General features: G+C 44.0%; 2 long non-coding RNA genes, 2 other non-coding genes and 1 pseudogene across 4 annotated transcripts, besides 7 other annotated features; 4 read left to right on the top strand and 1 right to left on the bottom strand.

Moving 5' to 3' along the window:
• Positions 839 to 978: an enhancer, noted in NCBI's record as "active region_15892". NCBI's record gives its function as "activates an Ori minimal core promoter by ATAC-STARR-seq in GM12878 lymphoblastoid cells {active_cell/tissue: GM12878}" and the evidence as "EXISTENCE:reporter gene assay evidence [ECO:0000049][PMID:35858748]".
• On the top strand, positions 17,133 to 17,664 carry RPL23AP37 (ribosomal protein L23a pseudogene 37; annotated as a pseudogene).
• LOC105374768 (uncharacterized) lies at positions 23,173 to 29,428 on the top strand. Its single transcript, NR_189739.1, has 3 exons — positions 23,173 to 23,347; positions 26,525 to 26,825; positions 26,975 to 29,428. It is a non-coding gene; the product is annotated as an uncharacterized LOC105374768 (long non-coding RNA).
• Positions 24,034 to 24,135, top strand: MIR4433B (microRNA 4433b). The gene has a single exon (NR_106995.1). It is a non-coding gene; the product is annotated as a microRNA 4433b (primary transcript).
• On the bottom strand, positions 24,043 to 24,123 carry MIR4433A (microRNA 4433a). The gene has a single exon (NR_039632.1). It is a non-coding gene; the product is annotated as a microRNA 4433a (primary transcript).
• A 2,674-nt stretch (positions 29,429 to 32,102) lies between the features above and the next one.
• On the top strand, positions 32,103 to 34,401 carry LOC105374769 (uncharacterized). Its single transcript, NR_187908.1, has 3 exons — positions 32,103 to 32,249; positions 32,663 to 32,857; positions 34,215 to 34,401. It is a non-coding gene; the product is annotated as an uncharacterized LOC105374769 (long non-coding RNA).
• Positions 36,844 to 37,003: an enhancer, noted in NCBI's record as "active region_15891". NCBI's record gives its function as "activates an Ori minimal core promoter by ATAC-STARR-seq in GM12878 lymphoblastoid cells {active_cell/tissue: GM12878}" and the evidence as "EXISTENCE:reporter gene assay evidence [ECO:0000049][PMID:35858748]".
• Positions 38,343 to 38,452: an enhancer, noted in NCBI's record as "active region_15890". NCBI's record gives its function as "activates an Ori minimal core promoter by ATAC-STARR-seq in GM12878 lymphoblastoid cells {active_cell/tissue: GM12878}" and the evidence as "EXISTENCE:reporter gene assay evidence [ECO:0000049][PMID:35858748]".
• Positions 39,073 to 39,122: an enhancer, noted in NCBI's record as "active region_15889". NCBI's record gives its function as "activates an Ori minimal core promoter by ATAC-STARR-seq in GM12878 lymphoblastoid cells {active_cell/tissue: GM12878}" and the evidence as "EXISTENCE:reporter gene assay evidence [ECO:0000049][PMID:35858748]".
• Positions 39,173 to 39,282: an enhancer, noted in NCBI's record as "active region_15888". NCBI's record gives its function as "activates an Ori minimal core promoter by ATAC-STARR-seq in GM12878 lymphoblastoid cells {active_cell/tissue: GM12878}" and the evidence as "EXISTENCE:reporter gene assay evidence [ECO:0000049][PMID:35858748]".
• Positions 92,146 to 92,762: an enhancer, noted in NCBI's record as "H3K27ac-H3K4me1 hESC enhancer chr2:64499254-64499870 (GRCh37/hg19 assembly coordinates)". NCBI's record gives its function as "activates a minimal SCP1, AML or CMV promoter by ChIP-STARR-seq in primed H9 embryonic stem cells {active_cell/tissue: H9 hESC(primed)}" and the evidence as "EXISTENCE:reporter gene assay evidence [ECO:0000049][PMID:30033119]".
• Positions 104,009 to 104,188: an enhancer, noted in NCBI's record as "active region_15887". NCBI's record gives its function as "activates an Ori minimal core promoter by ATAC-STARR-seq in GM12878 lymphoblastoid cells {active_cell/tissue: GM12878}" and the evidence as "EXISTENCE:reporter gene assay evidence [ECO:0000049][PMID:35858748]".

Below are 106,761 nucleotides of genomic sequence, written 5' to 3'. Positions count from 1 at the left end.
GGGCTCAAAGATTCCTGTCATAGTAAATAGACTAGAATCCATTATTATCACTATTTTGATGCTCAAATTGTCCTGAACACAGCCAGTGGGAGCTCCTTAAAGCTGGCTGCTGTGTCCTTTTGACATGTTCCTGTCATTCTTTGAGTACTACCTGGCTCACAGCCACAAGGTATTCCGAGCTCATATATCTCCGCTCCAGCCCTAGAATTGGCTATTTTTCCAAGGTGCCTGATTCCTCTTAGTGGAACGTGATATTTCCAAACCATGGTCTGGGTCTATCTGAGCCCTGCCTCCTATCCTACTAAGCTGTGCTCAGACCCCCAGTATGATACTGGAACAGGCTGAGCCCTGGCTATGAGCTTGGCAGAGTCCCCAGATCAGGGTACACCTGAAAGTGAGCAGGTCTGGCCCCTCCTGTGCTACAGGTGAAGCCTGGGGATGTGGGGTGGGCCCCATCCGTGGAACCAAACTGGCTCTAAATTATCTACCGAGCCCCAAGCCCTCAGAAGGACCCACAGGAGGTCTGCCCAGCCAAGGGCTTCAGAGTTAAGCTCGAGGAGCTCCAACAACACAAGGCAAACTCTTAATTGCTGCTTCCTGCAAACAACTGAGGAGGGAAGTTGCAAAGAGAAAACTCAGGGGTAAAGGAGCAGGGAGAATCTGTCTGAGATATGCAGTGACAGCCTCCACCACATCAGACTGAAGCCAGTGCAGGCCATTTGCCCCAGGAGGCACTTTCTGCAAACTTTGCTTAAGCTCCCCTCTGTGCTGAGGAATGCCCCCAGCTGGGATGCTTAGTTCCAGCTCACAGCCTGGCAGAAGAAGATGCAATGCTACAAGCGAAGAGAAATATTTCATAGAAAAGCAAGGGGGCGTTGGAGCCAGGCCTGATGATGAGCTCCACCTGCCATTTCCTGAGGCTGCAGCCAGGGCAGGGTGGGGCTAGAGGGGATCTTTTCAGGTTAGTCCTTGCTCACCTCCTGTGACTCTATCTCCTCAAGAGCAAGCTTCATGAGAGATGGTCTTGCTGGACACTATAGGAGGAAAAGAAGGAAGACAGGAAGATCAGGAAGGAAGACCAGGCTGAAGGGACGGGCAAACCACCCTTGACAGCTCTGCCCAGTATGACTGGGGTGGCTGTCCATCTGAGAATAAGAACTCAAAAGGCACATGGATGTTATTTCTCAATGGCAGTGACAGTCTGTGGGTCTCTGATCCTATCAGACTGTCCTCAGACAGAGAAGGAGGAGGTGAAAGGGGAAAAATACTGCCTTGTAAGAATGGGCAAAGACAAAAGTACTTCTAGGCAGGAGGTGAGAGAAGCAAGGTTGGCAGGGCAGAGGCTATCCTATAGTGAGTCTTGCATGCCTTAGGAAAAGGTGCCCATTCTGGGTACGGAGCCCAACGATCAAGAGGTGCTTCTGTGCAAACTTTAAACGGATGCAGTCCCATACCAGAATACACACTGTGGCAAGTGAGCTGTAGCTGAATTTCAGCCTCCACTCATCCCCTCAGCAGGGCATATTTGTGCAGGGTACAACCAACACCACTGTCCATGGTAGCCTTGAGGGTTGACTGAATTTTTACTGAGGGAATATAAATTTGTTGCTTTTCCCGAGTGGAAAAAAATATACACTAAGAACTCTATATTCCCTGCTGAAGATTTTCTCAGCCTACTTTGAGGCCTGAGCTTGGCTGTGGGGAGAAGTACCAGTGGAAGTTCTGACAGTGGGAGGAGGAATTGTATGTTTCCCATACAAGGACTGTCCCGTACTGACAGGAGGAAGCACATTCCTGGTTCATGATGGGTGAACACCCATGAATGGAGAATGGACGCCAGCAAAGACCATGCCTGGCATCGCACAGGGAGGGAGAATTGCCACAGCTTTGGGAATGAGGAAGAAGGCAGGAGACGGCATCCCTGCAGGGCCAAGGAAGAGACTCCCTCTTCCCAAAGGTAGAACAGCTGTTTCCCTGGGACGAGGCTGTGGAGGGAGGCACCTGCATTCCCCAGGCAGCAGGTCACTCTTTCTGTGCAGGTGTGGAGGAGAGAGTGGAGATGACTCAAGCAGGGGAGTGGCTCATTGCTGTTAGGCAGGTCTCAAGGCCCTGGGGTGCTTCACTTTCCTTCTCGCAGCCCCACCACTTTTTCTGTGACCTGAGCTTGTGCTTAGCTCTGTCAGGCTGCCAGTCAGTTCTTACTCAACCAGGAAAATCCATGAACCCCAGAGTCTGGCTGTACAACACCTGCCTAACCAGCAGGCCTGGACTGAGGTCAATGCACAGAAGAGAAAATACAAGTGTGTGTGTGTGTGTGTGTGTGCATGTGTGTGTCGAAACACGTATATGTATAGGGAGTGAATGGAATGTCCATGGAGAAAGAGACCTATTTTCTGTGGGTATTCTCCTGAAATCATCCTTACTTTAGCTCTGGGGGGCACAGCTCTTGGATGAGGTAACCCTGTGGAAATCACGACCTACTCTCACCTGAGTCTGCTGTGGTTTAAAGGAGCAGGAGTAACTGAAGGAAGAAAGGGCTCATATTCAGTGGCTGTCCTAGGTATGGGGTGAGGGCTCTTCAGGGGGACTAGAGGGGTCAGACTGTCAGTGAGGGGGCTGCAAGGCTGTGGCCTCAGGTCTAGCTCCATTGAGGGACAGAAGGCCCAAGAGGACCTGCTCCTCATCACTCAGCCTGTTCCTTCCCCCAAACGTCCTCCCTCCCCTTTTACCTACCCTTAGGAGCCAGCGCATTCCCCCTCCTCTGTTCCTCCTTCCTCACTAATTCTAGCCTCTCCTGTGCTTGTGATGCAGGAATGAGCAAGGGCTGAGGGCTGCAGTCCTGTCTCTGGGAGTGAGGACCACTGCTCACCCTTTCATGCTGACTGCCATCCAAGGCGCTGAGCGTAGTAGGCTTTCCCCTGGGGGCAGTGAGAGCCAGCTGTTTCCCTGCCCTATGGAATCGCTTCCTCTTCCTTCAGTGGTTCTTTGATCCAGTGAAGGCCCCCAGAGTCTCAGGCTGGCATGGTGCATAGTCAGTTCAAGTCAATTCAGTCTCTTTGAAGATGTCCGTGGAACTTCACAGCCACACTACATTAAGTCTGCTTCCAGGAGCTGACCCTGAGATAAGGGTTTGTGCACATGTGGTTATGAAGGCTGTGCTCCCACGAAAATCGCAAGGGAATGTGGACAGTGGAACAGAAAAGGAAAGCAAGGGGCTACCTCAGGTGAAGTCAGCAGCAGCCTGGCCCCTGAGGAGCTCTGGAGTAGAAATGACACCTTAGAGTTTGTTCCACCTTGAGGCAAGCGAGCTGAGTGTCATATGGTTATCAATCATTGGCTGCAGGTGGCCTCGAGGGTTCATACATTCCCAGCCTGTCTGCTCCTGAAGGGTGAAAGTGGCTCTGTTAGCTTGAGGACAGGACTGTTAGGGAGCCACAGGGGCAGGTTGTTCCCAGCAAAGCTCCCACAGCTGGCGGGGGTGGGCTGTGGGGAGGGTTTTGAGTGGATCTGGCCGGGGCACTGACAGAGTGTGTGGACGCGAAGGGCAGCTACAGCATCTCCCTTGGAAATCAGCCGGCGTGGGCTGGGGCTGGCAGCAGATGACAAAGGGCTCTGAAACTGTGGCAGGGAGGATCTGTCAGAGTGGGGAGATTGGGTAGTTTAGAGATCATTATGGGCATCCCCTATAAGACTTCTCAATATCAAGCTTTAAGTGGAACCAACAGATTTGCATGGCAAAGTTCAAGGTGTTGTTTTCCAGAATCATCACATTTCTCCTTCCCACTCTGTTCCTTCGCCTTCCTCTTATCATCAGGCTTTTTCATTCTACGGAATTCCTGTGTCACCTGCTGTTTGGACCACTCTCTGGCTGCTCACAGTGCCTTGACGTCCTCACAGGGTTAGTTCCTGATGGTTGTTATGCACGCAGCTGTGGAGATGAACTTGGATTTGATGCTCAGCTCAACCACTTACTGTGTATCTTGAGCAAGTTACTTAACTCTGGTAAGCCTCACTTTGCTCTGTAAAATATCATAATAGGAGGACCTACTTCACATGTAGTGTGAGAATTAAAATAGATAATTCACGTTAAGTGCATAGCAAGGTATCCAGCATGGTTTGCGCTCAATAAATGTCAGCTGTTGTTTCCAAATAATTGTCGTTATTCTTGTGTGCAGACAAGGTTTCCACACATATCTTGGTTCTGTCTGAGGGCAGGCACCAGATACGGTACCATATGCACTTAAGTAGGTGTTCATATGTGCATGGGGTTTACACACAGAAAAATCTGGGCAAGGAGAGAAGCCCATAGGTTCAGGACCCCTCAATCAGCAAAGCCTAGGATATCCACATTCCTCATGCTGGAGCTACCGCCCTGATATCAGAGCACAACATACACAGAGACAAGTGCCCCCTGGTGCCATCCTGCCTTTTTTACTATGCCAGCACCAACAGCCTGATGAGGGAGGCTCCCCTGCCTGAGGGAGAAATGTTCTCCAGGAGGAAATATAAGGCTTGGCAGGAGAAGGCAGTGGAAAGGAGGCTGGAGATCAGGCCATCAGGGAGGGCAGGGAGCAAGGCTCCCACGTGTTCTGCTTTGCCTGGGACAGCTGTGAGCCAAGTCTCAGGCTAGTCAGAGAACAAGCAGGTTCGACTCTGCGTTTCCAGGCCAGCCCATGCTGACTCAAACGTTACTCAGTCCTGGGCGGGGTCACCTAGCTCTCTCTGAGTCTGCCTTATTAGAGCCTTAGCAGTCCCCAGACTGGCTTCCCTGTTTAAAGCCCATGCTTGTCACTCTTTCCACTGCCACAGAGAATGGGGCTGAGTGTGCACGGCACTGGCTACCCGCTCCATGGGCTGCTGCCTCTGCCAAAGGGAAGATAAGACTTCCCTTCATCCACAGCTGCTGCCAGTGAGACACACTCAGGTAGGGGTGGCGCCCAGCCTCAGAGAGTGCTTTCAGAGTGCCAGGGAGAAGAAGGAGGCAACACCGCATGCATCTTGCTGCAAATAAACAGAATCCACCCTGGAGAAAGGGATGAAACAGGGGGTTGTGTGAGTAGTCCAAGGTGGGCAGGAAGTGGGCGTGTTGGTAGCAGGCAGCTGAGCTCTCTGAGGGCATTCTGGCCATTTTGCATAAGCATCACAAAACCTAGGAAACGTATGGTCAGTCAACCAGGAAAAGCCGAGAAAAAATGAGACACAGCTGCTTGTCAGATGTTACACACATGCTCAGTGTGAGAAGCCCTGCCAGTGACACACACACTCATATATGCACACACACACTCAGGCACACGCACTTGCATGTGGCATCAATGTCCATGTTGGAAGATGAAGGATGGCCACTAATAATACTCCCCTTTACCTTCCAAGTTTTCAGAAAACCAAATAATTTGTAGTCTTGTTCTACATGCACAGGCTGGTCTAACCTAGACAACCCCATTCCAGGTCTTTGTGGCAGAATGATGTTAGAACTCACCCTCTCAAGGCCTTCTAGGAACAGTGGGAAGTTAAAACTGTGGGGAAGACAGTGGGAGGTAGATGAGTCAAACCTTTTGTGGTCATGGACAACTTTAAGAATCTGATTAAAATTGAGGGGTTCTCTCTCTTTAGAGAAATGTGCATAGAGTGTATTTGTACAATACTGACATGTGACTCCAGGGGGTCATGGATCTCCCTCCCCAAGAGCCATGTATGAGTCCCTGGTTAAAACACCCCATTGTGAAGGATTCCGAATAGGAACTGAGCTAAACAAAGGCAAAGCACCAATGATGCTGGCGTCTCCAGCCACCACCCCCAGAGTCCCCATCTAAGGGATGTCATCCTGAGACTCAGAGAGTGACAGATGACAATGTCAAACCAGTGACACATCTCAAAGAGAAACCATCCATAATGCTTTCTCAGAACCACCCATTAGGTTCCAGACCTTCCAGTGTTCAGGGTACCACATTCCTAGGCCAGTAGGAGAGCAGGTGTGGAATGGCTGGATGAAACACCTTGAGGTGACAGTCCCCCCACCATCACAAATAGGAAACCAGCCTATTGTGGGGAGTTTCCCTGCCTTGTTGGAGGAGGCAGCAGCAGAACAATGGGAGTGTGGAGAAGAATCCCACACGGAGTGCCCTGTATGGGAAACTTGGAGACAAGCTCAGAATGAACTGTGATGCAGAGTGCACACTGACATGCCACTGCAGGTGCATCTCAGAAGGTGAACTCAAGGGCACGGGGACTGGGGCAACTGTCTACTTCACCTTGCTTCATGTTCATCCATTCACTGAGCTATCATTTATTGAGCTCCTGTGATGTACTAGACACTGGAGAAACAGACGCAATGACATGGCCCCAGTCCTCAAAGAACTCACAGTCTATCAGGGGAAACACAGCCCTACACTGCACATGATGAGGCAGTGCCATCTGATGAGTGCAAGCCCAAGCTTCTCTCTGAAGCTGAAATTATACTGCTGGAAATCGGCATGTGTTGAAGAAAAAAACCTTGTGCAGTTTGTGCCAGCATAGTCCAGAGTAGGACTCTCAATCTTGGCTGGGTATTAGAATCACCTGGGAGGTTTTGTTAACCTATCAATGACCAGACCATGCCCCAGATGAAGTAAATCAGAGTTTCTGGGTAAGGTCTCAGTCATCAACATTTTTTAAAGCCCTCCAGGTGATTCCAACATGTAGCACAATTGAGAACCTCTGGCCAGAGCTTCACATTCTCCTCTTGTGTGTACTATTATCCCAGTGTTCCCTGAATGGAAGCATTCATGATTGAGGAGTTTAGGACCTTAGGGAACAGCCAGGATGGGGTTGGACTCGTGAGTAAATTGACTTAAGCAAAAAGAGCTTTCAAACATTGTTTTATGTTCATGTAACTCAGTGACCAGTCCACTACTGACATCTTCAATTTCTCCAGGCTTGATTGATGCCATGAACACAGAGAGGGATCATGGTTTGTCTTGCTTACATCTAAGGCCCAGAATCAACTCTTCTGGATTGAATGACGGTTAATGATCTCTTTCCTTCAGGCGGAACTTTCTTTCCATCCCTACCTGAAAGGGTATAACCTGGTCCCATAGTCCCAGCAGAACAGTCATCATAATTTAGGGAGCATTTCCCAGCATTCCAGGAAATATGTAGGATGTGGACGTTTGTTGGTGTTGAGGTGCAGAAGGCAGTGATTCAAAATATCACAGAACCAGTAGGAAAAGGCAGTTCAGTAGGAATTCGCTCAGGGAAAATGACACACAGCTGCCTGTCAGGATACTGTACACATAGAACTCCAGGTGCCACACACACACACACACACACACACACACACACACACACAGAGAGAGAGAGATTTTATCAGCAGGCAGCATCATCCAGAACAAAGGCAGCAAGAATAAATTCCTTTAATTCCCAAATGCTCAGAAATGCCTATCGGCCCTTGGTTTGGATGGGTTAAACTTGGAGATTCATGAGACATTGAACTGAGAGAAGCCACATAGAGTTGTATGAGCCAGTCTTGCGCTGGAAAGGTCTGGGTTGGTGAGTGACATTTGGGAGTCAACAGCATAAAGAGGGTGTTTCAATCCCCAGACAAGGATGAGGTGCCTCAGGTAGAAGAGACTAAGGAGGGCAGAGGCTGGAACCAAATCCTGGACTGCTTGGGCTATTAAAAGCTGGGTAGAGGAGACTGGGCAGACATGGTGGTGAAGGAGAAGGGACACCTGGAGAGGGGTTGGCCCAGGAGGCAAGCAGGGGTCCAGGAGGAGGGAATGGGCAGGGGGAGAAGACTAGGACAAAAACATGACCACTGGATTTGGCAACAGGGCAGTCACTCGGGCTTGAACAGGGCTATTTCAGTGGTGTGGTGAAGGCAGAGGCTACGGCAGTGAACAGGGGACTCATTCTAGAAATGTTGAGTGTGGTGGGAGCAGAGGAGTGCAGCTGCAGCTGGGGGACATGTGAAAAGGGGAATTTTTAGTGTGTATTTTTATGCAGATGGGAATAATTCTGAGGTCAGGGAGAGGGAACAAGGCAGTAGAAAGGAGAAAAAGGGGGTATCCCAAGGAGTTCAGTCCCTGGGAAGATGGGGAATCTTTCCAGAGGAGGGAGGATCTGGCTTTGATGAAACAGGTATTTAGTTACAGTTCATGTGCTGAAGGACAGAAGTAAAGGTTATTCTACTTAGCTGGGAGGGAGAATACTTCTTGTTCTTTTCCCCCAGGTGGTCTGTGCTTGGCGGGTACTGGAGAAGTCTCCAACAGCAAGATTCCTGTCAGTGGAACATAGGCAATTTATACTCCCCTGCCCTGAGCTAATCAGAATTTCAAAAGGCATATTTAGACGTACTGTATCATATCTGAAACAGTTATGGGTGAGTGTGGGTGGTTTACCACTATCTAGGTCACATGTATTAAAATATAGAAATCTGAGCTCTCTTTAATCCATAAGATGAAAGTAAATATTACCAGACAGCAACAAGAGTACAAAAGAATGTTCTGTCTGTGTGGCCTCAAAAACAGAGTTTTAGAAAAAGTACAGCAAGAGTCCCAAACAGCATGAAGAAAACCAAAATAACACTCCTCTACTCTGTTTCTAACTCATGAAGTAGTGATCTAGTCTTTATCCCACGAACTGAAGGAAGAGCCAGTCACCCTCAAGAAAGCAAGTGACTATGACTTGTGAAAATTCTTACAAAGAGTGTTGCATGGACATAGTTACTGGATTATATTTCTGGAAATGAACTACTCGTGGCGAAATCAGTCTTCCAGAGAAAAATTTATTCAGATTTTTATAACCTTGTATTTCTTCTCAAAAATTGAGGAGGAGATATCCAATGAAACAGGAAAAAATATGCAGAGAAGGACATTGTTTTAGTTGATTCTTGAGTGCCCATAAGTGAAGTAGGGGCTAATATGCATTGATCAAATGAAAGAGGGGAGAGACTTCCATGAGCATGAGGAAAATGAGGAAAGCGTTCGGCGTCTTGCCCTGCTGGAAAGTGCTTGGCATCTTGCCTTTCTAGTGCCCTCAGTACCGAGTCCAACCTGCACCACACCTTTCCTCCATGTGAATTTCCTTCAACATCTACACATTTGATCACAGGCTGTCTTTCCAGAGCTCTTGAGACATTTCCTGTTCTCTGAACTTTGGCTCCCACCCTTTCCCTCTCCTCCTTAAATTCTCCCCCTTAGTCCCCATGACAATCATCACTTTCCTGAACACATTAATTAATGCTACTTGAACCAAACAGAAAAATGTATCCACTCTAGGCTAGGTAAGCAATGACATGCTGCTCTAGGGTGGGACCACGAGCTCTGTTTGGTTTGTCTTTGCCCGATCATTTCCTCATCCTCCTAAGTTCAAATCAGACAGATGGCCCAGAAAGTGCAATGGGCAAGTGGTCTGCTTCCCTTGGCCATTATCTCCAGGATGTGCTGTGGCACCGGGAAGTTCACACACCATGAGAGATTTCAGTGACATTTCCAGGGCCCTGTGGAGGGTGGGAATAAGTGGAGAAGTCTGGAAAGTGCCCTTGGCTGAGGCCAGAAGGAGTTGGGAGCTTGCCTGCAAGCCCGAGAAGGTGACTCACTGGGAAACAACCTTATAGATGAGTGATGAGTAGGGATGTGGCCAGGAGTGGCGTGAGGAAAAGATGCCTTTGACACATTCTAAAGCTAAGGTGGCAGGGTGGTTCAGCATTTCTCCCCAGCTTGCCTTGTGCTCTCTCCCAGTCCAGCTTCTGCTCCCGCTCCAGCTCCGGGCCCTGTGGGACCAGCCCTCAGAAGGGAGCTCCTCCCTCCCACTCTCCCGCTGATCTCCTCAACCATAACCAAGAGAGTGAAGGAAATCAACTGCTATCTTGTTGTACGTGGTGACCACAAAAACAAAGAGTTGTGCTTGTGGTTTGGAATGTCATCTCAGTTGTGAGGATGCGTGTAATCCTGAGTATGCAGAAGTTTGCTTGTGGTTGAAGGTGGGACAGATTACAGACTTCGTCATGTGTTTCTAGGAAACACTGATACCCTTTCCTTGGGGATTATTATTAGACCAAAGATGTCACAGGGGGAAAACCTCAACCACACTGATGGCCTCAGATCCATGCCCTGTTAGCTTGGCTCTGGGGTATCCAACTGCACCCACACTGGACACTATGCCAGTCTGCAAGATTGGGGGGCTGCCTCTGCCTGTGCACGCTGTGGTACCCAAGTATGACCACACTGCTCAGTGCTCAGTACCAGCTAGTCTCTTCCAGAAAGAGGTGGATGGGTCCAATCTAACTTATAAAACCTATTTCAATACTATTTTTAAAGAAGTTCCATTACCAAGAAACTACTAAAAGTTATTACCTATTTGCAGGGTGGTGGGCATAAAGCTGGGAGAAAGGGTTCTCAATATTTACTTTTGTAATATTTGTTTATTAAGATTTTAATTTTAGTTTTTTGTGTACTGAGTGTTTATATTTATGAGGTACATTAGATGTTTTGATACAGATGTGCAATGCATAATACTCACATCATGTAAAATGGGGTATCCATCCCCTCAAGCATTTATCCTTTGTGTTACAAACAATCCAATTATACTCTTTCACTTATTTTAAGATGTACAGTTAAATTATTATTGACTATCATCACCCTGTTGTGCTATCAAATAGTAGGTCTAATTCATTCTTTCTATTTTTTTTGTACCCGATCACTATCTCCACCTTTTCCTTATTATTACCAGTGAGTTTTGTACGTTCAGATGATTTCTTAGTAGTCATTAATGTCATTTTCTTTCTGACTGAAGTACTCTCTTTAGCATTTCTCTTTTTTTTTTCTTTTGAGACGGAGTCTTGCTCTGTCGCCCAGGCTGGAGTGCAGTGGCGAGATCTCGGCTCACTGCAAGCTCCGCCTCCCGGGTTCACGCCATTCTCCTGCGTCAGTCTCCCGAGTAGCTGGGACTACAGGCGCCCACCACCACGCTCGGCTAATTTTTTGTATTTTTAGTAGAGACGGGGTTTCACTGCGGTCTTCATCTCCTGACCTCGTGATCCGCCCGCCTCGGCCTCCCAAAGTGCTGAGATTACAGGCGTGAACCACTGCACCCGGCCTCTCTTTAGCATTTCTTATAGGACAGGTCTGGTGTTGATGGAATCCCTTAGCTTTTGTTTTTCTGGGAAAGCCTTTATTTCTCCTTTATATTTGAAGGATATTTTCACTGGATATACTATTCTAGGGTAAAAGTTATTTCCCTTCAGCACTTTAAATACCTCATGCCACTCTCAGTAAGGTTTCCACTGAAAAGTCTGATGTCAGATGTATTGCAGCTCCATTTTATGTTATTTGTTTATATTTTTTTCTTGCTGCTTTTAGGATTCTTTCTTTATTCTTGACCTTTGGGAGTTCAATTATTAAAAATGTCTTGAGGTAGTCTTCTTTGGATTAAATCTGCTTGATGTTCTATAACCTTCTTGTACTTAGATATTGGTATCTTTCTGTAGGTTTGGGAATTTCTTTGTTATTATCCCTTTGAATAAATTTTCTACCCCCATCTCTTTCTCCACCTCTTCTTTGAGGCAAATAACTCTTACAGTTGCCCCCTTTGAGGCTATTTTCCAGATTCTATAGGTGTGCTTTATTATTTTTTATTTTTTTCCTTTGTCTCCTCTGACTGTGTATTTTCAAATAGCCTGTCTTCAAGCTCACCAATTCTTTCTTCTACTTGATCAATTCTGCTATTAAAAGACTCTGATGTAGTCTTCAGTATGCCAATTGCATTTTTCAGCTCCAGAACTTCTACTTGATTCTTTTTGGTTACTTCAATTTCTTTGTGAAATGTATCTGATAGAATTCTGAATTCCTTCTCTGTGTTATCTTGAATTTTTTTGAGTTTTCTCAACACAGCTCTTTTGAATTCTCTGTCTGAAAGGTCACACATCTCTGTTTCTCCAGGATTGGTCTCTGGTGCCTTATTTAGTTCCTTTGGTGAGGTCTTGTTTTCCTAAATGGTGTTGATGCTTTTAGATATTCTTTAGTGTCTGGGCATTGAAGAGTTAGGTATTTATTGTAGTCTTCACTGTCCTGTAAGGGCTTGTTTGTATCCATCCTTCTCAGGAGGGCTTTCCAGATATTTGAAAGGACTTGGTTGTTGTGATCTAAGCTGTATCTGCTTTAGGGGGCACCCCAAGCCCAGCAATGCTGTGGTTCTTACAGACCCTTAGAGGTACTGCCTTGATAGTCTTGAACAAGATCTGGAAGACTTCTCTGGATTACAAGGAAGAGACTCTTATTCTTTTCCCTTACTTTCTACCAAACAAACGGAGTCTCTCTCTTTCTGTCCTGAGCCACCTGGAGCTGGAAGTGGAGTGACACAATCACCCCTGTGGCCACCACCACTTATTGCACTGAGTCAGACCTGAAGCCAACACACTACTGATCTCACCCAAGGCCTACTGTAACTACTTCCTGGTTATGGCCTATGTTTGCTAAAGGCCCTGGGACTCTACAATCAGCAGGTAGAAAAGCCAGCCAGGCCTGTGTCCTTCCCTTCAGGGTGGTGAGTTCTAGTGCCCAGGTATATTCAGAGGTGCTGTCCAGAAGCCAGGGACTAGAGTCAAAAACCTTAGGCATCTACCTGGTGTTCTATTGTACTGTGACTGAGCTGGCACTCCAACCCCCAAAACACAGTCCTTCTCACTCTTCCCTCCCCTTTCCAAGGCAAAGGAGCCTCACCCCATGGCCACTACAGGCACATGGGGAGTACTTCCAGACTACCACCAATGTCTCCTTAAGGCCCAAGTGCTCTTCAGTCAGCTTGTGGTGAATGCTGCCTGGCTTGGGACTCACCCTTCAAGGCAGGGGCTCCTCTCAGGACCAGGGCAGGTCAAGAAATGCCATCCAAGAGCCAAGTTCTAGAATCGGAGACCCCAAGAGCCTGCTTGGTGCTCTACCCACCTGTGGCAGTGTTGATATCTAAGGTGCAAGGCAAAGTCCCCTATGCTTTTCTCTCTGCTTTTTTCAAGTGGAAGGAGTCTCACCCCGTAGCCACCACAGCTGGGAATGTGCTGAGTTTCACCTGAAGCCAACAAGTCTGAGTCTTACCCAAGGCCTTCCCTGTAGTACCTGGGTATCGCTGCTGGCTTCTCAGGGCCCAAGGGCTCTTCAGTTAGCAGGTAATGAATCCTGCTAGAACTGGGTCCTTTGCTTTAAGGCAGTGGATTCCCTTCTGGCTCAGGGTGTGTCTAGAAATGTCATCCAGGAGCTAGGATCTGGAAAGGGGGCCTCATAACTCTGACTGGTGCCCTATCCTGCTGTGGCTGAGCTTGGTATGCCAAGATGCAAGACAAAGTCCTCTCCACTCTTTCCTTTCCTCTCCTTAAGCAGAGGGAAGGGGTCTCCTTTGGAGTTGCGAACTGTGCAGCCTGGGCTTAGGGGAGGGGTGACACAGACACTCCCTTAGCTGCCCCAGCTGGTGTCTCAATAGGTTGCATGCTCCCCCAGTCTGATGTCTCTGGTCCATGTTTAGCACTAGGACTCACCTAGGAATTGGAGTTCTTGTGACCTAGACTGCCTTTCAAGTTTATGTAGGACCCCAGAGCACTTTAGTCCACAGTGGCAAGGCTTGAGATAACTCAAGTTCAGACCACTAGGATTGGCAATTCCCTTCTGGCTAGGGCTGATTTAAATGCTCCTCCCATGGGTGGGTGTCAGGAAAGTTTGGTCCGGTTTTGTTTTCTGTTGTAATAAGGCAGCACTGAGTTCAGTGCCTGACAAATGCTGCAACCTCCCTCTCCCCAGCTCACAGAGACACTCTCCACACCAAGCCACTGCTGCCAGGTGATGGTGGAGGGGTGGCATCAGCGATCAAGACTGTTTTTCCTACCACTTCAGTGCCTGTTTCAACAATGTGAAATTAAAACCATGTACTGTGAGTGCTCGCAGTTTTTTTGTGTAGATAGTGGCAAAATTGGTTTCCTTGTAGGGAGGAAAATCAGTGGAGTCTTCTATTCTGCCATCTTGCTCTGCCCTAAGTCCCTCAATGTTTACCTTTTTATATTATCTTGGATTTTAAACCATGTGAGCCTATCTATATCTATATCTGTGTTTAACTTTTAAAACTGTATTATCTCAGAAATTTTCTTCTAGCCAAGAAATTCTAAAAAAAGTTTAAGTTGCTTGGTGAACAGTACAGTATTCATAGTCATAGGTTCTGTGTCAGAAATGTTCTATGTGCCTTTGGCCTTTGACTCAAGGTAACCTCTCCCCGAACGCCAGGGACTCTCATTTGTCAGGCAGGAACAGGAGGATAATGTTGTCCCCAGTCTCCAGTAATCTCATGGCCTCTGAGGAAGGTATGAAATGGGTGAAATGGTTCCCTACATCCCCATTCCTGAGGAGGACTCCAGAGAGGCAGAAGGAAGGAGAAATAAGCAAGAACCACCAGTACCTTTGAGGCAGACACACCCATTTCCCACTGGAGACCATCTGCTGGGGATTATTTACCACTAAAGACCTGCAGAACCATGTTGGAGCTCAAGGACAAAAGCAACCTATGCACTCCCATACGCATTTTTTTTCTGAGACACAGGGTCTCACTCTGTTGCCCAACCTGGAGTGTAGTGATGCGATCTCAGCTCACTGCAACCTCTACCTCCTGGGCTCAGCCTCTTGAGTAGCTGGGACTACAGATGTACACCACCATGCCCAGCTAATTTTTTTATTTTTATTTTTTGTAAAGATGGGGTTTCACCATATTGCCCAGGCTGGTCTTGAGCTCCTGGGCTCATGCAATCCACCTGCTTTGGCCTCCCAAAGTGCTAGGATTAGAGGCATGCACCACCATGCCTAGCTCTGTATGCATTTTTGTAGCAATTAATTTTTTCCAGAACATTAAAGTTGCTGAAAAATACTGAAAAATTGAAAAGTAGGTATACTATAACTCATGGAATTATTTTAGGCTTAAATATTTGATTTATATCAAAATTGAATTTATTATAATTTCAGTTGGGCTTAAGTTTATGAAAAATTATTTAAGATTGTCATATGTCAAGAGAAATCATCAAACATGGCCATTCTCTCAACTGAAGTGGAGATAAGCAAAGAAGTAGATTTGGAAAACATGATGGATGAGTTTGCTTCCACTAAAGCCAAGGGGCACATTTTTCCTTTTGCCTCAGGCTCCAATATGGCTCAGCCCAGCCCTGGTCTTTATTTTAAATTTTGATATTTTGTTCATCAGATTTTTTTGCATTAATTTTGATTTTTAAAAAATATGGCATTGAAATATTATTTATCTCAATTACTGAGTTTTTGGTGTTCCGTTCATTTTGCACTGGTTTGCCACAGTGAACCACAGCCAATCCTTGCCCAGTGGATTGCTTCCTGGATCTCTGTTGTCAAACTTGTATCCTCATTCAAATCCTCCCCGGCAGTCCCCTTAATGCCCATGACTGAGGAGCTGTTTCCCTCAGAGAACTTGTCTCTGCATTACATCCTCATCATTCAAAGCTCTAATCCCTGGAACCCACTTCAGTAATTCTGCTTTGCACCTGTAAAGCTATTCAGAGAATCACCAGCAGTTGTCCTTCAGCCTTGGCTAGAGGGAGTATACAAATATAATTCTCTTAATCTCTTGCAAGGCCTTTAATCATTCTTAATGCACTCTGTCTGATTGGGCCTGCTAATGGAGACATGCCCTGACAAGGGGGATCATAGGAAGAGAGAGTGACACTGAGAGTGACACCGACAATGCACAAACAACTTAGACCCAACTCCCCCAAGCCCCTTCTAGTCTGCCTCCATTCCCCCTGCAGAGGCCACTCTAACAGAAAGGGCACTAGAGTGGCTCCTTTCCATTTCCCCAGTTGACATCCTCCCCCGCCAACCAGATGTTTTACAGCTGGAAAGGGGCATGGGCAGTTGTTTCCTTTGTAAAGAGTTGTAGTATGAATACAATTTTCCACACGCTGACTCATGTGACTGTCACTCCATCCCTGGACTCCAGCACACAGTTCCAACTCCTTTGCTGACTTGGGGGTTGGGATGGAAAAGCTACTTTGATCCTGTAATTTAAGTTACTCCATGCCTCAGTTATTCACTCCTGCAGGCAGGGAATGGACTCTGAGTGCTCTCACAGTCCCTTCCAACCACAGGACTCTGCTGGGCTAGTATGAGAATCGTCTGGACAGAGCTGCAGTGTGACACACTGCTTCTGGGTGTGCAGAATCAAAGGAAAATGCTTATGGGCACTCCAGCTCACCTAACCACCTCTGTCATTTTAGTGTCATTCAACTTTATTAGGGCTATTTCTCTGAGCGTTTCTTTCCATTAAATGTTCCTGCTTATTTTGCTCAGTCTGTCCATTTATTTAGCCTTTCTGTCACATTTTCCATCTTGACTAGGTTCCACTTACGCGAAGGCAGAGAAGCCTCATTCCTCCTGGTCCCTGCCACCATGGCCTAGAATGTGGAGTGTGACAGGTGAGAGTGTAGGCTCTGCAGCCAGGTGGACCTGGTTGAATCTTAGTGCCACTATTTGCTAGCTGGATGGGTAGCTGGGCAGATTACCTAAGCAGTCTGTTGGCCCCAGATTCCTCTTGTGTAAAATGGGATGCTGATATGTGGCTCAGAATATTGTGAGAATTACAGATCAGGTGCAGAGCTTGGTGTTAAGCATTGAGTAAAGAGTCAAAAAATATTAGCTGTGGAATGCATAAATGAACTTTTGCATGATAAAAAAAAATCACCATACAAGAAATACATGAGTGCATTCTTGTTCATGAATTCTAATAGTATAGAAGTATATGGAGGAAAAAATGAAAGAATCCTTTCATTGACTGCCCCTCTTTATCTTCCTCACTTCCTCAACATTCATAATAGTTCTTTATTTCTCTTATTTTGGAGAGAAAAGGTAATTATCTAATATGTGAATGTATTCTTACTGTAAATATCTAAGTGATCGGAAGCATACCACCCCCAAAACTGGAGAACATTCCCTTCAGCACCCCTTTCACTCTTAGTGCTGCCTCTGGAGGTAAGCACTCCAGAGAATCTAGGTAGAGACTTCTCATCTCTATTCTATTCATTTACACACACACACACATATATGCACACACACACACATAATGTACACACACATATTTATACATCTTTTAAAAATATACCTTTAGCTTTTTCACAAGATGGCACCAAAAGCGAAGAAGGAAGCTCCTGCCCCTCCTAAAGCTGAAGCCAAAGCGAATGCTTTAAAGGCCAAGAAGGCAGTGTCGAAAGGTGTCCACAGCCACACAAAAAACAAGATCCACATGTCACCCACCTTCCGGAGGCCCAAGACACTGCGACTCCGGAGGCAGCCCAAATATCCTCGGAAGAGCGCCCCCAGGAGAAACAAGCTTGACCACTATGCTATCATCAAGTTTCCGCTGACCACTGAGTTCACCATGAAGAAGACAGAAGAAAACAACACTCTTGTGTTCATTGTGGATGTTAAAGCCACCACCAAGAACCAGATCAAACAGGCTGGGAAGAAGCTCTATGACATTGATGTGGCCAAAGTCAACACCCCGATTCGGCCTGATGGAGAGAAGAAGGCATATGTTCGACTGGCTCCTAATTACAATGCTTTAGATGTTGCCAACAAAATTGGGATCATCTAAACTGAGTCCAGCTGGCTAATTCCAAATATATGTATAACTTTTCACCATTAAAAAAAAATGTATATATATTAAACTGTATTTGCTATTCTGGAACTGCTTTTTCTCACTTAGCCATACAATTCAGACATCTTTCCATGCCAGTACACGTATATTCATCACAATTTTTAAATGGCAATATAATATTTTATAAGATATGTACAATAGTTCCCCCGATCCATGGTTTCACTTTCCAGAGCTTTAGTTACCCATGGTCAACTGTGGTTTGGTTACCCATGGTCAACTGCAGTTAAATGGAAAATTCCAGAAAAAACTCATAAGTTTTAAATTGTGCATCCTACTGAGTAGTGTCATCAAATTGTGTGCCATTCCACTCTGTCCAGCCTGTTATGTGGATCATCCTTTCGTCCAGCATATTCATGCTGTCTACACCATCTGTCCATTAGTCACTTAGTAGCCATCTCTGTTATTGGATAAAAAAAAAACATAGCACGTATAGAGTTCAGGACTATCCTCAGTTTCAGGCATCCACTGGGGGAGCTTGGAACATATTCCCCATGGATAAAGGGGTACACTCTAATTACTCCTACTGGTAGACATTTAGATTTTTCTCACAGTTTTTCATTATTATATAAATAAATACCTTTAAGCTCTATAGGCTGAGGACCAAGCCATTCACGTTGGCAGCTGCCCACATGCAACCTGGAGGCAATCCCTCTCCTATACTGTAGAGAAGCCCTTTCTGGGTCTGAGCAAGGACCCTTGTGAGATTAGAGGTCACACAGATCCTTGCACCAGCGTGTCTAAAGCCATGCTCATGGCTGTCATCAAGATCTAGTTCTTCAAAGGCCAGATGGAAGGGCTGGGACCCAGGCAATCTAAATCATTCACAGTCAGACAATAGAAAAAGGCAAGGTGTCTCCAGGAGATTGGCTTGCACTTTACCTTGAAAGACTGCCCAAGAAATTGGAACTGATATTTACAACTGTACTTCTCAGGTATTTGAAGATTGGAAATATGAACAAATGTAGATTTTAGGCATGAGTCATTGTCCAATGCACACATTTGAAAAAACACACAAAAAACCATGACTTGACTAAAACGCTGAATGACAGCAGGTGGTAGAGTTGTTGGATGATGCGTCTGCACATTGTAGGCCCTCCATGAAAGTCTCCTGAATGAATGAATGCATTTGTCTGATGTAGAGCCAACTACAGCTTAGCTCCACCTTGATTTTCCTTACAAGTTTACCTCATCACTCTACCAGAATCAGAGAAGTGATAAGGAAATGTCTCACATCCATTCTAGCCTGAGACTCTTCCTCTTCCAGAAAGCATGCCTGGGTCAGTATCACTAAAGGACACTGTCATTCCATATGTTCCCCAGTTGGAATGAGTAGCCTCAATTGTGCTAATTTGAACATGGCTCCAATATCGCTTTGAGAATGTTTCTATATTCGTGTACCATCAAGCTTGTAGATGTCACTGAGACAAGGGTTGTCTTATATCATTAAGTATGTACAGATTCACGTTATATGTTCAGTCCTACACTGTGTCTGTGACAGACACATATGCAGTCTGCCCAATAGAAACTCATCATCCTGTTAAGAAGAAACTTCGTTCACATCTGAAATTACTAGTGAGTTAGGTAATGTACAATATACACTGTATCAATCAGGATTCCAGTCAGGCAAACAGGAATCATGGCAGATGTTTTAAATAGAGTGTTTCATACAGGAAATTAGTTACAAAAGTGTTAAAAGGGCTGAAAGAACAAAAATGTAAGGTAACCAGAGAATAATAATGACAGGAAAATGGTCGTTGGGGAAGGTGGTGTTAGAGTCCAAGTGTACATGCTGTTGCTTTGTTTGAGGTGCTGTTACAACTGCTGACAGTGCAGGAACCACTGAAGAGGGACCACCCAGGCTAGAGCTGTGACCACTGAGCAGAGGCTGCTTTGGCTGAAGCTGGGGTCATCAAGGGGTTTCAGAAATTTTCAGAGGTGCCCCAAAGCAGGGATGGGGAGAGAGAACAGTGGCTTCTCTTCCTTTTCCATTTCTCTGCCAGAGCCTCTTACTGGAAGCCAGCTGGCAAGGGAACCTGGGAAATGTAGTTTTCAACCTTACAGCCCAGAGTCAGAGGCATGAGTGTGGGGCTGACAGACAACAGGCTAATAAACAACCCAGATTTTAAATGTTGTGATACAGGTGATTGAACAAGACAATGTATAATAAGGGAGTGAGCTTAAAATACAGTTGGTATAAACAAAGTTTTAGAAGAGAGACTACAAGGTACACTGGAGACAGCAAGAAGCTTCCACAACTCTATCAGTGGGAATGTTCTGGATATGAGTGAAGAAACCAACCTCAAACATGCTACGGCTGCAAAAGAGGACTTTATTGGGTTGCATGATTGTGGAATACAGGGTATTCACTGGCTTCAGGGATGGTGGGATCCAGGTCTTGAATGATGTTGCTAGGTTCTGTCTCCTCAGTTTATTGGCTTTGCATGTCTCGACTTTATGCTTCAGACAGACGAGATGGTTATCCACAGACTCCCATCTTCCTAGCAGGTTGACCTCACTAGGAAAAGTCGTTTCATTACATCTGGCAGGTCCCATCCCTGACCCAATCTCAGCTGCCAAGAGGAATGCCACTGTGCCTTACTCCACCAAATGGAATAGAGCAGGAAAAATCCCTCAGCAGGAACAGTGGGCAGCTGTTAACATGCAAAGGAAGATGGGCAAATGAGTGAGCAAGAAAAAGGTATGGCCACCGTAGTCCTCCATATGCACCACAACAGGACATAGGCTGTGCCCTCTAGAAACTGCTATTTTGTCTGAAACCTGAAGAAGATTTAGGGTCATTCTTTTTATTCTGTTTTAAATGGGGTCTCCCTCTGTCACCCAGGCTGGAGTGCAATGGCATGATCTTGGCTTACTGCAACCTTTGCCTCCCGAGTTCAAGCAAATCTCCTGCCTCAGCCTCCTGAGTAGCTAGGACTACAGGTGCCTACCACCACACCTGGCTAATTTTTTTATTTTTTATTTTTTTAAGTAGAGGTGGGGGTTTCACCATGTTGGCCAGGCTGGTCTCAAACTCCTGACCTCAAATGATCCACCCACCTTGGCCTCCCAAAGTGCTGGGATTACAGGCATGAGCCACCATGCCCAGCTGGATCATTTTTAAACCACAAATAAGCCAGTGTAAATTGATTTCCTCTGCGCTGTAATGCTCATGAAATATGAAGAGTCTTGGTCCAGGGCATCTCCCCATAGTACCTGGGGTGTTCTGAGCACACAGGGCACTCTCCACACATAAGGTGGTGCCAACAGCTGCCGGACACAGGAGAGGCAGCCCAGGCTACTGCAGTCACATGGTAATGTCACGTGCCATAAACACATAAGAAAGCCAGGGGATGCTCCCAGGAAGTTGCAGGGTATCAGCCAGAGTCCCAGAAGGAAGATGGCATTCCCAAAGGGTTTAGCTGAAGGGATTTTAATGAGGGGATGATTTATAGAGAGGTGGGCAGATTTCACAGAACCACAAAAGATGGTGAGATACCCAGGAACCTCACCATCCTGGGACTGTGTATTCATAGGTTTGTCACCAAATTTTTGCTAAAACTCAAGGTGCATATTATTGGGGTGCTATTTGGCATAGAAAACATTTGTCCAGGAAATTTTCTAATATCATGTCAAGTTAAACATAATTCATTGCAAATAAGAGGTACAAGGCATAGTATAATAGCAAGCTAGCACAAACAAAATTTGTAGACTTGCTAAAACATGGGAGAACAGCGTAGGCCAGAATAACAGTGATTAAGAGTTCAGGCTCTGGTGCTGGAGTCCCTGGGTTCAAATCCTTACTAGCTATGGGATCATAAGTGAATTTACTCATGTGTAAAATAGAGGTAATATTACTTATCCCATAAATTGTTATGAGGATTAAAGGATTAAATGCAATATTTGTAAGATGCTTAGAACTTTACTGGCACATAAATACTAGCATTATCTACAAAATTATACTACCCTTCCTCCGTTCACTCAATAAATATATAGTCAGGAGCCACATAACAATGTTTCAGTGAATGAGGGACCACATATACAATGGTGATTTCTTAAGATTATAGTATCATATTTTTATGTATCTTTTCTATGTTTAGATGTGCTTAGATACACAAATACTACTATGTTACAATTGCCCACATTATTCAGTACAGTAACGTACTATAGGTGTTTGTAGCCTAGGAACCATAGGCTAGACCAGATAGTCTAGGTGTGTAGCAGGCTACACCATTTAGGTTTGTGTAAGTATACTCTGATGCTCTCATTACGAAACTGCCTAACAATGCATTCTTTAGTAGGTATCCCCGTTGTTAAGTCACACATGACTGTGTATTAAATATTTACTATAGGCATCATCCTAGGCTCTGGGGAAAGTGGTAAGAAAAAAAAGACTACCTTTCCTGATGGACTGGGAAGAAAACATTAACTAATAATCACACACAGAAATAAAATCAAAACCATGAGTGGTGGTGCTTGGAGCCATAAGAGCTGGTAATGACTATACAGGGGTAGGCCTTCTTGAGGAAGTGACATTTACCTATGACCTAGATGAGTTTACTAGGGAAAGTTCATTAGGTAAAGATGAGAGGGGGAAAAATACCAGGCAGAGGAAGCACTATGTCCTCTGTGGCAGAAAGGATCATGGCAGGCATATTAGTCAGGACCCAGCCAGGAAAGCAAAACCCACTCTAGGTGATTTGATAGAGGGAATTTCATACGGGGAGTCAGAGGAGTTGAAAGAGCTCCCAGGGGAACCCTGAGAGTAGCAACTCCAGGAAGCTGGGACTACTGTATTTGTTTGCTAGGGCTGCAGTAACAAAGTGCCACAGACTGGGTGGCTTCACACAGAAAGTTATTGTCTCAGAGTTCTGAAGGCTGGAAGTCCAAAATCAAGGTGTCAGAAGGGGTAGTTCCTTTTGAGGCCTATGAGGGAAGGATCTGTTCCACGCCTCTTTCCTTGACTTGTAGATGACCATTTTCACCTATGTCTCTTCACATCGTCTTCCCTCTGTGTGTGTCTATCTCTGTCCAAACTTCCCCTTTTTATAAGGACAACATTCATATTGGATTAGGGTCCACCCTAATGACCTCACTTTAATTCGGCTACTCTATAAAGACCACAACCCTAAATAAGGTCACACTCTAAAGTACTGGGGGTTAGAACTTCAACACATGAACTTGCAGGGGAGACACAATTCAACCCATAGCACCACCCTGGAAGCTGGAGAACAAGGAAAGAAACAGTTTCTGGAGCCTAAGACAAGATAAGCTGGAACAAAGAGGGCCTGCCAAGATGGGTAGCAGGGATCACACAGAGATGGCTGTGTAGTGGGAACTGCAGCCACAGAAGAGACTCCTGAGAAAGAGAAGCAGGAGAAGTACTCTGGCTTCTCCTTCCTTCACCTCCAATATCTTTTGCCCTCCCTCACTCCCCATTGGCTGAACTTTACTGGAAGGCAGTTGGCTCTGGAGCCTGGAACAGCCCCCAGTGACACAGAGCAGATCGGGGGACCACGGGATGGGAAGGGTGGACATGGCTCTGACAGCAACAATGTAACACCCATGCAACGAGTCTGCGAGGCCGAATGGAAGCCAGCTGGCTGCAGGGGAGAGAGCAAGAGAGTCTGGCAGAAGGTGCACCTGGAGAAGGAAGTAGAGGCCAGGCCAGGTAGGAGTTTGGTCTGCATGCTAAGAGCCATAGAAATATCCAAAGGTTTTTAATAGAGCTGGGGGAGAGGCGGTGATGTGATCAGAGATGTGTTTTGAAAAGACCTATCTGGCTATGAAGTGGAGAGTGGGTTGAGGATAGTGGGGCAGATCAGTTAGAAGGCTACGCCTAAGAGAAAGCCTGTTTTACAAAAAGAGGGAGCTCCTGCTGCCCCTCTCTTTCCCTGGAGTTTTCATACCCTCCACGTGTACTAGACATGTGTATCTGCCAGTCAAAGCCACCCCTCCCCTGGTGCAGAGGCCCGCTCCAAGCTCTCATTGCCCAGTGTCCTTTTTCTAGATCCTCTCCTGGTTCACTTCCTTTCTCTCTGGGCAGTCCTTCCCATGCTGCAACACTGATTCTTCTTTTGTCACCCACCTGCTGCAAGGGGGGCCCTTGTCACCCATCTCACCCATCACTCTGGCTTAATGGTGCTGACTGAGTCCACGGCTTTGGTGGCCACCCATATGTTGCTGCTGCTTCTCAGATCTGTATTTCCAGACATGATTTCTCTCGTGAGAAAAATCAGCCTGCCAGATATCTCCACTGGAATGTCCAAAGGAATTGGAATCATGAGCTCAGCATGTCTAAAACTGAACACATTATCTTCCCCTCGCACGTGGACCCCTGTAACCTGCCCTTCATCCTGTGTTCCCTATCCTCCTTATGTCCCACCCCCACTCCTGTTTGAATATTTCACCAGAAACAGGAGTGGGGGGTGGGACGTAAGGAGGATGGGGGAAAGAACATCATCCTAAACTATTCCCTCTTACTCCCCCACATCCCATTGCTGTCCAAGTCCTGTTGGCTCTGTCCTAGATATCTGTCAAAATCCACTTTTCCTGCTACTTCCCTAGCCCAGGTCCTCATTTTTATGTGGGTTCATGCAGTGGTCTCCTAGCTGGCTTCCTGCCTCAAGCCTTGCCCTGGCCGGTCCACTTTTCCTACAATCAAAGTGACATCTACCAGTGTAAATAGATCATGTCCTTTCTCTGCTTAAAATCCCTTCAGTGATTTCTTATCGTCCTCAAGTCAAGTCTGATTACTATCTCTGCACAGTGCCCAGCCCACAATAAATGATTGGTGATTAAATGAATAAATGACAAACCAATATAGAAAAATTGCTAAGTGTGGAAATGAAGAAAAGATGCCATTTTTTTTCCCCTGGAAGTCTTTCCGACTGTCCAAGACTCAATCTGGATCTATCCTTGGGTGTGTTTGTATTGTACTTCTCACACTATACTAAACCCATCTACTTACCTGTCTGTTTCCTACTGGAATGTTCCTTGGTTGCTACTATATCTCTTAGCACAGCTCCTGGAAGAAAGTAAATGCTCAAAAAATATTTGATGAATGAATGAATGATAAGGAGAGCTCTGGGCTGGGGCTGACTATGAAATGCTTATTAGGAGCAGAGTGTGTCTGTCCTGGTTCCAAAGCACTGGGGGAACCAGGATGGGTAGAGAGGCTGAAGGCAAGCCCTTTAGGGGAAGGATAGCAGTGACGAAGGCTGAAAGATCAACAGCAATACATTTTTCTCAGGAGACTTCTTTGGGGCAGTGTTTTCTAAGCTGGGTTCCAGGGACCACTGGTCTTGCGAGATGCTCTATCTAGGGTTCTATATCAAATCAGCATGTAGAAACATGCAGCCCATACCCCTTGTGTACATCAGCATCTCAAAGAGTCTGAGAAGTCCTGCAGTTGAAAAACCAACACTTTAACCCTTTTAACTCAGTATTTCCTGAACTTATTCCATAAGTTTGAATATACAAAAATAAAGTTTTTTGCTTAATACTCAGCAACACCCCCTTCCACAAGATATACTGGAATAAATAGTGTTTGGTGGTCATGAGTATTTTAGGAAAAGGGCAGGAGAAGCTTGAATTTCCCCCAGTGTGCCTTGGGTGAGCACTGTGGTTATAGCCACTTGATGAGAACAGTCAGAGGAAGGCTGCTCTGGGCCATCAAGTGCAGACTGTATAGGACAGGAGAAGGGTGGGAACAGAGACACCCCTGAAGGGGTTGTAGATTCAGGGGGAAAGGTGATGGATGGCCTGGACAAAGATTGTGGTGGAAACAAAATCAATGGGCACACGATTTTCCCTTCTTGGAAGAACCTCTGAAAGGAGAAGCCCTATTCACCCCGACTGCCTGGCTTAGGCCACACCCCTAGAAATGCAGCTACAACCAGGGCAAACCATCAACAGCATCTTCTCAGCACCCATGCGATCCCAAGTAGGCATCCGAGGACATGCAAAAGAGAAGCATGTGTCCTTTTGTGGTCAAAGTCTGTTTTCTCTCTTGGAGCAGGTATGCTTCTGATGGTGCTGCAAGCAGCAGGGGGTAAGGCTGCAAGCTGGGCTAAAAACAGCCCCACCCCCTCTAGCCACAATCAGCTGTGGGATAAAAGCCCCTAAAGACCAAGACTGTACTCATGTCTGACTCATCTCTGCTTCCAGCTCTCAGCTAAACCTGCCCAGAGGAGAGCATGGCAGACAGGAGGGCGCTTGCTCAGAAGCCTCTAGGTTAGAGGTAAACAGGACTAAGGTTAATAAAGAAATTCATAATGAGGGTATAGCAACTGTACCCCCACCCCATCACCAGATGATGACCTGGTCTGAGAGAGGAAACATGCAGGTGGGTCACATAACTCAATGTAAAGCAGGTAGCGCACCATGCCTGCATTTAAGGGCTCAGCAGGTGTTACTTATTACTATTATTTACTCCTATGCAAGTAACTGAAAAAAAATTACTTCATTTAAGATCTTTAGCAAATACTTTTGGTGTTAACTCTTTCAGGGACACTTCTTTTTTAAAAATTTATTTTTTAATATAAATGGGACAGGGTCTAGCTATGTTGCCTAGGCTGGTCTCGAACTCCTAGGCTCAAGGGGTCCTCCACCCTCAGCCTCCCAAAGTGCTGGGATTACAGGCACGAGCCACTGCATCTGGCCTGAGGGACACTGCTAACGCAGTACCTGGTGCTTTTCTGGCCCCTAAGCCCATGGGCTTAGGAAAAAATTAAGTCAGTGCCAAAGAGGACCCCAAACCCCACCATTGTTTCACAGACAGTGTTCAGTATGGCCTGTACCTCAGGGTAATCACTTCATTTTGCTCTTTTCTCTCCAATGCTCTCAGTGTGGAGGGAACTGGGAGGACCTGTCTGACCACAAACAACCCACCTGAGGAGGCCCTGCTGCTCCCGGAGGGTGCTCCTGCCAGAGTTCTCCTAGTTCCTTGCAAGGAGCCCTGGAAAAACAATCCCACCCTGGGTCTAACATAGTCTCGGGGACTTTTAAACCAATGCCCAGCTAGAAAAAACATCTCAGGCAGTTCGCGGATAGAAGAGGAAATAATATTAAGAGCCTGCCATATGTTGAATGTTTACTATGTCTCAGCAGCATATAAATGCTTTAGTTTCTTACAGAAGCCCTCCAAGGTGGGTACTCTTATTATCCCCTTTTTACTAATGAAGAAACTGAGACTTAAGGAGGTTAAATACCTGGTAAGTAGATAGAGTAGGGATCTGACCTAAGCTGTCCAACTCCAGGGCTCATGCTCTTAACACTGTTTATCCTGCTTTCCCAGGAAACTACAGAGGCCCTTTGGTGCTCCCCAGCTCTCCTTGTTTTCCTGTTTCTAAGCATCTGAGTGCATCCTGATAGCTGTGGACAGCAGAGATTTGGAACAGGAGATTGAAGAAGTCTCATCTACTGCCATGCTTGGCACATAGTAGGCACTCAACACATGCTAGACTCTCCCCACCTCCTGTTGCTTCTTGGCACCAGGCTTCACTCTGGACAAGAGTTAACATCTCATCCTTTACCCATGTCTTCTTTGACTGAACATCTCGCTATTAGTGGGAGATGGGTCAAAGAAGTATTCACTCATCCTTTCATCCAACAATACTGACAGAGCACCTGCCCTGTGCCAGGCTCAGCCAGAGGCTGGAGATAAAGACATGAATGAGACCCCTGGTGACGGGTGAGAGACAAAGCAAAGGGCTCATTTCCATAGAGGATGATGGGGATTCACATATGGGGTTGGGCAAGGCACACAATAGAGCAGGGTGATATGGTTGGCTTTGTGTCCCCACCCAAATCTCGTCTTGAATTGTAGTTACCATAATCCCCATGTGTCATAGGAGGGACCTGGTGGGAGGTAATTGAATCATGGAAATGGTTTCCACCATGCTGTTCTTGTGATAGTGAGTGAGTTCTCATGAGAGCTGATGGTTTTATAAGGGGCTTTTCCCCTCTTCACATTGGACTACTCTCTCCTGCTGCCACGTGAAGAAGGCCATGTTTGCTTCCCCTTCTGCCATGACTATAAGTTTCCTGAGGCCTCCCCAGCCATGTGAAACTGTAAGTCAATTAAATCTTTTTTAAATAAATTACCCATTCTTGGGTATGTTCTTATAGCAGCATGAGAATGAACTAATACACAGGGTGACATGAGAAGGCTTCCTGGGAGACAGTGCCTGAGCTGATCTCTGATGAGAAAGTAAGAGGAGGACATTCCAGGTACAGGGAACAACATGTGCAAACACACAAGGCTGAAGTAAACAAACAGGAAGCTGTGAAAAAGGACAGTGATGAATGACTAGCCCAACAGGGTAATTTTGACCCCCAGGGTACATTTGGCAACAACTGGAGACTTTTTGTTTGCTTTCCACAATTGTGTGTGTGTGCATGTATGCACATGTGTGTGCAAGTGTCTGCTACTGGCATCTAATAGGTAGAGGTCAGGGATGCTGCCGAACATCCTACAGTGCACAAGATAGCCCCCCATGACAAAGAATTATATCTGGCCCAAGATGTTGAGAAACCCTGGACTAGAACAACAAACATAAAAACATATTATAGTACTTTGACAATTAAAACTTCATAGTACTAGCACATGAATAGATAGAGAGACCAATGGAACAGTTTAAGAATATAAATATATACAGGAATTTAGCATATGATAAAGGAAGCATTCCAAATTCAGTGAGAATTCAATAAGTGTTGTTGAGATTCCTGGGTAGCCATCTTGAAAAACATTGAGCTGGAGCTATACCTCACACCATATATCAGAATAAATTCCACATGGATTAAACATTTAAAGGTAAACAATAAAACCACACAAGTACCAAGAGAAAATGTGGGAGAAATCTTTCATAATCTTAGAGTGGGAAAGTCTTTCCTAATCCTGACTCACAAATCAGGAACTATAAAATAGGAAATTGATTAAGTCAACTAATAAAAGTTGAAAAAAACTTTTTAAGCTCTTGCATGTGAAACAAACAAAAATCAAACCTGTATATAAGCAAAGTCGAAAACAAATGCAAATCTGTAAAGGATACACAAAACTCAGCAAAGGGCTAATTTCTTTAAATTATAAAGATACATAAACCTCTAAAGAAAAGACCAATGAAAATACGAGCAAAGCATGTGAAAAAGTGGCTTATAGAACAATAATGAAAATAAATACAAATGGCTAGTAAACATATGAAAAGATGTTCAACCTCTTCATGATAAGAAAAATGCAAATTAAAAGTACTGACATGCCTTGTTTTTTTTTGTTCATTTCTCACATTTGCAAAAACCCAAATTTGAAAATACGCAGACATTTCCATATATTGCTGGTGGGTATGTCAACTAGTACAGCCCCTAGGAGGGCGATTTAGCAATATTTACCAAAATAGCAAATGCATATATCATCTAACCCAGCAATCTCACTTCTTAGAGCTTACTCCACAGATACATATATTTGCATGCATATGAAGTGCTATACATACAAGGTTATAAATTGCAGCAAACGATTAGAAACAATTTAAATGCTCGTTAATAAGGAACTGGTTAAATAAGTTAGAGGTTGGCAAACTACCATCAGGGCCCAAATCTGGCCTTCTTCCTGTTACTGTAGGACTTTCAAGGGAAAAATCGTTTTAACATGTTTAAATGGTTGAAAAAAATCAAAAGAGAATTACATTTTGTGACACATGAACATTATATAAAATTCTAAAATCAGAGTCCATAAATAAAGTTTTATTGGAACACAGCCATGCTCCTTTGTTTACACATGGTCTCTGACTTCTTTTGCACCTTAACAGAGAACTGAGCAGTTTCCCAAGAGACTCGCTGTCCCACAAATCCTAAAATATTTACTATTTGGCCCTTTATAGAAAATTTTGCTGGATTGGAGTATATCCATGCAGTTGAATACACGGCTACAAAAAAACAATTTAAAAAACTCTGTATGTATTGCTACAGAAAGGTTTCCAGGCTATATTACTAAATTTTAAACAAGCAGACAAGAAAAGTGTAAATTGCATGTTATCATTTGGATTAAAAGGCGGGATATATTTGTATTTTATTATAATATGCATAAAACTTATCTGGAAGCAAATACAAGAAATTAGTAAGCAGTGACTGTCTCTGGGGGAATGAGATTGGTGAACTTGAAACAGAGGAAGAACAAAACTGTGTGTATGAAGTATATTAATAATTATTTTTAAAACTATACAGTGGGTAGGATTTACATACAATGAAATATTATTTAGCCTTAAAAGAGAAGGAAATTCTGACATGAGTGAACCTTGAGGATATCATGCTTAGCAATGTCAATCACAAAAGGACAAATATTTTATGATTCCACTTACAGGAGGCACCTGGAGTAGTGAAATAATAAAGACAGAAAGTAAAATGGTAGTTAGTTTTCAGGGGTTGGGGAGAAAAAGGAATGGAAAGTTAGTGGGTACAGAGCTTCAGTCGCGGAAAAAGTTCTGGAGATGGATGGTGGTGATAGTTGTACAACAATGTGAATGCACTTACTGCCACAGAACTGTATACTTAAAAATGGCTAAAATGGCCAATTTTATGTTATTTATATTTTATCACAATATTAAAAATATCTAGGCCAGGAAAAAAATAAAAACACACAGTCGTAAATAAGAGCACAGATTCATTTCGCTAAAAAGTTGTTCGGCCCGGCTTTGCGGGTGATGAGGCTGGAGGTGTCTGCATGGCCTGATGAGAAAGCACTTGTATTCTGGCCTAAGGAGTTTGCATTTTGCATGTCCTGAGGACAATAAGGAGTAACAGGATCCATTTTGTTAAAAAACAAAATTCTGGAAACAAGAAAAGAATGGACAGAAGAGGCTTGGGTGGGCAGGGAAAGAAGAGGGAGATCTAAACTCTGACTTTTTTTTTATCTTCCCCAAATTCCTACCTAAGGGGCCTCGGGAGTCACACCCTACAAACCATACAGTCTCATCAGAGGGTTTTTTGTTTGTTTGTTTTTGTTTTTTTGAGACAGAGTCTCGCTCTGTTGCCCAGGCTGGAGTGCAGTTCTGTGATCTTGGCTCACTGCAACCTCCACCTCCCAGGTTCCAGCGATTCTGTGCCTCAGCCTCCCAAGTAACTGGGATTACAGGTGTGTGCCACCACACCTGGCTAATTTTTGTATTTTTAGTAGAGACAGGGTTTCACCATGTTGGCCAGGCTGGTCTGGAACCCCTGACCTCAAGTGATCCACCCACCTCAGCCTCCCAAAGTGCTGAGATTACAGGCGTGAGCCACCGTGCACTGCGTAGAAGGATTTTTATTTAACCCCCCTATATAAGGTGGTCTGCTTTCCAACCTGGCTCTGGCATAACATCACATAACAAATAAGGAAGGAAATATAAATATTTAAACCCCAAATATATTTTCTTGCCATATCTTGAAATTGCCTGGCAAGGTTGTCTCTTGTGGGAAAAATCTATGGAGAATCTATAGAGATTCTATGGAGATTTCCCTTCCCCTCCCCTCCTTTTTCCTCTTTCTTTCCAGACCCAGGAGATACTCAACTAAGAGCCAGGTAACCTTTTAAGTGGGATAAGAAACATTTTACAACCTGCTCTCTCTGAAGTCTGCTGAAAGCTTCTTCAGAACAATAAAACTTGGTCACCACCATCCTTTATCTTAACCTAAACATTTCCTTTCTATTGGTCCCAGGTCTTTAGATAAACTCAACCAATTGTCAACCAGAAAACTTTAAAATCTACCTATAAGCTGGAAGCCCCCACCTCTCCCCCACCTACAAGTTGTCCCACCTTTCTGGAGCAAACCAATGTATTTCTTAACTGTATTTGATTGAAGTCTCACGTCTCCCTAAAATGTATAAAACCAAGCTGTGCCCTGACCACCTTGGGCACATGTTCTCAGGCCCTCCTGAGGGCTGTGTCATGGGCCATGGTCACTCATATTTGGCTCAGAATAAATCTTTGCAAATATTTTACAGAGTTTGGCTCTTTCTGTCAACAAGGAGTATTAGAGGGTACCTCTTGGAAGAGAACCTGGGTGCTGGGGGACAGGGGTGGGAAGGAGACCTATTTTTTACTATAAATCCTTTTGTTGGATTTCTACATGTATGTTCATTTCCTATAAAACGATAATTGTGTTTATTTTTAAAAGAAAAGCTCTTCAAGCAAATATGAGGGAAGAGAAGTACTTTCCCAAAGTGTGGTGGAAGGGAAGGGGGAGAGTTTGTGATGGGGTGGGGGTGATGGGCCTGAACTTCATCCAAGCCTCTGAGGACCCGAGGAGCAGAAACTTGTGGGGATGTGAGCTAGAAGGTGAAGCCCACCGGTTCCTAGGTGACCTCTCTCTGACTTCATGGGCCATGGAACAGGCTGTCTCCGTGGTAATCTCAACAATGCTCAAGGCAGTCAGTGCCTGGCAACTTTGGACTTAAGAGTATCCGGTAGGTGCAAAACATCAGCCAGGCACTTGGTGCCCAAAGCCTTTGATTACACCCCAGCTGGACATCTAGAGCCTGGACGTCAGCTTGGGGAAAACCACTTCTTATGCAGAAAGTAAAGCCCAGCAAAGGCCACCAGGTATTCCTAACAGGAATACACCTAACAGGGCCTTTCCTCCCCCTCTTCCCAGCCCCACCAACTCCTTCCCCACTCTTTGCCCTACAGGGAACCTCTGCACGGCCAAGCTAGGATATTGGGTTTCTGGACTCTTGCTAGAACTTCTCTGAGTCATTCATTTTCTTTTTATTTATATATACTGTGTTGCCTCAACTATATTGCACCATTTAGTCTCAGGTCTCTGGGAAAGAGAGGATCTCACAACAGAAACATTTTTCCAGAAAAACCCTGAGAGGGGGCTGGCCTCTTTGAGGGCTTAAATGTCTCTGCGACGTCACAGAGGCATGCCAATTTCTGTCTTAGTCCATTCGGACTGCTCTAACAAAAATAGCACAGACTGGGTGGCTTAAACAGCAGGCACTCTTTTCTCACAGTTCTAGAGGCTGGAAGTCCAAGATCAAAGTGCCAGCAACAGGCCTTGGGAGGGCCTGCCTCCTGGTTCATAGATGGCCATCGTCTCCCTATGTCTTCACACGGTGGAAGGGGCAAGGAAGGCTTCCCCACACACCTGCCCTTTACTCTGCGGAGCCCAGCTTCCTACTGCAGTAAACTCTCACATGGCCAAGAAGGTAAAGGTCTGCTCAGGGCATTCACCTCCTTTCAGTGGTTCTCCACATTCAGCCCAGATAGACTCAGCCAACAGGAAACCCATTAACCAAAAGCTTGTGTTCTGTTTGGCCTCTTACACATCAAAGGGAACATAACAGTGAAAATTATAATAAGCAACAATGATCATCATCATTTCCAAGAGACAACATCAGTGCCAGCAGTTCCAATGAGACCCTGGGGTGTCAGTCACTGTATCTGCAAACAGAAAATGCAACTCACCTGCCTCTCCAGGCATCAAGAGTGCTCATAACGCTTAGAAAACTGTAAATAGCTTATAACTGCCAGTTGCTGCTATTGTTCATAAGTGCTTTGGGGTCACAGCTCTCGAAATAATGAGAAGGTGTGCTCTCGGCAATGAAATTAAACAGGCATTTCAGGGCAACCTCAGCTCAGATCCCTGGAGAAAAAAAGAACCTACAGCTTACCTCCAGAGGGGCACTGAGGATCATGTTTCACCCTGAGAGGGGGCTGGCCATGGAAGGAAATGACCTGAGGTCGGGGTGGGCCTCCATTCTGCGGGAGAGGGCAGGGAAGATGCTTGGCTGCTCTCACAAAGGAGCTTCTAGGATCTGCCTCTTTTTTTTCCTCACCTCCTCCTAAGGGAAAAAGTTGTTTTCCTTCCTGCGCCTCAGGGCAGAGCAGAAGTTGAAATGGACTACTTGTTCCTAATATTATTTACAGTTCAGCAAAGGACTTGGGGTCTCCAGCCTCAGGTCTAGAAACTCCTTCCACAGCCACACCCTGAAAAGGACTAGGTTAGCAGCAAAGCTGGGGCTCCTGAGATAGTATGCGATCTTCTGGTGGCGCTTTAAGCTTGTGGTATAAACTGAGGTGGTCTCAGGTCTCTGGGAAAGAGAGGATCTCACAACAGAAACATTTTTCCAGAAAAGGGCGCAGCTTTAGAGTTGCCTTAATAACATGGGATCTAGCGCCACCTAGTGCCTGCTGCGGAGCTTGACATGGGTCTTGCTCTGATAAGGTGGTTTTGGTTTTTTTGGAAATTGGCTTTAACCAAGAGAGAGACCGAAATGGAGAAACACGTTTTCTGCACACAGGGCTGTCCTCATGCCCACGATGAGGGACTGAGAGTTTGGTGGAAGAAGCTGAAAAGCTACAATCTTAATGTGTCACGGACGGGGGTGTTGGGTGAGGGGATGGGGGAGTCTTTCTCTTGGAAGGAAGCTGGGGTGACTCACAAGTAATATTTAGAGTCTTAGTCCCAGAAGATTGGCTTGGATTTGTCTGCATGAATATTTTTGCTCACACTAGAAAAAAAATACTGGTGCTATTTTATGACTTCTATGCTTTTCAAACTAGTTTCTCAGAGCTCTCCCAGAGCCAGCATAGGGGCTGCTTACAAAAAGCCCTTGGAAGCTGCTTCACTGTGGAATCCACTCCCGCTCCTTGCTACTGCCTACAGGACAAGCAGCCCTCCTTTTTTGTCCTGCCACTGTCTGGCTGCCCTCTAACCCTCTACTAATTAAAGCCACCATTTGCTATTTGTTTAACGTGATTCATTTCAACCTCAGAACAGCCAAGGCAGTGGATATTGGTAATCTCAACTGATCTTTAGGGAGGTTACAGGACTTACTCAAGATCTTTCAGCTCATAAGCAGAAGTGGGATTTGAACCCAGAGTTATTGAGCTCCAAAAAATTTGTTCATTTCACTACAGTACTCCATCTGCACTGCTAGGGGTAGTGGCTATTGCAGAGGATGCTACAATGTCCAGGAGGTTCCAGGAGGTTCTTGAGGAGACAAAGAACCTCTGAACTAGAGGACTTCTAGCTTGGAGGACACTTCCTGCTCTGGGCCTGTCCCTGTGACTCCAAGGCCTGGCTCGATGCTTGGTGTAAACACCTCCCTCCTCACAGCATCTGCCCTCCCTCAACACAGACATTTCCTCAGCCTACACTTCTCCACCCTTGGAAACCACCCCAGAGGAATAATGAGAGCAAAGAGCAGGGCAGGGAGTTGGCAACTCTGTAGAATGCCAGGAGAATCGTGGATTTGTCTGACTTCTGGGCTTTGGCCTCATCTGGTGGAAAACTGTGAAAATTCCCTACTGGCTCCTCCCTTTCCTTCCCTCCAGGCCCCTCCACCATTCTCCACCAAATAGACACACCTCCAGAAGAAGGTTAAGTAAGGCTACTCTCTGGATGCCTCTGAAACAAAGTGGTTTGCTTAAATGTACAGATTCAGAAATAAAGTTTAAATGGGGCAGCAGGCTGCAGTGGGACCCACACCCTGACCTCCATAAATGGATAAATGTTCAGGCTGCTGGAAGACCATGGAGGTGGTTTGGGGGTATCCGAGGAGCACAGAATTAAGAGACTGGGACTTCAGTCCCCATTCTGTCACTCCTCAGCTCAGTAATTTTGGGCAAAGTCACTTAACTACTGTGAGCATCAGTTTCTTCACTCAGAGAATGAGGACAATGATTCTCTTACCTGTAAGCTAACAGATGAACAAGCGCTCGGTAAAGCCCTGTAAGGGTGTGAGGTACCATACAATGAAGGAACTATGGGCATGCAGGATTTAGCTGAGAGTGCCTTTACTCACTTCGTCCTTTCCCTACCTCTCCCTCTTCCCCAAAAGGAGTCTGTCTCCTATAAAAGGGGTCTTAATACAGACTCACACACACGCACACAGGGTCTTCAGTTCTTGTGGGCTTTTCATTTTTTTTTTCAGAGTTAAATCATCTTGGAAAACAGCTTTTCCAATAAAGACCCAGTGGCCAGGACTGCTGGATGCACTTTCTTTAAAGGTGGCGGGAAACGCAGAAGCAGGAAGGTCCAGGACGGCATCCATCCTGTGCAAGGAGAAGGTCCTAAAAGGCTATTTCCTCTGCTACCAACTAAGAAAGATGGACGTTTGTAGCTGGGCACGGAGGCTAATCATCCGTAATAGTCTGGCAGTGCTAATGCATTCAGGGGAGAGCAATTAATGCCTGTTGGGGAACATCAGGACAGAGCTTAGAGTCTTGCAGCCTCTGGCAAAACCAGTTTGAAAACCTCAGGCTCCATTTCTAGTTTAGGGTGTCTCCACCTGGCTTGGCAAACTCTGTGCCTCTGCAAGAGGGAAGAAATAGCTTCCTAAGTGAGGCTTGGGAGGAACAAAGGCCTCATTAGGATCAATCACTTATTCCAAGTACACATTCCCAAGAATCTCTATTGATGATCTCAGATACAAATGAAGTAGTAATTAAGGATGTAATGCAAATGATCTTCAGCTTAGTAACTCTCTGTAATTGAAATTTACTAAATTAAGTCTGAGATTTTTGAAACTAGGCCTTTAAAAAAAAATTCCCCGGTTATAATTACCCCTTCTCCTCCCTCCTACCCACCCTTCAGTAATGTAATTAGTTTAAAATAAGATCCGTGGTAGGGCTGATGATGCGCTGCCTACTGAAATGCTGGCCTCCTATCAGCAATCCCCAGGGAGTGAAGAGAACAGGGGCTCGCATCAGTCAGAAAGGCCACTGTCGTGTTACCAAATATAGGACAAGGAAACCGGACACAGAGCTTGTGATACCGACTGTGCTGGGCGGGAGAGATTTCTCAGCTCTCCCTTCTGTTTCTTTCCCCTCTGCCCACAGACCTGGGATAAGCTATGGACCATTCAGAGAAAGAAGGGAATAGACTGGAGTAGGAGAGGAATTGGAATGTTTAGGGGGTGCTGAGAAGGCCCCTGACAGGAGAGACAGAGGGCTTGGGCAGATCAGAAACCTGGCTGTTTTCTCAGAGGCCAGAGTGCTAAATCTCCATCAGTAATAGCCCTGCGACTCGTCCAAATCCTGTCCTCTGCCACCTGATAGGACCACCCCTGGCCTTAGCTCATTTCTCCTGATATGCCCCAGCAGAGGGCAATGCCCGCTAAGCTCAGCCTGCCCAGAACCCAAGAGGAGCCGTGTGGGCAGAGAAGGGGCCCCAGCAGGCGCTCCAGCCTCCCCGTTCTTTTCCCCAGTTTGGTTTTTGTCCCAAAGTGGGACAAAGAAAGAGGATTGAACATTGTCCTGGGTATGTTTGATCTTCTAGAAGAGCATATTGGCCTATTTCATTTAATTCAGATGAAAAGACCAGCTTGTCTTTGAGATCACACTCTAATTTCATCAGAGCTGTCATGTGAGAACAGAAGAGAAGCTACCCACAGCCTTCCTCCTTCCCTTCCCCACTCCTCCCCTCGCTCACCCCCACCCTCCCAGCCCACGGCTTCCTGAAACTGTTAGATCAACACAGAAACACCTGAAGCCCATTGACCCTCACAAGGCAAAAGCCAAAGGCTGCCAGGGCCATCTTAAGATGCCGCACGAGAACAGCAGCTCCCTGGCAGGCAGCACAGACCTGAAAGAAAATGCGTTCTCCCACTGGCCCCCAGCCTTTGAAAACTGCGTGTGCGCACGCGCCTGCTTTCTGTCATCCATTCACATCACCACTGTTAGAAACTTCCATAAATGCTCAACTGAAGCGCTTCTGTCAGAGACAAGCAGCAGAGTTGTTTCTGGAGAGCACAGCAGGTGTATGTTCCATTCGCAAATCAGATGGAAAACACAGACAATAGCAATCTTGTCTCTGAATAAGCCCTTGCTTAAAAGTTGCCCTTAGCTAATGTGGGCACGTTGACTGTTGGATCTTGGTGCCCAGTGTAGGGCCTGGCACGTGGTAGGTGCTTGATAAATATTAGCTGAGTGAATAAATGAATGACTCACTCTTCTTCAAAAACTTTCAGGAGCTTCTCAGTGGTATGGAAAAATGACATGATTCTAAAATCTGGTATTGGGGATCCTGCAATCAGATGCCTGCCTGCCTTGCCCGCCTGGTCCCATGTTGCCAGGCTGGAGTGCACTGGGCCGATCTCGGCTCACTGCAACCTCTGCCTCCCGGGTTCAAGCGATTCCCCTGCCTCAGCCTCCTGAGTAGCTGGGACTACAGGCACATGCCACCACACTTGGCTAATTTTTTGTATTTTAGTAGAGATGGGGTTTCACCACGTTAGCCAGGATGGTCGCGATCTCCTGACCTTGTGATCCGCCCGCCTCGGCTTCCCAAAGAGCTGGGATTACAGGCGTGAGCCACCACGCCTGGCCAAGACTCTGCCTTTCTAACAAGTTCCCAGACGATGCTGATGGTGCTGGCCCAGGACCACATCTTGCGCATATCACTCACCCTGCATCCCACCAGCTGGTCAAGGTCCTGCTCAGATGCTACCGTTTTTGTCAACAAAACTGGGCACACTAGCAAAAAATGCACCCCCTCCCCGCCCACTCACCTCACTGCTACACCCCTCTGTGCCTGCCAAGACACTTTGTATCTGAGCTATTTGGCTGTGTCTCCCTGACCTCAGGGGCCTAAAGTTCTCATGCCTTTCCCCGTACCCCACAGAATCTCATTTAGTGCAGCCGGGGACACGCTACCAGCTGGGGCAGATTCCGTTCCATTCACTGGGACCTTAAAGAACTTCAGACTCCTTGATGCAGCACTCAGCCCTGGGGGTCCAAAGATGCATGACGCCCAGAGACTGCCCTTGAGATGAACATCTATTTTCTGGGTTATATTCACTGCTCACTGAGCCCACTCTGCTGTCCTTCCAGCTGCTGGCCTGGGGCATGACTGACCTGAGCAGACCACGGGATGTCCTCCCTGATCTAAACCAGTGGGAGGTTCCTCTCACTAATACACATCTCCAAGTTCTCAGCTTGCCTTGCTGTCTTTGAGACTCAGAAGGGAGGTGTTACTTTCGGTGGTAAGCCACAATATGTAACTCATAGAGGGCATGTAAGAGGCAGGTGAAAGATGTTTTGCAGCCTGTTTAAATGTCAGTGACTAAGACCCAGGGGTGCTCTGAGAACATTCTCACTTCTCAGTTGTGGGCACCTAAAAGGTTACTGTCCACCCAGTTCTCCTGCCACGTGGACTTACGGCATCACGGCCTCACATCCTCATGGGACCAATGGCAAATTATGGAACCTCAACTCAGGCTGCTTAAGTAAAATGGGAACTCTTTGCTCACCTCTGTGGCTTGGCCCAAGGTGACTCAGAATTGAAAAAGAAGCTATAGGAATCTGGGATTTAGGAACCATGTCTGGTCTCACACATGCCAGGACTCTCTCTCTGTCTATCCCGTTCTCATCTCTGCATGTCCTTGTATGTGGGCCTAACTCTCTCTTGCTGCATTCAGGAGAAAGGGTACCATGCCCACCAAGGCAGTGTGGAATAGAAGGGGGACTGTTCTCCAAAGGAGATAGGAGTGCTAGACAGACCCAAACCAGACATCCATTCCAAATGGTTAGCAAATGTTAAGTCTTTGTCACAAGTTAGGCACTCTGCTGTTTTACATATATGATCTCATTTAATCCCCAAGCTCACTCTATGAGTCAAGTATGGCATTTGCTGGTCTGACAAATAAAAAGGCATGACACAAATCATACCTCAGTCCCTTCTACCAGCTCCAGTGTTGGCTTTGGGACAGCCAGAAGATATGACCTGGATGGGAGAATGCATTTCCTTTGGAAATAAGCATATTGTCCTAGAAAGGGGGCCTAAAAGCCAATGCTTTAGCTCTGGTTGTCTCTGTATCAGTAGTTATGAGGCTAACACCATCAACGTCAAGTTGTTAATTTTGGATAATTTAGATCTCTCTATTAAACCATCATTTCTCTGTGAATCTACATTGAAGGAAGAGAAGTCTCATCAAGAAAATCAAAGGGGTTTCCTCCACTGTCTCACCCAGCCAAGACACATATCCTTTGGGATAGCATTTAAGCAGATAGATGATCCGATTAGATGAGGATAAGCCATGGGATTCTCCCTCCAGACGATCTGCCATCTGGAGACGTTTTCATGGATCCTAGGACCCTACCCAAAAAAAGGACTCTCCTCTCCAGCTTTATTTCTGTGACCACTTCTTGCCTATATTTTCTCTAAGAAGAAATGAGAGTTGAGACTTGCTCACAACTTTACCATTAAGAGAAAATAAATCATAACAGAGCCTGGTCACCACCCGTCTGAGTGGTCCCCCGACCCACCAGGGGCGTGGCTCCTTGGCTGCTGAGATTCTCAAGGCTGAGAGCAGCCCCTCCAGTGTTCCTACCTGACTGGGGACTTCGTGCAGCCGCAGGCTCTGCCTCTTCTGCTGTCCATTACATCCTGACTCACAGCACAGTGGCTGGCACACAGCGGGTGCCCAAGAAGTGTTTGTTAAACAAATGAATGATATTCCATTCTCCAGTGATAACTCAAACAACAATTGAAATCAGTTGGTGACTCCAAGCCAAGGTCACTGTGCTGAACATTATAGTTACATAGTTATATCAAATTCCTCAGAGACATCCATGGTTTTTCTCACTGGTCAGTTCTTAGGGCTCTGTTTTTGGTTTCATCAATGCAAATGCCAACTCTTTATGTAAATATTGTCATAAATTCCTTCTCAATATTCTGCCGTGCATTTGTTCAATATAAATGTGCTGATCACAGGCTTCAAATCTGGGTCAAAGAATATTTGACTGAAGTCAGACAACCAGAGCCCCAGCTCTATGACCACTAGCAAATGCCAGTATTTACTGAGCACTTACTATGTGCCTGACACTTTATATGCATAATCTCATTTAATCCTCAAGATAATCCTATGTAAATGGTGCCGTCATCATCTTGATTTTATCCATGAGGAAAGTAGAGTTTCTAGGGTGTAAGGACCTAGCTTATTGCCACATAGCCACATGGTAACTACTTAGTTCAAGGCAGAGTTAGGACTCAAACTCATCTGACTGACTCCAGTGCCAGTGCTTTCAAATCAATCCATAGCATTGCAAGTCACTTAACTTCCCTGCACCTCTGCTTTATTTTCCTTCTAATGGGGATAAAAATCATCTCGCAATTGTAGACTGATGCATTGTGTACACCGTAAAGCACCACACACATTTTGAGGTTAACATTGCCATTGCCTCCAATCAAAGCAGGGTGTGAGAAGACACCACTAGATTAATCAATGCTTCTCTTCCCTTAGGCATCTTGCCAGCGCTTCAGCAATCAACAGACATTACCCAACACCGACTTTGTGCCATTCACACAAAGATGAATAAGAGGGCACCCTTGCCCTCAAGAAGCCCACAATCTTATGAGCATCTCCACTAGTTAATGAGGGTCAGGGCTGGATCTATACACTCACCCCAGATGCCCCCTTTGCTTGATGGTTCCTTGTTTCTCTGCCACTCCAGATGTCCCCTTTGCTCGATGGTTCCTCGTTTCTCTGGAAGAAAGAGTAAAAGAGAAGTTTGAGCCTAATGGTTGGACCTCTAGGACACAAAGAATAAGAGGGTAGATAAGTGGGAATAAAGGCCACCCCTTAGCTCTGGGGATCACACTCCATCAAGGAAGGAAACCCTCCTTCCTGCAAACAATGGTATTATAGAGTGGTTAATGGGTTCAGGTAGCAGCTCCCCACTTTCCTGGCCATGTGAGCACTGCTTTAAGGCTCAGTTTCCTTATCTCTTAAGGGGAGGTGATAATTTTGATAACATGTATAAAGAGTTTCAGTCAGTGTCTGGAGCAGAGCAAACGTTAGGTGATGTGTGGCCAAAGGCAGGGGAACCGGTAGTGCAGGCTGCAGCAGCAACAACCTCATGAGCCGGTGGGAGGGAAGCGGCATCTGTGGCTGGGAATGAGGGGAAGCCACTCAGGACCCAGGGGAAGGAGCAGCACCCCTTCCTCAGTGAAGCAGGAGGACTCTGGAGCAAGCACCACTGTTGTTTAAACAGCCCTCACTTGTCCTGCATAGCCTAGAGAAAAGAGCGCCAAAATACTAAGTAATAAAATCAGAATGTCTTTCCACATTAAAAACTATTGTTTGCAGAGCAAGAACATCAGGTATTTGTGTTATGCTTTCAAATTCATTAGATTCTCAGAACAACCCCATGAGGCACAGAAAGAAATGACCACCCCCATTTTGCAGCTGGTGGGACTGAGACTTGTGAGCTGACACCATCTGATGAAGGTGGTAGAACCGAATTAACACCTAGTGCTTGGTCCAGGGTTTAACACCCTCTTTCAGAGCAAACCTTTGTAGAGAAAATGGAAAAAAATGCAGATGCCTGCCTGGAGAAGCTTTTAAACTTCCTATTCCTGAGCCCTCCTGAGACCTACTGAATAAGGATGTGCATGTTCCCAGGAAGCTCCCTCAGGGGAGCAGATACTGTTCTGCTGGCACAGTGGACTGGCAACCTGGAAGCCAGTAGCCACAAAGGTAATGCTCCGTTTGTAGCTGTAAGAGGGTTTGGAGCAAACACCCTGGTTGTCTGCCAGCCCCCGGCATCCTCTGCCCGCTCTTGCTAGGATAACTGCACTGGCCCACCGACTGGGGTTATGCCCATCAACAATCCCCCACCCAATCCACCCTCCACTGCAACCACCCCCTGCCTCACCCACATGCAAACCCCTGCTTAGCATTCTGCTCAGCTAGCAAGCCCCTTAGCCTGGCTGACAAGCCCTGCCTGATCTGACCGCATTATCCACCACTCTCTGCTCCCTAGCCAACAAGTCTTCCTTCAGTCTCCAGATCTGCAGAGATCCCCTGGTACCACAAGCCCTTGCACTTATGCCTCCTGCCTTCTGGAATGCCCATAGCCTCAAACCCCACTGCCCTCCCCTTCTAGTTAATGCCTCCTCCTTCTGACGGCACAGGGAAGTCTTGTCAGCCCCCAGTCTAGGGCAGAGTCCTTTGCTACGTGCTCTCTTAGAGCTGGGATCCCTTCTTTGGGGGATCTCGTCTCTGATTACAGCTCTACATGGAGGAGTGAGTTTTTAAAAATTTAGTTCCATCTCCTCTTAACACAGAAGAGAGTTTCTGGAGAGCAGGCATCATGGGGTCTGCCCTGCTCATCATGTCTTCTCACTGCTTGGCACTCAGTGAGCGTTTGTTGAATGATATTGCATGTTATTTGTAATGGGACAAGCCAGGAGCCCAGCTGCCTCCACCTCCCAATTCCCAGGAGGCAGGACGTTTGGAGGAGGCCAGGGTGATGAAGCCATTTTGACATCTGTGCTCCCGTCAAAGTGCAACGTCACTAGGTTTTATTACCATGTAACGTGCACGACTGACATTCCCAACTTTGTGCTGTCCACATCCCCTACCCTGGCCACGAGAGACTCCTATACCACAGTCTCCTTTGTCTCTGTTGGGTTTGAATTTTTATGAGGTGGAATTATTTTTGTAGTCAGAAAAGGCCATATAATTTTTAGTCTGTCAGAACTGGGCAAGACTCTAAGGTAACATTAGTTCTGTCTCTAAAAATCATAATTTAGAAGGAAGTATAAAGTATTTAATGTATGTCTATTGAAAGTATTTCAAGAAGCACTAGAAATTTATTTGAAATTTCTCTTGGCATTCCTAAGTTGAGAAAAAGAGATAATGTCATGGTTCAAATATCCTTTCTGCACCGGACACTGCAATGTGTTGTTAACTTTAAGGGATCTAGTGAAGAATGTGAGAGGCAGAGTGAATTCTCAGAAAAGAGGCAAATGCCTTGCTGGGCTGCTTGACAGCCCTCCCTGAGATAAACAAGGAGAGCAAATCCAGGAGCCCTGGTTCTAGGTGGCAGCCCTTCTGACACCTGCTTCACCCCAAATTCCACTCTGCATAAAGGCCAGGGATGGGGTGAGATTATTTGGTTTTGCACAGTATTACTTTTTAAAACCCTAAGGTCTAGTAGGTTGGTGGTTTGTTTTGGGCTGTGTCAAACAATTCCCACATAAAGTGATTGCATTTGAATTTCACCTACCTATCTGAGACAATTCCTCACCTCTCTCCCTGCTGTGAGCCTATGTCTTAGTTTGCTTTGTGCCACTATAACAGAATTCCACAGACTGGGTAACTTATAATGAAGGGAACTTTCTTTCTCCAGCTCTAGAGGCTGGGAAGTCCAAGATCAGGCGGATCACATCTGGTGGGGGCTTTCTTGCTAAGTCACCCCATGGCAGAAGGGCAAAGAGACGGCGAGAGAGAGACAAAAGGGGCTAAACTTGTCCTTTTATAAGGAACCCATTCCCACAATAATGAATCCACTCCCATGATAATGGCATTAATCCATGCATGAGGGCATAGCCCTCATAGCCTCAGCACTTCTTAATACTGTCACAATGGCAATTAAATTTCAACATGAGTTTGGGAGGGAACACACATTCAAACCATAACAACCTAGACTCTGGCCCAACTCTGGCTCCTCACTGGTAAGAATCTCTTTGATTATTAGAAATAAGGATCAAATAGCTGTTAAAGAATGCATGCTTTGGGCTGGGTCTGGAGAACACAGCCAAGGGCTTTGCTGACAGAAGCAGAGTAGTTAATGGCAAAAGTGTCGGGAGACCCAACCCTGACTGGGTCAGGTGACTTCATTCCCTTTATCGTGAATCTTACCACATTCAAGCAATTTTTCTCTCTTTACCCCTGGTAGGCTAGACCCAATGGGAACCTACCTGCTAACCTATACTTGAGATTTTAGCATTGCAGTGGTGTTGGGGGATGAAAGGAGGTCATTTTAAGCATAATAAATTTTGAGAGTTGAATAAAATGTTACCTCCTAGATTCAAAGAAAGATTGGATGGGCTGGGAGATTGATTGGCAGACAGATTTAAAGAAATATAGTGGGCTGGTCCACGGTATAGAAATCCGTAAGAGTTTTTGTGAACATGTGACCAGCCATAATTCCAAAATGTGTCTGCCACTTGATAATTATTCTGATGGATGGGCAGATGGATGGGTGGATGAATGGATTTATCCACTGTGGCAGACGCTGTCAGTGCCCTGCCCATATTCTCTGTTTTCATTTCTACACTCCAAAGCCTGCTTATTTCCCACACCTGCCACTCTGTCTCTTCAAGCCTTTATCTGGCTGGGAAAGTGCATCAGGCCTAGGAGCCAGAAAAGGAAGGTTACTGCCCTGGAAGCAGACTTCAACCCATGATTGATGGGGACGTGGTGAATAAAGACCCAGTCTCTGTTGGGTGACTCTGAGGCATGTCTACGCAGCAAGACTAACCCCCAGTTGCCCTCAGAGATAACTGAGAACACACTTTTTTTTTTTTGAGATGGAATCTTACTCTGTCGACCAGGCTGGAGTGCAGTGGTGCAATCTCGGCTCACTTCAACCTCTGCCTCCAGGGTTCAAGCGATTCTCCTGCCTCAGCCTCCCAAGTAGCTGGGATTACAGGTGCACACCACCAAACCCAGCTAAATTTTTTTTTGTATTTTAGTAGAGGCAGGGTTTCACTATGTTGGCCAGGCTGGTTTCGAACTCTTGACCTCAAGTGACCCACTTGCCTCAGCCTCCCAAAAAGCTGGGATTACAGGCATAAGCCACTGCGCCCGGCCAATAACACCCTCTTTATTGCCTTTCTTTCCTTCCCTGTCTCCTTTCCCATTTCCCCCTTAATGTTTCCTGGGGTAACCTTCCAAATGAACTCTTGTACTCAAATCCTTGTTGTGGAGCATGCTTCTGGGGAACCCAAACTAAGACATCCATCTCACGGACTGCTCTGTGAATGTGACTGAAAAGTCGCCAATGTCACCCTTACCTCTGCTTCCTAAGAACAAGAATAATATAGTTGGAAGAAGGGTGACAGCTAACTCACACATCATTGGATTAGTACCTAACCCTATCAAAGTGCATAATCACCAGGTCTTATTGCTGAGCAATGTGGTGGCTGACAGTGTTGACCCTCCTGCCGTCAGCAACTCCCATCCTAACCACAAGCAACTTCCAAGTTCTTCTTTAGCTCCGTTGGCTTTGAATTTTTATGTGGCACACTGTTTAATCTGCACCTAATTGGAATAGTATTAAACTCATTCTTGATTACTTCTCTCTGGAAACTCTCATCTTATTAAGTATTTAACAGAAGTTCACATTCATTACTGAAGCCGATCAGGCTCTGTTATTTAATGAATGAAAAGAGGACAAATGCCAGACCCACAAACCCATTTTCCTGGCCAACCTTGTTTGACAATGCAGCTTTCCTAACTCTAAGGTTGTCATGTTTGTTAAAAAAAACAGTCCTTTCAGCTTTTCTCTGATTATTAACTACCTAAATTCTCTACAGATCCTCGGAATACCTGCAATAATTTCTAACAACAGTAAAGGAGTGGTTCTCAGCCATAGCTGTGCATTAGAATCATCTGGGAAGCTTTTGTTGCAAGGGATTCCTGGATCCCACTACAGACCAATCAAATGGTGATGTGCAGACAGTAGTATTTTAAGTCTCCAGGTGGTTCTAATGTGCAAACAAGGATGAGAACCACTGATTTAGGGGAACAGAGTTTCTATAAGGCTTTGAACACCAGCTGCCCCAGGAGCTACAGATTTAGAAAAGCAGGAAGAGCTAAAAGTGTCATTGATGACAGGCCAAGTGACAAAGCACACATCATAATATAGTCACTGCATTTGTGGCCTGCCCTATGCTTCACTCCACCCTTTACTCACACTTCATTCTCTGCACTTGAGCCAAGGGACCTCGGGATGCCCCTCATCAACCATGTAATGATCTTTTGCTCTCATAATATAGCAAAGACTTCTCCTCTCCTCCCCTAAGAGATTTCAGATCAGGAATTTTATTTTCTCACTCGAAAGTTGAGCTTCATGTAGTCTCATTTCTCATGCATTTTAATTTCTCTATCTTCAGATCTGAGTAATTTTTGCTCCTGGGTGATTTTTGAACCTTCAGTTATTAGATGAATGTGGCTGCCTTCGTCCCTGGGGAGTTATCCTACAGGAGGTGTTTCTTACATCCCCAGAGTCCAAAAAATCAAAATGGAACCTAAATGCTGTGATATTTCTTTATGACTGAGCTCTACCCACAGCTGTCCCTTTATGGGCTTAGGGCCCTGGAGGATTTCAAGCCTGATAATGTATAAACTTTATAAAACCTTATAAAACTTAACAAAATCATAGTGATTATTTGGGATTCCAAGCCAAGGTAACATAATTTAAGTGAGTCCTTGAGCCTTTTAAGATGTTTTTATATCTTGGCATGTATCTGCATTTTTTCAGAAGGGGGAGACAGTCTATAGCTTCTTTCAAATCCTCAAACAGGTGTGTGTCTTCACACAGTTTAAGAATTAGCAACTTCATGCTTTTCCCCTCTTGCTCAAGAGCCCAAATACAGACTCTTTGATGTGAGAGGGACTCATATTGAGCCTCCTGGTCTCTTCCCTCACTTTGTTGCCTTCTCCTACCACCATCTAGGGGCTCTAGAATGTTACAGGATATAGCTTTCTGGTCACCAGAGAGGAGGCCTAAAGTCACAGAGCACCTGAAAGTCAAGGAGACAAAGTGATCCAGCTCCCAGGATCCAGCAGTTCTTTAGAAGAAAATATTTGGTATGGGTTCTCTGGTGGCCCATGAGATCCTAAGCAAACACTGTCCCAGACTAACATGACTCCAGGCTGAGAGCTGGCTTCACTGGAGAGAACAAGCCTCCCTTTCTTGTGCAAGCATATGTGATCCTTTTCTTTCCCCAAATTCTTAAAAAGGCATGAAAGGTGGTCATTTGTCACTGTCAGGCTTCCCACTGTATCAAAGCAGATACTTACCATGCTGAAATCCCACCTCAGCATACACCTCACTCCCTCACCTTGGAAAGGTTGAGTCTCCCAGTTTCTCTGCTGCGATGCGATGTTGGGGGGGCGGGGGCGGGGATTAATAATGTCTCACCTTCAGGGTGAGACAGAGGACTCTGTAAGTTCCATAAAGGGGAGGGAGGCTGTGAGTGTGTATGGGGGGTGGTGGCACGGGGAGAGGGAGCCAACATTTATTGACTCTCTAGTATGTGCCAGGTGTGTGCTATACCCTTCAATCATGATCACTGCCTGGTGAGCAGCTGCAGGGTACACTCAAGAGAGCAACTGCTGCACAAGGTCACACTGTTGGGCTGGAAAAATTCTCAACTCCAAGAGACTTACTCTTAAAAGAGGAGGAATAAACCTTTATAGTGCCTGTGACAATGACCGCCAATTGCACCTAGTATTTCATGCTTTTTCTTTAGCAGCACTGCCCAGTAAAACTTTCTGAGATTAAAATGTTCCATGTCTATAATGTCCAATGTGGTCATCATGAGCCACATGTGGCTATTGAGCACTTAAAATGGGGCTAGGCTGACTGAAGAACTGAATTTTAAATTTCATTTAATTCATTCAAATGTAAATGGCCATATGTCCTAGTGGCTACTCTATTGGACAGTACAGTTCTATGGTAGATCTGACTTTTAGCTTGACCCATGGTCCCCTGAATTGAAGCCTCTAATTCACAGCCTGTATTGCAGTCATGTGATTAAGTTTTGACCAGTGGATGCGAGGGGGGTGATATAGGCAACTTCCAGGCTATGCCCTCGAGGGAAGGGCATGCCCTCCGCATTGCCTTTTACTCCCTCCTGCTGGCTGGCCCAGGGTGTGGCCGTGAAACATCTGGAATCATGAAGACAACACCTTAGGGAGGGTACGGCAATAACATAAAAGGAAACTGGGTCCCGGAGGATGCTTTCATGAAGCTGTGCCCTAATTCCAGCTCAGACATCTATGCGTGAGAGAAATAAAAATTCCACTTCATGTAAGCCACTGTCATTTTGGGTCTGTGTGACTCTGAGCCACACCTATGTTCTATCCTAGCAGATATACAGTCTTCCTCCCTCTTACAGAGACTGGGGAAAACAAATGTCCCATGTATGAATTTCAAGGCTGCTGTCAGATCTTTATGCAATTTAAGGGCAGAAGCATTTGTGGAGCCTCTGCCCAGCAAAGCACTTTGGTGGGCTGGTCGGTCTGCAAAGGTAGACCTGAGTTTAGTGGGACATAAGGTTATGGAGAGCCAGATTCTATGCACAAGAAAGAAATCAGGATTTGGGGGAGAAGACTGGCTCTTAGAGAAGGGAGAAGGACCTGGAGAGAGAAGAAGGGACCTGAGAAAACAGCATCAGGATGGGCCTAAGGGGTAATACAGTCAGCAGGACAGTCCCCAGGGCAGGAATAATGGATGGGCTTTCTCATCAATGGCAACTGTTGTCCCTGTGTTGAGCTGTACTGCAGACAACCCCTTGCTTGCTCCAAACACTGCTGCACAGCCCAGCCTTGTGTGGATGGTGCTTTGGAGAAAGCTAAGGAATTGGGGCAGCATCCAACATGGGACAAAGCAATATGAGGAACACAGCAGTCTTAGAAGGAAAGACACGGGGTTCACTCAGGAGTGCAGAGGAATGGAGAAATCTGAGCAAGAGGAGACTAGGAGAACGGGAAGGTCCTCAAGAGTTCCAGCAAACTTTGTGGGAAGAGACATGCTGGCTTCCACCAAATGTGGGATGGGGGTTCCTGCCACTTCACTTGAATGTTAGAGAAAAGCATTACCCCAGAAGTGTGTATGGCCTGCGGCATCCAGGCAGTTGACACTTGGTTTTGCAGTTCCTCGTGGGACCATCTTTCCTCCTGGCCAACTCCCAAAAACCTGACAGCCAAGTTGGGAAGAGAAGTGAATGTTTCTTTCATGCTTTCTCTAACTTGGCTTGGATTAAAGGAGAACTGCTTCTCTTAAATCAAGAGTACGCAATCATTAGGAGGAGTGAGAAAATCTGTAGTTGGTAGAGGGCCAAAGTGGATTGGTGATCCTGGTGGTTGGAGACATTCAGAACAGGCGTTTGGGAATTCTGGGTTTTAGATGGGCCAGAATCCCATATCCCAACTGGCTCCTGAGACAGAACATGGAACACTTGCAGAAAGGTGTTAGATGTTGTTTCTGCTAATAGTAACACTATGTTTAATGTCCAAATATATTCTCTGTTTACACTTGTTCAAGTGATGGAATTTTAGGAGCTACACCTGGGGTAATAGAAAGGTGACAGGTGTTTCCTTGGTAATTCTCCTGAATATGGTTCTATCACATCTCTAGTCAAACTAAGATATAGACTGAAGCTTGGGACCCATTGGAAAAGGATCATTTGGGAATAAAAATCTTCACATTTATTGAGTGCCTTCTATGTGCCTGCGTGCTGCTAGACACTCTACACTAGTATAGTCTTCACAATCCAATGATATAACTTTATTTACATAATAAGGAAACTGAGGCTAAAGAGGTTGACAATGTGGCCTAAAGTCACACAGTGAGTACGTGGTATGGTTGGGTTTTGAACTCAGACTGACTGGCATTGGAGTCCACATACTTAGCTACTACCATATTCTACCTCTTTGCTCTGGGGGCGTTGTACTTAGGCACTGGGTGCACACAACCCTTCAGAACCATCCAGGGTCTTCCCATGAGCATGAAACTGCACAGAGGACTATATCCTCAAATGGCGAAGAGCCTGGGGTGAAGCTACACAGCTATTAATGTGCAACCTAGAAGTTTTTGCTTTTATTAGTTACATACACCTCTTTATCAACTTAGTTACTAGTCACATCCTAACAACTGTAAAAGCAGAACATTTCCAAAACATTTCTCTTATTTGATATTCCTAGTAGCCTGAGTTCCAGGCAAACAAGATTTTATTGTAATCTGAACAATAAATAAATGGTTATTTTCAAGCCCAACTTTAACTTTACTGAATATGTAGCATACTTATTATTCATTGCCTGCCAAAGCCACATTTTCACTAAATCTTGCAATTAGTGGAAAAACTATATTTTAAATACACATGTATAGTAGGTGTATTGAGTATAAGCCTTAATGAAATTCATTTTAAAACAGTGGAGTATCTGCTTGAAGACTGTATGAAGTACATTTTCCCGTGTCTTTTCTTAGGTTAATAAATATCTAGGGACCAGTTTAACTGCCGGCTTCAAGTAACCTACCAAGTAAAATAATATACCTAATGATTCTAGAAGAAGACATTTTCTTCCATTTTGAGGCAGTGTCTCTTATCTTGAAATTATGAATTTGAGGTTTATCTGATAGTGACTTTGCATGACCAAAAATGCTTTGGAGATTATGACATTAATTTTTAAGGAGGAGGAGGTCCAGGACTGTTGTTTTGTTGTGTAAAAATCTGTATTTTAAACATGTAATTCATTTTCAGTTCTACATTTTGTGTATATTGAGTCCATATTGCCGCCTTGGTAGAAAGCACAAAAGAGGGTTTTTAAATTTTCTGTTATATTAGTTATAAATGTTATAAAGGAGATAGAATTGAACAGCTTGTAACTGTACTGAATTTGATTTTCATTTCATAAGATTTATAGAGTGATGTGAGAGTTTAAACTTGTCCTAAAAAGGCTCTTAAATGAAAAACATGTCAGCTGTATTGAAAAAGGGCCTCAAAGAGCTTCTCCCTGCAGGAGTCAGAACTTATTATGGCATCATCAGCTAGTTTCAGTGCTGCTGGTGAAATGTGATTTCTCAGATAAAACAGCATCCCAAGAAATGACATTTACAAAACTTGGTTCTAGCCAGTTTGGAGCAAGAATTCACACATTCACACTGCTGTCCTCACTGCTGGCGGAGACCAAATTGAGAACATTTTTAGCAGGAAGAGCTGGCACTTGGCTCTGAACCCCATGGCTAGCGCCTGTGGAGAAACAGATAAGGAGTTGTACGGTTTGCTCCTAATAACCATGTTCCCTTGACATTGTAAATTTTTGCACAAAATTACCCAGAAGGCATAACAAAATACTCTTTGCTACAGTAAACCACTCCCGTGCATGGAAAGTATATAGTGAGCACTGGAGAGATCCGGGCTTCCTTTTCCAAAGTTTTTGGAACAGACTCCAGGTTTCTTTCCACCCAGGGGAAAAGCTGCTACAACACTTAAGGGCGGGGGGGGAGGGGAGGTGGGAATGATTAAAATTTGTTTTAAATGTGAATCATGACAAACCTATGAATTAGAAACTTAGAGAAAAACTTATTTGAGCAAGGATAGTCGCCAAAAAGCTCAGAGCAAAATTGAAAAAAAAAAAAAAAAGTCCTGATGCTCCAAGACTTCAGACTTGTATGCATCTGGTGCTGTTGAGAGACGCCCTACACTGAACTGTCTCCCCCCGGGGCCAGACGGCGCCTCAAACATTCCCCCACAGCCTCCTTTTAGATGAGGGCACAACTCCGTGAAGCTCCAGGTAGGATCGAATGTTATCTGGAAGAGGAGATACGTTAGTCCCAAACTGCTGATTGTCAAACTATCAGAGTCCTTAAGGAATTGGTCTAAGGGTAGGTAAGTTTGGAACGTAGGAGCTGAGTGGAGAAGGGAAAGGGGATCAAGAAATGGGTTTCGAGCATGAGACAGGGCAGAGCTGGGCATGAAAGGGGCCCTTGGAAACCAAGGGAGATTGGGTGCCTAAATTTTGGGAATAGGAGATGGGATAGAAGCACCTACATTAGTTCTCATTGACTATGACCCAGGTATGCAGAGTTTTTTTAAGCCAATTTTTCATAAGCTGTTATGCAACATTTGTCTTCATCTGTCAGGGAGCCTGCAAACCCAGTTGCACCACACAGTGGCGTGATTGTTTTCCTCCCGTCTACGAAGCTCTGGTTTCAGTGGCTCTGCCAATCACAGCTGTTTCTGGATTGTTCACAGGGACCGGGCACGGGAGCAGCGTGGGCGGCTGAATTCCATAGAAGCAGAGACCTCATTGTGACCATCAGCCCCAACTTGCTTTCATGGGGTTTTCACCAGAGCTTCCCACAACAGCTAAATAAGGGGTAGCATTTCTCCCTCGGGCCCCTGTCTGATGCCTCCTGTCCTCTAAGAGGGGTAGAAAGTGAGAGGAAAAAGCTTAGCAAGTCTGAATTATCCTCAGTCCAGACAATCAGCCAAGGGATAACCAGGAACAACTGGGGTTCCCCCGGATATTTGTTGGCCGTCCTCCCCTCGTGCTCTGCTTTGCAGACCTATCACTCAATGGGCCCTGAGTCAGGGGTAATTTACTAGCTATTTTACCAGTCTCACTACTTCACAGCGGGTGGAAGCTTCCAATTGGCTTGCAGCCCTCTAAAGCTTACAAAAAAAAAAGCCTATTTTCTGCCATATTGAGCTTTTAGGCTCTAGGCAGAGCTTTAATAAACTGAGCCCCAAAAGACGTCCCTCACATAGGGGGCTCTAGACAGCAGCCCTGACGCATGGGCCGATCTATTTCTTGCCTAAATTAAAAAAGTCCAAGTCTATTTTTCCCCCTCTTTCTGGGAAGCTGACCTAAACAAGTAAGGATATGCTATAAATGCCTTTCAAGACTCCACTTGCAGGTTCTAATTATAATTAAGATGATAATATTACTTTGAATTTGCGCTTTCTTCCAGAGTGCCCCGAGCGCTCTCAGCTGCGTGACGGCAGGTATTACGCCCTCATGTGTATCCACTTGCAGCTTCTAATTACACCGTCTTTTGATTCTGATTCTGAACTCACCTTCCTTCCCTGAGCCTGGGGCACAAGGGCCGCCTCACTGGGCTAACTTCCCTCGGTGTCTGGCCTGCCCTTCATTCAAGTTATCTGCTGGAGGAGGTTCCCCTGGCGGGGCCCCTGAGAGCTGGGCCTGACCTGCAGGCCTTTGCAGATGCACTGGCTTCCTCAGGCCCCATCCTGCCGGGAGCCTCTCCGCTGTGGCTGTCGTCACCCTCACTCCCCGGACTCCTGGGTGCCAAAGAGTGAGCCTGGTTTCCTGCCCTGTCTCTAGGGAAGGGCCCCTCTCTGAAGGTGCTCCACACCCAAGCCTGCCCTCAGTGGACTCTCTGCCCTCATTGCCCCATCTCCAGGGCAGGGGCAGGCTTGGACTTGCTCATGTCCCGCTATCCCGTGCTGGCAGAACACAGAAGCTTTGTGTGGTCTTCCAGGATCCCCTTGAATGCGCGCTGTGGGAGGAAATTCTGGCAGACTCTGACTTTTCTGGTCCCTCTAAGCTAAAAGAGTCCTACAGTCACTGAAGCCATGAGATGTAATCTCCTTTCAGAAATCAAATGTCCACTCCTGTGGAATAACAAAAACTCAAAACTGGATTTAGAGTCCTCATCTTTCTCCCAACTCAGGCCTACTATGGGCGTGGGGCGGTTGTGACTGACTCTCCTTGCCCTCTCCTCCCTTCAGCTGCTGACTATAGTGCCCCAGGGTTGGAGGAAGAGGAAGGAGAACTAGAGAAAGGTGCAAGAAAGCTCCAGGGTGGGCCTTCTCAGCACTTAACTGCTATTAAAGTTCAACCTTCCTCAGCAACTCCCTCCCCTTCATCATCACTGAGTTCTCTCACCTGTGGGTCGCAGGTGAAAGGTCGATGCATCGCAATCCCAGCAGCTGCCTCTGCTTCCTTGGTTCCTGGAAATCCAGCAACATCTCTGCTTCTCTTGGCTGAGGTTCCTTTACCCCCAGGGCACTCAATGAGCCAGCTTCCAAGTCCCTGCCTTCATCCTTTCCCCATTTCCCCTAGCCCAGTAAAGCCCTCTGTCTGCGCCCCTCCATCTGAAGACCTTCGAGGTTTTCAAGGCTGGTCCAATCCAGTCTGCCCCCAGACTGAAGGTGATACACATTAAGTTCTCCTTAAGCCCCTCTATCGTGAGAGGAATGAGCTGCATCCTCCATTTCTCCCCACTGTGTGCACAGGCACTGGAGCCTTCTCCAAAAATCCTCCCTGGAAACCTTGTCCCTTCACTCCCATTTTCAACTCTATTTTTAATATGGATCTTGGAGAGGGGGTTAAGAATAATGTTTTTTTCCTGACTCTGTGGGTCTCATTTTGGAACATGGTTTGTGTTGTCTTGGTTCTTTAGATGTAACCCAAACATGGTAGGAAAGGGAAGCATGAGCCGAAGTCCTCCCTGGCCTCCCTTTGGGACTTTTTTTTTTTTTTTTTTTTTTTGAAACAGAGTCTCGCTGTGTTGCCAGGCTGGAGTGCAGTGGTATGATCTCGGCTCGCTGCAACCTCTGCCTCCCGGGTTCAAGCGATTCTTCTGCCTCAGCCTCCTAAGTAGCTGGGACTACAGGTGCACGCCACCATGCCCAGCTAATTTTTGTATTATTAGTAGAGACGGGGTTTCACCATGTTGACCAGGATGGTCTCGATCTCTTGACCTCGTGATCCACCCACCTGGGCCTCCCAAATTGCTGGGATTACAGGCGTGAGCCACCGTGCCCGTTCCCCTTTGGGACTTTAACATCACATGTTCCCAGGGGCTCTGATTGTTAGAATACAGATTGTCCCCGCTTCCAAGTTGGGGCTTTTATGAATCCATAGTGTTAAATCTCTGGAGGAAAACAGAAGGAGGATGTCTGTGTGTGCTTCCCTGTGAAAATCAGTACAGGTGTAGGTAGTCTTCCTCAGGCTCCACTCAAATTTACTTAGGCTTTCCAGCAAGAGCAAGACAGCCATGATGTTTGGGATCATTTTATGCATGTATCTTCTGGGTGCCTGGTACCCAGAAGTTTATTTCACCTAATCCCAATCTATTTCCCTAATGACACAACTATGATGTGTCTTGGAATACTTACCCCTTCTGTTAGTATCATCCAGGTGTCTAAAGGAACAGTTTGAAGAAGCATTCATATATTTTGGAAAATGATAGTCTAAGACACTGCCCAGTATATTATCTTGTATATAGTACCTATAATATACTACTTATTATATAAAAGGTAATATAAAGAGGCCAGGCGGGGTAGCTCATGCCTGTAATCCCAGCACTTTGGGAGGCCGAGGTGGGTGGATTGCCTGAGCTCAGGAGTTCAAGACCAGCCTGGGCAACACAGTGAAACCCCGTCTCTACTAAAATACAAAAAATTAGCCAGGCATGGTGGCATGTGCCTGTAGTCCCAGCTACTCGGGAGGCTGAGGCAGGATAACTGCTTGAACCCAGGAGGTGGAGGTTGCAGTGAGCCAAGATCATGCCACTGCACTCCAGCCTGGGTGACAGAGTGAGACTCTGTCTCCAAAAAAAAAAAAAGTAAGATATTGAGCAGTATCTTTGACTATCATTTGTTACCTTCTGTTAAAGGTAAACATGATAAAACAACTACTGATGTTTAGTGCTAGAAAATATTTCTATCCATAAGCAAACATTTATGCTTCCTTTTATTTGCCAGTGAGAACTATACAACTTGATGTATTGCTTATTTTGCTTTGCCTACCAGGAAGCTCAGCACTAAATTTAGTGTTCAATTGCAGCAACTAATTCATCCCAGCAATCTGGTGTGTTTATCTCATTTCACTTTTATTTGGTTTCTGTTATTTTTCTCTTTTTTAAAGCTTTTGTTGGCCAGGCGCAGTGGCTCATGCCTGTAATCCCAGCACTTTGGGAGGCTGAGGCGGGCAGGTGACGAGATCAGGAGTTGGAGACCAGCCTGGCCAATGTGGTGAAACTCCGTCTCTACTAAAAATAGAAAAAAAAAAAAAAATTAGCTGGGTGTGGTGGCTTGTGCCTGTAATCCCAGCTACTCAGGAGACTGAGGCAGAAGAATTGCTTGAACCCAGGAGGTCAGAGCTTGCAGTGAGCGGAGATGGCGCCACTGCACTCTAGCCTGGCGACAGTGCGAGACTCTGTCTCAAAAAAAAAAAGCTTTTGTTATGTTTTTAGATATATTCTAACACTGTAAACCACCTCCAATCCTGTTTTTGTAGTTGTCAGGACATATAATAAATCCAAAATAAATATGAATAAAACTCACATTTGTTCATTCTTCCAAAATTGTTTATTGATCACCTCCTACATGTCCGGCATTTTGCTAGGTACTAGGAGAAACTCTGGAGGGCAAACAGACTAGTGCTCCCCTTGGAGAGCTCACAGGCACCAGACTCCCAGGCAGGAGGAGGGCAATGAAAACCCAAGGCCCCAGGGAAAGAGCCTGAGAAGAAAAATGATGAGATTGTGGAGTTGTGGCAGCCAGGAGAAACAAGTGTTTGCAAAGAAAAGGTAAATCCTCTGCTGCAAAGAGACCAAGTAAGACAAGGACTGAGATGTGCACACTTGGCAACAAGAAGGTCACTAGCTACTCTACCAAGAGCAATTTCACTGGAATATTAAATGAGAGATAAAGAAGTAGGGTCAGCAAGTGTCGACAACCCCTTCACAAAGTTTGGCTGAGGCAGAGAGAGACAGGGTGGGCCACTGGGGAGAATGTGATGACTTGTGCTAAAAGTGGCTCAGCCCCATCAGGTACCACCTAGGTAATGTCAAATGATTATTTGAATTCCTGTTAATATCCAAGTCTTTTTGATAGTCTGGGAGACTTGGACTATCAGGTCAATGAGAGAGGAAAAACACAAATATTAATGCTTTAGCTGCTCATTGCTCGGCTATCTTCTATTCTGTTAAATATCACTGTGGCTGTGGGTGCTGTCTTCCCAGAGCACCCAAGAACCCAGGAGCACCTTAAGGACTCTATTCTCAACTCAGATGTCTGGCACGTTTGGCTGCCAGTATACCGCTGGCCTCCATCCCAGTTCGACTTAAGAATACCACACTTTACAAAATCTGCACGATCAATTCCTCTGCACAGCAGAGGAAGTGGAGTTGGCCAACAAGCCCCATGAGCATGGGAAACACATTTACATTCAATTTTTCCAGGTCTGGGTTTATGTCCCACCTGGACCTCTGCTGGTTGGTTTCCTTATTCACCTGGCATTAGCTTGATTCATTGTAAGGATGGCTCTAATGACATGACAGCAATCTGCATTGTGATTTTGGTGTTGTGAACCTAGAAACAGTCCACATATCTTCAAGACAAACATAAGGGCCATGTGAGGCTCTTCCAAATTTACTTTCGTAATAATTGAAAGAAAAGTGGTAACTTTCTCCAAAATCACAGCAACTCAATATATAACTAATTACATGATATTCTGCCTCCTATTCCTCCTCTATCATGCACTTAACTTGCACATCACATAAACGTTCAATCAACTATCTCCTATTTTATAATGAGAGTTGTGCAATTACTTACATTTCTTTCTTTATCTTGGCTGCCAGGAAGCTCATATACAGGTTTTATTTTCAGATACAGCAACCTTCTTGAATTTTTCATTTGGCACATTTATTTATCCACTTACTTTGAGTCTATTTTTAAAATTTTTGCTCATTTTTTTTACTTACTATATATGACATTTTTGGAAACTGATTCATACCTTTTTTGAAAATGAGGTAGGGAATACATGAAATCAATGGATAATTATGCATTCCTCTGTTCCTTCTGCTTTCAGCTTACTCTCATTTGTGATATGGAAGGAATTCTTGTTTTCAAAGATAAACTCGTTGCTATTTTACCAAAGACTTTAGGGATGTGCGTGTGTGTGTGTGTGTGTAGCAAGATGCATTGTAGCACAATAGTTGAGAATGTGAACTCCGAAGACAGACCACCTGGGTTCAAATCCCAAATCTTCCGCTTCCCAGCATAGTGCCCTTAAGAAAATTTCTTTCTTAATTCTGTGGACCTTAGTTTTAATTATGAGAGTAATAATACTTAACCTATACTATGATTGTGAGGATAAAATGCTAATACATTAATACATGTAAAATGCTTGGAACATTAATGTTAATGGTTATTGTTGGTGTGGGCAGGGCAGAGAGGTGGTGCTGGAAATCAAGTCCCTCTCCAAAGGTGGAGAGAAGGTGGCACTACTGGTTGCTCTCCCTCCCTCCCTCCCTCTAGGTACTTTAGCCAGACTGTAGAAGGCAGCTGCGCAGTGGTAACTGGTTTAGAAATTTCCCTACTCTGCACAACAGGCCTCGGTTTTCTGCTCAAGATCCTTGCTCCACATGATCTCATTCTAATTTTCCCTACTTTACTTATTGAACCAAAAAAACTCCATAGGGACTTATGTCTATTCTTATTTTAATCCATCTCTTGAGCTTTTCACTCCAATGGCTTTTTAAAGACTTTCTATTTAGTTTTTTTTATTACTAGTCAGTTGGTCACTTTTATTCTTATATATGTTCATCAATAAAAGAGACAAATAGTCCTAGAAGGCAATCTTTTGTTCCCTTCCCCACAGAAGTCACTTTCAGTTCTTTTTAGCTATTTGGGATTTATTGCTATGTCTCTAAATAACATATTTGTGTTGTTTCTTGTCTGTTTATAGTTTGCTTTAGTGGTTGACATCATGCTGCTATTCCACTATGAAAAGCAAGAGATTTGTTCTCTTTCATTCTCATGCCCTATCACAGCCATTCATCCTCCTTGTACTCCATCCTAATTTGATTATATCCTAATTTGTTAGGATATAAATAGTTACATCCTAATTTGATTAGGTCATTTGTGATTATGTAAGCATCTTTGATTGCTGGGCCATGTAGTGTACTAAGAATACGTTTCCTTTCCTATAGCAGTTTTTATTTTCCATGGAATTAATGATTATTTTTCTCAAGTTCCATGATGTTGCTCTGGGCAGTGATGTCTTGAATATCGCCCCACAAGCACAGGCAACAAAAACAAAAATAGGCAAGTGGGATTCCATCAAACTAAAAAGCTCTGCACAGTGAAGGAAACAATAGACTAAAGATACAACCCACAGATTTGGAGAAAATATTTGCAAACCATACATTGGACAAGGGGCTAACATCTAAAATACACAAGGAACTCAAACTACTCAATAACGAGAAAATAAATAACCCAATTTTTAAATGGGCAAAGGACTTAAATAGACATCTCCCAAAAGAAGACATACAATGACCAAAAAAATATGAAAAAGTGCTTAACATTTTTAATCATAAGAGAAATGCAAATTAAAACCACAATGACATATCACCTCACAACTCTTAGTTTGGCTATTATAAAAAAGATGAAAGAAAACAAGGGCTGGTGACGATGTGGAGAAAAGGGAACACTTATACACTTTTGGTGTATTGTAAATTAGTGCAGCCATCTTGGAAAACGGTATGGAGGTTCCTCAAAAAACCAAAACTAGAATTACCACATGATCCATCAATCCTACTACTGGGCATATACCCAAAGTAATAGAAATTAATATGTCAAAGAGATATCTGCAGCCCTATTTTCACTGCAGCATTATTCACAATAGCCAAGATATGGAAACAATTTAAGTGTCCATCATGCATCAATGGATAAATAAATTTCTTAAATGTGGTATATATACACAATAGAATACTATTCTGGCTTTAAAAAAAAAAAAGGCCCTCAAATTCTGTTATTTGAGACAACATGGATGAACCTAGAGAACATTAAGTGAAATAAGCCAGGCACAGAGAGACAAATATCATCTAATCTCACTTATATGTAGAATCTAATCAAGTTAAACTCATAGAAGTAGAGAGTTGAATAGTGGTTACCAGAGGCTGGGGGCAGAGGTGAATGGGAAAAAGGGAGATGTTAGTCAATGAGTGGTGCCAATAATTAACCCAAGAAGACACAGTTCTGACACTGTAATCCCAGTGATGAAATCCTGAATGATCAAAATTCCTAAAGTCTAAAATCCTCAAAGTCTAAAACCCCTAATGTCTAAAATCTCCAAAATCATAATACTGAATATTGAAATACTAAAATCCAAATTCTGGGGAAAGGATTAGTGTATTTTCAGTTGAATGCGGGATAATTGCATCCTGTTAGCTGCATCATGTTGGGGGAACTATTAGCTTGTTATTGTCTTTATTTGGAAATTAAATATGATTTAATGAGATACATATAGATGCCAAGGTGAAAAGGGGTGGTCTTGTGGACTTAAATGTAGGTGTCAACTTGACTGGGTTGAAGAATACCCAGAAACCTGGTAAAGCATGATGTGGGGTGTGGCTGTGAGGGTGTTTTCAGAGGAGATGAGTGTGTGAGTGTGAGTGGACCAGGTGGGGAAGATCTGCCCCCAGTGTTGATGGGCACCACCCCATTGACTGGGGGCCCAGAGGGGACAAATACAGAAGGCAAATTGGTTTGTCTCTGAAAGCTGGGGCAAACTTCTCTTCTGCTGCCTTGGACATCAGAACTCCAGGCTTGGCACCCTTAAGACTCCAGGATTTACACTAGTGACCCTCTGGGGCCTGATGTTTTTGGCCTCAAACTGAGTTATATCATTGGCTTTTCTGGTTCTAAGGCCTTTGGACTTGAACTAAGCTATTCTATCAGCATCCCTGGGTCTACAGCATGCAGACAGTCTGTCATGGGACTTCTCAGTCACCATAATTGCATGAGCCAATTCCCCTAATAAACCTCCTCTATTTATACACATATCCTATTGGTTACGTCTCTCTGGAGAACTCTGACTAATACAGATTTGGTATTGAGGAAGCAAAGTATTATTTCTTCTTACTGTATTTCTTATAACACGTGAAAGAAATCTGAAAAATTGTTCCCGCACCAAAAGGCTGTGATAAATTAAATGTACAAGGCTACTTAATGGTGAAAGATGAAAATTTAAAAGCTAATTATTATTGGTGCTTCAAAAGCGGAAAATCACTTAATTGCAACAGCCAAGCAATAACGAGACTTCTTTACATTTACAGCATATGCTTACAAAATTTGAAGACCACAACCACTCTCCAAATACAAATGCAGCAAGTGATTTGAAGATCATAGAAATGATAATACAGGCAAAAAATGCAAGAAATCTCCCCTGCCAAATTATTCAACTATGTATGACTTCTGCCTTTTCACAGCGCCAATTTGCCATGCTATGCGTTTCATCTTTGCATCATTTTCAATACTGGATGTATAAATTGTGTAAAGACTTTCAGAGTTCTAATTCATTTTATGCATTTTTTGCAAATTTGATTCCATGAAAGTGCATTATCACATCATCGACTGTGTGTAATCATTGTGTGTGCATATAAAAATGAAGAGATAAATGAAGAGATGTTCGTTTTATACATCTGCATTTGTAAAATATAAAATTTCTTAAGATCTTGGCTGTTTGGGAGACTGCGTATGTAGTGGTGACCTATCATGGTTTTTGATCAATCTTGTCAAAAGACTTAGCTTGTCTGTCATGGCATTTCAGATGAGTGAATTTCAGATGTTATAAAGCTGGGTGCACACAATTGCCAACCACAGTGATATATATTTATACATTTTGCTTTTTGACATACTTCTTTATGAGTATGGTTTGTCTGCTCATAATTTTTATACTCTTGCAACTGTTGTTAGTATACCTGAGTGCTTATGTTTGCAAATGTATGTATGTTATTAATGCCTATTTTGTTGTATACAATGGCCTATGAAGTGTTCTGTTGTGTTTTTATGTTTATCAAATAAATTCCCCTTTAAAAATGTGAACACATGTCTTTACATTTTTTAAATTATTTTTTCCAGAATTGTATTTTTGGAATTTTAGACTTCAAGGATTTTGATCTTTTGGGACTTCAACATCTGGGATGACAGCATTTAGGATTGTGTTTTTCAGGATTATGGCTCAAACTCATCAACAGGTACAAAGTTTCAGTTAGATAAGAGAAATAAATTCTGGTGTCCTATTGCACAGCAATGATGACCAGTCAACAATAATGTATAATATATTGTATACAGTCATGTGTTGCATAATGATGTTTTGGTCAATGATAGACTACATGTACCGCCATGGTCCCATAAGATTATAATACCATATTTTCACTGTATCTTTTCTATGTTTAGATACGTTTAGAGACACAAGCACTTACCATCTTGCTACAATTGCCTACAGTATTCAGTACAGCAACATGCTGTACAAGTTTGTAGCCTGGGAGCAATAGGCTATCCCAATAGTCCAGGTATGTGGTAGGCTATACCGTCTAAATTTGTGTAGGTCACTCTATGATGTCTGCACAACAATGCAATTGCCTAAAGATGCATTTCTCAGAATGTATCATTGTAGTTAAGTAACACAGACGGTATTTCAAAATTAGCTAGAAGAGAGAATTCTGAATGTTCATGCCACAAAGAAATGAAAAATATTTGAGGTGATGGATATGCTAATTAGCCTGATTTTATCATTCCACAATTTATACATGTACTAAAACATCACATTGTATCTCATAAATATATACAATTATTATTTGTCAATTACAAGATAACATTTTTAAAAAGTTGTTTTTCACAATTGTCTATCACAATTGTTTAGTTTTTTACGACTCTAAGGTTAATTTAATCTGAACCCTCTGACAGTTGTTTAAATCTTCTCTCAGGATGTTCAGACACATCACATATTCCATCAACCTTCACCTTCCCAGAGGACTTGCCTGGGGCCTTCTAACCAGCCTTCCCCTGGATTCTCCCTTCATCCTTACACTGGGAATGCCTCCCCTTGTCTCTGGAGTTGAATCCTTCATTGTCCTTTCTCTTCATTTATGCCCTTGTTTTGCTGGATCCTAACCTCCAGTAGCTTCACTTTTAAGTTTATTTTTTTAACTGACAAGTAAAATTTGTATACATTTAAGGTGTACAACATGATGTTTTGATGTCACGTGTCATATCAAAACATCATGTACACCATAAATGTATACAAATGTTCCAAATGTTCCATGTTGTATACAAATGTTCTGTGTTGTACACCATAAATGTATACAAATGTTCCACATGGGTATACATTGTAGAATGGCTAAGTCAAGCTATATAACATATGCATTACCTCACATACTTACCTTTTTTGTGGTGAGAACACTTAAAATCTACTCTTTTAGCAATTTTTAAATATACAATACTTTGTTATTAACTGTAGTCACTGTGATGTCCATAGTTTTTTGAGAAAGAGTTCTTAAAAGAAAAATTTTTGAGACCATGTATGTATAAAAACATCTTTATTTTACCTTCATACTTGATTGATAATTTTGCTGGGAGGAGAATACAAAGTTGGATATGTTAATTTTGTTCCACAATTATGGAGGCATTGTTCCACTGTCTGTAGCTAAACAGATTCTGATTTCTTATCCTTCATATGTGAATTTTTCCCACTCTCCCTGGAAGCTTGTTAGATCTTTGTGTCTCCATTCACTGAGTCTAGTTTCATCTCTCTTCCTGGGCACTCAGTGGGCCCTTTCAGTCTGTTACCTCATGTCCTTCAGTTTAGAGGAATCATTTTACATGATTTCTTTGACTATTTAGTCCTCCCCCTATTTCTCTCTTCTCTCTTTCTCGAACTCTCTTTTACTTTTTCTTTCTCAGATTTAGGATTTCCTGGACTGGTCTTCTAAATTTTTTATTTTTCTCTCTTCCCTTTTAAAACTCTTCGTCTTCTTATTCTACTCTTTGGAAACTTTCATCAACTTTATCTTCCAGCCCCTCTACTGAGTTTTTTATTTCTGCTACTATGCCTTAAATTTTCAAGAGCTTTTATTTGTTGTCTGAATGTTGCCTTTTTATAGCCTCCTTCATTCAGGCTGGTCAGGTCCTTGATTCTCAACCTTGGCTGCACATCAGAACCAGCTGGGGAGACTAAAAAATTACTGATGAGTCTTGTTCCCAGGGATTAATTGATCTGGAATTCAACCTTGGCATTGGGGTTTTTGTTTTTAAAGTTCTCCAGATGATTCTAAACTTCGGAGAGCTATTGATCTAGGTTACTATGGAAACAACCTTCCAATAATAGTAATTTCCAACAGCAAAAGTATGCTTCTTACTCATCATTATTTCATCATTAATTGGTTGATGGCTCAGTTCTGTGTCTTTTCACTCAGGGATGGAGGCTGACAGGTCGAGCCTCCAGTGTCTGGAACATCACCACTTGCTGTACCATTCGGTGAGTATAGAATTTTGTCCCATCGTCAGTCAATAAAAGAGGAGAGTTGAGTGGCAGCAACTGCTTAGAGTATCAAGCTTCCATTCACATGTCACTGGTCAAAGCAAGTCACATGTCTACTCAGTGAAGTGCAATCCTACCATGTAAGCAGAGAAAGGAGAACTGGAGTATTTGCAATGGCCTTAATGACTCCAGTGCTAATGCTCTCTGTATGTGTTTATTAGCCATTTTTGTTTCTTCCTATTAAATTACATTCATGACTTTTTGCCCTTCTTTCTACTGTGTTGTCTTTTTCATGTTAATTCAGAGAGATATTTTATATATTTGAAATACTAATCCTTGATGTTATGTTTGTTTCAAATATCTTCTCTCAGTTTATTTTTTTACTCTCGTAATTACATGTTATAATGAACAAAAGTTTAAAATTTCATGTATTCTAATGTATGAATATTTTATACTGGTTTTTTGAGCATTTTGTTACTTATTATAATTTTTCTTACTCGAGTCATGCAAATAGTCTATATTTTTAATAACATTTTAAAGTTTTGTCATTTTTAAACTTTCATTTAATCTATGTAGAATTGATTTGTGTATATAGTATGAGGTAGAAATCCAATTTTTCTTTCCTTTTTTTAGGGAGGGGTGATTATTGTCCCAGCCCCATTTTTGAGCACTCCATTCCTTTCCTTACTGATGTATAATGGCTGCTCTGTTATGAATGAATTTTTTCTTATATGGTGAGTTTATGTCTAAGCTCTTTTCCATTGCATTGGTCTCTCTGTTTATTTCTCATACATCCTCCCCTCCCCTTTGGCTTAACTGCTGGGGCTTTATAGTAAGTTCTTGATATCTGCTATGGCAAGTCCCTTCCCTCCTCCTTCAAGATTCTCTTTCCTCTTTCTTGTTCTTTGCCCTTCCATATACATTTTATAAGCAGCTAGGATTTGTCTGCATAATATCCATAAAATATTTCTATTGAGATTCTGATTGAAATGATAGATAAACTTGGGACAAATTGATCTTCATGATATTGGGTCTTTTTATCCTTGAACATGACCTTTTTTTTCACTTTGGGGTCTTTTTTACCTATCTTTTAGTAAAGTTACATAATTTCTTTTTACATCAAGGTTGAGACAAATTTTTAACATTAGTGTCACAACTTGGGTGTCCACATTCTATAGACAATGTGAATTTAGATCTTACCATACGCACAGTGCAATTCTTATTCACCTCTGACTTTGAAAGTTATCTTTTTGCTTTTGAAAATGGCAATTTCCTTTACTTGACTTCATGCTTAGTTATGTATGTAAAACATTTTGATTATATTTTAGCCAGAAGTTCTTAAATGTTTAGAGTGAGTGAAGAGCTTCCACTCATGTGTCTCTTATCTTTAACCAAAGACCTTCCTAACTTTCTGTAGAACAGCTAACCCAGTTTCACAGATTAACCAGAGCTTCAGAAAGTTTGTGATAGAAAAGATATTATGACTTTCTTCCCTATAGATGACCATGTCCTGCCTAGGTAACTTCCATCCTTCTCCTCTTTTTGGGCTTGCTTACATATTTAGATTGTCAATATGGGACACAGCTACCTCTTGAATGTATTAACACTCTAACGACTTTCAAGAGACATTTAAAAACAGCCGAAATAAACCAATTAATGGCTGACTGCTAAGTTTGCATAAATTTTATCAGTCATTTTCTTCATGGATGGAAAAATTAAGAAACACCTATGACATTAGCCAATAGCCGAAATGTTTCAAGTTACATTATAGATCACAGATCTTTATCCCCTCATCTCTTTTTCCTCCTTGAAGTAAACAAAAATGCCCATTAACGCCTAAGGCTATCAGACAAATGCCCATTATACTGACCTTGATTGACCCTTTTTTTTTTTCAACAACTGCACACCTTTTAGAAATAATTTGTTGAGCTGCAATCCCAGTCAGCAACTACAATGTCAGTTTTCAGCAAGCTCTTGCTGAGTAAGAAATCAGAAGATTTAACCACATTGGTGAGAAAGTCAGATGATTTACACATAGGCCACAGGGTTGCGTTGCTGCCTTCCTTCTTTAGAGAAACTCCAGGCAAACATATTTCCTTTCTTGAGAGAATCAAACTCCTACAGATCCACACTCTCTCCTCAGTTCACAGTGCAGTCAGGTGAAATAGCTCACGGATGAGTTAGGAAAATTCTTTAACAGAGAAGGGTAAGCAGAGGCTATTTCACACAAAATAACAGTGAAGTCAAGCACTGTGATGTCTTAAAGGGAGTGTACACCAATAAATTAAACCAAATAATTAGAAGATGAAGCTCTGTTTCTCAATGGACCTGAGCTCTTCTGCTGTATGAGTTTAGATCTTCATTTGGTTGTCAGACTGAATGGGATTCCAAGGGCATTCATGACTCTCAAAATAAAAACATAACAAAGGGGGTCCTAAATTCCTGTGATAAGACGACATATACTGTTCAATAATAATAAAGTAAATAAGTAAAAGGGTGAATTAATAAGGGAAATGACCCAATTGAGGGGAGATTACTCTACGTTTGGAGGAGTACAGGCTGATGCTGTCTTCGCCTCCTCCCTCTCTCTTCCAAGGAAAAGGAAACAGTCCTTGAACCCAGGAAGAGAATGGTGGCTTGGGCTCCAGGAGACTCATGGGTTCTCAAGTAGTAGGGTAGCTGTTTCTTTGCAGATGTCTCAGTCTCAGAGGTGAATAGCTAGGTGGTAAACCAGAGGGCTGGGGGCCAGGAGAGATGTGGGAGCTTGATGCCAGGACCTGGGGCTATCAACCACTGCAAACAATGAACCTAAGCAAGAAATAGAAGCATCAGAGCAGCTTTTCTCTGAGTGCTGGGACAATGAGCACATCACTGGGTAACCAGTGTGGACTGAAGACTAGGGAGCCTTGTCTGGAAAATTTTGTTCTGTATAACATCCCTAAGACCTTCTCATAACTTGATGGGAATATTCCTGCCCCAATAACTAGTAATCTGTAGAAAGCAGAGGCTCAGGGTGAGATGTAATTTGATTTAGAAAGTAATTTTGAGCAACTTTTGTGTCCAAATTTGGTGTTTGCAAACACACACCTGCCACAATAGCCACTTTTTGTCTTAGTATTTATATGCCAGCCATGGAGCTGAAGTATTTACATGCTTAATTCTTACAAAAACCACTGAAGTATGTATTACTATTGCTTTAGACTTAGCTTTGCGGGGGAGCAGTGTCTGACACCCCACATCCTAGAAGGCAAAAATGTTTTAAACTGTTGGAAACAAGGCAGTGAGCAGATTTTGTTATGTAAGTAATGTAACATAAGTCACGTTGCTACTTATTCTTCGAGTGTGTAAAAACTGAAGCGCTCCATTAAGATAAAATATAAAAACAAAGAAAAACAACAAATACTCTCATAGGAGAGGTTGAACAAGAATCAGCAGTATCCTGGGTTTTGAAATGACTGACCAGCTCAAAAGAAGCGAGCATTCAGAACCACGGACAGAGGCATGACCATGCAGGGGCAGCCCCCCACCCCCCAAAATAAAAATGCATTTCACTCATGCCACCCCTAGGATTATCCCCGCTTTACAAATGAAGGAAATAGGCACAGAGAGATTAAGCAGCCGCCCAAGGTCACATTGCTGATAATGAAAGAGGTGGGAATAGAACTCAAATTCACCTGATCTTAAAGCCTATACAATTTTACTGTTGAAGCCAATCTTTCCCCTCCCCTTCCTCCCTATGATGTTTTGATGGGTTTCGTTACAATTTGACCACTCTCCTTAAGACTATTCATTCTGTTAGTCACATTCTCAATTAAAAAAAAAAAAAAGAACTGCATCTGCATCTTGGCTGCTGAAATGGCATTCCAGATTTGAAGCAAGAGAGGCAAGTGCAGGAGGTGCACTGATATCCCTAAGATGTTCCCTTTTTCTTTCTTTGTTCCCCTTTAAGCCTAGAGCTGTGGAAGAAAGGTGGTGTTGGAGACACACAGAGCCACACTATCTTCAGCTTACTGCTTCCAAAATGCTGTTTCAGAGCTGTTCCATCCCCCGCACCTCCCCCTGAACCAGCCAGACGTCCTCCCGCCCACCTGCCATGTGCTGGCCATGTGCAGTTAAGCTGCCTGTCCCTAGCACCTCTCTGGGGTGGCAACAGCTCTATCCTATCAGCGATCAGCTGCAGAAATCCCACTGCTCATCAGCACCCCTGCATCTTGAGCTAGAAATAGCCCTGGAGTCTCCATGTACCATGAAGAGCAGAATAGGGAAGGATGTGGATGATTTTTTTTTTTAAAGCTATCTGGTACTAAATTGTTTTTCTGTTAGGCTGTGTGCATGAGTTCTCTCCAGTGTCAATACAGGCTATCCACATTTGGGCAAAGGAAGCTATACGCTGTCAGCCCATACAGAGAGCTGGGCAGGCAGCCTAACAGCCCAGTTACCTGCTGCTTCATCCTCCATCTTCAGGGTAGCAGAGTGGCTCTTTGCCTCTTGCTGACAGCTTTGATCTTAGATGTCCTCTTACAAATCTTTCCTGCTTTTGCTAGGAGTCACCCTTTGTCACTCTGAGAACTGAATGTGTGGGAGCAGGGCTTAGAGGTGTAGGGGTGTGAAGCGGTAATCACAGTTCACAGAGTGAGGCCATCACACTGGGCAAAACCCCAACCCACAGCTTTCTGATTGAATGCGAAGTGCAGGTGCTCTCCACACTCTCCCTCATTACTTTGTCAGTCTTCTTAAGAACCTGGGGACTTCTCACTGGGCCACCTCTGGTCCTTAGGCCACCTTTGACAGAATCTCTTGCCAGGGTTCATGGCTTAGAAGCAGAGCCTGGCTAGATTTCAGCCCCTACTTGCCCCCTTGGCTGGGTGCCCTTGTGCAAGGCAATCCCACACAGCTATGCATGCAGTCCCTTGTCCTGTTTGTCTACCTCCTCCTGCTGGTGTTGAGATGGTCATTTCTCACATCCTCGTCTGCTTTCCATGCTCTGTTTCCTCGAGGCCAATGAATCAGCTGCATTTTCTGTACTCTCTCTCCTGAGCAGCTTTAATCTAAGAGCTACCAGGAAAGGAGGGTCCCTAGACACCGAGGATCTACACCACAGGGAGGATCCTTGGTTACCGAGTTCTAGTAGCTCAGGCATCTGTTACAGAGCCTGCAGTTGCCACATACTGTGGACCATTCTGGAAGACATAAGCCACATACATTTCCAAATGTATTATTGTCTGATGGTCCTATGAAGATATCTTTTTTGGGGGTAGGCTGTAACATGAGTAAAAACAGAAAGAAAAAAGAAGAAAAACAATAACACCTTGAACAGACTCAAAGCCCTTCATTAATAATTTGTTCACCAAATACGTATTAAGTGCCTATTGTGTGCCAGGAACCCTACCAGGTTCTAGGATACAAGAGTCAACAACAACAACAACAAACCCATGAATCCTGTCCTTATGAAATTGATATAATGGGAGAGAGAGATTAAACAAAAACAAATCCCACAAATGCATACAATTACAAGCTGTAAACGTTCTGTGAATGAGAAGTGCTTACTGCCCTTTGAGGACAGGGAGTGTCTCATCTGTCTTGGCCTCTCTAATGCCTGTTACTCAGTAGGTGCTAAATAAATTTTTGTAGAATCAGTGGGTAGATGGGTGGCTACATGAAATGAAGAATGATTGCACAGCATAAGAATCATCTAAAGGCACATCATCTATAAGAGGTTGTGAGGACTGAGAGCCTTTAGTGCTGAGTAACTTTCTCACCATGGTCATTAATTTTACTTGTAACCTCAGACTATCAAAGCTCTCTGCAGGTCAGCTGTAATTGAGAGTGCTATACAGAGGCCCAGGCATGCAGCATCTCCTCACCAGAACTTGTTTGCTTCTCCCTGAAATTCTTGAACTGGAAGTATCTTCCTGAAAATCAAGTAGTTTTCTTATTTTTATTTTTTAGAGACAGGGTCTTGCTCTGTTGCTCAGGCTAGAGTGCAGTGGGGCAATCATGGCTCACTGCAGCCTCTAACTTCTGGGTTCAAGCCATCCTCCTGCCTCAGCCTCCCATGTAGCTGGGACTACAGAGACCTGCCACCATGCCCAGCTAAAATTAAGTAATTTAAATAGTCCATCAATGAGGTGGAGTAAAACCTGCTGCAGGTGCTGTGGGATTTCTTCCACACTTAGTTTTCATAGCATTCTTTGGGTTTTCCTCTGGGCTTTACAGCATTGTGGTCATCTCTGAAGCTTTGATTTCCTACTCGTCTTGGTTGAAGACATGCACTAAAAAGAACTCAAATAAAAGTGGGAATTATAAGGAAAGAGGTGGGAATCTCATAGGAACCAGTTTAAAAGTAGAGGTGTTATGTACCCTGAAAATATATACATCTATTACTTATTGATAAAACATAAGTAAATAGGCCGGGCATGGTGGCTTATGCCTTTAATCCCAGTACTTTGGGAGGCCAAGGTGGGCAGATCACTTGAGGTCAGGATTTCGAGACAAGCCTGGCCAACCTGGCGAAAGCCCGTCTCTACTAAAAATACAAAAATTAGCCAGGCGTGGTGGCCCACAGCTGTACTCCAGGCGACTCGGGAGGCTGACGCAGGCGAATCGCTTGAACTTGGGAGGCAGAGGTTGCAATGAGCCGAGATCATGCCAGCCTGGGCAACAGAGCAGGATTCCATCTCAAAAAAAGAAAAGAAAAAGAAAAAAAAAAAGAAAGTAAATAAATAAACAACAACAAAAATAACAACAAAAAAAGAAAGAGCATTGTTTCTCCCTCTTTCTCCCTCTCTCTCTTACCCACACTCTGAAACCATGATATTTCTTGTCTTTTCTTTACTCTGCTTTTCTTCCCCATCTTCTCTTCAGCTGACTTTCTCTGCAAGACTCTTGCTTTGGCTCTCCCAAAACTTGGGCTTGTGCAAGGCTCTGGCTTGCCATGGCCCCAGCTCTAGCTTCAATTCCTAAGGACTGGATTAGTCAAGACTCCCCGGGATACAGAGTCAAGACTCTCTGAGTTGATACATACTCAAACCAAACTAGCATCAGCACAAATAAAATAATTCAGGCTGGGCTCGGTGGCTCACGCCTGTAATCCCAGCAATTTGGGAGGCTGAGGCGGGTGGATCATTTGAGGTCAGGAGTTCAAGACCAGCCTGGCCAACATGGTGAAACCCTATCTCTACTAAAAATACAAAAATTAGCCAGGCGTGGTGGTGCATGCCTGTAATCCCAGCTACTCGGGAGGCTGAGGCAGGACAATAGCTTGAGCTTGGGAGGCAGAGGTTGCAGTGAGCTGAGATCACACCACTGCACTCCAGTCTGGGCTACAGAGTGAGACCCTGTCTCAAAAAATAAAATAAAAATAATAAAATAATTCAATCACATAATTGAAAAGTCTGAAGGTACGTAGCTGTAGCCACAACTGAATATTTCATCATTAAATAATATGAGCCATCTCTCTGTGCATGTGCATCTCTCTCTCCATCATTCTCACCCTGCTTTTATTGATATTGCCTGATGGCAACATGGCAGCCAGCAGCTACAGATTTACATTGCTCCTCCTCTCAATTTATAATCCCAGAGGAAGAGAAACCATTTTCCCCAGTAGTTCTGGCTACAATCTAGGGGACTCTGGTTGGCCCAGTTTTGATCATGAGACTACAGTTGAACCAATCACTGAAACCAGAAAAGTGGAGTCCATCAATTGACAAGGACTGTGTCACATGTCTACCTCTGAGATTATTCTAGGGTCAGCTCCTCTAGAATCACAAGGCTAAGTGCTTTGCAGTTCAGATTTTCAAGAGATTCTGATTGGCCCAGCTTCGGTCAGATGTCTACCCTCAGTTCAATCAGCTGTGGCCAGGAGAGCAAGGTTATCTGGTACAAATATGGTTATCAAGACCCACTTCTTCAGGATGGATTGTGAATGGGGTACAGATTCCCTTAGGGGGTTATGGGTGGTGGGGCAATATCGACTGAAAAAATTTAAATGTACCTTCCTCAGGTTGATACCTTTATTTTACTTCATTTTACTTTTTTTTTTGAGACAGGATCTCGTTCTGTCTCCCAGGCTGGAGTGCAGTGGCATGAACATGGCTCACTGCAGCCTCAACCTCCTGGGTTCAAGCAATCCTCCCACCTCAACCTCCCCAGCAGCTGGCACTACAGGCATACACCACCATGCCTGGCCAGACACCTTCATTTGGAAGAGACATATTAAAATGTTTAAGATATAAAAAAATATTGGGCAGTTCAGACTTTACAGACCCATGCAATTTTTAGGACAGAAAAAGGCTGTCGAGATTATCTAGTAACAACCTCTTCTTTTGACAAATGAGGAAACTGAGGCTCTGGAAGATTTGAGTGGCTTGTCCAAGCTTTACAGCTCTTTTGTTGTAGAGCCTGATACAAACCTTAAATCTTGATTCCCACACCAAGATTTGCCTAACACATCAGGATGCTTAGCCAAAGGCTTTAGACATCAGCTTAGCTTCTCCATGGCAGGACTACTTCAAGCTTCCTTGTTTTCTTCCATGGGACCACTAGACCCATTCATTGCGAACAGTTGCTTGCTAGAGGGAATTCAGTTTAATGCAAGTAATTACTGGGGATGACTCCATATCTGGCAATGGGTTGTGTGCCGATGGTACACTAACAAAGAGTATTTAGTATGCTTTGGTTGAATGGAGTTTAGAAAACTATGGTCCCTGCCTTCAAAGAGTTTATAGTCAACTTGGGAAGAAAAGGCTTTGATACTTGTAGTGAATATAAATAATAGAAGACAATATTTAATTAAGTACTAAGTTGAATATTAAACACTATTTATACATTTTTTTGACTCATCCACTTTTTTCTACCTTTAATTACAGTCATTTCTTTTAGAATCTCCCCTCCCTTGGCTTAGGCTGTTCTCACAGGGCCAAGTGCAGAAGCCAGTTCCCATTCATTCTTGGCACTTGAAGACACACCTATGTCCCTTGGGAGCACACCCCCATGAGTCAGAAGCTCTGGAGGTCCCTGCTGAATCAGAGTCCTGTGGGACACTCCTTTCTTCATCACTGCAGTCAGCTGGTCAGCCGCCTCCTCCCAGAACACTGTATTGTGAATGAGGGCCAAAGGAAGGTTTTGCTGTTGCTGTCATTGCTGGACAAAATGAGACTGGCCTCTGAAAGCTAAAATGGCAAGAAACACTTCTACTGCTGAGGATGTGGGGGACAACTGAATGAAGTAAAAGAGGGAGTCCTCTTCCTCCAGACCTCCAACCTCTGTAAACAGTACATAGATTAGAAGACTCATGACTCAAATCCCAAATAAAGGATGTTTTGAACATTCTTCTGGGTGATCCTGGCCAGCTAAAATAAACAATGGTACCCATATCTTCCTCTAATTGGCATTAGATTTGCCTTATTCCCCAGGCAAGGGTGAGAGAAAGCCCCAGGAAAAGGGGTAAGAAAAGGGAAGACAAAATTCCTATTTCGCTGCACACATAACCAGGGCATACCACTTCTTCCAATGTGCAAAGTATGGACCACCCGAGCTGGTTTCTCAGTGACTGCCTTGCCAAGGTGGATGGCTGCTGCCTGCAGAACCTTGGCAAGCGAGTGGGTGCATAAACGTTTTGCTTGTTTGTTTGAGACAGAGTCTCACTCTGTCACCCAGGCTGCAGTGCAGTGGCACGATCTCAGCTCACTGCAACCTCTGCCTCCTGGGTTCAAGCAATTCTTGTCCTCAGCCTCCCAAGTAGCTGGGATTACAGGCACCCGCCACCATGCGTTAATTTTTGTATTTTTAGCAGAGACGGGGTTTTCACCATCTTGGCCAGGCTGGTCTTGAACTCCTGACCTCATAATCCACCCACCTCGGCCTCCCAAAGTGCTGGGATTACAGGCGTGAGCCACTGCACCCAGCCCATATATGTTACAGAATGTCTACCACCATCTCACACAACATGCATTACAGCCACCCAGGCTTTCAGTCTTCCAATACACCATGTCCCTCCCACATGTCATCTGTGCATATGCCATCTCTTCCTCCCCACTTTCTACCCTCTTCACCTAGGAACTCCTACTGCTGTCTTAGATCTTAGCTTACATCTCACTCCTCAGGCAAGGTTTCTGTCTAATAGACACCATGGCACACTCTCCTTCCCAGCACCTCACGCCATCACAATTTTCCATTTGTTTGATCATTGTCTGTCCCCCACACTAGAATGTAAATTTCCACAAGGGCAGTACCAATATCAGTTTTGTCTCTCATGGCATTCCATGCCCAGCACAGTGCCTGGCACTTTGAAGGCCCTCAGTAAATATTTGCCGAAGTTTTATGGACTTGACCTGGAGGATGGGAGGCTAAGCAGGCAGCCAGTATTGAGGGATGGGGGAGAGGCTGAAGCTGAGAGACAAAGTGTGCAGAGCTGAAAGTCAAGTCAGGATATGGGAGAATGGGGACAGAGCCAGAAGCCAGAGAAGGGGGCCCAATGTTTAGTACAAAATGGAGGAGTGCCAAGGCAGCTCTGGGGAGCCAAAAATGCAGGGCAAATGGAGACTGCAAGGCAGGGCAAGGAAGTGGGAGGGGTCCATACCAATGCAGGACCCCAGAGCTGCTGCCCAAAGCAGGTTTCTACAGGCCTGGGTAAGCAGACCACACTTAACCAGCTAAGATGAAAGAGTGGGTAGAATGTGATTAAGAGAACTTCCAGAGCAGTGATTCTCAATCCTGGCTGGACATTTGAATCATTGGGAGCATTTTTTAAAAATACAAAGGCCCATGTCCAGAAATTCTGCCTTCTGTTTTTATCCTAAAGGCAAGAAGCAATTGAAGGTTTTAAGATGTGTGTGCATGTGTATGCGTGTGTGTGTGTGTGTGTGTGTGTGTGTGTATGTGTGTATGATGACGATGATAATAATGTTTGTGTGGATAACACATGGGGGAGACCAGTTAGAAGGGTGTTATGCACGGGACTCAAGAATAAGTGTTTTACAAAAGCATCCTATGCATTTAAAATATGCACTAGGGTTGGGAACCACTGTTCTAAAGCAATAGTCTTTAATCTTGGCTGCGTATTGCATTTGCCTGTGGAGTTGTAAAAAAATATTGATGCCTGACCCTCACTCCCAGAAATTCTGATTTAATTGGTCGAGTATGGCCTGTGCATAGGGATTTTTCAGAGCACCTCCAGATTTTTCTAATGTGCAGGCAGGGTTGAGAACCACTGCTAACGCTATTCAGGCTACTCAAAGTAGCAAGTCTGCGGACCAGCAGGATAGACAACATCTGGGAACTTCGACATGCAAATTCATGAGCAACTGAAACAGAAACTCTTGGTGGTGGGGCTATCCAGGAGATTTTGGCACCTGCTACAGTTTTAGAACCATAATTCCAGAAAGACAAAGTAATAATTTCCAATTGGGAACCCAGATTCCCACTAGGGAATCTGGTCTGCTGAATATTTTAGAGGCTTTGGAGTTAACTCGCTTCCCTAACCTAGTGTGTAACTTTGGCTTCCAATCAAACAGACTGAGGATGAATAACAATAGTTTCTCCTCTGTGAGACCCACCTTCCTCCATCTTGGGGCACATCCGGTTGGAGCAGAGGCTTGACATTTTTCTCACGGTCTTTCTGATCTCTCACTCTGGCAGGATCTCTGCCAGAGGCTACATTACCTCCTACCCGAGGCCTGACTTCCAGATGTTTTTCATATGAAACAGAGAAGAGGGGGCAGAGAGAGCAGGGAATTGGGGAATGGAGCAACACAAGAACTAAGGAAGCAAACACTGCCTGCTCACAGGAAGCGGGTCTTCTCCTGGCAGATCAAATGCGCAGAGCACGACCTGGGGAAGTGGGGGAGGCCACTGCGGTTGACTTAAGGAAGAATTCTCCCCATGGGTGCGTTTCTCTGGCTCCCTCTCCTACGTAATAATGTGCAGCCACAGTCATGATTTGCCCTCAATGCATCCAACATTTTTCTCCCAGCTTGTGACTTAGCCAGGCATTAGACAGATGGCCAACCTGTCATAAGGGTGAAGGTTTTGGCAATAAAATGAGGGTCTAACATCTCACACTAATGAGATCAAGGCTGGGCTTGACCTCTGTCCTGCTTTGTTGGATTTTCAGGTGTTGTTCAGGAGCATCTGTGAGTGTGCTTCATGCTAGAGGGCAAAGGCTCCACTTGAGTGTCTCATATGGGACAGAAAGAAGTTTTGTGTCTTTGTCATTGCCTTCCCTTAGCAGGAAGGAGAAGTCCTTCAGGGAGGCAGAATAAAGACTGATACTTTGTTAGCATAATAATGGGGTCTCATATGTTTCTTTGAGGGGATAATTGAGATATTATTTTGAAGTTTGTTCTTGCTATATTTTTTCCCTTCTCCATTCCAAGAAGGTAGCTAGGCCCTTTGAGATACCTTCTGCCAGAAAAATTACCCAAAGCTTGGAAATGGGCAAAAGAAAATAAGTACTAGGTGTTATTTTAGGACAGTGCTAGGGATGACTTCCTACTTGCTAAGGCTATTTTACAACTCTATAGAGGTGAGGTTAACTTACAGATTTTTATTCAGTAGAGATGCAAATAATTTCTGTTCAGTGCAACAGAGAAACCCAAAAGCTGTAGTTTATGGCCCTGTTGGACAATAACCAGTTTTGTATTTACCCAACAATTTACTAAGTTGCATTATATACTACATTCTCAAATATTCTTTGAACCAGTTTTAACATCTTACTGTCTCCCTCATTCATGGGAGTTAAATACGATCTTTGACATGTGTTCATTTTATATTTACATGAGAGTCATACTCTTTAGCCTTCAAGCATGGTTTATGTTATAGACAACCTCTCTGTCTGGCTTTTGTTTTTCAAAAGGCTGAGCTTCTTGACAGGTTTATGCGACATGAGGAGGAAAAGAAAGCAGAAGCAGCAAGAGAAAATGAGGGAGGTTTCCCAAGACTGGGAAGGTGATGGGCCCACAGGTCCTAAAGGTCAGGTTGACTCCTGATCTGCTCTCATGCAGAGTCCTGAGAAAGTAGCAGGGTTTCCAGAGGGGAATGGCTGAATGGGGTCCCTTGGAGTCTGGGAACGCGACAGGAGGCTGCATCCCAAGCATAGCGCTCCCAGCCTCCACAAAGATCCAAGTACACAGCAGCCACTCTAATTAAAGTCACTGGATTGAAGGGGCCATGGGAGGTTGGATAATGGGCTTTTGAAGAGAGACCAGAGGGAGTTAAAGACCTGTGGGTCTTTGTTCTGCACAAGATACATGGGACCCTCACATCACCCTGGAGGTAATAAGACTCCCCCAATAATGACTCAAATTTCCCACTAACCCAGGGGGTTGGGGACTTACAATCAATGTAAATGAAGCAAACTGATACATCATTTCTCACATATCCAAGATAGTGGAATAAGATTCCTGCCTGTCCCAGAGGCCATTATCCTAAGCAAATGAACGCAGAAATAGAAAACTAAATACTGAATGTTCTCGCTTATAAGAAGGAGCTAGATATTGGGTACTCATGGACATAAAGATGGCAACAACAGACACTGGAAACTACTAAAGTGGGAAATGGGGGGGACAAGGGACAAAAATCTAACTAATGGGTACTATGCTCAGTACCTGGGTGACAAGATTAATGGTACCCCAAACTTCAGTGTCATGCAATAAACCCAGGTAACAAACCTGCATATTTACCCTGTGAATCTAAAATAAAAGTTGAAATTATTTAAAAATTGCCTGCCACATTAGCAAGAGAAAGGTTTCCTCATCTCATGGATGTTCCATTTGGAAATGTCTGAAACACCTGAGTACTTTTGATGAAGAAGAGCACAGAGCAGCTCAGCTCCAAGGGAAGTGCCCTTAGTCTCCAGGGAGACCCACTCACAATGCTGGAAAAATAACTGTCACCTCCCTGGGGAGCAACAACTTATATGCTGAAAGGTGGGATCAGTCAAATATGGGGTCAAAGTAATCACACACTAGGATTATTTGAAATGATGCTCAGTAGGCTCCCCTGACTAGAAATATCAATCTCAGCACCTAACTTTCCTCCAACACAGCTTCATTCTTTCAAGTCTTCAGATATTCAGATTTTAGTACATACATTCCTGGGAAACCATAAACCCTAAGTTAGTGTTTCTCAGGTGTGTTCAATAAGTACACCTGCATCAGAATTACCTGGGGAACTTGGTAAAAAGTATATTCTTGCTTGAACCCGGGAGGCAGAGGTTGCAGTCAGCCAAGATCGTGCCACTGCACTCCAGCCTGGGCGACAGAGTAAAACTCCATTTTTTTTTTTTTAAAAAGTATATTCCTGGACCTTTCCCCAGACCTATTGAATCAGATCCTCCGGGAATGAGAAGGAGGGCAGGGTATCTGTATTTTTGACAAGTGTTCCAGGCAATTCTGATATCTTCTAAAGTCTGAGAACACCTGGGGTGGGGTTAAGGGTAGGGCAACAATTTGACAATAAACATGTGGGGCAGGGGTTTCTATCCTGGGGTGGCCTCCTGTCGATATGTGACTCCCGCACAGAACGAAGGGTTTGTATGTATGCTTTTGTATGTATTTTTTAGGGAAGAGAGGTCTTAACTCCCATCGGGTCCTCTAAAGCCTTGCTATTCAGAGCGTGGTCAGAGCAACAGCAGCATCAGCAGCATCTATTAGAAATGGAGCTTGTTAGAAATGCTGACTCTCAGGCACTGCCCCAGACCTCCTGACTCTGAGTTTGCATTTTAACACAATCCCCCATGATTCTCTTGCACATTACAGTTTGAACAGCACTGATCCAAGGGAGGGGTAAGGTGATAGGAGGGAAGAAAGGAGGTCTCAGAGGTGAAAAAAAGTATAGATAATGAAAGGTCCAAATCTACCAATTCCCCATTCAACTAAGGACACTAAATAATTGTGTGTGCATCCACAGGAGGATGAATGAGACACCCTTTCGAATGAGACACCCTTTCCAGGGCTTTTGCAGTTCCAGGAACCTAAGGCTGCTCCTGTCTGTGGCTCTATGGCTCAGCCAGCCCCGACCCCTCACAGGGCAGCCAGGGCTGTCCCCTGCTCCCTTGCCTGAGGCTATCTACTACGGGGGTGAAGTCAGTGCGAAGCCAGAGGGTTGAAGACGCCCCTTGGCTCCCAGGTCTCCCTGGCTCTCCTTCCCAAGCAGCCAGCAACTGTGCCCATCTGCTCCTGTACAAGGGCCACCAAGGGGAGGGGGATTCCTCCAGATGGCAGCAGGGGCAGTCACTCGGAGCTGCAGGCCTGAAAGGTAGTACAAAAAATGAGTTAAACTGCACCCCCATCCCTTTGGTTGCAGATGATGTAGTAGAGAGAAACAGAGGAAGCAGGGGTGGCACCTGCCAACCCTTCCTCCAGGCTCCCACTGAGTTTGCTCGGCTCTGAAGTTGGTCCTGGCTGCCCTCCCGCTGTTCAGCACTCACCCACATGGTCCTTCCTCTCCAACAATGCTGTCAGAAGACTTGCCACTCTGCTCCCAATATGTGCCTGGCCAGGGGCCAGGGACTGGCTGCCGACCCACTGACTACCACTGAGCCAGACCCATGGCTTCCCCTCCTAGAGCTGCAGCTGGCATTTCCTCTCTGCCCCCTGGTCCCTTTGGGCTGCAAAGGAGCCCTCTGGCTCATCTTAATCTAGGCATGGCTGGGGGCTGCTCTTGGGGTAGGCTTTAAAGCCTTCTTTGCTCCATTTTGCAAGTCAACACCCCGCACACCTGCTCTCTCCCTTCCTCTTCTCTCTGTGTTCATCTCTGATTCCTTCTGTTGTTATTTCTCCCCATCCCACCCCTTCAATCCATTGTTCCCATCTACACATAGATATATGTCAGGATCATGCCTCTCTGAGATATCCTCCTTTAACCTCATATACCCTCCTAGCTACTGCCCTAGTTTCTCTCTCCTAACAGTAAAACTTCTTGGAACAATCATCTTCACATATTCTCTCTTATTCCTGCCTTCCATTAATTCCCTTACTCGCTGCAACTTGACTTCTATCTGCACTGCTCCACACAAACTGCTGGAACCAAGGACCTGTGTCCCCGTATTGTAAATCCAGTAGACACTCCAGTCTTTACACGCTTGACTCCTCAACGGAATCAGACACAGCGACACGTGCTCTGTCCTGAAACGCTCCCATCTCCCTCTCCCATGGCATCCCGGACACCCTGTTTCCTTTCTAGCTCCTTCTTAGCTGCTTGCGGCAGTGTCTCTTTTTCTATCTGATCCATAAATGTTGCAATTTATCTGCACTCAGCTCTTCTTCCTGCCTTCTCTTCCTCAGATTTAGGGCCTAAATGATTTCATTACAGAAAAATGAAGTCATTTTTTTCTAACACATTTCAGTGTGGACTGGGATTCATCGCTAAAGGACAGGCAAACATAAATCTTTCATCTCAAACCATGATAAGTGCTTGGAAGGAAAAATTTAAACAGAAAGACTGGGGGAGAGCCTAACTCGGCCTAATTCACACTGGGGTAGGAGTAGGGCGGCCTCCCGAAGGAAGCAACATTGGAGCTGAGACCTGACGGAGGAGGGGAAGTTGCACAGGTGCAGGGTCAGAGGAGAAGCAAAAGCGAAAGCAAATGAAACAAAACAATAAGTGGTAAAGGCTCACACAGATGACACACATATCCCTACCTTCAACCCAGACCTCTTCTCTATGCTGTTGATTACTTATCTACCAACCCTTCCTACCTTCCGAACATTTCCATTCCGGCATCACTCAGGCATCTCAAAAAGTCTGGATTTCCTCACAGGCACTTGTTTTCTCCCCAGACTTCCTCTGCTGTGTAAATGGCTTCATTTTCCCACCAGTTGTTCAAATAGAAACCTGAGAGTTCTTACCAACTCTTCCTTTCCCTCACTCCGCACATCCAACCCAATGGCAAAACCTGTTCCTTCTACCACTAAAATATATCAAGAACCCATCCACTTGCTCCACTGCCCCCAGCCTGGTTTCAGCCACCATCTGCTCTCAACTGGAAGACTGCAATAGCCCTTCAACTGCACTCCTAACCTTTGCTCAGGACACCCCCCAACCCCATGCAAGAATTAATGTGAACTTTAAAGAACAGGAACTGCTTAAAAATTCTGAAACAGCTTCCCATGTCACTTAAATACAAATCCCCTGGCCCGCACTACAGAGTCCTGTGTGATCTGGCCCCTGCCTGTCCTTCCAACCTCACCTGGGCTGCCTTCCCCTTGCTCACTGGATTAAACTCTTATGGCCATCTTTCAGTTCCTCAAAGCCTTCCCTCTCTTGCAGGCTACTTGTCACAATTTAGGTGACTAAGGCCTATATTTTTCTCTAAAGCATTGAGTTCCCATTCTATGGAGTGGTAGAAACGTATCTCAGCCAACTTGGAGTTTCTTTCCTTCTCTGGCGTTCCTCGACAGTTAAGTTGTGCCAGGTCATTAGGCTGGTGAAGGCCTGTCAGTCTTCCGTCACCTGTCCACAAGGGTGTCCAATGAGACATCTTTTATTCTCATAATTGTAGGTCATTGAGGCACATAGATCACCACTCAGATGAGTTCCTGGTGTCTGTGCCCCTTCACAAATGGTGGGCAATCTCCTTGCGGCTTTCATGTCTCACTTGGGAGCCAGGACTCTGCCTGGCTGTGTAAGAACAGTTTGTTCAGACCCACTGCACAGCTATTTCCCAACCCCACTCCCCACTGGACCTCAGGACAGATGACATCTCTGGTCTCCTCCTGTCCCCTCTACCTCTCCTTCCACAGGCCTGGGGGATATTTTCTAGTCCAGGGGAGACCCTGCTCTCCTCAATCCCCACATCCCCCAAATATTTTGGCTATGACTGGAGTCCTATACAGTTCCCAGGGGGCTTTTAGCCTTTTAGGGACCAGAGCTAGGAAGATTCATTTCTTTCTGTTACATCAACCTTAAAGCAATGGGCACCGAGTGCCAAGCAGCTTGGCCTGAGGGATGGGCAAAGGGGAGAAATAACAGGAAACTAGGACATCAGTAAACATTCAGAAATACTGTATTATCCCACCCCATTTGTTCAATGCCCACCTCTCCCACTCTATTAGTTAGAGTTCTCCAGAGAATTTTATGTATATGTAAAGCCAGATTAAGTCCTTTAGGGGCCCTAAAGCCCCACATAATTTAAAATAAAATAATTACTCAATCATAACTTTAAGAAACTCTTGTAAGTTAGTTTTCTCCAATGATGACTATTTCGATGCTTTGTTTGAGATATCAAACTCTTTCTAAAATTTATTTCTTGCAGGGGAGAGGGAGAGGTTGGCATTTGCTTTGCTGGTGGCTGAATCCCAGGCTTATTCTGCGTTGTGTGTGATCTCATAGTGCCTTCCCTCCGTGGTGGCAGGGGGTCATGGGAAAGCTGGGTAGCAGCTTAGCCCACCTGCTTATGGTAGCCACAGCCTTGACATTCCTAGGAGGCCAGCCTATTATCCACTAATTTAAAAATTAGTTCAACTCATTTCCTTGGAGGAGAAGTAATAAAGCTACTAATCATCTGATCAGAACTTCTATTTCCTTAAGAACTCACGGAATACTTATGACTGATTCATTCCTACATATTTTCTTGTGTTCTTGACATAAGAATATAAGACCAGTCTTATCTGTACATTTCACTTATCCGGCAAGCAGGGTAGGGGAGACTGGGCAAAACCTGAAACCAGAATTGCCTGATCCTTGTCACCTGGTTACATAATGTTCTTGTAACCCAAATAAACTTAATATTGCCCCTTAGAACTTAAAGCATTCAAGGCAAAGTGGACCTTGAAAAGAGTCGATTGTGATTGTAAATAAATCCCAGTAACTACTGCCTTTTCTCTTATTAGCTACTTCTTCAATCCCCATTTTTGCTTCTAGGGCTTGTTAGATTAAAGTATAGTGGTCCCTCAGTATCCATAGGCAGTTGGTTCCAGGATCCCCCCTTGGATACCAAAGTCCCAAGACGCTGAAGTCTCTTATATATAATGGTGCGGTATTTGCATGTAACCTACACACATCCTCCTGTATATTTTAAATCATCTCTAGATTACTTATAACACCTAATACAATGCCTACACAACACTTCATTCATGTGGGTTCAATGTAGTACTCAGTGCATGGCAAATTTAAGTTTTGCTTTTTGGAACTTTGTGGAATTTCCTTTTTTTCCAAATATTTTCTATCCTTGGTGGATTGAATCTATTGATGAGGAACCCATGGATACAGAGGGTCCCAGATGCTACTTGATCTACTCCTTAATCTCTTAACTATGTTGACTGCTATACAAATAATATTCCACTTTGTATAGAAGAGATGTGAGGATGTGAGCTGCACTTGTGCAGCTGTGGTTCCAAAGTTGCAATTAGAAGAAGTTGCCCACCACTTGTGAAGGGGCACAGGCTGTGCAACTGGCCATCTGGGCTGTTTGGGAGCATGGCAAGGACATGGCAACTGCCTGGCTGGCCTCCTAGGAATGTCAAGGCTGTGGCTACCATAAGCAGGTGGGCTAAGCTGCTACCCAGCTTTCCCATGACCCCCTGCCACCACGGAGGGAAGGCACTATGAGATCACACACAACGCAGAATAAGCCTGGGATTCAGCCACCAGCAAAGCAAATGCCAACCTCTCCCTCTCCCCTGCAAGAAATAAATTTTAGAAAGAGTTTGATATCTCAAACAAAGCTTCGAAACAGTCATCATTGGAGAAAACTAACTTACAAGAGTTTCTCAAACTTAAGATTGAGTAATTATTTTATTTTAAATTATGTGGGGCTTTAGGGCCCCTAACGGTCTTAATCTGGCTTTACATAAAGGAAACGCAAGGATAAGATAAAAGGAGGAGTCAACAAGTTAATTCACCAATAAATGTTTAGTGAGTCCCACAGTAGGTGTAATGATGATACAAAAAGCATGTGAACTCTTCCCAAAGCACTTTACTAGTTAGGCCTGTAGGTTATTTGGATGGTGGGGTTGAGGGAGAGTGAAGCTTTTGTAAACCTATACAATGCATGAGAAATAATCTTGAGAAATGGATCGTAAGAACAAAATCAGGCATGAAAGAAAGCTGTTGATGAGAACATAAAAAACCTAGACCAAGGCAAAGAGGGCCTCACTGTGGGTAGAGACACCAACAAGATAACTCCACGTATGTGCCAGACTTAAGTGCAATTGTGGACATACAACAGTAAAACCAACAAACAAACAAACAACACCCCCCACCAATCTCACCCTTATGGAGTTTAATTACTGGTTGTGATGGTAAATTTTATGTGTCAACCTGGCCAGGCCATGGTGCCCAGATATCTGATCAAAAATTAGTTTAGATATTGCTGTGAAGGTATTTTTTTTAGATGTGATAAACATTTAAATAAGTAGACTTTGAGTAAAGCAGATGACCCTTCATAATCGTCTTGGATGGTGGCCTCATTCAAATTGTTGAAGGCAGTAAGAGAAAAGACTGAGATCCTCTGAGAAGGAAAGAATCTGCCTCCTGACTCTGCCTTTGGAATCAAGGCTGCAACATCAAGATTTCCCTGGGTCTCCAGCCTGCCCTACAGATTTTGAACTTGCTAGTCTGCACAATCGTGTGAGCCAATTCTTCAAAATAATCTCTCTCTATATATATATATATAATATATATAATCATATATGTATAATTATATATCCCCACATCCCCCAAATATTTTGGCTATGACCGGAGTCCTCTACAGTTCCCAGAGGGCTTTTAGCCATATATATATAATGTTGTATATTATATATATTATAATATATAATATATATTATAATTATACATATGTAATTATATATATTTTATATATATACACATATATAAAAAAGGCTAAAAGCCCTCTGGGAAGGATAAGACTTTTTTTTTTAATTTTGCATTTGTGAATGTTCCAGGAATTGGAAAGAATTGAACCAGGCAGATTTTAAACATTCACGAGATGATTATATCAATGTGAGTTTGCCTTTGACCATTTAGGGCAGTGGATATACATCAAGTTGTTTTCTTCCCCTACACTGTTCCTTTCTGGAATTTGGGACATGAAATCTAGATTCTATGCAATAATATAGAGCTGAGTTGAGATAAAAAGTTCAGTCAGGACTGAATCCTTAGATCCAGGCAGATAGTGAACAATTTTTAAAGTGGACACAGATAGTGTCTGGTTTTTAAGGTAAATGACCTGTACAATTTGAAGCACACTTTAATTCTCAGTTGTACATTCCAAGTTTCAAAAACAACAATAAAAAACTGAAAAAAGAACTGCAAATCTATTGGCTAAGATAATTTTTTGAAAATAACATACAAAGTAACAAAGAACTGCAAATCTATTGGCTAGGATAATTTTTTTGAAAATAATATACAAAGTAACATGACAAAAACCATATAGTTTCTATAAGAGGCAATTTTATTTACTTGTGTTCAAGTGATGAGGCAAGTAGCTGATAAATTAATTAGATGTTTCAAATAAAGTGGAGATTTTAATTTGTTTCCCTAACTTTGTAGCAGGCAAATTAAATCCTATTTGATGTCTTTATATTCACTAATGAAGAGTGTGTGGTAATGCATCACATATATTCTGGCTGTGCTGTTAATAATGGACATGAGTAACTCCTTAAAATCATTCTTTTTGGAGGCTCTACTGTTGAAAAGAATGAATAATTTTTCTATCTCAAAGCACTCAACAAGAGTTAATGAGGAAAGTAAGAGTGCCATAGGGCTATGTTTGTAATAAAAAGTATCAGCTTCGTGGCGACACCTGCAAAGGTCCCCATATTCTGTAGGAAGTAAAAGAATAGAACCGGGTAATAGTTCACTATTTGACCATATTTGAGCATCTTTTATTTGGAACACAAATGGCTTTCTCTGCTTTCCTGGATCAACATATGAAAAATTTGAGCAAAATATTTTTTTCTTGCCAGTACGTTGAATTTCCAAAAACATCAGTTAAATTCCTAATTGTTGGAATATTACTGTCCCCAATTAAAATGTTTTCAGTTTTCATCCACTTAGGGAAGCAATGAGTAATGAAAACCAATCTCAAAGACAAAGGGAAAAACAATAAGAAAGTCCCATTCCAAATGGAGTCAAGCATCTGGAATTGGGTTAGATTCATTTTTGGTGGGAGACTCTCCCAGACACCTGTCTTTCCATTTCTTTTTGTACTGTGTAACTCCACTGGAGGCTGAGAAGTGCCGGAAAGTGAGGATTCTTCCCACAGGCTAAATATTGGAAGAATCTGTAACACCAAGTGTGGAAAAAGAAAACTCCTCAGTATTCATGCTGTGAAAACTGCAAGGTGAGCCGCTACTGCTGATCCATAAAAACAGGTGAAATCTTATTTCCCGAGGCTTTTTCAGAAAGAAAGAAAGGGTAAAAGGAAGAAAAAAAGGGGGGGAGGGAGGGAAAGAAAGAAGGAAGGAAGGAAGGAAAAAGGAAAGAAAGAGAAAGAAAGAAAGAAAGAGAGAGAGAGAGAAAGAAAGGAAGAAAGAAAGAAGGAAGGAAGGAAGGAAAAAGGAAAGAAAGAGAAAGAAAGAAAGAAAGAAAGAAAGAAAGAAAGGAAAGAAAGAAAGAAAGAGAAAGAAAGGAAGAAAGAAAGGAGAAAGAAAGAAGGAAGGAAGGAAGGAAGGGAGGAAGGAAGGGGAAGGGAGGGAAAGGAAATTATGAGGTACACGGAGCACCAACCAGATGCCAAGTTCATGTAACCAATAGATCTTAGATTCACACTGGGCCCAATCACAGAGGAAGCAATCAGTGGCTAAAGGTGACTAAGCACTTTAGGAAATTATCACCCTGGTTTCTCAAATGGTAGGTCTGATTATATTTTCACATACTGGGTCACGCCTCATGGTGGCACAGCCTCGTCCATGATCACCCCAGAGCTGGTGTGGGCCAGACACCAGAGCCTCCCTGGCTGGAGAAGGACTGTGAGAGACTAATTGTCTATGGAAATGAATGGTTACAGTCACTGGGCTCTCAAAACTGGAATGCAATTTATAAAGCAGAGCATTATTATTCCAAAACCCACATTCTGCAGAGGAAGTGAAACTTCTCCAACTGGTTGGTGAGCTTCTCAGTTGTTTACCTCTGGGCTTCGGTTTCCAAGGGCAACTTATTTCCTAGCCTCGCAGGCCATAGGGAAAGAAATCGAGGGCCCAGGTTACAAAGAGGTATTTGATTTCAGGCACTACCTGGCTTCCCAGAATGCCAGCTTTCACCAGAGTCCATGAGAGGCTGCTCGGGCTGTTCCTGCCTGGGGTCTGAGTTTTCTGGCCCCGTGCTGAGGCAGGCCTCCCCCGCAGACCCTTTCAGATCTACAGCTCTTTCTGATAAACCCAAGACCAGTCCCAACCAAACCAACTGGAAAGGGTCCAGGGTCAATTCTCAAACCCTTTTGGAGACCCTGAGCCCAACCCCTCCCACTTGGGGTGCCTTTTCCATCTCATAAAGGAGTTGAAGAGCAGTCTTTCATTTTTTCTTCCCCTTTGTGTGAGTCCAGGACTTGGAGAAAAGCCTTTCTTCTCCTCAGACCCTCTTTGGAGCAAAGTCCTGGTGGTCTCTTGGATGGGCCAGGTCCCTAAGCTGGGCAGGCAGGTGAGTTCTGGCTGCTGCCCTCATTGTAAGGAAGCATTTGGGTGCCCTCTTCATGACAATACTTGCAGTTAAAATACAGACATCTTATTCAAACAGGAAATTTACATTTTTTGCATTCTTTAGACAGGGCTAAAGGGGGATGCCACAGGAGCAGCAGAGCAGATGAGGAATCTGTGGAATGTGAATGTTTTTCATACTTTTCCCCCTGTTGGTAATCATTTTGTTTCTCTATCCTCCTCATCCCCAGGTGTGCCAGCAGCCCACCTTCCAGAGCCTACCTTCACGCCTCACAAGGAAACAGCTTGGAAAGGACTGGGGCATACCAACATGTTTACGGAATCAGCCTTTGGCATTGGAATAGATCCAGTTTCAAATCTCTAGGCCACTCCATCATTTAACGGATAGAGGTTGGCCAGGCGCAGTGGCTCATGCCTGTAATCCCAGCACTTTGGGAAGCTGAGGCAGGCGGATCATCTGAGGTCAGGAGTTTGAGACCAGCCTGGCCAACATGGCAAAACCCCATCTCTACTGAAACTACATAAAATTAGCCAGGCATGGTGTAGCCATGCGCCTGTAGCCACAGCTACTCAGGAGGCTGAGGCAGGAGGAACACTTGAACCTGGGAGATGGAGGCTGCAGTGAGTTGAGATTGCATCATTGAACTCCAGCCTGGGCAACAGAGCAAGACTCCATCTCAAAAAAAATTTTAAAATAAAGGATAGAGGTAGAAGAGGACTAATCAAAGGGCAAAGAGGAGAATCCAGAAGGCCTGGTGTTAAGAAAGCTAGGAAAAGTGATATTGCCTGTTGCAAAATGGACAGAGAAGGCAGGTAAGTGGACGGGGTCATGAGGGAATCAACTGCAGGAGCTCAGCTGTGAAGGAGAAGAGAGCATTTTATTTTAAAGGAAGATTACTGACCATGTTCCCATACTGCAAGGGAGGGTCCAGAAATGCAGAGAAGAAGAAAAAAGGAATAATGGAGACAGCAAAGGCTCATGAGAGACTGGAGCTAGAGCACCAGTGAGGGCTCTGGGCTGGTGAGAATTCAGCTTTTCTTTGAAAATACAGGAGAGGGCTTGGAAGGTGAGGTGGCTGCAGAAGAGCCTGCAGCTCTGAGGATGAGAATTCAGGGAGTTTGTGAAATAGAAGCTGCTATAGATTGAATGTTTGTGAACACCAGCCCAACTACCAAAATTCTTATGCTGAAGCCTTAATTAATCCACAGTGTGAGACATTGCAAGGTGGAGCCTTTGGGAGGTCATCAGGGTGGAGCCCTCATAAGGAGATTGGTGCCCTTATAAGAAGAAGAAACCAGAGCCCTCTCTTGCTCTGCCAGGTGAGGACACAGTGAGAAGAAGGCCATCTGCAAGCAGGAATGGGTCCTCACTAGGAATCAAATCTGCTGGCACCTTGATCTTGAACTTCCCAGCTTCCAGAACTGTGAGAAATAAATGTCTGTTTTTAAGCTACCCAGTCTATGGTGTTTTATTATAGAACACCATAATTCTATAATAAATTATAGAATTTATTATAGAATTATAATTATTATAAATATTTAATTAATAAATATAAATTATTATTATAGAATAAATTCTACAATTTATTATAGAATTATAGAATTTGCCAACATGGCAAAACCCCATCTCTACTAAAACTACATAAAATTAGCCAGGCATGGTGTAGCCATGCACCTGCATGACTACAGAATTCTATAATTCTATGATAAAATATAGACTATGACTAAGACAGGAGCCTTGGTGGTCTGCCAAGAGAAAGGTGGTCATGGTTGGGGAGGGGACAGCAACACAGCAGTGAGGGTTTAAGATGAGAGAGAAACAGAACAGGAGGAAAGGATGCTGACCAGGGGCCTGTGAGGGGTCACTGTGCTAAGAACCCAGCCGAGGTCAGAGGCCCCAGGTTGTGTAGAACCCAAACCACAAGAGTGTGTATTCCTCTAGCCTCCTTCAGGAGTCCTTGAGTAGGAAGAAAGAGGGAAAATGATTCACAGAGAAAACTGATTCACAGAGAAAGGTTTGCAAGACTGACATAGCAAAAGGAAGGGGAAAGTGGGTTGAGGTTGCTGGCAAGAGTCACAGAAGACACACACATGTATACATATACATACATATATAATTATATAGAATTGTATGTGTATATATAATTACATATGTGTGTATATATATGCTAGAGAGAGAGAGAAGGATTGATCACAAATGTAGAACAGGTCTGAGTTGCTAAAGTGGAGTGGAGTTGAAATTTTTTTTGATAAGGCTCTTATCAAAGAATGCTTCTGGAAGATTAATCTTTTTTTCTGGAAGGAAATAGAGGTAAGTGCACCACTTAGCAGGCTGATGTAATGGTCCAGATCAGAATTAGTAAACACACAGAATGCAAGTTGCAGTGACCCACCTGTGCCTCTGGCAATCGTCACCAATGGACAACCACACTCTGCTGCTGAACTCAAAATCTTTCTCTACACAGTGCTCGGGCAGCCACTACCAATTAGTTGGAATTGGCCCAGGAGATGGAAACTGCTTTCAGTTCTGGTCTGGATGAAAGGTAATAAGCCTGGCCTAGGTTTTTAGCAGCAGGCATGAAGTGACTGCAATGTGGAGCCCACCACAGGGTAAGAGAAAGAACATCTCACAGCCAGCCAGCCTCTGATCACTGGGTTCCCAGAACCCTGAGAGAGCTGAGGGTGGTGCCAGAAACGATCTCTGGACTCAGAATTGCTCTGGGGCACACCCAGAAGGCCAGTTGCTACTGAAGCACCCGAGCTCACCTGGACAGTCTCTCAGAATCCCAGGTCGGTTAGCCTTGGCTGGCTTCGGGAAGTGGAGAATCAGACAAACCACAGATCTCATGACTCAGTGATCTTCCATAAGGGAGTAGATGAGTGTTTCTGGCACTGGCCTGGTAGGAGCTCGTGGGAGGATGCCAATAATTCCCTTTAGTTACTCTGGGTCATGGTGTCCTACTAGCTAGAGCCAGCCTGAGGCCACAAGGAAACAGAAGCAGCTTTGGGCCCATCTCTGAGAAATACCTTTCACTTTATCTAATTCCCTTTCTTTTGGGTGAGCAGCTTCAGCCAGCAGGAAGCTTCATTTCCTTCCTCTCTGCTGGAACTCCTTGGTTCTGGGCCTTTGTTTTTATCAGCCATTGCAAAACTGATCTCTGATTGCACAATATGGGCAATGACATGACAGTGACTGAGACTCATGAATCCCATTAAGCCCAGTGGTGTTAATAGATCAGATATTCATAAAGAGATAGCAGTATTAATCCCTGACTTGTCACCACAACTTCCTTCAGACTGTCATTAATATTAAAAAGAATAAGTCATCGATATGTCATGCTGGTCTGCAGTTGTTTGGGGCCTTTTGTTGTTACATAATGAATGGGTTCCATGTGAAGGCCTCCGGGAGTGGTTTTTGCTGTTTATCTCTTTGTTCATGTTTGTTTATTTGTTTCTCCTTAGGCACTTATCAGAAGAACCAAGAACTGAAGATACAGGAAAAAACTTCTGCAAGTTCAATGTCCAAAAGAGACTAGGATTTAATTGAAACATACAGATCTAGAAAATCAAAGTCTGATTAAAAGAGTTAACAAAAGAAAGCACAACACTAAGGGGTGTGTGTGTGTGAGAGAGAGAGAGAGAGAGAGAGAGAGACAGCAGGGCAGGAGAGAGGGTAAGAGAGCAAAACAGCTTTGCAGGGGCAGGTGATGGTGTGATTTGAAATGCCTATGAGATGCACATCTGGCAGGTCTGAAGCCTGCAAGTAACACATGGAGCAAGTTACCCATCACCCTGGCATTTCCTCAAGTCTAAGCTATATTAGCGTCCAGCCTCCCACACTTTTTTGTGCATCCTAACCTAATTAGTTAAAGATTACATTCTCCTGTGTGAGTGGCAGAGTCTCTTGGGTACAGTCTTTTGGGCTAGGACCCAATAGATAGCAGTGGCTGTGTCATTTTAGATAGCAGTGGGAATTTGGTAATTGATTTAAAAACAAGTCGGCCGGGCTCGGTGGCTCACGTCTGTAATCCTAGCACCTTGGGAGGCCGAGGTGGGCGGATTGCCTGAGCTCAGAAGTTTGAAACCAGCCTGGGCAACACAGTGAAACCCCGTCTCTACTAAAAATACAAAAACATTAGCCGGGCGTGGTGGCATGTGCCTGTAGTCCCAGCTACTCAGGAAGCTGAGGCAGGAGAATTGCTTGCACCTGGGAGGTAGAGGTTGCAGTGAGCCAAGATCGCGCCACTGCACTCCAGCCTGGGCGACAGAGCGAGACTCTGTCTCCAAAAACAACAACAAAAAAACAAGTCAACAGATACACGCAAAAGTTCCCAAGGTGTAGGCCACATTCCAAACAGGGTTTTAATGGCTACCTACAAGTTTCCTAACCCTGCTTCCCCCCAGTTCAGCAGAGGGATCTTTCCTCAGCTAGCAGGCATTAATTGAATACCTATTAATGAATAGGAAGGAGCCATGGAGTAAGACAAGCTGACCTTAGTCAGTTTACAGACTGATTAGGGAGGTAACATGGGGCAGGGGGTGCGTCTGTGAATTGAACTACAATTACTAAAGAGCATGCAAGATGTGCTGGAAAGAAATGTGAGGTCCAGAGTAAGAATGTGACAAGTTTTTCTGAGAACAGCCTATGAACTGATTCTAAAAACGAAGCAATGGATTGTTTTAGTTTTAAAAATAGCTTTGGATTTTTAAATCACAAAATAAATAACAATTTGTTATAGTAAATTAGAAAAAAAACAGGTTTGAAAAAAGTTTAAACTTACAGACCATCCCACCACTGCAAAGCAACCAGTGGGGCATCACCCTGAACCCTGGGCCCCATCTTTTTTTTTTTTTTTTTTTGAGGCAGAGTCTCACTCTGTCACCAGGCTGGAGTGCAGTGGTGTCATTTCGGCTCACTGCAACCTCCGACTCCCTGGTTCAAGTGATTCTCCTGCCTCAGCCTCCCAAGTAGCTGGGATTACAGGCACATGCCACCATGCCCAGCTAATTTTTGTATTTTTAGTAGAGACGGGATTTCACTATGTTGGCCAGGATGGTCTCCATCTCCTGACCTTGTGATCCACCCACCTCGGCCTCCCAAAGTGCTGGGATTACAGGTGTAAGCCACTGCACCCAGCCCCATCTTTATCCACTGCTTTACACTTCCTTCTACCACTCCTGTCTGATCTACTTCATACCTGTGCAGTGTCTTCATTAGATTTCATTTGACCAAATGTTTCTACTGCTAAAGCAAATTTCAAAACTACTGCTAAACACCTGGTCCAGGTAAATTCCCTGACTCTTGCTTTCCCTGCATCATTCTCCTCTGATCAGCCTCCAGTGGCAACCTCCTCACCTTGGCCATTCTGGGCTGTCTTGGTCAGTTCAGGCTGCTATAACAAAATTCCAGAAACTAGGTAGCTTATAAACAATGGGAATTTATTTTTCATAGTTCTAGAGGCTGGGAAGTCCAACATGAAGGTAAATCCTGTGTCTGGTGAGGATTCATCTTCTAGTTGTAATCTCACATGGTGAAAGGGGCCAAGGAGCTTCTTTGGGTCTGTTTTATGAGGGCACTAATCCCATTCATGAGGGCTCCACCCTTGTGACCTAATCACTTCCCTAAAGGCCCCATTTCCTAATACCATTGCCTTGGGGGTTAGGATTTCAATATATGAATCCTAGGGGGACACAAACATTCAGATGATAGCAAGGGCCTTCTGCTTCTGGCTACAGTCCATCTTTACAGCTTGATGTCCCATCACCCTCAACAAGACCCTGTCTCTGGAATGCCATATGCATGTTCTTACTGCCAACCTTTTGCTCACATCTTTCCACCATGTTATGTGACCAACTCTTCTCTTCAAATATCTCCATACCGATTCTATAATCTGAGTTTGCCTAGCTCCACTGACCTATGAATCACAGCAATAGCAGCTCCCCCCATTGCATCTGGCCACACCTGAGTGATGCAGAACCTCTGGGCCCCTCAAAGTCATAGCCAGAAATTTCACCCTGGGGGATGTTTGATGTGTCCTCACAATACCCCACAAATGTGTCTCCTGCCATGTTCTTCCTCTCCTGTTTCAGCCACTCTTACCCTCCTCCCCCTGTTATGCTTCCAGCTGAGGCAGCCACTCCTGCTCAAGCCTTCCATGAATATCATAATGTCCTCTTTCCTGATGACCCCAAGGCTGCACCCTTAAGGTGCCAGCATTGTAGCCCCTGGAGTCCTCAAGGCGCAGGTGCTAGGGATGCCAAGAAACACCACTCACAGCCCTGTAACTAAGATCCTTCCTGAAAGCCACTCCTTTGGCATCTATCCTCTTCCATAGGCTCAGATCAGAGGCCCTTGACTGGCAGGGGCCTCAACAGGCCCCATACTTTCCTTTCCATTCTACTGTCCCTGTGCCATAGAGAACTCTTGACAATTGACTTATGCAAATGGACATCTGATAGCCCAGCTGGCTCGTCAGATGTGCTCAGAAATATTCTAATCCCATTGGTGGAAACAGTTTAGGTTCAAATAGCCAATTCGACTATATACCCTTTTAGATCCTGAGACTCAGTGCCAACCTTCATAAAATCTCTATCTCAGGCTAAATAAACTCACAAGCCTCTGTAGGAGGCATGGTTGTACAGTTGACCCTTAAATAACATGGGGTTAGGGATACCAAACTCCCTTGCAGTCTAAAATCTACATATAACTTTGGAGTCCCCCAGAACTTAACTACTTATAGTCTACTGTTGACTGGAAGCCTTACCAATAACATAAACAATCAATTAATATCTATTTTATGTTATATGTATTATCTACTGTATTCTTACAATAAAGCAAGCTATAGAAAAGAAAACGTTATTAAGAAAATCATAAGGAAGAGAAAATATATTTACTATTCATTAAGTGAAAGTGTATCCTCATAAAAGTCTTTATTCTCATTGTCTTCATATCTTTATAGCCTGAGGAGGAGGAAGAGGAGGGGTTGGGCTTGCTGTCTCAGGAGCTTAAGAGGCAGAAGAAAATCTGCATTTAAGTGGACCTTGAAGTGCAAACCCATGTAGTTCAAGGGTCAAATGTACAATTAATTTGGCAGCTATTCATGTATTTCCTTGTGACAGCTCTTCTTTCTGCAAATTGGTGTTAACATTTTTATTGTACTAAAAAAGATATATTTTAAAGGTATGTCTTTTTTATTTTAAGCATGTTGAGCAAAGAATGGAAAGTCAAGAAAGACAGTCCTCTTCCACCTCAACCCCGAAGAACACAGAGATAGCTTGAATAATTTAAAATTGTCAGTGTTTCATGTTTATGTCTTAGCTCATCATTCATGTAAGGCCCATGGTTTTCATCATGATATCCAGTAGGTACTCAAATACCAGTTGGTTCTGTTATTTTAAGGATGTTTAAGGTCATTATCTGTACCTTAATCAAGATCACAGGAGGTAGGGAGAAGACAAGATAAGACAAAGTAAAACATGGGACAGAAATAAAACTATATAAGCATAGTAAAAATTTCCAGAAGAAAATTTACCTTAGCATTTTGGTGATAGGATAAAATATTTCTAATGTAATTTGCCACTTCTTAGGGATTTCAAAAGCACATACCAAGTATCTAATTTGCCCATTCAACAAATACCTATTAAGTACTTACTGTGTGTCAAATAGGTTCCTAACAAGATAGCCAGCATCCCTCCCCTCCAGAAACTTCCAGTTGGGTGTAGAGAGGCAGAGACTAAACAAGATCATTTCAGACTGTAAGTACCATGGGAAAAATAAACCTAATGACTGGGGAGTGAGGATGAAATGGTCAAGGATGCCTTTTTGAGGAGGTAATACTTAGGCTGAAACAGACTGATGGCAAGTCATCAACCACACATAGTCAAGGAAAGAGCGCTCCCAGGCTGCTATCTACGGGTTGTGAACTGCACACGAACTCCACTTACAAGGACACCAATGGCGCCCCTGGAGTAGTACAGTAGCTCAGGGTGTTCCAAGCATGTTTAAGTTAATTCACTTGTATAATTAATTTGCTCTGCTCAAGTAACCTCGCACATCTATCGACCTGCACTTAGTCCAGCTGGATGCAATGACAATCAAATTAACCACGTGGTAATTCAGACCAGTCAAGAAAATGACCCTCAGCAAATTGCAGGCTGGAGTTGATTGTGCAGTTTGTGACTATGTATATGTTTTTCCACTTCTGGAGACATGGGAGACAAGCCTGGCAATTGACATACTGTAAGTGGGAAAAGCTTGAGATTATTTTTGGAACCAATCCATTGTCTACTCCTGTCTTCCTGATGCCAGGGAAAGGAAATACGAGTAATTGCTGTCCAAGCCGAAAGCTGGTTTTCATGGTGAGAATTCCTCCTTCTTTGGTAATGTTCATATGTGGGGTTTTAAAAATAGCTTTTATAATTACAGACTATACTATTAAAGGTGTGCCACTCAATTAACCATTTGCCTCCATAGCATGGGGATATCCCATAATGACAGGTTAATGGATTCCACGTTTAATAAAAACAAAAGGGACCATTAGAGTTCTAGTAAAGTCAGCAGCATAACTCTTTGCTGGCCATGGATTCCTTGTTAAACTGGCCTCAAAAGCAAATGTATGGAGAGCCTTTAAGATTTCAAACTAGTTTAATGAGTTTCACAGAAATGTTCAAAGGTAGCTTTCCCATCAACTTAGAATTGAGGCAGTGGAAGCTTAAATGGAGTCTTATGTTCACCTCAGAAGTGGGATACTCAGAAACTGACCCCTTGTTCCTTGAATCTCTCAGCTAATCCTACTTCCTCTCTGAACTGTGCTCACCAGTGTTTGAATCCATTTAAGTCAGTTCTGAGGAGGAAATTCCAGGCACTCTTCCCTACATATTCTGGCATGCAGAATCCAAAAGGAATTCTAGGGGGTGGAGGGCTGGCAGGAACACAGAGTGGGATGGGGCAGAAGTAGTGTTCCTGGGGAGGGCCTGGATATAGGATGTCATGCCCAAACAAGGGAAGGAAAAATGCAGGCCACTCTGGCAGGTAGGGATATTCAAGGGCTGCCAGTTGCAAGAAGCAGGATGGGGTGTTCATCCACCCGTGCCAGGGGGAGCAGGGTTATTCTGGGATATCCAATTCAAAATAGGTGGAAAAATGGGTCAGGGCTCAGGACCTAAACAATGAGGGCTAAAGGACCAGAAGTCTCCAGATAGCTACCTAGAGTATGTTTTCAAACTTTTGTGTGAATATGAGTCTCACAGAAAATGCAGATTCTAATTCAGTTGGTCTGGGGCTCTACATCTCTAACACATTCTTAGGTCATGCTGCTGCTGCTGGCTTATACACCACACTTTGAATATCAAGGGGATAGAGTATAGGTTAAGGTGTCTCCTTCTTTTTCTCCTAAACATCATGGTCCCAAGAGGAAGGAGAAAGCCTTGTACTCTACAGCCTGGGCAATAAGACTGCTACTGCCCAATAACACTGCTGAGAAGACACATCAGCCCCCACTGATCAGGGGAGCAGTCAAAGTCCTCTTGTTAATTCCAGGGCAGAAGCTGAGCAACTGGCTACTGGAAGAGACTCACAGCAAAAAACAGCCCAAAACAATGGGCAAAAGAAAGGTCATATTTGGTGAGTCCAGGGAAGAGGCTTAAGTCTCTACCCCTTTTTAATGCTTTGAAAAAAAGGATCTCTCATCACCCACACTATGGTCAGTGCTTTGAGTAAGGTCCCTCTACAGAGTGAGCCTCAGAGTATGCTGAACAAACACTGTGACCCAGGCCAGCAGACAGGGTTGAGGGGCTACTGCTCTCTCATAGTAATCTAGGAAAATATAGAGGGAAGATTTCTTCCGCGGCTGCTTTCCAGGAGCTCTAAATTGGGTACTGTGATGGTTAGTTTTATGTGTCAAATGAGCTAGACTATAGTACCCAGTTGTTCAATAAACACTAGTCTAGGTATTGCTGCGAAGGCATTTTGTAGATGTGATCAACATCCACAATCAGCTGACTTTGAGTAAAGGAATTATTCTTGATCATTTCTATGGGCCTCATGTAATCAGTTGAAAGTTTTCAGAGAAAAACTGAGGTTTCTCCAAGGAGAAGAAATCCACCTGTCAATTGCAGCTCCAGCTCCTGTGGGAGAGTTTCCAGCCCTCGGGCCTGACCTATAGATTTCAGACTTGTCAGTCCCCACAATCACACAAGCCAATTCTTGAAAAACTTTTGTAATGTAGAGTTGATCCTCATTATCGATGGATTATGTATTTGGAAATTTGCCTACTTTCTAAAATTCATTTGTAACCCCAAAACCAATACTTGCAGTGCTTCCGCAATCAATCACAGACATGCTCAAAGCAGTGAAAAGTTTAAGTCACCCAATGCACAAATTTTTCAGCTGAAGTCAATTGAGGCAGCACTTTCATGTTTCAGCTCTCATACTGTAAACAACTGTCCTTCTCACAGTTCATTTAGTGCCATGATTTTCACATTCTTGTGCTTTTTGTTGGTGATTTCATTGTTTAAAATGACCCTTGAGTGTAGTGCTGAGGTGTTGTCTGGTGTTTCTAAGCACCAGAAGACTGTGATGTGCCTCACAGGGAAAATACGTGTGTTAGATAAGCTTCATTCAGGCATGGGTGGTAATGTTTTGGCCATGAGTTCAATGTTAATGCATCAACAGTATATATTAAATAAGGTGTCTTTAAACAGAAACACACATAAAACAAGGTAATATCTTGATCAGTTGATGAAAATGTTGTGACCAGAGGTTCATAGGAACCTAACCCTGTAGATCCCCTAGGAGCAATGGTTCAGCATTTGCTATTTCAATGTTTGTGACAGCTTTATAGAACACTGCTATCACGAATAGCAAGAACTGACTTGGGTGGGGGTGTGTGTGTGTGTGTCCTGCTGGTTCTGCTTCCCTATGTTCCGCTTCCCTCTGCTTCCCTGGTAGCCCCCTTACTGATGCAGATGCAATACTGCCCTTTCCTCTAGGTCTGGCTATGCCTAGCACAGATGACAAGGGTGTTATGTCCTTTCTGTATTCAGATCCTCGACAATACTCTGCAGATGGAGGGGAGGAGTCCATGTACAAACCTCCTAGTGAATGTTAACATTCCCTTTAACAAGGAGAGTTTTTCTCTTACTAGTTCAGATTTAGGAACATAAAATATATGCAGGACTAGTAATTTGGATGTTATTCCATCTCTCTGATACAGTAAGAAGTAGGCTAGACTAGATAATGACTGGAATGCATTTCAGCATTTTTAATGCAATTTGAGTGATGAGTCCCAAATTACTTTTTCAGTGTAAACCAATCAAGTATATTCTAGTTTGAGTGTCTTTACCAAAAATAAACTTCTTTATGAATGTATAAAAAGTAATTAGACTGTCTCCAAGACATTGAGCCTATTCCCAAAGGGGGAAAGAAGCCAGCATGTCTCAGAGAAAAAGGAAAGCATCAATTCAACAAGCCCACTGCCCTTCCTCTCCCCACCCTAGTGGTCAGTTTTCATTTTCTTGGGCTGTAGTTATGATTCCAGCTTGCCTGGCCTGCAGCTGCAGGCTTCATTCCTAATTCCAAACTTATTGTCTTCCATGTTGCGCTGACTGCCACAGGAGGGTCTGGGTGAGAGAAAGTAAGGTCTTAGCTCAAATCTACCCCGCTCCTGAGACACCATGCATGCTCACTCCCTCCATGGGCTGGGTCCACAGCCCAGCTCTGCAGCGCGTGCCCAACACCTGAATGGGCCTTCAAAGGCTTACAAATAATTCTCTTTTTACTTCAAGAACATGTCACGACTAAGAATAAGCACCATGCATCAGCCACCATTGATCCTGAAATAAAATGCTGTCTGGACAAAAAAGAAAAAGCTTCTTTTATGCACTGATCCTAGGAAATCAGACCACCATTCACTTCACAGACCGTCTGCAATGTAATTCAACTGTCAAAGAGTGTTCAAACAAACAGAGGAAGGGGAGAGCATAATACAGCCTGAAATTTACTTGTATTCAAAAGTATTTCCCTTTAATGTTTAGCAACTTCTACAATATGAGTAGTACTGTAAGATGCTAGATGGTAGAATGGCAGCTGCCTTTTCCTGTAACTACGTAATTGATATACTAAATAAGAATGATACACTAAATCAAATGAAAATGAATGAAAAAAAGTGTCACCTCACCACCATGAAATAAAAAAGTGTAGAAATATATGTAGTAAACATATTGAGTCAAATATTCTCCACTCATCAAAAAATGCCTAAATGGCTAAACAGGACTAGCTCTTATGAAACTTGGCTTTGAGGGTCCACCGTGGCTCTTTGCTCCACATCTTCACACCCTACTGGTCACTTCCCCTTCTGGTACACTAGATGCAAGATGCTCCTTCTCTCCTCCTCCTTGTCTGGCTCTCAGCTGGTTGCCCACTTTGAGAGGATTCAGTTGAGTCAAGGGGCCACAAGCAGCCCACCTCCTGCTGTTTTAAATAAAATTTTATAGAAACACAGCCATGCTTATTTGTCTGTGTACCATCTGTGGCTGCCTTTCATCCTACAAAGACAGGGCTGAGCAGTCGCAACAGAAACTTTATGGACCATATGCCTAAAATATTTACTTTCTGATCCTTAACAGAAAAAGTTCCCCATCCCCTGAATAAAGCCCTTCACATGAAAGTATAGCACTTTTAAAAGTTACTCCTCCAGGGATGACTTAAATTTTAATAGGGAGATAATTTTCTTAATCTAAAGGAATTAATGGCTAATAACAGAATTTTGGTCATTAGCAATGGAATACTTTAGAGGTATTTTGGGGTTGGGGAATTTCTTAAGCTTAATAGCTATCTATACTTCACCTGCCCATCACCCAAGTTTCAGACCTACCTATGGAGTATTTTAATAAAATCGAGAGGGTTATTAGGACGTGGAGAAAGACTCAAAAGAGAGGTTGGTCTGAAAGGAGTTTGAGAGTGCTAAAGATGGCAGCACTTGTGGGGTCAAAAACACACAACCCAGGAGATTGCCATTTGTCTCAGTCTCACCCAAATGTTTAGTCTTATTCATAAATTTCACAAAGATATTATATTGAACTTCACAAAGTAAAACTTTTTTTTATAGCACATAGATATTCTCTCTGAAGTCCCCATGAGTAGTGTTATTTATCTCTAAAGAAGTCTCTCACAACAAAATAGCAACAGAGAGCACGGTGCAGCCTTGTTTCCAGAATGCTGGGGCTCACTCCACACCAGCATTATTAAGTAGACTTAGCAAGACTTTGAAGTAGCCACTGCACAAAGAAAACAAGAACATCTGGTTTCCCATCCCGAGGTGAATCAGAGGCTAAGCATGCATAGGAAGTAATAATCGCTTCTAACATTTGCATTTGTTCAGGATATTACAGCTCACAGAAATGTTCGCCAGAGCGTTCTTTTGTTTAATCCTCAGGACGATCCCTGAATGTGAAAATTTTCATCCCCATTTACAGGTAAGGAAATGAAGGTTCTAAAGTTTGGGTTAAAAGGCTCACCCTAGATAAAACTGCTCTTGGAGATGGAGTCAGAGCAAAAACTCAGGTCTTCTGAGTTGTCTCTGGGTAGAGGGTTTATTCCCTAAGTCCATGCTGGAGGGAGTCTCAGGTCTCATCAAGAGCAGAGTAGGTCAGCACAGTCATTCACCCAATTCTTGAAGGCCACGGTTTTGTTTCTCTTTAGGTACAAGAGTGGTAAGCAGCAACCTAAAACAGGAACGGGCTCCATTCAGGTATGTGCATGAGCTACCTTGCTGGTACCAGGATGCACTGCACATTGCTCCTGGACCCTCCTGGGATGGTGGTCACATACCACTAGCACCTTAAGAGGCCTTTCTGCAAACTAGAAGGCAGACCAGTTCCGCAAAGATGCTCCTTCCCATAGCTGACCCAGTCCTGAGCCAGGTGCAGCTCAGCAAGCCAAGCAGGCTAGATCCAGCCCCTGCTCAAGCCCTTCATCCCAGACAAGCCACCATCTCCAGGCACAGCCAATACAAGCGTCAAGTGCCCACTCAGTTCAAAGACCTCTCCTCTCCAAGAAGGGATGTTTCTTAAAAGAAAGAAAAGCTTACTGAGAAGAACTGAATCCATACAATAAACACTACACAGTTTACCAAGAAGGTCACAGCCACCATCTAATCTCAGCATGGTTTGGGTGGTGATGACAGCCCTTCTGAGCTTGAGAACTGCGGCTGGTTGCAGTTCAGGCCATCTCCTTCCCGCCTGGTTCTCCCTCTTGGCTAAGCTCCTTTCTGTATCCCATTCAAGCCATTTTCCCCATTAATTTAGGTGCTACCATGTTTAACAGGAACATCCTTGAATCAGAGGGCACATATAGCTAGCAGAGGGGTGGAATTATTATTGGTGAGTGGGTGGGTAGCTGTCCCCTTCCGCATGTTTCTGTCACACTCTGACAGGGGATCCTGCTGGGATAGAGTGCCTCTTCCAGGCCCAGACCTTTCCAGGAGGGCATCTGACATCACAGCATGCTGGAGCTCTTCCTGCTCCTCCTCTAAATGTTCTCGGGAGCCCACATCATCACTTAGGTCAGGGGGCAAAGTCCAGCTGAGCTCATTAATCATATTAGAGTCACCTTTCCTGCTCAGGGATCAGGAGCAGCAAGAGCTCACAATCTTCTTTCGAGTAGTTTTTTCATAGATTTGAAGGAAGAATGGATCCAAGAGCAAAACAACAGCTTCAATTAAGCCTGGGAGACTAGAAAAGAAGGTCTACTGAGAGTGCAGCTGGGAAAAGCAGGAGAGTTAGCTGGGGTCCTAGCTGATCTCAGCCACACCTCTGTCATGTGTCACGACTGAGCAGCACTGAGAACAAGACCTCAAGGCAGGCAGGTAGAAATGGACCCTCAGACTAAACGTTCAATAGACACTAAATATATTCAATTTACAAAGCGCCCTGCTAACATTTATATGGTGTGCCATGTCTTTCCAGTCCCACTCTGATGGCTACCACCGTGGTCCACAGGAGAATTGTTGAGCAAGTGGAATTTGCCTTCAGTAACTTCCTAGCACCTCTTCTACACACTTCCCTTTAAACTCTATTTTCTCCCATATTCAGATTTAGGTTTTAATTATCTTGTTACTGGATGTGGGGTTTAGTTACCACTTTTGTGACAATATCATATGGTGGCTTTAGATCCCTAATTATTAACTTTTGATAAATAATGAGGTATCTAGAGAACGCTGAAATTTGACAGTATTTTCAGGAGTATATCCCACTCCAGGTTAGACTGTACCTTTGTAGTATTTACTCCCATCAATTCAGCCAAAATTATGTAGGTAAAATATAGCCAAGGTATGTTTATTGATGATATAAGAGTTATTAAAACAATTAATAACAGGTTTATGGTTTTTGAAATGATTATACATAAAACAGCCTTTGATCCTGTGTCAATTCTCTTCAAAATATATTAATAAATATTCTTAGCCAATAGACCTTTGCTCCAAGAGTAGGTTTACACTACCGAAAGCCACTGATGCCACAAAATTACCTAATTTTTACCATCAGCAAGGAAAGGGCTTTTAATTTCCCACAATAGAAATACTAAGAAAAAACTCATTCAATGAATGTTTTGGTTTGGGGACAATTTCACAGGGTGAAGATGGGAGGGCCTTGCCCCAGCATTGACCGTGTGGATTAACCTCCTGTAACTCATACAGTTCACAGACTCCTCTCCTGCACAGACACCCGCAGCACAGCCACTTGCATTTGAAACCCACCAGGTTCCAGGAAAGGCTTGTGACCGACAGGTCAGTGCGCTAAAGCTGTGAGCCAACAACAGGGACTTCCACTTCTGCTTTCCGAGATCAAGCTGTCTCGGGAAAATGCTGACGCGTCTCCACTTCTCTTCCTGTCTCTGTCTTCCTGTTGATCTGTGTGTGCTTTTATAGCTTTATCACTTAACACTTGTTCCACTTCATCCCAAAAGAATAAAGGAGATGAGTAACGAATTCAGACAACCTGCTAGTCCCAATTCAGTTGAACCCCTCTTAAGGCAGCCAAGAGTAAAAATCTCAGATTTTAAAAGATGATGGGCACATTATGAAGTGATTATTCACACTACAAAACAGTTTTTAGAACCCAGAATGATAAAGCTGAAAAGGGATCTTAGAAATCTTTCATTACACTCACCCTCTTTTATAGATGAGACTACTAAGCCCACAGAGGGAAAATGACTCGGCCAATGACCCTCTCATTCTTAACTCATTCTTTGCAGAAAGGGAAGTTTTGCAACCGGAACTCTAAATTTTTAGAGAGATTAAAGTATGATTATTGCCCAGGTGCAGGGGCTCACTCCTGTAATCCCAGCACTTCGGGAGGCCGAGGCAGGCAGATGGCTTAAGCTCAGGAGTTCAAGACCAGCCTGGGCAACATGGCAAAACCTTGTTTCTACATAAAATATAAAAATTATCCGGGCATGGTGGCACACACCTGTAGTCACAGCTACTTGGGAGGCTGAGGTGGGAGGCTCACTTGAGCCCCAGAGGCAGAGGTTGCAGTGCATCAAGATCATACCAGTACACTCCAGCCGGGGCAACAGAGCAAGACCCTGTCTAAAAAAAAAAAAGTATGATTTTATTTAAAACTATTTAAATTAGACACACATTCCTAGGAAAACACTATTACATGTACTGAGGGACAATGGCTTGTGAAATGGAGTATGAATGCATGTGGTACCACATTTATATATGTGGTTCCATACTCTAGAATAACGAAAAACATTCCACATTCACATTTGTTTTAGTATTTCCTATTAACAACTTGTGTTTGGAATAAATACATGTTATTAACAGAATCATCCAGATAGGCAATTAATGAATGTCCTGAGGGTATATAATGACACAAATATATTTGAAAGCCTTGAGAGGAGACAAATTACTAACAAGGTCAGGGCCACTTCATTTGCCCTTGATAGCCTTGTGTGAACACACCCTCAGCCACCTTCTGAACACTCTCCAGGTTCAACTTCTACAACCTGCCTCTGTGATTTATCAGGTAGCAGCTGTGTGAGCAACTAGCCGTGTGCACGTGGGCACACACACGCACCCATACACGATGCTCCTAGGAACAAAACCTGGCACAGAATCTTAACTGAATTCAATAGAAAAAAATGATTTTTTTTTTTTAACTTGGTGCAGGCATCCTTCTGAGGGCCACACTGTCACTCTGGGCTTTTGTCCTGGCTGGCTCCTGATTTTTCAATGCATGCTGAAAACACCACTCCTGCACACATACACCCGGAGGCAGCTTTGGCTTGCTGCCACCTGCCCTCACTGTATTAAGAAATGTGGATCCATTGCTATTATGGAGCCTGAAGCAGAGCCAAGAAGAAATCTCAAAGGACCCACTCCCTAGACATATGTGAATAGAATAAAAATGAGACACAAATGATAGCACGAAGCCTCCAGCACTCTATGGACAAAGTGAGGGGCTGTGTTGCAGGTCAGGAGAAGGTTCTTGTTCTTGGGAAAGAAATAAAATTAAAATATGGCTATCCTTTACATAAGAAGTTCCTTCAGACCTATCATCAACAGAGGGGGTCTTTTTCTGTTGTTTTCCTCCAAGTAGGAGTTGGAATTTCTTAAAGCAAAGATATACATTCAAGGCTGAGTTTAGAGGTGTCTCCATGACTGCATACCAAGGGTTCCCAGCCTGCTGATCAGATAATAGAGGAATCAATCTCATATGCTCATTTATACTAAAGTGTTAAAGATTTGATGTGTTACTTCTCCCAGAGGTAGTTACTTTACAAAGGCCCATGGATAGAAAACAATATTTAACCTAAAGGAATATACAGAACTTCAGATACCAGAATTTCAGGTAGAATTTCAGGCACCGGAGCTTTTTAACCCTACCGAGGAAACCATTTATTAATACATGGTGTATCTAAACATATCTGTCTGATGCAGTGACAGAAGAAAAAGAGTGTCATACAAAGCAAACCTACAAGAGCAAGTCATGGCTTCTGCTATTTTTTCTTTCTCTTTCCCTTATCCATTCTAACCCCATAATGGTTCCCGCAACCTCATGTCTCTGATTCCACTGTCCCATGTGATTGAACCAGTTGTGAAGATTCAGCAAAGCGTTTCTCACCATTTCATTTGTAAAGATAAACCCAGTGCTGAGATCATTGCAAAATGAAATTAGAGGTCAAAAACAATGTTACAGAATAGAACAAAATGGCAAACATTCAGGCGGAAATGTTAGGCTACACAAGAGCTAGCACAAATAGTGCACAAAACTGCAGGAATCACCAATGTTTTTATGACAAAGGAGGCATTTAAGCTAATGATTTAAGCTAATTCCACTGCAGTGTGGTCCCAAGGGCAGGGCAAGAAGATGGGTCCACCCCCCAGGGCAGGCAATCAAGGGGTCCATGGCCTGGAAGGGACTTAAAAACAATAATAAAACCCACTGAAAGCCAGCGTGCTTTTTATTATCACCACTGCAAGCAATTCTAAACAATATCAGTGATAAACTGCTCTCCCCAACACCAAAAAAAATGTTTTGTTGGTCTAGGTTCTACACAATCGCTGAAGTTGCAGTTGAATTTTAGGAATATAAATGTATGCTTCAACTCAGCACTTTTTAAAATTGTGCCTTCCTTAGTAAACATTGCATTCTACATGGGAGTTGATTCAGAGAATTAACTCCATGCAT

The sequence above is a fragment of the Homo sapiens genome, chromosome 2 (assembly GCF_000001405.40).
Source record: "Homo sapiens chromosome 2, GRCh38.p14 Primary Assembly".
Classification (NCBI taxonomy): Eukaryota; Metazoa; Chordata; class Mammalia; order Primates; family Hominidae; genus Homo; species Homo sapiens.
This window is presented reverse-complemented; position numbering and strand designations above follow the sequence as displayed.